This window comes from Vanessa atalanta, chromosome 20, assembly GCF_905147765.1.
Source record: "Vanessa atalanta chromosome 20, ilVanAtal1.2, whole genome shotgun sequence".
NCBI lineage: Eukaryota > Metazoa > Arthropoda > Insecta > Lepidoptera > Nymphalidae > Vanessa > Vanessa atalanta.
Genome location: NC_061890.1, coordinates 2,184,095 through 2,320,025, shown reverse-complemented (window position 1 = coordinate 2,320,025; position 135,931 = coordinate 2,184,095). Strand labels below are relative to the sequence as shown.

General features: G+C 32.3%; 11 protein-coding genes across 13 annotated transcripts; 5 read left to right on the top strand and 6 right to left on the bottom strand.

The window, feature by feature from the left end:
* Positions 1-26,823: 26,823 nt before the first annotated feature.
* Positions 26,824-33,224, bottom strand: LOC125072059 (protein phosphatase 1B). Its single transcript, XM_047682554.1, has 5 exons — positions 32,806-33,224; positions 32,187-32,321; positions 31,051-31,360; positions 30,501-30,674; positions 26,824-30,428 (listed from the first exon to the last, which is right to left on the bottom strand). Exons 1-5 carry the CDS (start codon positions 33,107-33,109, stop codon positions 28,841-28,843), a joined length of 2,511 nt encoding a protein of 836 aa, XP_047538510.1. The 5' UTR covers positions 33,110-33,224; the 3' UTR covers positions 26,824-28,840.
* A 731-nt stretch (positions 33,225-33,955) lies between these two features.
* On the bottom strand, positions 33,956-35,483 carry LOC125072086 (39S ribosomal protein L18, mitochondrial). The gene is made up of 2 exons (XM_047682597.1): positions 35,140-35,483; positions 33,956-34,361 (listed from the first exon to the last, which is right to left on the bottom strand). The coding sequence occupies exons 1-2, from the start codon at positions 35,301-35,303 to the stop codon at positions 34,010-34,012; spliced, it is 516 nt and encodes a 171-aa protein (XP_047538553.1). The 5' UTR covers positions 35,304-35,483; the 3' UTR covers positions 33,956-34,009.
* Positions 35,484-36,651: 1,168 nt separating this feature from the next.
* LOC125072073 (TBC1 domain family member whacked) lies at positions 36,652-55,204 on the top strand. The gene is made up of 7 exons (XM_047682578.1): positions 36,652-37,139; positions 47,940-48,061; positions 48,173-48,365; positions 53,001-53,184; positions 53,273-53,467; positions 53,695-53,927; positions 54,433-55,204. Exons 1-7 carry the CDS (start codon positions 37,006-37,008, stop codon positions 54,440-54,442), a joined length of 1,071 nt encoding a protein of 356 aa, XP_047538534.1. The 5' UTR covers positions 36,652-37,005; the 3' UTR covers positions 54,443-55,204.
* A 4,986-nt stretch (positions 55,205-60,190) lies between these two features.
* On the bottom strand, positions 60,191-67,234 carry LOC125072058 (phagocyte signaling-impaired protein). The gene is made up of 12 exons (XM_047682553.1): positions 67,087-67,234; positions 66,780-67,004; positions 66,045-66,238; positions 65,053-65,745; positions 64,551-64,761; positions 63,678-63,800; positions 63,393-63,562; positions 62,876-63,066; positions 62,501-62,631; positions 62,148-62,318; positions 61,483-61,703; positions 60,191-60,843 (listed from the first exon to the last, which is right to left on the bottom strand). Exons 1-12 carry the CDS (start codon positions 67,151-67,153, stop codon positions 60,484-60,486), a joined length of 2,757 nt encoding a protein of 918 aa, XP_047538509.1. The 5' UTR covers positions 67,154-67,234; the 3' UTR covers positions 60,191-60,483.
* Positions 67,235-68,305: 1,071 nt separating this feature from the next.
* LOC125072076 lies at positions 68,306-90,463 on the bottom strand. The gene is made up of 2 exons (XM_047682584.1): positions 90,310-90,463; positions 68,306-69,610 (listed from the first exon to the last, which is right to left on the bottom strand). Exons 1-2 carry the CDS (start codon positions 90,313-90,315, stop codon positions 68,639-68,641), a joined length of 978 nt encoding a protein of 325 aa, XP_047538540.1. The 5' UTR covers positions 90,316-90,463; the 3' UTR covers positions 68,306-68,638.
* Positions 90,464-94,668: 4,205 nt separating this feature from the next.
* Positions 94,669-106,062, bottom strand: LOC125072054 (eukaryotic translation initiation factor 3 subunit A). 2 transcript variants are annotated; one of them, XM_047682541.1, is made up of 23 exons: positions 105,873-106,062; positions 105,424-105,652; positions 104,684-104,858; positions 104,302-104,490; positions 104,117-104,221; positions 103,327-103,535; positions 102,155-102,321; positions 101,570-101,707; positions 101,193-101,397; positions 100,992-101,091; positions 100,628-100,857; positions 100,125-100,317; positions 99,888-99,992; positions 99,562-99,691; positions 99,133-99,335; positions 98,775-98,917; positions 97,536-97,699; positions 97,127-97,196; positions 96,370-96,451; positions 95,945-96,120; positions 95,664-95,756; positions 95,536-95,582; positions 94,669-95,288 (listed from the first exon to the last, which is right to left on the bottom strand). In XM_047682541.1, exons 1-23 carry the CDS (start codon positions 105,940-105,942, stop codon positions 95,248-95,250), a joined length of 3,264 nt encoding a protein of 1,087 aa, XP_047538497.1. In that variant the 5' UTR covers positions 105,943-106,062; the 3' UTR covers positions 94,669-95,247. The 2 variants fall into 2 exon arrangements, with proteins under 2 accessions (XP_047538497.1, XP_047538496.1); XM_047682540.1 differs by having other exon boundaries at positions 95,536-95,756.
* Positions 106,063-106,596: 534 nt separating this feature from the next.
* Positions 106,597-107,707, top strand: LOC125072083. Its single transcript, XM_047682593.1, has 2 exons — positions 106,597-107,204; positions 107,361-107,707. The coding sequence occupies exons 1-2, from the start codon at positions 106,854-106,856 to the stop codon at positions 107,676-107,678; spliced, it is 669 nt and encodes a 222-aa protein (XP_047538549.1). The 5' UTR covers positions 106,597-106,853; the 3' UTR covers positions 107,679-107,707.
* Positions 107,708-108,508: 801 nt separating this feature from the next.
* Positions 108,509-110,751, top strand: LOC125072080. Its single transcript, XM_047682589.1, has 3 exons — positions 108,509-108,912; positions 108,994-109,108; positions 109,483-110,751. The coding sequence occupies exons 1-3, from the start codon at positions 108,551-108,553 to the stop codon at positions 109,774-109,776; spliced, it is 771 nt and encodes a 256-aa protein (XP_047538545.1). The 5' UTR covers positions 108,509-108,550; the 3' UTR covers positions 109,777-110,751.
* Positions 110,752-112,546: 1,795 nt separating this feature from the next.
* LOC125072070 (bleomycin hydrolase) lies at positions 112,547-121,676 on the bottom strand. The gene is made up of 12 exons (XM_047682572.1): positions 121,483-121,676; positions 120,465-120,622; positions 120,263-120,393; positions 119,881-119,995; positions 117,913-118,050; positions 116,867-116,987; positions 116,425-116,552; positions 115,996-116,123; positions 115,705-115,803; positions 115,352-115,472; positions 114,663-114,773; positions 112,547-114,286 (listed from the first exon to the last, which is right to left on the bottom strand). Exons 1-12 carry the CDS (start codon positions 121,562-121,564, stop codon positions 114,164-114,166), a joined length of 1,455 nt encoding a protein of 484 aa, XP_047538528.1. The 5' UTR covers positions 121,565-121,676; the 3' UTR covers positions 112,547-114,163.
* Positions 121,677-122,181: 505 nt separating this feature from the next.
* Positions 122,182-124,164, top strand: LOC125072084. 2 transcript variants are annotated; one of them, XM_047682595.1, is made up of 4 exons: positions 122,182-122,422; positions 122,951-123,052; positions 123,560-123,839; positions 123,914-124,164. In XM_047682595.1, exons 1-4 carry the CDS (start codon positions 122,282-122,284, stop codon positions 123,916-123,918), a joined length of 528 nt encoding a protein of 175 aa, XP_047538551.1. In that variant the 5' UTR covers positions 122,182-122,281; the 3' UTR covers positions 123,919-124,164. The 2 variants fall into 2 exon arrangements, with proteins under 2 accessions (XP_047538551.1, XP_047538550.1); XM_047682594.1 differs by having other exon boundaries at positions 123,560-124,164.
* A 1,401-nt stretch (positions 124,165-125,565) lies between these two features.
* LOC125072097 (uncharacterized protein DDB_G0290685-like) lies at positions 125,566-126,519 on the top strand. Its single transcript, XM_047682609.1, has one exon. It carries the CDS (start codon positions 125,566-125,568, stop codon positions 126,517-126,519), a length of 954 nt encoding a protein of 317 aa, XP_047538565.1.
* Positions 126,520-135,931: the final 9,412 nt, after the last annotated feature.

The window sequence follows — 135,931 nt, the reverse complement described above, 5'->3', positions numbered from 1 at the left end:
GACATTAGTCTTTTAATTAAAAATTACTCACTATTAAGTTAGACTAACTAAACAAGACTAAGAATATATAAGTACATATATTATTGACCATATTTAATAAGAAAACCATACCTGATATAAATAAAAGAAGTTGCTAAAACACCAAAAGTGTGTTAGTTAAGCACCAAAAGGTCAATGAAGTAATTAAAATCGCCGTTTCGTTTCTCTGATAAGGTTGGTTTGGTGTAAAGTTTAAAAAATCTAATAACTTGTCTCGAGAACATTGTCTAAAAATGAATCAAAATTAATACTATAAATGCGAAAGTAACTCTGTCTGTCTGTCTGCCGGTTACCCTTTCACGGCGAAACCATTAAACTGAAGTTAATCAAAGTTACTTTTTATGACTAACACTTGACAATCAACTCCTAAAAGGTGAGCGTAGCCGCGGGCGACAACTAATAATATATGGTCTATTTCTTTTTCTGGATTAACGCAGAGCCTACCTTTGCGATTTACAGGGAACTGAAGAAAAATAGTGGGTCTATTCATTATTCTGACATAAAAGCACATTAGACTATATTTATAGATAATCAAAACTTCAAACGACGACAAATGAAAAGATCGCTACAATACTAATAAAAGATTTTTTCTACCTCATACAACATACATAAAAATGATTTTATGTTGAAAAAAATAAATGATTTCTATAATACAATTTATTGTAACAAATTTTAATAGTTTTAAGTGTTTCTGTTAATAAAAAAATATTGACAGTATTTTTATTTTATTTTGATATTATTATTATTGTTATCTTTTGGTAATTATTTATGTAAATTAATTAAATAGAGCAACTACTGTATTTAATTAATTAATTTTTTTCATATAAGATATAGCTAACAAATAAATAACATTTTAATCAATCAAATCGCTAAACGCTCTCTCCTATACATCACACACTCCACCCACACCCTTAATTCGAACAAATGTAAAGCCATTGAACCCTCCCCATGATATCATTCAATTTCCATATTAATGTATTCGCGGTATAAAAATTAACAATATGTTCAAGCCAATCTTTTAAAAGGATTTTTTTATAATTCGACGTATAATTATTATTTAATTAAGATAAATTATTACTGAACCAGATGGTCTAATAATTAGAACACGTGAATTTTAACTATAGCCTATTCCAATGGAAGTAGGAAAAAAGATAAACAACCCTTACATTTACGTAGGTATTTCATGCGATTTGCTAAACTCAGCTATATTGTGCACTACTAAGAGTTTATGAATAATATATCTTTATTTATAGTACAACACTATTACACTTACTTATTTCCACTTTAATTTTACTTCCAATATTCCGATAACAGTTTCGTCGACGTTCAAAACGCCATTTTTTCTCAAATCCATAGTGAAAATTAAGCTATGATATCACGTCAATTTGCTGTCAAATGTTTCCTGTTATGGTTGGAATAGTAGTATACTGTGATTTTATTTGTGTTTTTAAAATTCGTCTTGTGTTTGACGGTGAAAGAACCAGAAGAACAGTCATAGTGAGGAAACCTGTTTGTTAATACACCAACTCCCATTGAAGCATCGTCGTAAATAAGTTCCAAACCTTCTCTCAAACGGAGAAGGCCTTAGCCCAACAGTAGGTTAAACATACATAGTTTGTTAATTGATGAGTTTCAATCATGACCTTGTGGAATGGTAGCAAGATGCTAGTACGAGTATTATTAACCCGTTGAATCTATAGATGATTTTTTTTTATTTTATTAAAAAGGCAAAATTTTAATAGACTACAAAATCATTTTGTTTAATTCATAAGTACGAAGTAATCCGTATTCAAATCGAATGTCGCTGTCTAGAGTTTCTAGCTATTGGTTTATCTCGGCTGGAATCCGTAATGTAAACCGTATACGGCACCGTTTTGTAAGCTCCGTTAGTATATAAATAAAAAAAAATTTTTGAATCATCCCCTTTATATATTTATAAACGATTCAACCGATTGTGATGAAACTTTGGCGAGTTGTTTTGCCTAAGCCCACAGGACACGTGCGGAGCAAAAAATAATAATATATTTTTCTCAACGGAGAACTTTACAATAATTAAATTGTGTGTATGTGGTGTGTTTAACTCTAATTGTTCTGTCACAGTAAAAACAAGATGCACCGTTAAATATGTTTCGACGGTTTAAAGTATGACTAGATTTATTATAAGCGAACCGATCTTACAACGATCCGGTAACATAATGAATATAAAAATCATCGTTATACAAGACGCTGTTGATCAGTAAACATCTTTGAATCAACTTCCCTTGAAGAACATTTTGATAAGAGGTCGACGGTGTTATACGGATGATTACATGACTTTGTTGACTCCGTTCCACAGACTATATTATGCATGTCATGTTGCATAAATGAGTGCGCAAACACTTGAAATCTCGTTTCTCATTCACTTAATGTGATGTGGCGGAAATCCCACACAAGATGAGATATCAGGTGCAGGACTGACGCACTCTCAGGGGCACGGAAGTGTGACATTGCCAACAATGTTTGTTTTTCCGATGTTTTATTTTTTTTGAATACCGAACTTAACCATGATATCTTCAGAAAAACAATCATATATGATTTTATTTAATTTTGAAACACATAAGTTTGACAATCATAGAATTAATAAAAAAATCAGTAAATAAGTAGTTCTCATTAAAATATGAAACGCCCATCGATCCAGTTCCTTATAAGAATCTATTAATAGTTGAGTAGACACTAATAATAAACCTAAAATCATGTTATACACATGATGCATTTTTTAGTAATAAGAATAAGAACAATGTTATATTAATTAAGTTCCTTAATTAATTGCCTCCTTAACGGTTAGATACCAAATATATTTATTTAAATCTCAAGATTATTAATTGTCCGCAGGATGGTAGATATCAATGTCCTAATTCTTACATCTCGGCTTAATCTCGACCAATTGACCTTACCGCCTTGTGTCACCTCGTGTTCTACCGTATATTTTTTACGTAAAATATATTCTCCAATATACTTTTGTTTGACATATTTTATACGCTCTCGGCCATGTTGGATGCATTAGCTGTAATTCACAATTAAATAAATTTTGCCTGTTAAAAGGGAAAACGTTTATTAAATATCTCATTTTCTGAAGACACACATAGGTACCAATATTTTCACAAAGATATAATTATGTATAATTTATGCCAAGCACCGTCTAGTCATGTGCCAAATATTATATGATTTAATAAGTAAAACATATGAGATACAATAAGATTCAAATGTATTTACCATCAAATAACCGAAAGTATCAAGCGTCCTTGATCTGTTATCTAATCTGTAACATTGTAACGAGATAAGGCATGTTTTCATATGTTATCAAGTCGGCCTTAGACATAGTATTTTCTAATTCCTACAAACGACCACTAATTTGATATAGACACCTGTTATATAAGAGTATATTTAAACTATGTTTCTAATAAAGTCAATTGTCATTTGCATATTTTTCAATAGAGAATTATTGTCTATATTTATAATCATTCCAATTTTACTTGGGGTTGGCGCAGCATGTCCTCTTCTTCTGTACCTTTCCGTCGGACGTCATCTCACAAGTAACAATCTTTCTAACCATATCGCCTTTCACACAATCCATCCATCGTTTATTTAGTCGATCATTTTATAATCAGTTGTGCAATAATCTAAACCTGAAGAGTGTATATTTATTTGAATACGCTGATATCGGGATAAATCCGATTTGAAAGAAATAGCGGTCGATAGCCCATTTATTGAGAAATGTAATAAACTATATAATATCACATATTATATCACTATATAATATCACATATTAGTGAATACATGAATATAGTCAATGCCAGGGATGTAATAGATATGTCATTTCGGATCTAGGTATAGATATGGATGTATTAAAATTTGACCGGTTTCAGATACGGTTGCGGATATAAAATTATTTCGGATTATCCGGATAGTTTCGGTAACGGTATCCGGATAGTTTCGGTAGTTATGTTTCTCTTTCATGGCCAAATTTTATCAAATTCAAATTTGATGAAATTTCGTACAAACCAAGCTTGAGCGCCAAGGAAGATAAACTAGTTTTATGCCTAACATCTGATCAAACCCTATAACGCGATTTACAGCTAGTATCAAATAATTATATACTTCATTATTAATGTTGCGTTTAATATTTAATATCTAGCACATTGACTTTATCTATGAATGAATTCGTTTCATACTTAAGTAGTTATTTTCGCAAATGAATGAATGAAACCAGCTGGCCTCGTTTCCGTTTCCAAACATTACGTTCTGATAAAATTATATGTCAATAGTTATATGCATTTGTAATGAGCTGATTGTGTTCGTTGCACTATTGCATGTTAATTACGAACTGTACTTGCGTCTTCATTTGAAGACTGGATGAGGAGATAAATATGCCTTCAGTAACTCCTAAACATTATATGCCCAACCAAACGCTTATATTAATTTTCAAAAAAAGCGTGGAATTAATGCTTGTTGACTTCCAGGCAGGAGACATAACATACATATATCGGAGTGTGGTTACTTTGGTTGTTGATTTAGATTATTAATGAATCGAGTAGTTGGCAATAATGTTTGATAGCTGATTTACTTTTAAGAGCGGGTCACTCCGAATGGAGTTCTAAGTGTCATGGCAACGCGAGTCGTTGTTTTGACAGGCGATTCGAATGCGATGGTTGCTTGCAAACCCATTTGCTCTTAATCGAGATGAATTATTGTAATCCTTTGATATGATTGTTGTGTACGATTATTGAATCAATTAATACAGTGATTAGACGATATTAAATGCGTTTTATTTTGTGAATATCTCCATTGCATGCCCACATAGTCTTACAAATGTCGGATTAATCCCCGAACCCAACTGTACTCTGCTCCTCCGACAAATATATAATTGATTTAACTAACATGACTGTAGTTTTAGATGTTGAAAAACACTAACTACTAAGTTTCTTGCTGGTTCTTCTCGATAGAATCTACATTCCGAACCGGTGGTAGCTTTACTTTAAATAGTTTGTTAAATGACGATTCAAAAGTGCTTGTATAAGCCCACTTGAATAAAGTATATTTTGATTTGATTTGTTAATTTAACCCTATACTGGATCCGTAATATTAATTTGTAGTTTTTAATTCCACTGATATATAACCGAGAGCACATAATATTTTTGTCGTGTGGCAGTTAATCTTAAAACTGAATTTTCAGCCAGTATCATTTCATTCAACCAATTGAACGAAATTTCTAGCATACTTTTATTGCTAGCGACGACTAAATTAAAAATACTAGTAATTTTTTATTAAAAAATATATTATTATTCATTGTATTTATAGATATTCATTGTTTTCGTACAAGGCGTGCGATTAAAAAGTTTTTCGAAGTAAATCTGTGTGGAAATTTCCAGACATAATGAGATACCTGATATTTTTGAGAATTGTTTCGCGTTTCCAAGGTTACACGCTGGTGTAAAAAGAACAAATAGTCGCATTCTATTTAAAAAGTTGAAAACGTAATTACATCACGAAAAAACAGTTTCTATAAACGTTATCAGACGAACAAGTTACGATTTTATCTCCGAGGCATAAGACTACAATCGATGACCATTTAGGGTTGACGGGCTGGAAAAACGAGATATGGTGCCTTGATGGAGTGTTTTCAGTTTTAAATAAATTAATAACAACTATACTTGTAGAAAAATACACACACACACACAGAGAGACATGTATATATGTGTATATCTATTATTTTTTCCTACGTCTTGCATATCATCCAAGAATGATAGCAATAATATTGATGTCATTCAACAAAAAAAACCCGTAATGTCTTTTTTTTAAAGGAGAAACTCCATAAATTTAAATCCATATAATCGTCTTGAATAACGCGTTTTTACAAATGTGCCAAGTATTTTCAAAGAAACTATACCTAAGTAACTTTTTGCAGGATATTATATTTTTGTAATTGCTTAAACACGTTACTCAAGCTAAAGTTACTGTAATATTTTATTTTGAGGTAAAGTATCACTCGCCATGTATTCTGGCATTTTTTTTATACGAGCAATTATACGATGCGTTTACAATAAATAGAAGATTTTACCAGAGAATGAAAAGGTTTCATATATTTTTCCGTATAATGTATATGATGCCTTAAAATATCTATAACAGAAAATATTAAAATTATCACCCTTTACACTTATAGCGTTGCGGGAAAAAAAGTTTGTCTAGGTTTTTCATAAATGGCAAATATGTAATTTATGCATTTATTATAATATTTTTTTAATGATATATTTGTAATATTTTTTATAAAATAGAATTACTACCTCAGTCATAAAGCTTAATACTAAATAAACACTATTTTACATACCTATTTCAAGCATTGTTTGATAATAAGGTTCAAAATATTTTTTCATTTTTTATATAAAATAAAAGGAATGCTAATTTTCACGACATTATTAATTTCTATTTTCAACTTTTATTTAACTTCACCTGTTATATAAGTCGTGCAACTTAATTTTTATTTAATTTTCATGCAATCAAACGATTGAGCTGACATTTTTCACACCTTTGCCGATGTCAAAACATTCAAAGTCATTCGAAATTGTTCTTTGTTCAAAATTTAAAACTATATTTTCCCTCAAAACAACAATGCCAAAATAATCAAAAGAGATCGGCGATTGCATTTTTTTAAATATTCTTAATGGCTTTTGAGATGCTAACAAGAAAAAAGTTAATTAATACACTATAGTATTATTCGTAGTCTGGCAACCCTGAGATTATCTGGAACGCCTTGCAACAGCCGCCCACTTGCATAAGAGTAACTTGATCAACCTCTAATGTGGCGAAAACTGTATTAGTGATATTAAATCATTTATATTCTATGTAACTTTCTTTTATCCATAAATCATTTGCTTACAGTTGAGAAATAAAATACAGAAACAATTTGAATATATAACTTATATTTTTTGTTCTCATTATTAAAATAGCGCCGAGTTAAAAGATTTGAAAGACGCAAAGAGTTTTTTAATTATTTTTTTTTCATATGATGAATGATTTAGATCTACTCATAATTATGAATTTTCATTCAAGACGAAAATTAAAAAAAAAAAAACAAATTAAATAATATCTATACTAATACTATAAATGCGAAAGTAAGTCTGTCTATGTATCCGTATGGATGTCTGCCTGTCTGTCTGTGTGCCTGTGTGGATGTCTGTCTGACTGTCTATCTGCTACTCTTTCACAAACAAACAACTGAACTATGAAGCAAATTTGGACTCCGAGGAAGGACATAGGCTACTTTTATATGCCTAACACCTACAACGCGCGCAATATAGATATATTTAACGAATAAAAACATTTCGTATTTGACACAAGGAATGCAGATAAATTTTGATTCGTCAAATAGAAACATTTTTTAAATAAAAATGCATCGTAAATTAAATAAGCCTAGGTACTTTGCGACGTTCCTTTTAGTAATAAAGTATTTATGTTTGAACCTTTCGAACCCTTCGAAATCCTGTCGTATAATTGTACAGCCATAAAATAATTCTTGACTATTTAGTCAAATAACTGTTATTTAGTTTATGGTATTTATTAATACTTAGTATACATTAGACTTATAGGAACAGTATACATGAAGTTACAGTAATGTTATCGCCATCGTCGTCAGGGCGTAATGATTATTAGCGAGTCTGTGGCGTCCGACTGTGAAGGAAAAAAAATCGCAGGGTTTAAGAAACAAAATATCAGTAGGATTAATGAAATAGAGCATTATTTATTTAGAAAAGCGTATACGCTATATGAAGAATAAATAAAATAATAATTTTAATTCTATAATGTATCACGGTTTCACGAAACCTAGTCGAGTTGGCCCAGTGGTTAGAATGCGTGCATCTTAACCGATGATTTCGAGTTCAAACCCAGGCAGACACCACTGAATTTTCATGTGCTTAATTTGTGTTTATAATTTATTTCGTGCTCGGCGGTGAAGGAAAACATCGTGAGGAAACCTGCATGTGTCTAATTTCAACGAAATTCTGCCACATGTGTATTCCACCAACCCGCATTGGAGCAGCGTGGTGGAATATGCTCCAAACCTTCTCCTCAAAGGGAGAGGAAGCCTTAGCCCAGCAGTGGGGAAATTTACAGGCGGCTAATGTATGAATGTTACACGAAATGCACTTCGAGCACAACGCTCGACGCTTTGTTACAGCCCGATTTTACAAACAAACGAACGTAATACAAAATACAAAGAAATGTTACCTGTAGGTATTTAGGCATTACGTGAAACGCAGCGTCAGACATTTGCATCGTACATGTAAATGCAAAAAAAAAATGCTCTAGTCTAAGAAAACATTTCAAGGAATCGCGCAAGTTTGGGATAGGGAATTGGCACGCGTGTATCCGACAAATATATCCAAACTTCATCCTTAGGACACGAGCTCTTTGCCCAGGCGTGTGACGTTAAAGCAACGATACAACATATTCTTATTACTAACCATTAGACTTACTAACCATAAGAGAAAGGCCAAACAAACAACATTTGACAACAAATTGACGCGATATCATTGGTCGAGAACTTAGTTAATCTATGATGTTCACTGCGGATTTGTGAAAAAATGTCGTTATGAACGTCGATGAAAGTGCTATCGGAATTTCGGAAGTAAAATTTAATTGGATATGAGTCCAATCGATACGTTCAGTGTTTTATGCTTTTTAACACACCAAAAGACAAAATTACCTTCATTTATACCTTCACGGTTTCGTGTTTGAACAAACGTGACTCATTGAAAACGGTTTAATATATTTCTTTTTACCGTTCACGAGCAAAGCCGTGACGAATTAGTTTAATCATAATAAGGATCAAACATATTAAGTTGCTTTGAAATGGATAAAGAGTTTTTGTTTTTTTTTTCATATTCCGTATACACAACCCTATTATAAATAACGTTTGTCTTAAAAGATGGACGAGGATAAAACAAAACGAAATTACTAAACAAAAAGTCAAACAAGATATCAATGGATATGGATTTTCAGGAGTGAACGTTCTATTAATATTTTATCAATATATATTGTTAAGGACTTAGCTGGGAACTAAAACAGTGAGTTCGTACATTAAACCTAGTAGTCTAAAAATTATACATTCTGTTGGCGAATAAGTCAGCTATCACGACCTCTTTGAAGATAGAATACAGCTAACTAGGCTTGAAAGTGGGTTAAAGCATCTAAACTTTCAATATATCACTAACGTATTAAATTGAGTATTCGTATTGAAGAGCTATTTTCCTTAAAGTAGTTAGGTATTTAAAACGATAAATTAAAGAGGGTTTACGCTTAGAAATTGTCCAAATACATACCTAAACACGTAATATACTCAATTATTTATTGTCAAATATTGAGTGTTTGTTTAGAAAATCAATAACATCACAATTTTAAAATCACTAACCTTTTTAAATTAAAGCAGTAAATCGTTCAATTGTATTCCACTAATGAAATATCACATAAACCAATATTAGAACTGACCAGTTACACTAATGGCTCATTCAATCACACACACCGCGCACTGGAATTCAATGTACTAAACACGACTAAAATGAACACTGCGCCCGTTCTTATCGCAAAGACACTTGAGATTTGATGATAAAAATGTCTACGTAATGTGAACGCAATTTGTTTTTTTTTTAATCCCGTAATATAATATTTTTTAGTCTGTTGTATGCGTTTCGCGCGCTCTTGCTGTCACTGCTCACTGGCGGGAAACGAATCTTGCGTCAACGTTGCCGGTGAAGTGGGTGTGATAAGCATATAATTTCGCGAATAAATTTCGTACTAAGTATTTGGTAACCGTGTTTGAATTTACAAACTAATAACCTTTGAGCGAGACTTATTATATAATTGCTGGATTACAGTACAACAAATGATATCCCATCGTACTTCCTATTTAATATACCTAATAAACGTCTGAGTGGGTACTTGACATCATCAATCATGAATTAAGATGAAATACAATTTCTAACCTTGACTAACTTAGTATTTTATAGTAAACTAGTTATCAACCGCGGCTTCGCTTCGTTGTAGGGATTAGTCGTGCGTGAAGTTCAAGCTTTCTTTATAAGTACCAAATTTCATAATTCGGTTTAGTGGTTTCGCCGTGAAAGAACAACATACAGAAAGAGTTACTTTCGCAATTTTTAATACTAGATAATATATCTAATAATAATATCTGTACTAGATAATATGTACATATTATATTTGACTAGTTTCCGCTCATCTGTGTGGAAGGGAGGGTAGTTAGGTTCCCTATGTCCGATTCTGTAACCCTGGCGTGTTTACAAATTTTCATAATGATTTGATTTCGGTTGAGTAGTTGAGACTTAAAATCGAAACAAAAAACAAAACCGTAGGCTCAAATAAACTTTAACAATAACGTAAAGAAAGTTTTATATATTTTTTTAAGCTCCACCGATTTTATTTACCATCGTATGTTTATTGATCAAGGACGAACAAATAATTGGATTGTTGACTTTTACAGGAAGTAATGTTTCCGTTTTTCCTCACCTTGCGTTTGGAGGTTTAATTCACTAATCATCGCGGTTTTATAGTTTGGCATTAAAGACTAATTTCCTTCTGGTGACGTACATACATTGCGCGATGTAAAGCGGTTAATTTATATTCATAATGACCTCATGTCCTGCAAATGACATTTTATTTGTAATCTATATCCATATTATAAAGTAACCCCCACACAAATTCATTCGTATACTATATCATTTCATAAAAGGGTCGTTTTAGTACCTATTTATCTTAAAATAAAATGTTGTAAGGATGAAAAATATATACGAAATAATAGTTAATTTATTATTCCATCCTCGCTTTACACGGATATAATGAGGGTCTATATGTTTTTTTTGGCTAGGAAAGATATTTTCGGCTTTTCTCTACTATAATATGGATATACCATATATATAAACCTTCTTCTTGAAACACTCTATTTGTTAATTAATAACCGCATTAATGTCCGTTGCGTAGTTTAAAAGATCGAAGCGTACAGACGACGGTAAGCGACTTTGTTTTATACTATGTGCTTAAATGTTTGACTATATGTAATACAATCATTGTTTATTACACAGTAGATTATTGTAGAACGGTCAAAATGTCTTAATATTAAATATTGTATTTAGCTTCTGTATTTTAGTAATAAAATACTATATAATAAACTACATAATAAAACTTTATTAGGTGTTGGATACGTATCCAGGAATATGAAATAGAATTTGCTCCCAATGGTAAGCGTTAAAGTAATAAAAATATTAAGTCGCTATAGTGACTTATTGGTTATAACAAATATTTGAAAATATTGTCTTTATCCGTCTGTCGGTATTAATGTACAATTTTGCGCAATCTCCAAGCTGAAAGGATAACAATATGAGTTACAACATCCGCCCACAGACACCTTGGCACCTCTGTGCTACTCCATTCATTACTGCAAATTGCCTTGAGAAACTGGCAGTACGGGCTGGCGACCCTAACACGAATACAGATCCCGTATTCTTTTTAGTCTTTATTATCTATGCTACGTATAAAATATTCTTTAATAAAAAAAAATAACATAATAAATTAACTAAATTAAATTGAATTAATTCAAATATTTATGATAAGTATAAAAAAAATCTTTAATAAAAAAATATCGTCGTAATATTTTATTATTTCAAATCTCCTTTTTAAATTATCATTTGCTTTTTTTTTTTATTGTAGGTACTTATATTGTGATGTGTGTACCATCTCTTTGTTTTGTCGGGTTTTCGGCACCTAAAATATTGTATTATTTTTTCATAATTCAGTACGTACCAATATACTTTTAAAAGTAGCGTCTCTATTTACCTCATGTCTATATTTATTGTCTTTTTTTTTAGATAGAATAGGTAAAAGCACGAAGGCAACTAGTAATAATAATATTAATATGAAATATTAATTAATTCAATTTAAAAAAATTCCGAAAAAAAAAATGGTATTTCGAATTTCGAATGAAGTTCCAAAATGGAATAACTTTTATAATCGTTTTATTAAGCACAGATAAAAAAAATACTTGGAAAAATCATTGAACTAATTACTATATAATACTTTATCTCACGTGTTATTGAATTAATAATAAGCGTGGGAAGGTTTTATTCGTTGACAAGTTGATTACTTATAATGCATTTATTCATTTATATAAATACTCTTTTAATAGTTTGCATTAATAAAACAGAAACCAAACCTCTGAGAGATAGTCGGGTGGTATTTTTGTGTAGTTTACTTTATAATTTATATACTTTTAACATAGAAAATATTTTTTTCAAATATGGCAAATCACATGAACTATAGCATATTCCAAACACAAAGACAAATAAACGACTTTGACATTGAATGAATAAATATAATTGGGAGAGATTTTGAGTAATCACGACATTTATTATGTATTAGCGAAAATCTGGCACTTTGAATGTCGGCCAAGTTGCTACTCTGGCGGTAAATATAATCGTAATAAAATTTAATAATTTTTAAACCACTCTCCCAGGAACTTAAAAACCTAAACAAAAATTTTATTTGTAAGACAAAATGGAAAACACGATGATTTTCAATCGAATTAAAATAATAATACATGAGGACAGTAATATAAAATTTTATTGAATTACAAAATGCAACGTCATTCTTTTAAAAAGTCAATCTTTACATAATAATTGTTAGGACTTTCTTCTTTACCGTTAAATGTAGATAACATTACATAACGTTAAGTCTAGACTTTATGCTTGTCAGTAATGATCGTGGTGCGTTACGTGTCTATTTGAACAATTTTATCGGTTTTTAAGATAAAAATGGTACATACATATGTACGTTGTATTATTTTTTATTTTAGTTAATAACTGCCATGTTTATTTATAATTAAAGATTGAATATATACATATAATATAAAAAGATATAATTACTTTGTATGTAAGAGTTAATCACTAGGCCTAATGAACCAATTCTAAAAAAACACTGCTGGAATGCTACATTATTCCTGATTCATTATATATATATTGTAAGGAGTTTTCATGCATATGTAAGGAGTTTTAATGCATCGCCATTATCCACCCGACGAAAAATAACTCAGAAGTAACGTGACATTTGGTTTGTCATCGGTGATATGGTACGGACGATGGTGTTAGTCGTGATTAAGGTCTCGAATGCCATTTTGATTTTACTTGATGTTATTTTAATATTGAAGTTTGCAGTATTTGTTTGTGATATTCTTTGTGTGTTAGTTTGCTTCTGGTTGCTTGTAAAATATTAATAAATTGCATCCGTGCGAAGTCGGTCATTAGTAAAAAATATATATAAAATTGTTGTATGTAATCACTTTTTTTTGCACATAAAAAAAATCTTTATCAAACCTAATTAGATTTGATAAAGAAACTTAAACAATCATTGATTTAATTATAATAATTTATTTTATTAAGTTTTATTATAGAAATCAAAGAACTAAACAAATTTCATCTTAAAATTAGAATAGGACAAGCGACCATTATTTATATTAAAAAGTTTTTCATTTATTATTATTATCTAAGTTAAGATAATTCTGTACAAAAGTGAAATTGATACATTTGTGTTGTAAAAACACGTTCGTGAAAAAAGTTTCTATAAATCCGTTAAATATTAAATGACACGAATAATTGCTAATACAAAATTGCGAACTATATCACTGGAAACACGAGTGATTTTTTGCTAATCACTACTGTTTTTAATAAGTAATATGGTATCTAATTATAGCAACTTATTTCATTCAATTTGTCACCAAAAGCAGCGTGGGTGATGTGTGATATCGATTTAATATAAAAAAAAGTTCAAGGATAAACGACGCTAATTTTTTTGTGTAAGTTCAAAGATGATTGATAAATTTATAACATCGTAATTCCACCTGTAACTTTGCCCGCGTGTGGCGTTATGTCAAATGTTGAATATCCTATTTTCTTTTCTGCATCTCTGAAAATGTGTGTTTATGCAAAATTCCAGATGTGTTAAGATGTAACAAATATACTCCGCATTTTACAGGTTAGAATTATTACAATTAAAAAAATATCAAAATATACTCTATTCGAGTAGGCTTTTTATTGCACCGGTTCGGAACGCAGATTCTACCGAGAAGAACCGGCAAGAAACTCAGTAGTTACGCTTTCAACATTTAAAAATACAAAACCATGTTAGTTAAATACAATTGCATATACATATATATATAATACATCCTGTCTGGAAGTCAACAAGTATTAGCTCCACGCTTTTTTATCATCTATATAATCTTGTTTTGAATAATATGTCTTCTTTACCAATGTATTTTTTACAAATTATTGAATTTATGAAACGGCAAAGTTAAAAATATCTACGGAATTTTATTATAGAAACGGATACCTTGTCCTTAGAAGGATTTATTAAATAAATTTGCGGAGTCGGAAACTTGGCGTTATAAGCTTATCCTTACGTCTCGTGCACATAGGTGCAATTAATCATAATGTCACTAAATGCAGAATATTTTTAAAAGTTCTCACTTCACCTATTAGTATTTAATATATTTTTACTAAATAAATAATAATTGGTAATTTCATTTCATGCATTTTTATTTAATACATTTTTAATGACATCCATAATAAGAACGTTGCTAAGGAACAACATTATAAGAAAGGATATGACAGTATTTAACGGTCAAATCTTGCATCTGAAGTTTAAACCATCTTCCCATCTGATTGAGATGAAATTATACAGACACCTTTTTTATGTTTTACAGATACGTTATATATTTAATACTGCACAGTAATTAAATTAAGTGCAAGAATAATTACGGCTACCACGTAATTTACACTCTCAAGTCATTTAATTGCGTTTAATTAACATCCTCTGTTTATTTTATTTTATGTTATTGTAATATAAAGAATGACGAGATTCTATGACTATTCTTTTTACACAATCTCTCAAATTTAGATCTATTTGACTTATTATCGCTGCGTCGCTCGCATTTTTGGGATTAGCATCAAAAAAATGCTACGAGTTTAAGCCTGCTTCATATTAAATTTTATAACATTTAGTTCAGTGGTATGGCTGTGTTAGAGACATACAGAGTAACATTCAAATGCATAATATTAGTGTGACTTTCCGAACGTTATACGTCAAGCTGTCAGATGGGTTTTAAATTAATTCTATTTTGGCGGGAGGCACCGCGAAATAGAGTCAGGCGTATCAATGTTAAAAAAAAATTGTAATAATATTACCAAACCAGAAATTTAAGTATTTTGTTATTGATAATTATTATTTTATATTCTTATAATAAATTTATTAAAAGTAAATTTGTTTTGTTTATAGTATATTTGTATACCAGAACATACACAACTATATACGTATAATATAATATACAAGGAATCATTTTCTTTTTTTACACTACAGTTACAGTCGAAAGCTCAAACTACATCAGTACATCGTATCATTTGATACATAACGTTGATTCGTAAATCACCCGTAGATGTACGTAGGTTTTATTAGCATACACAATACAAGTTTTTTTTTTTTCAGTTTTTACTTCTGACTTAACTTCTCTTATATTCTCTCTAAATCTTAAATTCTGCTCCTCGCTACCATTACAACCGTAATCCATGGCATAAATTATAATTTTTTTATAAAGTTCTTTACAAAATTCCTAATTCGATTTTCGTTTGGCAACGGCTTAAATATGTCACACGGGAATCAGATAGCATTCGTATTCTAAAATACGTTACTGCCGGCAGTTTTGTTTGACTGATATCCTCTTTAATTTTACTTCCGATAACGAATTCGCCGACATTTAAATGTCATTTCTTTCGAACCTATAATAAATATCAAACATTTTTTAAATTTTATTTTTCTTGCTTTACTTTTTTGTGAGTGGAATAGACTAGGTGTATATAGTATTTTTTTTTTTTTATGGCATTGGTTGGCGGACGAGCATATGGGCCACCTGATGGTAAGTGGTCACCACCGCCCATAGACAAAGGCGCCGTAAGAAATATTAACCATTCCTTACATCACCTATACGCCACCAACCTTGGGACCTAAGATGTAATGTCCCTTGTGCCTGTGATTACACTGGCTCACTCACCCTTCCAACCGGAACACAACAATACAGAGTACTGTTATTTGGCGGTAGAATATCTGATGAGTGGGTGGTACCTACCCAGACGGGCTCGCACAAAGCCCTACCACCAAGTAAAATAATGTATATTGGATTTATATATATTGACTTTCCAACATGTGTATCCATCAACCCGCATTGGAGCATGGTGGAATATGCCACGTGTTCACCTCAGAGGGAGACGAGGCCCTTACACAGCAGTGACAACCTCCGTGGTCGAGTAGTGTGTACACCCGTTCTCATGGGTACGCCAGTCCGAAATCCCGGTTTCGATTCCCGGCCGAGTCGATGTAGAAAAAGTTAATTAGTTTTCTATGTTGTCTTGGATCTGGGTGTTTGTGGTACCGTCGTTACTTTTGATTTTCCATAACACAAGTGCTTTAGCTACTTACATCGGGTTCAGAGTAATGTATGTGATGTTGTCCAATATTTATATTTATTTAAATGTGATTTATCAAGTTTAATATTTCCAACTGTTACTTCAATGTATGAAGTAAAAAAAACGTACTTGTATAAATTAAACGTGCCTGATTCTCACCCTATGGAAAGTGACTACTATCTGTAACACCAAAAAGTTTGCAGCTCCGTTGTGGCCTTTAAGAATGTTTTATTACAAGATTTCCATTATTAGCTTTAACAAATTCAAAACGGAATTCATTTATAAGGTTAAATACTTACGATATTGTGTTGTTTCCATACGTTTAAGCTTTATCTAGACGTGGGCGACGGAAAACATCTTGTACGAATGCAAAATGTGTCCTGATTACAATATTATGCCATACGGTACCTGGTTAACCTTGAGCTATTGCGTCTAAATACATAATATGTGCTTTATTGGTAAAAAATAAAAATAAATGAGAAATTATATTAAAATCCACAGATATCTTGTTTTAGTCTTGCAGCTTTCATACTTTCGAAATGACAGTCGTTTTTTAAAGCCATTATTATTTTAGTAGCCTTGATATAGGACTGAGAAATTAAGACACTGATAATCAGTATTATTATTTCTCCTTAATATATATACTCTCTGTCAACCCAATCGTCTGGCATCAGTACCAATCTCTCAGAACTCACGTCTTGAGTCACGAACTTTTGATAATTGACTAACATTGATACGCTATTTTGATGCGTGTATCTTTTTAGTGTTATAATTGTTATATTCAACGTCGCATATCACCTTCACTTTTAAATATTTCACGTGTTATCGAATTTCAAGTTTGTTCTTACAGAATATAACTATAACCCGGCATGAGATTTTAAATTAACATGGTTATTTTTATTAGTAACAGTATTTAAAACGGAATATTTACCATGTTTTTTATATTTATTTGGTGGAGCTCGATATTTCGATACTATCTATTTATCTTCGTAGTACTGTTAGTATAACCCAGCAAGTGAAAAAACAATCTGAAAAGAAGGTTTTGTTTGCATGAGCGCAATAATGCAAGTGCACTCTATATCCCTAAACCAAAGTCTGGTCACATGGCGAGCAATACAACACGACCGGAGAGAGATCAAATCGCCTTTCCGCCAAATTCCTAACACCGATCTGCTACTTTTTTTAAATTTAATATGGTCAGGCTGACTAGCAAATAGCCCACCTGATGATAATGGTCACCACAGGCTTTAGACATTGGCACAGTTTGATATACTAACCAACCCTTACAACGTCAATGCGCCACCAACCTTCTGAACTGACATATTAGGTCCCTTGTGCCTGCATTTACACTGGCTCACTCACTCTTCAAACTGGAACACAACAATAGTAAGTATTGCTTGTTTGGCGGTAGAATATGATGAGCGTATGATACCTACCTAGACGGGTTTCGACAAAGTCCTACCACCAAGTAAAACTGAGAGTTTCTTGGCAGTAAATCCCAGTAACCTAATCTTCAACAATTATATTTAATCCATGACCTCGTGTTATGCAGCCTTATAAGCTAGCCACGAGACCAACGAGTTAGTTAATAGATCAATCAACCATAATTAAAAGTATATAAGGTATGTTAGCTGTGATTTATTAAAATATACAAAGTGGTTTTCGTCACAGGTGTGTGCAGAAAATTGTACACAGACAGGCAACATAATAATATAATGATTATATAAAACGCAACTAGGTAGGAATTCCATCATATCGAGATTATCATTATTATACATCACCATCAGTATTAAAGTAAAAGATTTAGACATATGTCACGATAGTCGACCTCAATTCAATCGAAAAATAAAGAATTTGATTTGTGCTCAATTCTAATCATACGGTTTACCTTATTAATAATTATTTCTTATGTAATAGTTTAAAAAATGTATTGTATTTCTTATTTTTAATTATTATGCTTATGTTTAATTCATATTTTCAATAATTAGGTACATTGTGTAATATGATAATGCATGGTGAGACTACCAGTAAGTAGTAGAACTTTTGCCTTGATAATTTTGTGATGTAATTTTTTATTTTGGATGTTATATTGTATCTACTGTTGGTTGTCCTAATGAAAATAAAATAAAATAATAATTTTAGCATGACATATGCTTTTTTATGGAGTAGGTAGCCCACTAGTAGGAGACTTAACTCACGGAAAGTGACTACCACCGCCCATGGACAATCAGCAGCACTGGGGGGCTTGCAAGTGAGTCGGCGGAATTTAAGGAATGAGTAGGCTCTTAGCTCGGAAATTTACAAGTCTTATCGATTCGAAAAAACAGCGCGCGAATGTTGGTTCCTCAAGTGGCTGTGCGAAGCAGAAATATTCCTAAAAAACGCATAGTGTGTGAGCTTTTTAATTGCAGTCCAATTTAACATTCATCAATTCTAGTGACATAAAATACGTTTAATGTACAGTAATTGTTGAATCGACTCGTCAATAAAATATCGATCAATCTTGTTGATAATTGCACGTACCGGATCCCTGACAAGGTGCTGTGCGCTCGCGCATGCGTCGGCGCATTCGGGTCACTCACGTGGGCTATACCGGTTAGCAATGTAATTCAATCATAATAATAAATAAACCATTCATAAATTATGTTATAATTAATCTCGTTAAAGATACAGAATTGAGTAGTTACTAACGAACAAATATTAGTTAAAATCAAAATCAAAGTATACTTTATTCAAGTATGCTTTTACAAGCACTTTTGAATCGTCATTTAACAAACTATATTGAGTAAAGCTACCACCGGTTCGGAATGTATATTCTACCGAGAAAAACCGGCAAGAAACTCAGTAGTTACTCTTTTTCAACATATAAAAATACAGTCATGTTAGTTATATAGTTAATAATTTATTTATCTGTATTACAAAATAACTTAACGCTGCGAAACCTGCTTATGTAGGAAAAATAAAAAAAATATAAAAAATGCGCTCAGCTGAGTGTCTCAATACCGCTTACCTATCTCAATTGAATTGAATTGAATATTTAAAAAAAAAAAAAACAAATGTTTACAATATCTTATAAAAAATATTCACAAAGGGCATAGTTCAAGAGCTATTAGACTAAATTATAAAACGAATAAATTATTCACACCCATCTCCCCCTACTAGGGAACGCAGTTTTGTTTTTATTTATAGCTGAAAGCCAGACGGGTTAATGGACCACGTGATTTTAAGTGATCACCATCCTTCCGCCAACCATGAGAACTATTGTATTAAGTCCCATGTAATCAATAAATTATCCATGTGGTGATAAATGGCGATCTTGAGCCATAGAGACTGTCATTGGAAGAAATTTTACGTTAGCCTGATATACTGAGCAGCCGATGCGCTGCTTACCAAACATGTCAAACATGGGATCTCAGATGCTGTTTTTGTATAATTATCACTATTGAGTTCTTAGTCTTGTTTAGTTACGTTTGACACTATACAAGTATACACTGATTATTTCTACAGAGTCCCCTGACAGACCCTACTCCAACATAGTCTTCTCTAGCATACTATAAAATATTATACCTGATAAGGTTAGGTTATCTTTTAGGACATCTTGTCTATGTCTAAAACACATTGTCTCAAATCAGAGACAATGGGTTTTAGACATAGACAATTTAACTACTTTTTCTATGATGTTATTCTTAATATTTTTGTAACTTTATTGTTTAAACTGAAAAACAATTTTACAATTAAATTATAAATTACAAGTGGCCCGTGGCTTCGCATGTTACGTGGGGTTTGATATTAAGTACCCAATGTTCTTTTCTGTGCATCTGATAACGTATATGCAAAATATCATAATGAAAAAACTCAGGACTTATAAATTTGTAATATTAGTTAGGATGTTGTGATCATAGCCAACTGGCTGTGATCATCATTACATCTAAACAACATCCTATCTAATATTATAAATTCTGACCGTTTGGCAGTTACCAGAAGCGGGTTCAACCTTAATTTGGAAGATAAGAATGGCATTTTCGATAACACGAATATTTTCTTCTTATCCTCGCTATTTTGCCGCTCTATGCACTAGCGGATGCCCTTTGAATAAATCCCACGCTGCCAGCGCTGAAGATATAGTGTAGTGTATGCAAGATATAGTCTAGTGATAAGTATAGTGTATGCACACGTGCACTCTTGCCTCCCTCACTCTCATTATCCGACGGGAGGGAAATCCGACTTGTCAGGAGAGCTTAGGCGCGGAAACAACTTTTTACGTGCTTTAAACACCATATTATACAAGAAAACCAAAATCGACTTGGGTTTTTGGATAAAAAAACTCGCTTTATGGTGACACTTCAGTCGTTAACTTATAAATAAACAACTACCCCACAACACCGTTCGTGTTGAACCCTATTTTGTAGGTGAATTATGTGTCTTCAATATTTTAGAGGTCCAAGGACACTAGGTCAATTTCATAACGGTCTGTTCAGTAGTGTAATCAGGATGACGTAACAAAGAGACGCTTTCATATTAATTATTATTAGCTGTGCCCGCGACTTCATTCGCCTTCGAATTTAAAAAGTTATTGTTGTAGCCTTAGTTACTCTTTATTACATCAGCTATCTGGCGGTGAAAGCCCTGTCAAAATCGACCCAGCGTTTCTAGAGATTAGCCAGAACAAGCAGACAGACAAAATTGAGAAAAAAAAAATTGGTATATATACCGTGTATCATATGCATTTAATAAATAGCGATTATTTTAATATTATACACAGACGCTCCAATTTTATTATATGTATAGAAGATAGATAAGCAGAGTTACTTTCATAATAATTAATTATTAGAATTTTATTAACAAACCTCACAAATATATTAAATATACATATTTTTAAATTAGATCCATATAGGATAAATCTTAAAATCAAAATTAAAATATTCTTTATTCGAGTAGGCTCATAAAAGGACCTTTGAATTGTCATGTTTGGAAAGTAGATTCTACCTAAACCGGCAAGAAACTCAGTAGGTACAGTCTTTTCCACCATCTTAATTGCAGAGTATGTCAGTAAAGTACAATTAAATTTTTATATATCCTGTCTAGAAATCAATAAATACTAAGTCCACATTTTTTTATCTATATCTTATACTGAGTAATACGCCTTATTTATCAATGTTGTTTTGACATGAGCTTCAAATTTTTTAATAGGCCAAGTTAATAATAACTGTGAAGTCTTACTATAGAAACAAATACAGGTCCTTATCTTAAATATAGTATTAATAACTTGGAAACTTATAGATCGTATACAAAACATGATGGCGCGTTTAAAGTTTATTCAGTCGAAATCTTAATATCAGATAAAAAGCTGATTCTAGTTTAAATATCTCATTTTGTTCTAAAAAATTAATTACAACATAGTTTCAAGAAAATACTATATTGTGTTAGAAATCATTATTTTTTCAGCACCAAATAAAAGTTAAATAAACTTACCCATTTTTAAAATATTCCATCCGCTTGTCTTGAATATCTCGAATAATGAAAGTCAGTCCATAAACAGTTCTAATCACTTAAAATATCACAGAAAACAGTTTAAACCTTTGGATGATTCACTTAAACTAAGTTTTTCTAAGAGAGAATAAAAAAGACGGAAAAAAAAAACTTATTTATCATTAAAGTAAAAACACTTAAGAGCTAATGGTACCATCCTGTCTCGTGCCTACGTATACTCAGATGGCTGTGGTTAGAAGTACTATAGATATTTAACTGCCAATGCGCTGCCATTTATTTCTTTATGCATAATAATATATAAGTGGGTGGTATATAGAAGGATATTTTCTACCATTAGTATATATCGTAATGTACGAAGTTAATTAGTAATTAAAAAGTGTTTTTTGTTTAAGTCCTACATGACCAAAATCGTCTATCAGATGATGATGTCATACTGATAACCAAAGGTTATTCATCAGTTGAAATCGATGAGAGTTTCTAGAAGACGAGCGCTAGATGAACATAATATATACAATATACATACTATATAATTTGACTATGTAAGCTAAAATTGCAGATCCAAATATCATAACATAGGAAAAAAATGGTGTTCCTATAATTATATATTGAACATCGTATTGACATAACAAACATATTATAACGTTCTCCTCTTTTTAAAGACGAACAAAAGTGAAGAAATAATAGACTAAATCTGAACGATAAGTAGGTAATGTAATATATTTGGAATAATAAAAGTAAACCTTTGCCCTCAAAAACTGATATAAAAATGTAACGTAAAATATTATCTTTGTCTGCATACATACATCTCTGCTATCCATCGACATATTACACACTTTCAATCCAAAATAAACAGACAAATTTGACAATATGAATACTTCGAAGTTATAAATTGCACCTGATTTTATCTTTGTTATAATACCTGCTTCGAACTTATATCAAAGACTACAATGACATTAGTTTCTGAGTATTTTTCCCCAATATGTTTACTATATTCTGTAGTTTAAGAGTAACTACTCTTAAACTACATTAATCTCTTAATCTAACGGCTACATTAATTTACCGAATTATTTGCCTTCTATCGAAGAAAACTTTGATGTTCCGCTAAAGAAATAATTATTTGGAAATTACTAAAATTTTTCTTAAAATCTGCTTAATATTATAAAATATTTTATTTTTATTACATAAAAGGAGGGACATTGTGTAAAATATCATGGACATTGCCCAACGCTGCCATGAAGTGCCAAAAGTAACGAGGCATCTGATATGGTTCAAGTAAAGTACCATTTTAAGTTAAATAATATATTTCGCAAAAACCGTGATCCGTGATCACAGAAACAATAAAAATGCAAAGACTAAAATCGTATCGGAAAAACAAAGGCTATTATATAATGAAACTTTCACGGAATTTCGCGGTTTACAATTGTTATAATTGACATTGTCAAGCGACTGTGAAGCAACACTTTCTTAATATACCCACCCGGTTGTTAACGTATATCTTTATTTAAATTTGGAAAACGCATAAATGTGGGGTATGCAATAAGATGTACTCATAACAAACACATAACGGCTGCATAGATATACTTTAACCTCAGCTTCATACTGATTATCTCATAATATTTGTTTAAAATATATTATTTCCTTAGTTTTAGTGAGCCTTTTTCAATAATTGATCGTCAAAAAATATATTTGACCCCAGCTTTAACACAATTTTCTGTACTTTGTATTTCACTTAGCTGTATCTGGGATTCATTTTCAAGTACACCACAGAAGTTGCATCTATTTGCCCCAGTAAAGGAAGAAGGCCACTAAGTGCTTATTGTAATTGATTAAATTCGTACAATCTCATTTTAAAAAACGTAATTTCTTAGACAATTTTCTTTGCTATTGGTATGTATTGGTTATGTAAATCAATTATTATAACATGTTATTTAAAGTCGATTAATATAAGATTACAAGAAATATCTCGAGAAACCTTTTAAGCCTTATATGCTGTATATGAGTGTCACTGTGTCATCATGTAGACTATTATCTACTACCTATAGATCTTCTCAAAGCTGTGAAGGTTAACGTATTACATAACAAGATAATTTCACGGATAATCCATATCAATGGAATTTGTACAGGCAATTCTACATTCGTTTTCGTTTTATTAATCGACATTTCTAATATAGGTTAAAATATAATCATATTTATTATATAATAAATAATAAACCTAACAATAAACAAAGCCAAGCTATATGTATATCTTTATATACTAAATAAGTACGTATATAATATTTCTTTGCTCAATGCTCAGTCTTCTAGGAAAACATCGACAAACACGATTTCTAAACTGATCTTTACTGAACTGATCTCAAATACAGAACAGTAACTACTAAACACAGCTTCGATTAAATAGTTATCTACTAATAACTCCAACATTTATAAAAATGCATTACAAAATTACTTTAAATATCATCTTACTTCAATAATTATACATAAGTTTTCGGCGTTAATGAATCAATCAACGATATAACAAATCTATCACGATAACCAACCTAATAATGATTATATCCCTTAAATTGATAACGTTTATTAGGTAAGTAAAAAAATATTATAGATCGCTAGAGGCTTAAAACAAATTATTGATAAAAGCCATAACATGTTAATACTACGTAAATTGTATTGTAATTAAACGTTTATTAGGGTACGGTGATAAGTTCTGAGTCATTGAGTATCGTTAAAGGGTACCCCTAATATCTTACGAAGTAATATTCCGCGCGCAGAACCCACTGCTCTTATTATGTAATATATAAACTATTGAAATGAACTAATGTCATGCTCGCTCTTTAAATAATTGCTTCTATTATAAGGTAAATCTTTTGTCCACAATAATACATCCCGTGTAAGGTTTCCTTTGCGTCATTCTAGTTTTATTTAAGTCGTGAATATGTTATATGGCTACTATATATATAGCACCATTAGTATATAAGTATATATATTTTAATTTATATATCTAATATGGCAAATAAAATTTAAACTTTAAAAGAAACTATTTCTGGTAATAGGTATACCAGAAACTTAACTTAATTTATGTTTTTTTTTTTATATAAAATAATAAAATTATTTTTCGGAGTAAAAATGTATACTACTTACATCCAAGATTATAAAGTTGAATTTATTATTTATTTTATTTTAGTACATTACAATTAAAAAATGCTGTTTACTAATTGAAGTGATAGCAGGCATAATAACGTAATAAAGTATAAAAATCAATTAAAAAAGAAAATATTAATCGAACTATGTATTCGGAAAAATACTTAATTATGCAAATGCAATACTTATTCTAATACCTTTGCATATTTTTTAGAATCTTAGTTAAGTATATAAATTATCTTTAAAGAACTAGTAAAAAATCGAAAACCTAATGCAATCAGAAAAATCAACAATATAATATGTATATAAAGAAAACCAATATTACATAGAAATACTTTCTAACGTGTTCGAATTTATGAAAAAGAATGTGTAGGGCTTTGTAAATCTAAATTTGTTTTTTTCTTTTAATTAGAATACGAAGCACGTGTTACATAACACTCACATAATATATATAGGTAGCTCTATTTTTTGTCTATTATAGTAGTAGCCCTAGTGACCACTTCCAAAATGTTATCAAATATTGTATTGTAATATATATATATATATATATAATGCTTACTTTACGCAGACGTAAAAATAACATATAAATAATAATAAATAACATGTTAAGATAACACTTTATTAGATTATTATATAATAAGAACTAACGAAGACTAATTATTTATTGAGTACCACAAATATTCGTCTTACGATATTGTTCAAATATGTAAGTACCTGTACCAAATTTTATTTAAGGTAATTCTTATTTTGTGCAAGATTTATATTCTAAATGCTTTAAATAAATAAATATATATTTGCCATAAGACGACATCAAAAAGTATAAAAGATATAAACAGCAAACGGGTAATAATTTGCCGAATATGTTGTATTCTGAAAAAACTGGTAAATCCAGTTGGAGTAGAGAATGCGTGCTCGTCATTTATTGTAATAATAAAAATTAAAATAGTCTCTTGATCCGGGTTCTAGTGGAAGACTGTCGTTCTAGTACTTCAATTTTTATAACACGTTTTTGCCTACTATTTCCAAAACCATTTTTGTTAACGATTGTCCTTTAATTATTTATAAAATGTGATATCGGTAGTTACAAAATTATTGAAAAGACGTAAACAAAACACCACAAATTATCATCTTGCACCGGTGCAATGCAGTAGCGCGAGTCGATCGATAACTAAACGCACGTATGAAAAAAAAAACTAGTTTCCCGCGTTTTTTGATGTCAAAATAACCACTATTAACCATTTTGCATGTGCATTTGTCACAAAACTGGAAATCACCTTTATTTTACTCCACTAACTATGATATTCACTTTACGCTACAAATACGCGTTAATTAAGTCACATAGTGTAAAACAGACGCGACAGTTGGTACGTTCGTGGCGTAACTGACTACCGGCCGGCCGGGTGGGAAACGACAGGACGCTAGAGCGCTCGCCTAAACTATAACCTAGCGAGTTGAAATAGCAGGGCGATAGGGAGCCGAATGCGAGAGACAGATGTAAATAAAAGCGGGGCGGGGTAGAACCCATTCATGTCCGTACTAGGGGAGCGTATCGTAACTCAGCTTCCGCGTTCGAATACCATAACGAATTGAAGAGCAAAAAATAGAACAATTATTTCATACAAACTTTATTTAAATCAAAAAATAAAGTCTACAATAATTCTTTACTTCAATAGGTATTAATATGTATAATAATAAATTTGTTTCAGCTTTACCCATCTCCATTGTTAGCCGTCTACTTACAATTTCTCATAACAAGGCCAACTTACCCTCAACAAGTACAAATGCTAGCGTTCTGTTGAAAACTATAAACTTAACATCCAATTAAGTGTAAATCTTTAGCTGAAGAAACAAACACATTCAATCATTAACTATATGTATGGGAATCTTAGATATATCAAATACACATTTCTTTCAATTAGACTTTAGTTACTGAACACAGTGTTATAATTTACACAAAGGGTATGATATGTTAAGTAAAATATATATATTAATTTTGCTACAATAAAAACTTTCCCAATATAACATATTTTATAAATTGTTAATAAAAGTAAAAAATCAATACCCACTATATAGAGGTTGCCTCGTGCAACACTCGTCTCGAACAATTGACTCCCATACTTCTTTGAGTGTTAAATATGTAATTTACTAAAAACCTTAATGCATATCTTAACAAATTATATTATATCATCTTTTACAGCTAATTACACTTCATAAAATTTATTCTCAATAAAAAATACATAATATCTCATTTTATCAAAGAACACTTTTACCTATGTTTTTTCTCGTTTTATCGGTAACAAATGAGGCACATTACATTACATATTATTTACTTCCCTATATAGGTACATTTCGTATGTACAGGCTTGGACTTCATGCTATCGTTTTAGCGAGATATATTCATTCTCACTAGTACATAATGATACAATGTTCAATAACATTTTTTCATTATATTAAAATTAATTACTCAACAAGATTGCAGTACACAAGACCGTTTTTGGTCTTCATTATAAAATCAATGGTTCCGTGATCACAATATATTATTTGATAAAATCTAGAATAAAGATGGTAATGTCACAGATAAAATAACAGAGAAAGATGTTCTAAAATTTATAAGAGTTATATAAAGCACCAAGACTTACTATTACTGTAGCAAAACACAAGACAAATGTCAATATTTTTGAAGAAAACTAAATCAAAAATGAAACTTAAATTCAATGTAATTTTCAATTCATGTAAAAGTCAGTACGGAACTAACAAACTTAATAAAGCTTCTATTAGGAAGTACATAAATAATTCCTTTCTTAAAAGAATAACTTCTGTTTCTTAATATTACAATTGCATAGAAAAAATATCTTTTTATGAATAATTTACAATTTGGATTTGGTGTCAACTGTACAAAAAATATTCTGCATATATCAATATATATTTTCTATATTACTAATTTTACTTACAATATTTTTGAGAAAGCACTCTTGGTATATCAATGATTTTTAAATAGTATTAATTATACTTTACTTAATAAATTTATTCAATAATAATAATTTCTGTGATAATTTACGCACTTGTCAATAACAATATTAAGCTGAATGTTTCTATGTAGCCTCTGATTTGACATGATCTTTATGAAAATCAAATTTTCATATTTGCTTACAATTAAATGCAACACAGGTGCTATAAATATAGACATAATAAATATTTATTTGGGCTTATTTCGTCCGTCTGGTCCACACTTTCATTTTACTAGTTAACTAAGCAATTTACTTTTTGTACTATTGATTACAGTCACACTTGACTTACATTCGTGTTTTATCTCACCCCCCTATAAACAATAAAAAAGTATATTAACCATGAACAGTAAAAGCGAAAGAATGACGAATTCATGTCTCTGTAGCACTATATCTGAAATGGGTCTAGCAATAAAATAAAAAAATAACAACAGAAATCTAACCGTATACGACACAGTCATCTTTGGATCTCTCTGAGTCTCGCAACCGGCGATCGAGACCGCCGGCCTCGACATTTTATATTATAAAAGTCAAAGTACTTTGGCAGTACTGAAGGCACCGTTGCAATCCCGCACACTCACAGGTAACCATAACCGAACACCGAACATACTAGATAGGACGCTACTTAACGAGTCTCCTTCTCAAACGATTTCGAAGCGCAAGCGCCGGCGCCCACGGACCCGAAGCGCGTTTGCCGATCGCCCGCGCACACCGTTCCGACGACAGGCGCGCTGCCTTACCGCCACTCGGCAGTTCCTCGGCGCGAGTGCGCTTGCAAGCAGCACGCGGGGGCGCCACCGCCTCGTTACGCGAACGGAGAGCTCGCTCGGGCCCCGCGGCCGCTCCGCACGCCTCGCCGGTTGTGGAGTGCACCTCGGGCTCCCCGGACGCGCTATCTGCGCGACGAGTGCGCGGCGGCGGGCGCGAAGGCGGCGAGGGCGAGGCGGGCGCGGCGCAAGCGCGCACGCGGCGGCGAGCGACGCCGAGGTTCTCCTTGGAGCGGCCTCGTGCCGCCGCCTCCCGCCGCGCCACCGGGGCCCGCCGCACCGGCCCCGGGGCGCGCAGCGAGTTTCCCGCGCCGCCTCTCGTCTCGCGCGGAACTCTCGCTGCGACTGCTGCGATCGCGTTCTGCGAGCGGGTAGCTCGACGAACCTCATCTCCACCACCGCCGCCTTCACCGGGCAAGGGATCGGGTGCGGGGCGACGTGGTGGTGGACGGGTTTCAGCTGGTTGCGTTCGCTCCGCACGAGCCACGGATGGCGTCGTTGGAGGTCCACGTCGGGTGAGAATAACGACGCGATCAAGAGGTGCTGGCTCGGGTGGAAGTCGTGAGCGCGTTGTTGTAAGACGAGTTCGAGGACGTTGCGGCGGTTCGATTTCGTGGTGGGAACGCAAAACTCTGTCGTTTGGCGCAGCTGGAGGAGCATCTCTCCTTGCTTCACCTCTGAATCGACGACCTCGGGATCTTGGTGGACCTTCGGTAGGCGAACTAGACGATACCTCATTAATCTGAATACTAACGTCATCGACATCGCCATTGGTGTCATCGCCTTCCTCTTCGTTTTCAGGGGGTGTTTCGTTTGTAACGGCTGGCGTAATACGAGAATTGCCGGTGTCTCCACCACCAAGTTCAGGCAATTCGGTTGCAGAGGGCGGTGATGGTTCCCGTGTTTCGGAATCGTCTCTAGGCAAATGACCATGAACAATTTCATCATAGACTTCGGAAAGTGTGTTGATAACACGGGTTCGACTAAGTAAACGAGCCATGAAGTAAGACTCTGTTGGATTTCCATAATTAGTGATGGCTTCTGTATCTTCCCTACCATCATCTTCACGTGAAGTCTCCTCCCTATGTCCTACAGAGAACCGACCATCGAGTGTCGCACATGGAGGCAAAGGAGTCCGCTCAGAATCATCTGCTGCAGGAACTGTTTTATCCACATCAGAGTACCTCGTCATTATAGTTAGTCCATTCTGAGGCACTTGTCGTGTGTCATTCTCAACTGCCACATCGGATTTAAGCTCTTCAGTTTTTGAAGGTAGAGGGGGAACGCCAACATTTGGCACAGGCACTGTTGATGGCAATGACGATTGTGGCTTTTGCGCTGAAGTCCTCGAAAGTAGCACTGTAGCTCTTGGTGGTCCAGGAGGATCTAACATTAATGTTACTACAGATGTATTATCAGCTCTCATTCGTGTATTGGACCACCTACAAAATATTACAAAAGTTAATCAAATTGTTATGCTATATCAAAATATAAACTATACTATTATACCATACCTTTCAAGAGCATGATCCACTAAGCTTTTAGATGGATTCAGCCAGTCCCTTGGTTGATTGCTGCCACCTCCTACCAGAGCAGCCTCATTATGTTTTTCTGTAGCCTGAACTAATCTTACAGCACCTTCTGGCGATATCATATTCCATAACCCATCAGTGCCAAAAATAAGGCACCTGAAAATATACTATATTTTAATAATTTTACACAGACATATAAAAATAAACTTATCCCACCTTCAATTAATTGGTTAATTATTTTACTGGGTAAATAAATAAGCCTAAATTATTATCACTCCTCAATTATCTAAACTTCATCTACTTCAACTATAAATATTGTTTGTGAGGTGATGAAAAATTTGAGTTAAACAAACCACTATAATGTTTATAAATGAGACTATATATTATCACAAACATCACATAACTTGTATCATTTTATATATAAAGTAATTATAACAACAAAAAATTCAAAAGTCATTAAGTTATAATATTTAGTTCACATTATCAGATATCTACTTTGTTATTAATAAATATAATTAAAACATTACTTCACCTAAACTTTGTGGGATCTATGGTTAGCACTCCAACATCTGGATCAGGACTCACAATAAATTCATCATTTTGTGTATTATAACTCCAAAGATCACCAAGAGAACGTGCAACAGCAAGAAACGGTATTTCATCCATTGGGGTATTCTTTTTGATTGGTCCCTTGTGTCCCAGACGAGGTCGATTCCACACCACTCGTGGGACACCTGCCTTTGAAATAACTTTTCCGCCGCATCTTTGAATGCGTTCTATTTCTGCTGTAGACTCTGGTTTGTGGTCTGATGTCAATGGCTTGGCAGCCCATTCTTCACAACCTAAAATCAATACAATAATTTTTATTATGTTATCATTTTTAATTTTACTTTAGTTGTTATATTTAGCATTATTTCAAAGTGTTGTTATAAATAAAGATAATTAGATGGACCTTTGTAATAAAAAATCAGACAATATTTATTCCACTAGCCTTATTTTCCATACTTTTAAATCCTAATGTCATATTTTGTGTGAATGATATTAAATAGTGAACCCACTCTGATTCACAATATTAACATTTTCATATATGATAAAGTAAACTGTAAACTATGGTCTTACAAAACATAAGAATTAGTTTGTGTATAATATAAATTAATATGGTCAATGAGGATAAAATTTTGTAAAAAAATAAAATAATTATATATAGTACACCACAGGAAAAAAAAACAAAAATACCCCTGATGTTTTATTAGCAAATGCCTTTGATTGAAAAATATTGACACATAATCAATCTATCATAATTAGTTCAGTTAAGTAGCGGGAATTATGTTCATATTATTTTCCTTAACAAATATATAGTGTCAACAATATATATGACAATTTTATTATCAAATACTAGTGGCTTCACATAATTACTACAGCAAATATTTATTTATGAGACTTGTAAAATCATTCCCAAATAAAGGGATATACATTGTGAACATTATCCAAAAACTACCCCCATTATAATAAGTAAATATATAATTAATTCTCATTATATATACACAGTTATCCTCATAGGTAAAATTATTATATTATTAGCATTCATATTGAAATAAAACTAATAAATTATTATAATATGCAATTGTTTGTCTGTATGTTGATCTTTGTAATTGTTATTACACATACCGTCTTTTTGGTAGCCGAGCACAATAGCAGAGTCACCGACATGACCAATGTATATTTTTCCACGACGTATAAATGCTACACTGGCAGTTGTTCCTGCTGTGCTTGGGAGCCCAGTTACTGTTTTGGGCCATTTCTCTGTAAATAGAAAAAAAAAAAATTTTACAGGAAGCTTTGTGTAACCTAAACCTAAAGTATGTGTCATGTAATTCTTTTAGAACTTGTAAAAGTTCTAAAGTATATGTTATAGTGCTTGACCTTTATATTGAACAGTTTTTGGTAAGAGGCAACTTGAATCTATATAAAAAATTTAAACTGGTAAAACAGCTTTCACTTTAGCAAACTTTAGCTTTGTGGGAGGTTTCCAAAACTTGTGTAATGTTAAATTATGTGAATGTAACCTCAGATGTTATCTAACGAAGTTACAAAAACAAAACATCGACCATTAGAAATTCTTTTGTTGACTCAATGTCAAAGCACTCTAGAAAAAATAATGAACGACAACAAGGTCAAACGAAACATTTCGTACAATCACTCGCTCCGACTTCTTACCACCTTAGGCCTCCTGTACAATAATGTTATAATAAAAAATAAAGTACTGATCCTGGAATTTGACATTTACCTACTTCTTTCCACATGTTCAAGTGGGTCAACATGTAACCATTTCGAATTGCTTTAAGCACATCCTCATCATTATCAGACCAAAATTGTCGTTGTTTCACTATCGAATCCATCAAATGCTCCTTGGCAAAAGCTGCTGCTTCACCACCACCATGACCGTCGTATATTCCGAAAAAAGCATACTCCAAATCCCTCTCATCTTCCGTTTGTTGATACGCAACGGAAAACAAATCTTCCATATACTTTCTACCACCTTGGCTACAGTGGCCAGTAACACGTAAATTAACACCAATTGATGCAGGCATTTTAACACCATAATATAAATTTAACTACTAAATAATACTACTTTAAAACTACACAAACTTTTCCACATTTTGCATTTGCAATTACGCGACCTGCGAATGAAGCTCGACTGACGGTGACGACAGGTCACGTGGACATATTGATTCTATACGCGTGCCTACTTTGTTATGGATAAAGCTACGTGAGAGAAAGAGAAAAGTATATCATCGTTAACCTCATACTAATTAGAAAAGAAAACGACGCCATCATGCTTTCCGCCATTTTTGCTTGACAATCAAAAAAGAAACTTTTTAATAAAACTAAATATTTGCCTAAGCATCTAATTTGTGAAAATTAACGAAAATATATAAAAAAAAATTCATTAATAGTAGCATTAATTTTAATTATTTATACAATAAAATACATCGCATTTATAATACTTGATTAATACGGTCACTCAAATGTAGCGTTCAAGATATATTTTTGCAAAATTTAATGATAATTAACGGGGATGTAAATTACTAAAATATAACTTATTAAATGATACCGACTTATTAATTGGCAATATTTTTAAATGGTGTAAATGGCACCATTTAAAGATCTCGATTTTTAACTAGTCTAACAATCATGGACTTTGGAGAACGAAACAAATAAGGGAAATACAATTTATATGTATATATAATAAATAAGTAAATTATAACTTTAATTAATAATTGTATTTGTTATATTAAGTGTAGAATTTTTTTTAATTAAAAAAAATTATTTAGTCAATAATAATATTTAAATTTTCCAATAACTTTTATATATAGAAAAATTTAAATCAATTATAATAAAATATGAGATATAAGGTATCGAAAAAAAAGACTGAGAACTATCATTATTTTATTATTAACAACTAAACTTTATTACTTAATAGAAACAGTTCATTCTTCTGTGACTTCCCATGGTTTTTCAGTTCTTATCCAATCCCAAGGCTCAGGTTTTTTGTATACAGGCTCCTCCACTAATTTAATACCTCCTTTGACAACTTCATTCAAAAATTTGTCAATTTTGCTGCCTTTTTTTGATTCTATATCACAAGCCATTTCCGTTATTCCACACTCAAGACATCTTTGAGCAAATACTCTACCAAGGTTTATATAAGCACATGTATCCGTCATGCTATATAATTGATTACGGAGAGCCAATTCTGATGTTTTGGCCTCAATGACTGAACCATTTACAAAATGTATGACTTCAGCCTTTACTGTTCTGTTTGTTGGTGTTATCATCAGTCTGAAATTAATGTTCATAAATATTAGTTGAATAAAAGTATGTTTCAATATTGTTTTACATTACTTTAAAAACCATTGAAGAATTTCTCAGTATATATAATTTAGAATTAAATGATAAGTGTACAATTTAGGTGATATACATGAGTAATCTTTCAACACAGAGTGTATGGCAAATCCACGACTATGCATAATATATAAAGTGTCTCGGGCCGATCAGGTTTGAATACTGGCTAGAAATAATTTTTCATAAATCTAAATACACCAATGATGTATGTAAGTAGGCAGATAGGAGGGCTATCTGCCTACTTACATACATAATATACCTATCTACACAACTACAGTTTTTGTTTTCATCACATACACCAAGGCCCGAGAATCTGCTTTATGATATTCTGCAGTCTCGAAATTGGCCATTAACAACCAATTATAAAATGATAAGCCTGTGTAAATTATGATGTTTAGAGACTTTCTGATTAGATGACAATAATTTTTATACTTAATATTGAAATTATTGTCCTAATTATTATATCTTTATTAAAATTTTAGAAGCAACATTAAATTTTCTGTTAAAACACTAATATTTTAAATGAATTAATTATTAATTTGAAATAGTTTCATTTTTCATGGTATTAAAATGGCCACAGTTTTGACTTGGTAAACTTTGTTTATAAAATGTGAGATATTTGACCAAATTTCGTTTTATTATCTAGCGTATTGAAGTTTTTTAACTAATTAATTAGGTATCTAAATTTTAGAATTATTACTTATAAAGTTCTCACTTGTGCCAGAATACTCTTCCAGGTCTTTCCAAATGATAGCCATCCGGTTTGCGAGCTATTCTCATTCGCTCCAAGTTCCTAGGATTTCTATTTACAAATGTAGCTGCTGTTGAGTTATATCTTGCCAGATTTGCAATAGGAAAAACATTTTTGGTTGAAAACATCTCTTTTCTATTTAAAGAATTAGGAAATTGAACAGAAAAATATTTGGATTAAAAAAAATTAAATATTAGAGATTGATACCAAATAAATTACAATGTATATATTGATTAGATCAGCATATTTTTTAGATTTTCAATTAATTTGTATTTTGTAGGTTATTATTATTTTTATATTAGGATTTAAAGTTGAGCACAGATTATAAAATAATAAGAACATTTTGACAACAAAAGAACAGATAGTAAAAAAAAAAACAAATTTTAAATTAATAAAACAGACGAAGGACAAAGGTAGCTGAAAATATTAACAATGTTTTATTCTAATCTCATACTCTATACTGAATGTAGTTTTATTTGTCTGGTATTCTTAAAAACAAATATATGTTTAAGGGAAACTATCTTCATGTTGATACTGCATAAATATTTGATGCTATACTCTTTTTAGCTGATTGTATAGCGATATTGATGATAATATATTTTTTGTTGAAAATGGTTTTTCATTATATTATTCCCATTTAATTAATCTACAAAGGTAATCTATATTATTAACAGTTTATTATATATGGCATTCTACTATGATTGAGAAAGTACTTCAAAATGTTGTATATCCTCATAAGAAGCCACAAAAAATATATTTCGGCCAAATAAACATGTTCTCTTGCCAGAAAATTAAATTAAGTTTTAAATCTTTTTTATAAACGCAAAGACGCTGTCAGTCATTTTGGTGACGTCACATTGATGAAAATTGAAAATATTATACAATAGTATGTACGACTGGCACTCATTCAATGTTAACAGCTATAAATATTTGGTGTTTTTTTTGGGAAAATAATGAATTACAATCGCTATCGTTGGTGTGTAATATACAAAAACTATCATTAAAACTCCAGAAAAGTTGTTTATCAAAGTGCCAGATGTTATTGAAATGACAGTTTTTGCCTTTCTGACGCCACACCGTGGCGGCTCGTGTTTTACAACTAAAAATTGCGACTTAAATATGATAAAATAATAATGCGCTTTTAAGACTCCAAATCAAAATATTGAAGTATACATATATTTAATATTTTATCAAATTTCTTAATTTATTTTTCACTAGCGAAAATAGTAAATACTCTATTGTGCGGCGAAAGTAATATTTATATAAAACAATAATAAAAAGTATTCGTAAATATAATAAAATTATAATTATTTTTTATGTGATGCTAATTACAGTAATGCCATGGAACAGTTGTTTTTTCTGTTTCCAGTTAAGAATAATCTAAGAATATGTTCTTATGAAATATCTTACGAATTAGAAATGGTTATCATAAGCTATCTGTATTCTAATACAAAGTGACGTATGCTGTGCATATTCGTTTCAATAATCGCTAAAAATCTGAGTTTAGCACTCTGTGCTCCGAACCACACGCAATGTTTTAGTTCTGCTACAATTGATAAATAGTATTCGTTCGTAGCACGTTTTGTTGCTGTGTTTATTACGTTAAAGTATGTACACTGACATTTTTCGACTTTTGGCTTAATCAACCGAAAGTGGATTTAGTCCGCGAACTTTTTTGTGACTTTTGATGTGTTTCGACGGGCGTCAACATCCGGAAGAGTTGCTTGTTTTGTAATTATTTCGTACGCCCACTCATTCCATCTGGTGTGTTGTTTGTTGCAATGGTGTATTGCATAGTGTAAGTGATAACTCAGCTCGGCTGTAATCAAAATGTCACTCCAAAAAAGTGTTAAAAGCGCAGGAGGGGAGAGAACTGACCAGGATAATACATCTATATGTTCATCAGTAACTACGCAGCCTGATAGACATGGATTTTTTGGTGGAGCTCAATATAGTCCAGAACCGTAAGTTTAATTAAATTTTATCAATGTAGTCGAAACTAAATATAATAAATATTTACTGTGTTACATATTTACTATTTAGATCGTTTTTTATGTAAAAAAAATCTGGATACGTATTAATACTACGAAAAAGTGTTTTAAATTGGAAATTTGTTGTAAAAATAATTATATAGCTTCGATCATCAGTCTTGCTATACCACCTATGGTTGATAGACATTTCAGGATTTTAAAGTGCTTTGCTTATTAGGCTGTTACCAAAACCTGATATGTTGCAACATATTATATGGTTTTAACAACAAAATGAAGTGTTGCTTGAATTTTAATTAGAAAATACATATCTCGTTAAAATCAATATTCTTCAATTATTTACCAACCACACATGACTGATTAATTTTAAATAAAAAAAATGTATTTACAATTTAAATTTTAATGGTAAGTGATAAAAAATCTAACATTAATTTAATAATAGAACTTTCACACCAGTCAGATACTGTTATATTCTCATACACATTCAAAAAAATGTTAGTGTGTAGAATAAACAAGTAATGGTGAGAAATATGGCCGCTTTGAGCTCAATTAGAATGCAAGAAGTTAACAATTATAGTCTTTCGTACACTAATTATGTGTGTGTAATTTGAAGGTTGTCTTACTCAGTCTCAGACAGACTTTAATTTGCTTTATGTGAGCTTATATACTCAATTTTGAATGTATTTAATTAAACAACCTGTATAGAATATTAATGCAATTTTATGTATATTAAAAACTCATGTAGCTTATTAACCAACTGCATGTTAAGTTACAGTCAATATGAGTAAAAAGTGTTATAATTTTATATTTTTCTTTTGCTATATAGGAAGTTTAATAACACTGTTTATTTATTACTGTATATATATTTTTTATATACATAAATAAATAGTATAAGATTTTAAATTAACATGGTTATTTTTATTACTATAAGTATTTGAAACAGTATATTTACAATGTTTTTTATTTTTATTCGGGTGAACTCGATATTTCGACATTATCTAAGAATGTCTTGTTCACGAGAACAAATGGTAAATACCCCTTTTCAAAAACTTATAGTAATAAAAATAACCATGTTAAATAAAATAAATATGTTTTTATTAGTTATTAGACTATTATAAGATACCTAATAATTTTTATTAACACATCCTAATGCCATTAAGCCAGTCAGATTTCTTGAATATATATACAATCATTGCTTAATAAACAAAAACATGAGTGTTTCAAGAATAATGAAAGAATCATGAAAGTTATGTTATCTTATGAATGAATGTTCGATACACTCCTACAAATGATTTCCCTCTTCATATTGTTATCAATGATTCAATCTAATTCATATTGATTTAGTCTTTGATGACTACAATTTGTAAACAAAGTTATTGCAACATTATAATATCAAATGATAAGCAATACACTGGAGTCCAGTTACTATATTAAAAAAAATGGTTTTAGTAGAGATAGATGTGTCTTAATGACATTTACAGTTTTTTTTAGTCATGTGTCATGTTGATATATTGACCATTAAATTTAAACATGCAATTTTACGACCATACCATTTAATCTCCATTGTCTGTGACATTGGTAAAATAATCTGTGTTCTCTGCGCAAAAAAGGGCCACAAATAATTAAAAAGAAAACCATGCTATTAAATGCCAAAGTATTTAGCAACATCAGCATCTATAAACACATTCAAGATCAGATTTGAGACGTATTTCAAAGTCTAAAATATGTAAGTAACCAGCGACCTGTCCCAACCTTGTATGGCTATTCGGTAATAAAGAAATTATATAAATATAATTTATATTCAGCAGACAGAATTAATTTAGCTTTCTTTCAGTATTTTTTCTTTAAATTGTATGATTACTTTCGTTAATTACTCCCTATATACAAACAAACAAGATTTAACATTTTTATAATCTTAGTATAGATAATTATATATATATATATATATATATATTGTTATAGGTCAACTAGAATTGTGATAAAATTGACAAATAACAGCAAGTACATAATATTAGCACTGATACTAAAATCATACACAAATCCGTTCATGTGTGAGTTCCTGTAGGGGAATTAACTATGTTAATAAAATATGTAATATGTACCGAGTATCCACCCATCATCCTGCTTATATAATCAACTTTCTGATATGCAATTGTATTTGTGTTGTGTTATGTATGTGTAGTGAAATTGACATTATTGTTTTATTCACACACACACCCATTACCTCTATAGGCAATGTAAGAAATTGATTCAAAGGTGTTGTAATACATGCTGTCAGGTTCTGTATATTTATTTTATTGATAACATATTTATTAGAAGAAGCATCTATGACCCAGTGGATGGAATGTGTAGATATTAACCTAGCTGCGGGTTTGAATCAAGATAAGCATTACTGTGTTTTCGCTTGCTTAAATTTTTGTTTATTCAGCTTATGCAGTAGAAAGAAACATCGAAAGCAAAATAAGATGTATTTTTTATGCCTTATTGGTAGTCAAATTGGCACCTGTTGCTGAGTGGTCGCCACACCCATCGACATTGGTACAGTAAGAAATATTAATCATTCCTCATATCATCAATGCGACACCAACCTTGGGAACGAAAAGTGTTATGTAGTTTATTATCTTGTAGTTACACTGGCTCACTCATACTGACACATAACAATATTAAGTATTGCTGCTTGGCAGAATAATATAAGTGGTATGTACACAGGTGGATTTATAAATATGTACATACAATTGAATTGGATGATTATTTGTATAACAACCACCTGTTTATTATGTTCGATTAGAAAGCTGAAATAATATATGTATATTGTTTATGAACCAATCATATACATTTTTATTTTAGATACATTTGTTATTTTATCGAATATTACGTTTATTTAGGTTATAATATATCACAGCACTTATTGACATATGATTTATTATTTATCCGTCCGGAGTTTGAACGCGTTTGAAAGTGAGCGATGGGAAGTGCAGGTGTTTTGGATAAAATGTAACCTATGCTATTCCAGAGTACAGTCTGTACTGAGCCAAATGTCATTCAGATCCGTTCAGCCGATCTGGCGTGATTGAATATCAAATATCTGTCAGCTGTAATAAAAATTGCAAAATGAGATCACTTCGTCCCTATGCCAAAGGCGACAAATCTCGCTCCGTCATTAGTTCTCATCATGAAATACTGATAGCCATTCTTAAGCAACTTATAGTACCATGATGTGTTTTTTCTTCCCCTTGCCTTCGAGGTCAATATGCCGTTGAATGCAAGGTGTATTTTTTTTTTATCAAAACGTAATAATTCGCGTAACGTAACTATTTAAATACAGACTAATAAAAGAAATGTATAAATTGACTCAAGTAACAGAACGTTACTTGGTAAGGCTTCATTTTACGTTAGTCTAAAGTTATAAATTATTATTACGCGGAACCCTAAAACGCAGGTATTTCACAACTTCCCATTCATAACATTCAAACTTTCAACATTTTTACCGGAATATAAAATTAATTAATGATTTCATTAACCTTGTTACATTGTCTTAGTTAATAGACACTTGAATTTTACACGGACCTAACACATGTATTTAACTTAGAGAGAAACATGGATTATTTATATTTTAAAAATTGATTATTTAAAAAAATCAGTCATTAGAATTTAATGGCTCAGTGACAATGTGGATCAAGTATATTGCGAGTTAAATTTGGCGCCAAATTAACGGAAGACCGGGTTTCGTATCCCCGTCGTGGAGCCACTGTTAATATGAGCGAATCAAACCGCGGTCGGCACTGGTTTATTGTTTATACATAGAAAAGAGTAACTACGGAGTTTTTTTGCCGGTTCTTCTCAGTAGAATCTACTTTCCGAACCGGCGGTGGCTTTACATTTAATTCAACACGTAACATGGCGACTCAAAATGCTGTTATGAGCGTACTTGAATAAAGAATATTTTGATTAATAACAATACAGTAAATATAATGTCACCCCATACACGTACATATGTAATTGACTATGTATTTCCTTTGAGAAAAATCTAATCTAGAATCCTGAATCCTATAACATGACGCTTCAATTGTGATTGTTACTACTCGAAAGAATATCTTGATTTTGCCCTTATTTACTTTTTGACACATTTAAAAAGTATTAATTATAATCAGCAAGTAATAATATATAACAAATAGCTTTGAAATTAAGTATATTCATACTATGTATAAGTTTGATACACAAACATACTAATCGTTGATAGCATATCAAATTATGTCATGTCAAAATGCAATAGTAACGAATAAATGTTATAAATGTTGCAAGATTGCAAAATTTAATATTCTCGTATTGTTCAAGTTAAATTTATAGTTCCATTTTTAAAATTAATGATTCCTTGTCGTTTTACATTCGATAAATATAAAACTGGCCTGAATTAACAACGCACAGCCAAAAATATTAAAAAAATCTAGAAAGTTTATTTTATAAAGTAACCATCTACTAATTTTTGTAAATTTTAACTTCATCGGTTGATTGGAATTATAAAATTATATGAATTTTACCCGTATGTCATCGGGACGGGCAGCGAGTACCAGATAAATTAATTAGATTGGATTGTTCACACGAAAAATGCTGATTCCATTGACTGAACTTTCCATGTTATCGTGATTGTTTGCTTTCAGATTGGTAATTTATGTACTATATAAATACAATATAAGATAAGATTAATTATCTCAACAGTTTTGTTGAACGCTGCAAAAAATATAAAAAAACATCAAGAGTTTGTTAAAGTGAAATTGTAGATGTATATCTATATGGAACTAAGTACAGTTACTGCCTCAATATTTTAGAGGTTAGATTGTACAGCTTCTGCATCACGATGCGGAGCGTTTATTAACTGATATGGTTATCTGTCATGTAATATTTAGACAATCCTTAGTTACCCTGGAGTCAAAAGCTGCTGATCGGGTGAAAAGTGGATACGGTATTTCTGCCAAGAAATCTTCAGATACTCTTGATTTAGAAATAGCGGTGTTACTACAGAGCCTCCTGTGCCTCGATAAGAATATAAAGCGCCCGAATTTTTTTTTTATTTGAGTCCCATTTGACTATGGAAGTAAGGAAATAGGGTGTACCTTTGTTTGTAGACATATATCTTGCACACTCGCCTATTTTCGTTAGTGATTTTTTTTTTTAAATTTGATAAAAGTTAAGATTTAAGTTAATACATAGAAACATACTTAAATATTTTGATTTGGAGCCATAAAAGCGCATTACTATTTTATTATATTGAAATTCGTAATTTTTAGTCTGTATTTCATGTGACCTAAAACAAGAGACGCCATGGTTTGGCGTCTGATAGGCAAAAACTGTAATTTCAGTATCTTTTTGTTTTGATTTGGGAGTTTGATAAACAACTTTTCTGGAGTTTTAATGCTAGTGTTTCGACATTACATATCAACGATAACGATTGTAATTAATTTTTTCCCATAAACACCAAATGTTTATAGCTATTAACGTTGAATGAGTGCCAGTCTTACATACACAACTGTTGTTTTTATCAATGTGACGTCAACAAAATGACTGACAGCGTTTTTGCGGGCATAAATAAGGCTTAAAATTAAATTTAATTTTATTACAAGAAAACATGTTTATTTTGCCAAAATATATTTTTTGTGGCTTTTTATTAGGAAAATCAACATTTTGAAGTACTTTTTCAAATATAGTAGAATACCCTATTATTACGATTGTGATGATTGATTGATGTCAAAATTCGGTCAGAACATATTTTTTACATTTCGAATTGTCGGTGCGGTTCAATGCAGACATGATTAAATAATCAAATAAACGTTTTGTTTTTAAGTTTCTACTACGATTTTTTTTTATTTTTTATTATTCTTTATTGTACAAATAAAACATGTACAGAGGGCGGACTTAACGCTATAACAGCATTTTCTGCCAGCCAACCCAGAATAGTGTAGGAGAGTAGTCAGTAGGGTGTGCACAGAAGTTAAAGAATAATTTTAAAAAAATATATACATAGCAATACATGCCTATAAATATATATTATAATAATACAGTACATTTCGATATTATACATAATATATAATACATAAATATTTAACATATATACATGTATATATATATATATATATGAATCCAATTATGATAATAGTATTTATGAAAAGACATCACATAGTGTTGACAGACGACAAATAAAATTCTTTTACTTGGCGCTTGAAGGAGTCGCGCGATGGAGCTCTACGAATAGAATCAGGCAAAGTGTTCCAAAGCCGGGCTGCAACTAGAGAGAAAGAGTTGGAAACAAAGCCAGATTTATGGGAAGGTATGAAAAGGGTAAGGGAATGAGAGGATCGTAGGGGCTTATTATGAGTAGAGGAAAGAAGAGAAAATTTAGAGGATAAGTAAGTGGGAGCATTAGGGTCGGTAAGAATAGAGTAGAGAAGACATAGAAGCCGAGTATATCTACGTTCCCGTATAGGAAGCCAGTGTAACTGTTTCATAAAACGAGAAACGTGGTCGATTGACTGTCTCGTACAATTGATTGATTGACGATTGACTGTCTCGTACAATTGATTATGTACAGAACCATTTGGCGACATTATTCAATAACGCCTTATTTCATTTTTCGAATTCGATACGACATATTTTTTAATTAAAATAATTTTATACGACCAATAACAAAACAGCTAAGAATCGGAAATACCCGAATGCCCGTCATTACTTTTAGAATGTTTTTTTTTATTATTTCTGACTGGTCGAAATTCCTCGAATAACGTACGTTGTATAAATATTCGATTTATGAATCATGAGCGCGTCAACTATCGATTAGAACTCGAGACCGTGATAACAGCGATACATCAAATATATAACATTTAAGGAGAATCGCATGCTGTCGAATACCGTCTGTTATTTATTTTTGAACGAAATTATACCTATTTTATATATTATATATATACTATTCGTTTTAGTAGATGTAGTATCAGTTAAAAAATATTGAAGCTCAAAATCTCTATACTAACATATATATAAGTTAAAATTTGTTTAATATCAGGATCTAGCAATACGATTTGAAAAATTACTTTCCGTTAGGTTTATTTATTTAAGTACTAGCTGAATACCCGATGGGATATTCTATCTTAAATATTATTCAGAAACCCAAAAAAATTTCTGAAGCAATAGAGTTTATGATAAACTAATTTTGCCTCGGTCACGACATACCTTACTTGGTGGTAGGTACATGCTCAAATATTCTACCACTAAAAAGCAATACTTAGAATTGTTGTGTTGCAGTTTCAAAAGTTAGTGAGCCAGTGTAACTACAGACACAAGGGATATAACGTCTTAGTTCCCAAGGTTAGTTTCGCATTGGTAATATAAGGAATGATTAATATATCTTAAAGCACCCATGTCTATGGGCAGTGTGGACTCCTTACCTCCTTTCATCCAGTTATACCAACCGGCTAAGGCTGCGCGTCAGCCAGCAATTTTAAAATTAACAAAAGCAGATTTTTTAATAATGCTTATATTTTAATTGGCTAATATATTATTATGTCTTATTAAACTTTCTCGCATAAATCTGACCGAAACGTGCATAATTCAACTTTAAATTTCGACGTTTTCAAATAAATTCACCTTTTATAAAATTATGTTTAGAAATGTTTAACATTTAAACATTCAAAACAAACCATTTATAAAGCACATTTTAAAGTTAAACGAGAGATCCGCCCAGGCTCGTGCAGGTGCAGTGTAATAATAAACAAAGTTATATCAGGAAAAATGTTTCTACCAGAGAAAAAAAAATGAAATGGATCACTCGTTTCGGAGATTACCCCATACTACACTTTTTAATATATACTAATAAAGGTATAGAAGTAAAACACGTATTGCCATATGCCGAATCATTTAAAATATATTAAAAGTATTTGTGCTTAAACGACATAAGCTTAAAGTCCCATAACTTATACCAAGAATATTATTTAAAACAACCAATACACTAAATTATAGGTCTTTGATATTGGTCCTTTTAGCACGGAGCTGAATAGCAAGATTTTATTTTCCGGAATCCGACAATAAAACGTTCTTAGTAGTTATTAATTATTTTCTTGGACCAATGTCGTTACCGTTTCATAAGTATCGAATGCCACATTTACTTTATAAAGGCATTTAGTGTCAACTATCTAAGTACAAGCCATAAATGTTAATTTTATGTTCGCTCTCTCGGACCTGATGTGACTTGATGTGACACTAATGTTTGTAACACAACAAACTTGACATACATTTTATTTTATATCTTAAAGTCTTGGCTTCAAACTGGTGTCGATCCAGTATAAAGTAATTGGTTTTATTTTAATAACAGTATTAATCTTTCTATTCCAAACACAGTACGACAAAAGCTAAATAAACAACATTCGACATTGAATTTACACGATATGATTGGTCGAGAACTTTAATCTATCATTATGGATTAAAAAAAAATGGCGTTTTGAACCTCGATGAACCTGTTACGAAACTATTTGGAACTAAAATTAAAGAGGGTATAAGGAGTTAAGTGGGAATAGTCCGGCATTATAGTTAAAGACGTACTAATTAATCGGAAACTTTTAGTACTGTGCAACATGTTGAATTTTTAGCAAATCGCATGAAATAAGTTAATGTTATTTTATTTTCGGGAAACTAACAGCATACACAAACATTTGATACCAAAATATGTCACAAATATTTGGAAACTTTGTTGGCAAAGTTTCCATTGTTACGTAAAAACATGGAGCGAATCTAATAAGAACAAGTAATTAACAGATAATCAAATTATAAAATTAGATTTTTTAAAAAGTATTTTAAAGTGAAACAAAAGAAAAACAAAATAATATTAATGACGAATAAAGTTTATTAAGGCCCCTATAAGAACTTAAACAGATTTACGTTGAAGATATCATTAAATTACTGCAATGTTTATTGTAATTGTCACATAAAGGTTTAATATTTTTAATCTAAGGTTTGTTCATCTTTATTTCTCCTTCGAAGGGTATAGACTATACAAACCTGTGTACAAGTTCTACGTGAATATACTATGTGTTATGAACGTTTTTGGTAACGATAAATGGGGTGCAGTGCATTAGGTGACTCAGTATCCTTATTATATATAAATCAAACCATATTGTTATCAATTCTTTACTGTAAAAGATAATCGAAAGTACGATAAGTCCCAAATGTAGGGCAAATGTGTTTATTAGTTTTGAATAAGAATGTCAGTATGAAATCGTAATACTATTTATTATATTTGCCGCCGTTGTTTATGACGTATTTTTATTATCTATCTCTGATCTGTCTGATTTTCGCACCCTATTGTTAAATTAAACTTACTATGATGATGATTTATATACATACATTATAATATAGAGTGCATTGCATTTTTTAATGTATATTTTATTACTCTACTTGGTGGTAGGACTTTGTGCTAGCCCATCTGGGTAGGTACCATCCACTCATCAGATATTCTACCGCCAAACAGCAATACTCAGTATTGTTGTGTTTCGGTTTAAAGGGCGAGTGAGCCAGTGTAATCACAGTATAACATTTAGTTCCTAAGATTAGTGGCGCATTGTTGATGTAAATAATGGTTAATATTTCTTACAGCGCCATTGTGCCATACAGGTGGTGACCACTTACCATCAGGTGGCCCATTTGCTCGTTTGCCTACAAATATTATAAAAAGGGTGATTTGAATAAACACATACGATATTACTCTAAATAAAAATGTAGGTAATGTCCATACAAATAAAATTGTGATTGTGGTACCGTTGCTTACGAAAAGTCTTTTGTGATCATTTTAATGAATTATATCTAAATACAATGTGATCATAGATAGTCAGTAAATAAACTACTTGTCAAGATATGGTGTGTAACAGAATTATACTATCGGGTTAGTTATTATATAATAGAACTAAATTCACTATGGGAAAAATTGTTGACAAAAGACAAAAAAAGTTTATTAAACAATATTTTCTATTGCTGCTTGAGTGATGCAAGATTTTATGAAATCAATGCTATTATGACGTAAGATAAATGGTTCAAATATACACCTAAAGAAACGGAGACATCATTTACGTAACCCTTGCAGCGGATAGCTTAGAAAAGAAAGACAATGATGATAGTGTAAATTCATACAATTCATACGTACAATATTCTCAAAATAGATAATACCGAGCTTATTTATAAAATAGATGCTACGTTTAGTTTCGTATTATGGTGACATTCAAATTTCATAACAGGTAATATAAAATATTTCATCGGTATAATTTGCCTTGGCTCGAACCCAGAGGATTATTAATATTGGCGCCCGACATGGGACTGTTAATTTGAAGGTTATTTGTTTTGGCGCTAATTCTTAGCTTTGGTGTTCCACTTTCACAATAATAGACGAACTAAAAACTTTTCATTTAGACGAATAGGATTTATTTTAAAGATTTTGATCTATAACGAAAAGTATGCTTATTTTTCAATCGTCGTTTCGAATAATCTATGACTATAATTGTTTTTATCTCTTGCGTATATATGGTATCTCGCGTAGTATCACCTACGTATAAAATGTGCCGCGCGAGTCTTATTAAATTACAATTACAAAAAATAATAAGATGAATTACAAAAAATAATAAGATGAATTGTAACTAACGAATGCCGAGGGTTTGCCATTAGGAATGAGTTGTTAATCACATTGATCGAAATTTACTCAATTTTAAAAATAATGTTTATAAAAACAATTGCTCTTTTTTTTTTCAGAAAAAGGACTGTATCCCCGAGCACTATACTTAAGCGAGAACAAAAATGGCTGCGCATGTTGAATAACTGGGAAGCGTTTATGAGCAAAAATTATAAAAAAGTACGTGAGAGATGCCGAAAAGGTTAGTTTAATGATCATTTAGAAAATAAAAAAACATCTACGTATATATATCGGTAAAAGGTCAATAAGTGACTTTTGAGCTCAAAAAATATTACATATAATTTAATTTTAGGCATCCCTGCCTCAGTAAGACCGAAAGCCTGGCTTTATCTTTGCGGGGGACAGCTGTTACTAGAGAAACATCCTGAAGAATACGAGGAACTTTTACAAGCACCAGGTGACCCGAAATGCATGGAAGATATCAGAAAGGATCTCCATAGACAGTTTCCATACCACGAAATGTTTATAAGGGAAGAAGGACTTGGGTAAGTTTTCTAATATTATATGTCACTAGCAGCTACTCCGTGATTTTATCTGCATTAATCATCAGGAATGTTTTCACCCCCGTACCCCCTGAAATATGTTGCTTGATAATATTAACCATTTATCATTCACTCCCAAGATCCTTGTGTGTGTTTTTATAATTTAGGTAGGCGAACGGGCAAATGGGCCAGCCGATGGTAAGAGGTCACCACCGCAATAAATTTTAATCTTTACGCATCTTCAATGCGCCACTAATCTTGGCAACTAAGTTATTATGACCCTTGTGCTTGTAGTGACACTGTCTCACTCATCTTTAAAAACGGAACGTACAATACAAATTATTATTGCTTGGTGGTAAAATATATGATGAATGGATGGTACCAATCCAGACGGGCTTGCAAACAGCTTTACCACTATCTATAGCCTATTCCATTCTATATAGAATAAAGATAAAAAAACCTTCAATTTACGTATTTCATGCGATTTGCTCAGCTATCTTGTGCGCTACCAAGATTTTTTTTACTTTCAAAATTCCGACAACACTTTCGTCGACATTCAAAACGCCATTTTTTCGCTAGTCCATAGAGTATATCATAGATTAATCAAGCTCTCAACTAATGCTATCGACTTTTCGTCTCTTATGGTTGGAATAAAGTATAGGTTTGTTGTAGTAGGGTCTTTAAAGGTCAATGGTTAGTTGTTAGTTGAAGTTGGCGAAATGTGACTCATAACTTTCAATATTTTCGAACCGTATGGCCTGACGTCCGACGCGTAATGAATGATTCATCCAAATTGCAATTCTTTTCGTTTTTAATAAAGGAATCAGTTCGTCCAATTAAACTTTATACGTTCCCATTTTACAATAGCATTTCCAGTAGGCTCGTCGTCATTTCAATAGGTTTAATGGAATGTTGAATCTACCGAGAGGTACTGACTGGAAATTCATAATTAGTATTTTAAACAGATTACATACATATAATTAATGAGTTTGCTTTACATTAAGTATAGCAGTTTTTTTAAGCGTGTGTTATGCTTTTTATGTTGATGATTTCATTAGATTTGTAAAATGTAAAAACGTCTGAATATTTTTTTTTAATCCTTTGTACGTCTATCTGTGATCGTGTAACTTTACGGCCATACGATGGTGATAGTAGCGGGGTTTCCCCGGACCGTTCCTAGTCTAGTCTAAAAGTTGACATAGATATGCTATGAGAAGTAACACTGTTAAGTTATTAAGGAAATATAATCTATTTTTTATGGATTAGTATTATTTTCGAATCTTAAACGATTAATATCCATTCTAATATTATAAACGTGAAAGTAACTCTGTCTGTTACTTATTCTCGTTTAAACGGCTGAACTGATGTTGATATAATTTGTTATGGTATAGTTTGGTTGGGTTAATCGTGCTGCCGACATACAAGTTGTCAAATCTTTAGTGGATTATTCTAAATTATGAAAAAATATTTGTTGATATCTTACCACACGAAACTTAATTTTAGATACCGGATACTGAACAATTCTATAAAAATTCACGACGATCTTTGTTTCGAACCTATAATCAAAGTTTTGTACGTTCGTTTAAAAATGCAGAGCATTTTATTTACCAACATTCGTTGCAAGGTTTCGTGCTAGAAAGAGATTAATTTCAGAGTTTAGGAACCGCTGACGTAAACTTTAAACAAGTACGAAGCGTGAAATTAACGCTGTGTCAGGAATTTTAATCGAACGCGGTCAAGCGCTTATTCTTGCGGTCTTCTTTTATTCGATTACAGGCAGCCATTTGTTCACTTTAAATAAAGATTTTAGAATTTGCGTCTAAAATTTAAAAGTATACAGCTGGTACGGTTTTAAATTGTTCAAATAAAATCAAATTATTCTTTATTCAAGTAGGCATAACGAATTAAATTTAAAGCTACAATCGGTCCGGAAAGTGGATTCTACCGAGAAGAACCGGCAAGAAACTCAGTAGTTATTCTCTTCCACCATTTTAATTACAGAGTATGTCAGTAAACAACATTTTTTTTTTTTAATATCTTGCCTCGAAGTCAATAAATACTAAGTCCGAGCTTTTTTTATCTGTATATAAAAATGTATTGAGTAATATTCTTTTTTTATCAATGTTTTTTTTTATATGAGCTTGAAATTTTTTAATAGACCAAATTAAAAATAGCTGTGCATTCTTATTGTAGAAACAATAGCGTGCGTTAGGAAGGATGTATGTATTAACTTTGGGAAGTCGGAAACTAGGTGTTATTAGTTTTCGTTTCCTCCTCGTGTCCATACAATGATTGTCACCGTTGAAAACATATTCTTCTTAATAAAACTCTTAATACGATCGACTGGTATGGGCGTAGCCTAAACCGATCCGTATACCAAGTGGCGTAAAGTTTTAATTGAAATTAAGACTTCAAGTCAAGTATAACAGGGATTATTTGAAAATCCATTTAGAAAACTAAAAACAGCGTCAAGCTTTTTATTTTAGTTGAAGTTCGACAATTTAGAAACTAGAAATGTTTTGTTTACAAATAAAAGAAAGAATTGTTTATCAACGTTTTCGAAAATCCATCTCTTAGTCCTTAACTCGCATAAATTCTGAAATGTTACTGATGTTAAATCACATCGGGAACACGTCTAGTCAACTCAAATATAGCCGAGATGGCCCAGTGGTTAGAACGCGTGCATCTTAACCGATGATTTCGGGTTCAAACCCAGGCAAGTACCACTGAATTTTCATGTATTTAATTTGTGTTTATAATTCATATCGTGCTCGCCGGTGAAGGAAAACATCGTGAGGAAACCTGCATGTGTCTAATTTTAACGAAATTCTGCCACATGCGTATTCCATTAACCCGCATTGGAGCAGCGTGTTGGAATATGCTCCAAACCTTCTCCTCAAAGGGAGAGTAGGCCTTAGCCCAGCAATTGAGATTTACAGGCTGTCAATGTAAAAAAATCAAATATAAGAAATCACACATAATGGCCATCAGAATCTCTCTGTTCTCGTACACATACAATACAAATCAAAACATACAGACAGACAATTAAACACCCGAGAATCAATCATAACAACGTCGCATCAGCAGATTAAATCTGAATAATTCGTTTGTTTGTTTGAATTGACAGCGTCATGCAATAGAGGAATTGTTAATTAAATAATATATATATAACGCGTTCAGTAAAGCTATTCCATAAGAATAAACTTGAAACTCACCGCAGAACACGATCTTGAAATGTCATAAAGTGATACGGGACATTGAATATAATAACTATGTCATATAAAGGAATACACCGACCAAAATGGCATATCGCCGTAAATCGGCTAACAACATTTTCACGAGTGAGATTAATTTTTAAACGAATTCATTAATCGACGTAAATCGTAAGACTTCGATATAAATATAACTATTACATGTTTCCGCCCGCTGCTTCGCTCGCGTTTTAAGGGTTCGTTGTCTGGTGTACAAGCTATTTTATTGTAAAGTTTCATTAAAATCCATTCTATAGTTCACCCAACATTTATTATAACGACAAAAATCAATAGGTACCGGTGTGTTCTGGTTTGAATGGTAAGTCAGGTTAAATACAGCTACACATAACATCTTAGTTTTTAAGCTTGGTGGTGCCTTGGCGATGTAAGAAATGTTTAATATTTCGTATTGGGTCCGTTTCTATGGGCAGTGGTGACCACTTACTATCTGGTGGCAAATATACCCACCAGTCTGCATATTTTTCAAAAACGTATATTAATTGAGGACTGGAGAAGAACTGGAGAGAGAGAGACTGGAGGAAGGAGAAGTTGAGAGTGATAACTTGTAATACATATAATTCACGGTACCAGACACATTAATTTAGTGAAAATGGAAATATCGTCTGAGTATCTTCAGAAAAACACTAATTAACTACCTTAATTGTTTTTTTAATGATTCCTTTACATAATTTACACGGCTAACAAAACACACAAGCATATTATTTATTATATAAAATAACATTATACCAAATATAAAAAATATTTGGTATAATGTTATTTTATTTGGTTATATTCTTGGTGGTAGGACTATGTGCAAGCCCGTCTGGGTAGGTACCACCCACTCATCAGATATTCCACCGCCAAATAACAGTACACTGTATTGTTGTGTTCCGGTTAGAAGGGTGAGTGAGCCAGTGTAATCACAGGCACAAGGGACATAACATCTTAGTTCCCGAGGTTGGTGGCGCATAGGTGATGTAAGGAATGGTTAATATTTTTTAGAGCGCCTTTGTCTATGGGCGGTGACCACTTACCATCAGGTGGCCCATATGCTCGTCCGCCAACCAATGCCATAAAAAAAAAGAGTTTGTAAAACGAATAGTATATGTGGTTTAACGCTGTAGTTTTGTTTCGCAATCAAAATATTATTTATTCGAATAGAGTAAACATGATAAGGATGTTGTTCTATATTATTGTTCATAAATAATTCGTTCTTTGCGATGACGTTGTACAAACGATCCGGTAGAAAATCGAATCGAAAGTCTTTTAAACGATCCGACAAATCGCTGAATCGTAATCTGAACACTCGATCATCACATCCCCATCCAGCACACGCTGAATGAAGAAATAAACAATAGGAATATATTCAACGTCTTATTATTTTCAGGCAACAAGAATTATTCTGCGTTTTAAAAGCATACTCAGTGCTGAATCCGAAAGTGGGGTATTTCCAAGCGCAGGCGCCGGTCGCTGCGTTCCTGCTGATGCATATGCCAGCGGTGCAGGCGTTCTGGTGCCTAGTCAGCATCAGCGACAAATACCTCAGCGGATACTATAATCCCGGATTGGAGGTTATTTCATAATATTTATTTTAGTCTATTAAAGAAGTTTGGTTTCGAGAAGTCTTGTTACGATATGTTTTTTGAATGGTATCGTCAGGTGCTGCAGCGCGACGGCGACATCCTGCACGCGCTGCTGCGCCGCACCGCGCCCGCCGTGCACCGCCACCTCGGCAAGCACCGCGTGGAGCCCGTGCTGTACGCCACCGAGTGGTTCCTGTGCGCGCTCACCCGCACGCTGCCCTGGGACAGCCTGCTGCGCGTCTGGGACTGCTTCCTCTGCGAGGGCGTCAAGGTAATGTCGTACAAGTGTACGGACCACTATTCATTGGTGTTGTCCTCGAACGGTAATCCGTCTCGACCTGAAAGGGAACAGGAGCAGGACGAATAACTTTAAGTCCTTTCACAGAAGCATAATCACTACCCTATGCCCATGTTCTGAACTGCTAATATGAATTTCTTAACATAACTCGTACGTATTTTATAAATGGGTCATTGATAAGTAAATTTATAACATTTCAGGTCTTATTCAAAGCGGCACTGGTAATCCTAGCGGGGGCGCTCGGTCCGGCCAAGGTTCGCAAGCGGGCGGCCGGGCTCTGCGAGACGCTGGAAGTGCTTCGTCACCCGCCCGAGGGGATTCTCGGGGAGGACTACCTCATGTACCACATGCAGCGCCTCAACCTCACCGAGGAAGACTTCGAGTTTGAACACCAGCGGCAGACCGCCAAACGACGCGCCATGGCCAATAGAAGGTATTAGAAACCTTTATCCACATAGAATTTGTATTTATAAAGATGTTTTTTTTTATTGGCAACAACTTGACAGATGTTGGTGATATTTACGTTAAGGTTTTTGGAATATACCCACTTAAAATAGCGGAAGGCATATCCGATATTTAAATAGAAACATTAAAGAGTCTTTGCATGCCGTTAGCTAATATATAACACATAATATTGCTGTTTTGTCGGTGGAACTGATGATTGGTACCATAATTGGTGTGTGTGTACACAATCACGTCCCTCTAATATCAGAAATTGATTACAGCACAGCAATAAATTTATTTTGCATTTTTCAATGTGTGTGTATGTGTACAGAAAAATTACATAAAAAAATTAATATGTTGTATATCATATATTTTTCAATAACATTCTTATCTTGTTGTCAAGTTAAATTAGAATTAGAATTGGATTAAATAAGATATATTAAAAGAGATTTGATTCTATCATAAAATCCTAATTAAATATTTAATATTTCCAGTGGCAGCTGATTCAGCGAGTGTTCCTTTAAGCGTTATTCAAAGAATAACGCGCGGGACATCTTCCACACTCTGTAAATGAGTGTCATAAAAACTGCCAAGTTAAAATAAACCTTAAACCGTGTGTGATATTGACGATAATGCATTGCGTGTATAACGAACTACGAAAACGACTTGTTTTATAGTGAAGTGAAGTGTTAATCATGAAAACTGCCAATGAAACAATGTACAAGATGTTGGTGAGTGATGTGATTTGTACGATTGCAATGTTATGATTTATTAGAAATGAAATATTTAAATTGATTGCAATCGAGTTATGAAAATGTTTGTATTGTGAATATAACTCTTATGTCAACGTGAGAGAGTTTAGATTACCGTAAATTTTACAAATATAAACTATAACTGATTTACAGCTAGTGGAAATATATAGCGTGGGAGAGAAACTACCATTGGGTAATCGTTTTTTTAATCAGGTATAAGTCAGTTGCATAGGGAACTATCAAATTAAATTTATCTTAAAGTTAAATATATATATCTTATAATACAATATCAATGTCATTATATAATGTTATTTATGAACGGGTAAAGTAAATGAGTTGCGATGAATATTTTGTTTGTTGAATGAATACTGAACATCAAATTATATAGCCAAACAGTCTTGATATCATTGGCACAAATAGTAAATTTTGGAATTTAATTCTCAGCATGTTGATTTTTGATCAGCCGAGATGGCCCAGTGGTTAGAACGCGTGCATCTTGACCGATGATTTCGGGTTCAAACCCAGGCAGGCACCACTGAAATTTCATGTGCTTAATTTGTGTTTATAATTCATCTCGTGCTCGGCGGTGAAGGAAAACATCGTGAGGAAACCTGCATGTGTCTAATTTCAACGAAATTCTGCCACATGTGTATTCCGCCAACCCACATTGGAGCAGCGTGGTGGAATATGCTCCAAACCTTCTCCTCAAAGGGAGAAGGCCTTTATCCCAGCAGTGGGACATTTACGGGCTGCTAATGCTAATGCTAATGTTGATTTTTTAGCACATTAATAATATAATTTTTTTTTATGTCTTGTTTGACTGTTAAAAAAATTGTTTATAGAAATTTATTTTGTAAAGTATTCGGCCGGACACAAAACAAATGGCTGATACAAAATAGAATATATTTGCAACTCTAGATAAAATACTATCTAAATAACATTATCATTTTGATATTTGGGTCTGCATCTAGTCTATAAACAGGTGCTCTGAAGTTTAAATAAATATGTGATTTTCATATGCACATTCAATCTCGCTGGCTATGATAAAAAACTAATATCATACTATTATTAAACAAATATTTTGTACCAAAAATTGTATGCTTCCAATCAAACCTTAAAATATCCAATAACTATGAAATTGAGATGGGACCACCTTGGAATATTGCTATATTGAACCCAAAAAAAGTCATCGAAATCAGTTCATAAACTAAAAGCTATATGTAAATACATACATATAAATATATATTCAGGCCTGACTTAATCCAGGAGGCATTGGATGCAAAGAGGGTTGGGGTCCACCTCAGGGATAGTCCTGTCTTGGAGAAATGGTGAGGCGTCCCTTAAAAATATTTTTTGAGGAGGGAAGATCGCCAGAGCACTGATTGTACATGTATATTGTTATAAAGGCTGGCCTGTATATATGTATATAGAAAAAATAAAAAAAAATCTCCTTTTTTCAAGTTGCTTAACAAACGTAATGATATAATCATAAACATTAAACACTGCATAAAACTGATAGTGAACTTGATAGACGGTTTAAAAATAAAACTGTTCTTATGTGCATAATATTCTATGCAATATTTATTTTTTACTCGATGGAAATTCCTTTTTTTATCATATTTACATTGAGATGTAATATATTTTTTGTTGTATTAATAGCAATACTGTTAGAATATTAATTATCTTTATATTATTTATATAGGTTTATATTGTAAATGATACTAGTTCAAAAGCGAATAAGAGCATATTGAACCACAATCTGTGAAAGGACTTAAAAAAATCATAATTATATCGACTCCAAAGTTACACATTCTTTGTGATGTCTCTGTAATATTGTATTTATATAGTACTCAGGATTTAACTGCTAATATTCATACAGTAAGCTCCTGAACAAACAAAAGGGTTTGATCGCGTTTAAAACTTGAGTGCGTATAATTATGATCAATAATATAATTGCTATGCCTGTTATGTAAAACATGCATATTGGTTTTTAACTCTACTTAATTTCTCGAATGTAATTCCTAATCATTTTATTTATTTCATTATGTTGTTTATTCATTTAAAGTTATTTTTTACTTTACATTACACATTTTTTAACTTTTTTTTTTTAATTGTTCTGTGCAATAAATATCATAATAAAAATAGAAGATACAGGTAACACTTTTATTAATAGATTGAAATAAAGTGATTGGGAAGTATTTTACAGTATTTTTTATAGTTTTTTTTTTTTAGCTTGTGCGTGAAGCAAAGTTTTTAGACTTAAGTTTTTTTTGTTTTATAACCTTTTTGAAATCTAGCCTCGTAATTTATGGATATATGTAAAAAAAAAGTTAAATTTCAATAATGCATTGTGATAAGCGATAGTAACTTTAGTGATAACATATCTCGGGAAAATGTAATATATAAATGAATACAAAAAAATATGTATAGATCCTTTTGTATGTGGAAAGTACAATTTTAGAATAGGAACGTTAATATGTGTAATATTTTCAGTATTTTTGACTCCTTTGGAGTTTTGAGAGGAGTTTATTTAAGTAGGATTTTTGACACCAAAACTATAAAATTTTCGCTATCAATTGAATTATTTTTTAATAAAATAATCTTAGATTGAAAATCTTCATTCGTATGTGCGTTATTATCAACGTGAGTAAATAATTAAAAACAATAGTAATATGAATTTTAAATTTGAAAGTAAAGCATATATTAGTTGTAGATGAATAATTTATTTTCTTACACTGGAAGAAATATCTTGTGTAAGCACTACATATATATCTTTTATCGTGTTTTGAAATAATCAACTGTTTATAAATGTCAAATTAAATACAGATTAAATTAAATTAGTTCTGCTGTCACACTCGGAGATCTTTAACAGTTAGAATTATTCAATTTAGTATAGATTTTATTAGTAGAATCTATTCTAAGTAATGCCATAAGTAATTGTTAAATTTCTCTTATTATGGCAGGATTTAATACTATTAATAGAACATTCCTATATTCATTGAAAATATGAACGCAGACATTTTTATATACACTTTATCGCTGAGACCAAAGCGAATTTGAGAACATGTACTCTCTGTTACTTACTTGCCTAGAAATAATGAATCATAAAATCTTATACCTGCCACCACCTGACAACAAATACATTTATAAGTAAACGAGAGCACTGCATTATATAATTTGATATGATCATGTCTAAGTTATTGTTTTGACACTCATCTGTCGTTTTGAAGATTCAAGTAAGTTAAAGTCCATACAGCGGTGGGCAGCTATACACGAACGTCGCATACTGATTACTGTGTACGTAGCTATGAAGTATGATTTTTTTTGTTACAATCGGAAGGCGAGGTACTGGCCTTAATACAAAAAGACAAAAACTATTTGGAATAAAAAAAAAAACAAATTTGCGTTAAATAAGGAAGTCATAAATTACTTATTCTATTTAATTTAACACCGTTATGTAAGTCTACGTGTAGAGCGAGTCTGTTCTCTGTCATTGCTTTAGTGACTAAAATAACCACAGAGTATTATTATCAGTAGTTTTATATATTTTATTTATCTGAACACTGCAATAATAATAAGTATATATGTTTATCGACTTGGATTTTAAGTTATATAAACATATTCTATTTCTCTTTAACGTGTATGGTTCGATGTCTGCGTAAAGTGTTATGTTTTACTAGACGCCTAGCTTGAATATAATCATGCAACGGGTTGATTATTATTATTAAATAGATTTCAAAACGAAGTAATGACGTCGATTTTCATTCATAGTGAACATTTAAAAAGTAAAAAATATCAGTAGCTTATCAGTTATTATTTGTATATATTTGAAATGAGATATACGTGTCCTGAATATTTGCTAACGCCTGAAGATTATTTTATATTTATAATTACGGCCGCATAAATGCATAATACGCTCACAAAAACTTATAAAATGCAATTTAAATTGTTTAAAATAATATATATTGTCTTATATAACAAACACAATACGTTTTTAATATTTTAACTCAATTTCCCAATATTTATATTATATAGATCTGAGGCTAATAATTTCAGGTGGGTTTGCGAATAATAGTCGACCCTTTTTTATTAAATGAATATGTTTATGCACATTTCGAATTTAGGCTATGACATAGTTTTAAGTTCACGCATTAGCGTTCTATCTTGGTGCATAATGTTTTTTCCTCATTATTATTATATTATTTAATGTTTTGTTTATTTTACGAAACATTAAAGTGTTTTGTAACTATAAATGAAAAACTTTTTTTTTTTTAATATTTTGACATTTCATTGTATCGATGACTTTTATTGGCGCGAAAACATTGCGGATCATAAAATTGACAACGAATAAAATACGATACTGTTTTTAAATCGAAACTTAATAATTTCATTGTTACAAAACACATTGAGGTTTCATTTAGAATATAATATTAAGAGATTTTATTGTATTTTGAGTGTTGTGTGTTTTGTTCTGAAGGGATTTTTATTTAATGTTGTGTACTTGCTGTAGTGTTTATTACGTATTGGTGATAAGTGGCTTTATGATGTTTAAATGAAACATGTTGCGCCATCTATCCCCAAAAAGATTGTTATTTTCCAGAATGAATCTATAGAACCAACTATGTGACACTGACGATTAATTTGTTTTCAAAGATTTCATAGTCGAAGATTGTTCCGTAATCTTATTTTTCCCGCCTGTTTATAATATGCCGTATAACACTTTGCAACAGAATATTTGGTTTTAATCATGCCATGAAGCTTTTTGTTCAAGGATAAAATTTAAAAAAATCCTTTTTTTTGCTGATCTAGCTTGTAGGATCCGTGTATCATTGTAATAATTTTGTTCTGTCTTAGTGTTTTACGGTAGTATGTATGAATGACCAAAAACAAGTGCACTATAATTCCAGAATCTACCCACATTCCGTATTTTCAGACTGTTTTTTTATGTAATTTAAATCTGGTTGACGAAGTTATTCTAGACCGTATTTTTGTACTATGCTGGTTTAATTATAACGCAATATTCGTGATGTAAATAAATAAATGATTCAAGTTCAAAGTGATTATCATTTCTTACCTATGTGTATTATTAGATTAGATACAATATAATATAGACTCTTTCAATTATAGGAGTATAGACCAATAAACAACTTTGACATAAATCAACGTCGCCAAAGAAGTTATCGTAAATTAGGAAATAAAATTAAATAACTTGTAATATCCACTTTTTTTAATTAAATATTAAAAAAAGTGGATATTACAAGTTACGTGGAATACTATTGTATTATCAATAATGTTATATTAATCAAGAACTGATTGTAGTGAATAATATAGCAGAGGAAAATTCATGATTTATTCAGGAACACATTCGGAGACGCTTTAGCAAATCGCACGGAATATGTGAATTCATGGGTGATTTGCTTAACTCTTTTTGCGATTGAATTATAGTTGTGAGTAAAGACTGAGGTATTCACGACGAAACAAATAATAGTACATTGAAATGTAAACTTTTCGCATTTATTTTCTTTGTATAAGTACCTATATTTATCAAACTATTTATAAATGTACATAAATAAGTTTATTCAAACCAAATGCAAAATTATGGCTTATTAATATTTCGATGATGATATAAATATCAACATAGCCTAGTAGTTTATAAAGCGTATGAAATTGTATGCCTTTCTAGCGCCTACAGGGGCGGGGCTAGGCGCGGAGTCACTCGAGGCTTATTTACAAGATATGTATGTAGAAAAAACATATAACTCATTATGCATATACACGCTATGGAAGGCCACTTTATTGTAAAGATTTTAAATACTTCGATTTCTTTTTTAAAATATTCTTAACATCCGTAAGAACTTCATCGAGTCCATTTTTTAGTTTTTGTTCCACTGGGCACTGATATTTATCGTTAATGTCTAGCTTCGCCATTTCATCTTCTAGTTTCGATACGCTGTAGTCGTACGTCGGCCACTTCTCAAAAACATCTTCTAGGTAGGCTATAACGTCCTGCACGTCGTCGTTCAGCTGGCTCAGCAGTTCCGACGTGAGGATCTGGTCGGGAGACTGATTCGCCTTCTTTTTCGTTTTCTTCGTATTCGCCGGAGCGGTCAGCTCGTTACACACACCCAGCAGGAAGGTCACGACACCTATAAACTGAATACACAACCATTTATTTTATCAAAATATACGATACAGCCGATAAACAGATTTTTCCAATTTAATAAATTATATTTTTTCCACCCAATGTACTGTATGAAAAACACATTGCTAGGGCAGGAGCAAAAAAGTGATTTCGAATTTAGTTGAAATGAAAATATGTCGATCATGGTAAAAATACCACTTATTATTAAAATAAGTCATTGTCCAACTGAGATGGTCAAGGGTTTAAAACGAATACATTTTTGTTCGTTATATACACGCTATCAATCAATTGTTCTCAGGTCACCCGAATGCAGGAACATAATTTAAAAAGTAATATAAACAATATTAGTTCATCCAAGAAGGATTAGCTTAAAGATGGTATGTCCACACCCTGGACTTCAAAGAACGAAATAAAGACTAAACAAAAAGGAGACAATGAAGTAATTAAGAAACAAAGCACTTACAGGCTTTGTACTGAGCCCAACCACTAACCTACGGCTGCATATAAAACAGCATACATTTGGAAAACCACCACCCAGACAGACCGTAGAGAAGCCTTAGTGTAAACTTAAGTTTGTTAAATATTTAGTATATTTTTTTGTTTTTAAGTATTTATTTTCAAATATTTTGACTGGCGGTGCGTCAGCTCACCTCCAGATAGTTGGAGTAGGCCTCGAGCGTGTCGCGCAGCGGCCAGGGCGCGGCGGGGGGCGCGGGCGGCGCGGGCAGCGCGCGCGAGGACGCGGCGAGCAGCGCGCGCAGCTCGGCGCCGTGCTCGCGCCCGCGCGCCGCCCGCGCGCCGCACAGCGCGCCCGTCATGCGCAGCGCGCACGTGTACAGCTCCCGGTACGGCACCGATGAGCCCACGAAAGCTGAGGGAAGCGATACTTTAGTGGTATTCCAGGTGATGCGCTATGATTACGATAAACTAGTGGCACTGCTATGTGACATACTACAAACTGTTCTTGATTAATATATCTATATTTTTAATACAACACTATTAATTCTAGGTATGTCGTACGACGTCGACATTCGAACCGTTGTTTCTCATACTCCATAATAAATACCATATATTATTTTATATTTCGATCAAAGGTAAGTATATATATAAACAAAGGTTATCAATTTTAATTAATAAATAATTAAAAATTAAAGGTCACCGTTGTTTATTTATTTTTACTCCTCATGTCATGGAAACAGGCAATACATAAATAAACATTTCACGGGTTCTCATCGAGCGATTCCAATTAATTAATTTATTAAAAACTGCTATTAAGTCGAGTACACTATTTTAAAACGCTACTAGGGATAGTCACCAATGATCCTGGAGGGCAGCGGTGTGGACACACTGAGGCGCTGCTTGCCGCCATACTTCTCGCGACACTTGTCCATGGCGCCTCCGAACGCGTCGATGCAGGCCTGCAGCTCCTCCAGCTGTGGACCCTTCTCCTCTGCACTACGGTTGTCTGAGCATTCTATGCATAGTGCTAAAATCGTGGAAAGATATAATTTTTTTAATTAAATATACATCGTCGATTCTTCGTCAAATATTTTCAAACATATTATAATCACCACAGTTAGGCATAACAGACAATTAATACATACAGACAGATCGATAATACATAATATGCTGTAACACTACTTGTCTATAATTTGTTTACTAACTCACCTATAGCGGAAACCAGGGCGTCCTTGAGGCGCAAATACGCCACGTCTTGCTCGAAAGTACGCGATTTAAGTTCCGGGTCGATGCACTGCGGCGGTTCCCAGCTCACGATGGCGTTGAGATCGCGATTGTCACTGAAAATACATATGCAATAACGTCAATCAACGTAACTCTACTAGAGGCATAGCATTGTTGTCAACTCCACAGATTGTATTGCCCTAGGAGCAACTTTAAATTCCCTAGATAAGGCTAAATTTCGATTCAAAACTACTAAAGTTATTATCGTACACACTGTTTGAGGAGGAATATGTTTAGTTTTTTATTTTATTTCTTTGTTAATTCTTCCCCTGAAAATTAGTGATCGCGGGCGGCACTCACGCGGGCGCGGCGGGCAGGCGCGGCGGCGCGTGCAGCGGCGCGCGCGGGCCGGCCAGCAGCGCCAGCAGCGCGCGCTCGCGGGCCGCCAGCGCGCACCACGCGCACGTCTCCAGCCGCGCGCCCCACGCGCTCAGCTCCACCAGCTTCTCGAACGTGCCGTACTTGTACGCGTACGTCAGGTGCTCCATGCTCTGCGCGACGGTGTACGAGTTAAATAACAAAAATTACTATAACTATTATTATAGTAATTATTATAACATTAGTGTAGGAATGTACCTACACTAATATATCTATTATCCAATTATTTATTTTGTAGTATGGCTTTGTGCAAGCGAAAACTTAATGTTGTTTTGTTCCGGTTTGAAGAGTGAATGAGCCGATGTACCTTCAGGCACAGGACACAACATCTTAGCTCCCGAGGTTGGTGGCATCGTTAGAAGTAGTTTGACCATATATATGGAATACCAAAAAAAATACACTCGGGATGTCGCTGGGTTCCGTATCGCGGTGTACTCACGTCCTTGGCGTGGTGCCTGTGGAAGGCGTGCGTGTCGGCCAGCAGCGGCAGCGCGCGCGCGGGCGCCAGCGCGGGCGCCAGGCGGGCGGCGTGCAGCCAGCCCAGCGACACGAGCTGCACGTGCTTGGCCTCCAGCCGCCGGTACACGGACTCCGCCGCCACCGCGTTGCCTGAAACGCACGCGTCGCAGATCATTCTTTATCATTATTTCAATTTTATTGATTAGAAATAAACTCATTAATCATTCATTAGTTATTTTACATAATTCTTTGTATAAATACTCACCCAATAGATGGTAAAGAGCGATGAGGAGCACCTTAGCGTGGAAATTAGCAGGTGATTTATGCAAAACTAGTTCTAGTAAACATAATGCTTCTACTATAGGCGAGGCATTCTGCTGTTGAACCGCTGTTGACAATAAAATACAACATTAATACATTATGTTTCTCTCTTTCCGAATTTATTCAGGTGACCACTCTTAGACCATACCAACTATGGAAGAGGTGGAGGTTTTGTACACAAATAACATTTCTGAACCAACATTCAGTGTCGTTATACATTGACAGTTTTTTTTATTTCTTATATTCATATATATGTATGGAATTGGGATTTGACATTAAGACTTCCACATTTGCAGGCGCAAATGGGTTATTTAATAAGTTGGAGCCAAAACTGTATTGTTATATAACGATTATAATCATTACATTGTATAAGTACAGCACAATTAGTGCATATAATTTAAATGAATATTTTCGAAGATATTACAGATTTAAAATGCAGGGACTTGTGACGGTTTGTATTGTCTAACAACGGAGAAACTGTGAATGTTGTAAGACATTCTGTAGTATATTTGGTATCAGCGTTGCAACCGTTTGTATATTTTGCTGTTACGAGATGATCTAGCATATGAATCTATGTTTTAATCCTATTTGTCATCGAATGTTTTATAGTCTGACGTTTTTATATTATGAGTAAATGTCATGAAAATGGAGAATTTTATTTTGTGCCATACTTTGTATCAATACTTAACAATACTTGTACCATCACTATTTTGTATCAATACTTTTATAATGAGTAAGTTTACCCAATTATATTATTTTCTAAAGAACAGTATGTTCAATATATACCTCAACCAAATATAAGAATAAATATGTTTACCAGCATAGAAATAGTGATGTGCAGCTAGAATCCCATAACCATCGGCTGCACAGAACTCCGTAGTTGTGGCCGCCACGAGTCTTTGCCTTACGCAGCGTAGATACTGTCGACGAAGCGTCGCTGCCACATCCAAGTACTCGTCCGCAGTGCACATGGGCGACGTGAGCCGCCACGCGCACAGACAGGATATGTGGCGCTGTATATCGTCTTGCTGGAGAGAAATAATGACAATTCTCAAAAAGTTACATGTATTACATCTTTAATTCAATCACTATCAAGTCTTTTGTCTTGTTTAAATATTTATATGAATTTTCCATAGAAAATTTTCATATTTTTATTGATTTGACATATTCCTAGCAATCACAACTGTGGAAATACATCGTATTTTGCGAAAGGATAGTAAGCAAAGATTTTATGATTTTGATAAATATTAAGGTCTACTAGTATTTGTGACACCTATTATATTTATTTATTTATGAATAAATTTATTAATCATACTTACCGATTCAGGTTCACTATTCTCATCAAAGCCCAAGCATGTTAAGAAGTCCCTGCAACGATCCTCCCTCTCTTTCTGAGGTATCATTGCTAAATACGGTTTCAAGTCAGGCACTGCGCAAGGTTTACTTGCGAACACTCTTAAATACTGAATACATAAAGCTACGCCACTACCAAGTAAAGCTGTGGGATCACCATCAACAGACAACCTCTTCCATAATTCTAATCTAGCTAAATACGGGCCCCTCAAAGTCCGACCGGAAGACATACTTTCAACAAGTTGACAGATAAATTCGTGACATTTTTCCGCTGTATCGTCAGCACCACTTTCCGAATCAGCTTCTGTATTGTTCATTAATTGGAAGACAGAATCAAAATATGGCAGGTAATAATCCCAACGATCTTGGTTGTCCCATAACAAATCTTTACAAAGTAAATTCAGTCGCCTCCAATGGCCAAGCTTCTTCATGTATGGTATACTAGCTTGGGCTGTGGACCGTGGAACCAGTTGAGAGTAAAGAGGTCCTTCAATAAAATTAAGTATGTCGTTCCATTTCTCTTGCAGCTCCAATATCATGATGTACAACCTAGCTTCCTGTTCGGCCTCCATTTTATTTTCTGTTATAAAATTGTCCACCATTCTCTGAGCTAACGACAAAAGAATGCCTTTCTTTGTAACATCATCGGTACTTTTAGCCTGAAAATATTCTTTTAAAATTTTCACTTATCTCTTTACTATTTTCAATATTCATAATCAAGATTATACAATGTTATTTATTATCATTATAGTGTTTGTTAGTTATTACCTTCTTATCAAAGAACAATGGATTGTTTCAGATAATAGAATCAAGATATTAGATTTAGGATCTAGGAATTTACATTTTGTATTACATTCAGATTTAAATATCTTTATTCCTTAACCTTAAACTTTATTTTCCGATAAGAATTAAATGAAATCCATATTATTAATTATGTTAAAAGTAAGTTATAACATACTTGTAAGACAATGCTCATCACAGCCCAAAAGTAGTATGGATTTTTTGGTGCAAACTTGTACAACGCCATTGCCGACCTCTGCTGTGATCGATAATCTCCAACCCTCACATACGACATGAAGAGATGTGAATATAGCTCCTCATTTGTTGGTTCCGATTTCACGGCCGCCTCATACAATGCGCATACCTTGTGAACTGACATATTATATATTATAATAGATTTAAATTAATTCAGAAATATAATAAAAATGAAGTCTATATGGATAAGGTGCCAAAATGGCGCAGTGGCTAGAATGTGACTTATCTAAAGATTGCAAGTTCAAACTGAGTTAGCACCAGGACTCTTGTGCTTTATTTATTTTTGTTCATAATTATAAACAGGTTTCCTTCTTCAGGGTTGATTTCATTAAAATTCTGTTAAGTATATTTCCACCAAACTGCATTTGAGCACCATGGTGTGATAACTAAAGAGATGGTTTTTGCTATAGCAGTGGAACATTAACTGGCTTAACTGTTAGTTACTTAACAATATTAATATAACAATGTATAATAATGGAAAAACTCGTAATATAATGATATCATGACTCGTAATATAATGATCAATGACTCGTAATATAATTTTTCACTAGTTGCGGGAGGGTTTTCTTAAATCTGGTCTTTTTCGTCTTTTAAGCGTATCATTTATTTGTTAAGACAATACTAGTCAATTTTTAGTTTGCACTTATTATTTACTTACATTGCTGAGATTCCCTATAGGATATTGTCATTGCCTGTAGCGTAGAATCATCACTAGGTTTCTCTTCAGCAAGAGCATCCAGCAAAGCGTGGGCCTCCGGTCCCTTTCCTAACCTATATAAAGCAAGCGCTTTGAGAGCCTTAGCGGCTTGTAAGGAAGGACTTTTCTTTAGCACTTTCTCCGCCTCTTGCAAGGCCTTTTTATTGTTTCCATTATCTAACCAGTCTGAAAACCAATTCGGTTATATCATTTGTATTTTTTCTTGTTAGAAAACAAAATATTCACGCAGGTTACAAGTAACTTTTACCATAAATTGGACGTAATCTACGTTCCACAATACCACCATCATGCATGTGCTGGGGCCGTACTGCCATTTTTCATTTATAAAAGACTTTTTCACGAAATAAAAGCTCGTTCGAGTCTTTTAATAGTTTTAGCAGCACGTTTGTTTTGAGATTGTCTATGATCGCTGATTGACGGTGACATTTATGACAATATGTTGCCATAAATTAGAGTCCTTTTTTATTCTATTCACTCTTTTGATAATTATTCTTTATAATTAAAAGGTCAGCAAAATATAGTAGTGTAACACTTGTATATTTGAAATAAATGTTATATTTAAGTAAAAGTAAAAGGTTTTCGTGTCTTCGAATAAAATATTTTACCGATCGCCATTATTCGCCAGGTTATTTTTCAACTCAAAATAAATAAAGTCATTTTTGAAGTCGTTTAAAAATATGAACTATCGCTAGGTAGCAAACGATTAACAAAACTTTGTACAAATTCATTGCAAAACCTTTCCAATGATACTTAAACAAAAAGGATTTTATCATATAAATACACTGGAAACAATTTTTTTTATTCTCTTAATAATATAATTATTAAATGCTAATATATTATTTACCAATTTTTTTTTTAAACCATGCGATAAAAGTAGTAATTTATCGCATGGTTGTTACGATCTGTGAAAGCTTTCGTAATATTATTGTTTTATATATTATAGTATTTATAGTTATTGGAAATATGAGATGGGGCAAAATATTTTTTTATTTATATATTTTGTTACAAAAATATGGAAATATGTTTTTAAGGTCAATGGCTTGATTACGCCGTTGGCGATAAGTTAGTTTTTACTATAGCCTATTCCAATCAAAGCAGAAAATAAGGGTAAGCGAACCTTACAACCTAAAAATCGTCAGATTTACGTACTTCATGCGATTTACTATACCTCAGCCCACTACTTACATCCACTTTAATTTTACTTCCAAATTTCCGTTAACAGATTCGTCGACATTCGAAACTCTATTTTTTCGCAAATCTATAATGACTCGTAGATCATTGAAGCTTCGACCAATGATATCACGTAATTTCGATTTCAACCTCTTGTAAATTTATTTAACCAGAAGGACAAAATGTAAGATTATTATTTTGTGTCCTGTGTTCTCAATACAAATAAAATACTAGGTTTGAACGGGCTATTTATTATTCATTTTCTTTTTGTTCTGGGATTTAAAATAAAAGAATCATAATTTTTATTATATTTAATTTAACATAAATACATCCAGTTCCGTTCTGTCTTTTTCTTACATCGTTTTTGATACATTTTCGAACCACTTTTTACTGTGAGCTCCTGGTTTTATTAATTTCAATCTATCCATTTTACTGATAAATAGATTGTAATAACTTGTTATAACTTAAATTTCGTAATATCAATAAATATTTTTTTTTGTGGTTCAAAAATATCTGATCCAATACACAGCACAATCAATCACGCTTTGAGATTTATTTATTCTACATCTATCGTAAACCTATTTATGACTAAAATCGGCAGTGGCAGTTTCAAATCAGCCTCAGTTAAATTATTTCGATCTTAGATCAACTGTTTCGAAGCCAGAGTCTGATATAATTTTTGGTGCGGATATTTCTGGAGGAGTTTCTCTGGAGAGAGACGCTCTTTTGTGTCTAGGCGGAGGAACTGGCGCAGGCTTGGGCACCTTCGATTTTAAGAGGTTCTTTATATTTATTCCACCTCTGTAGTAGTACAGGTATATGCCCGCCATCGCGGCAATGGCGACGAACAGTGTGAGCAAGGCAATAAGGATGCCGTACCATGCACTTCCAGTCGATTCTTCTGGAATTAGCACTGGAGGCCTCTGGCTGGGTGGAACGTATGTTGGTCTTGGTCTTCTAGTTGTAGTTGTGAAGCGGTCTGCTATAGCTATATCCGCACAAGCCCTAAATTCCTCTTGAGGTCCGCAACCAACAGCACCTGTCCCATTGTCACACGTACCCCAATTGTTACCAGCGATGTATCTCCATTGCATAACACAATGAGTGCATTCCAAGTTATCAGGCAGTTGATATTTCATTTCATAAATTCTGTTGCCTTCGCGAGGATAGTATTTTGTTTCAGCCTTTCCTTCTAAATGAAGAATAGATTTATCCATGCAGTCCTGATCTGTTGCTTTCGGATCGTCACACACTCTAAATTCAAAGTATCCATTATGATTGGCCGTTAATTCTACTTTTACAACTATCGTGTCTTTTGGTGCATAACGACGGACGATAACACCCTTTCCAAATCTGCCTCCTAATTCGTGGGGGCGAGGCTTAGGCGCGTCCCAGGCGTCCCCGCAGACACCACATTTGCCTCCATTTTTATTCCATTGTCTGGCAAACCCTCCACAATACAACTCGTGGTCATTATAGTTGTGTGGTGTGTCGAATCCATAACGCCAGGCCGATGCCCGCGATGGAGGTTCAATTAGCCTTCCATGTCCATTGACGCCTTTTTCCAATAAAACCAGGATCGCTACGCCGTACCATATTATCTGAAAGAAGGGAAAAATACTACATTAATATAGTTATAAAAAATCCTTGCAATGAGAAATTATATTTGTTAAATAAGATTTTTTACTAAAAACATTTACAGCGAGAGACTTTCGTAAGCGTAACTATTTACAAGCGAATTTATATAACCTTGGGAATGTGTAACGTGTTCTTATTTTGTTAGTGTTTAGCGAATACTTTAGGTAATCACACATTTTTTCAAGAATTAACAGCACAAAATATTTATTTGGCAATACGTTTGGCACCCTGGTTCATAAAGACGAAAAGTTTGTTTTCTTTCGTATCTTAAACTGATATCTGTGAAGTAAGTAGCACAAGTCATCTAGTTCGTTCCACTTCATAAACTTTTAAGCATAATAATATTACGGTATTTATTTATTACGCAAAATTACGCCACAGATCTTAATTTAAAAGTAAACACTTTCACCGTCTTTGTACTGGTGTTATATCAAAGACTTACATGAAGCAATCACAAAGCATTTAAAAGTTTAAAAAGAAAAAAACAATTAAAGAACTTAAACTGTTTTCGCTGAAAATTTATACCTGACAATTTATTAAAATATTTTTGTAAAGCTAATAAAATTAAAGTGAAAATAACCTCGACTTTAGTAAAAAAAGAATTGTTTTATTACATTGTAAATTAAGTATTTTATATTTTTATTACATTATTAAGTAAAATTCGTCTAGAATACTTGAAACTTTTTTATGTTATTTTATCTGTTCCAAAGAAACGTCAGACTCGCAATACAATTTTACTAAAAGTAGACAATAAATCCATAAGCAAAATATAATACACTTGTCTGTTTTATAATTTTAAGAACCTAACAAATATTGGGCACAATAAATAAAACATAATATTTACACGCGACCTACTGTAACTTCCTTTTCTCAAGCGGCGCTAGCGGGTCATTAGTTCGTTTTCTATTTTCAAATGCCTTACATACATACGTAAGCAGAATTTTAGCGCGTATTATCTTTCAAATTTGGAAGCTTTCGTTTGAAATGTTCGTGCAATTATGATGTTAATAAGACATTGACATGTGTGGAGTCGTGGAATAAGTAATATGCGTGTGTTAGTTCAATGACACTTTTCCGTGTTCTCGTTGACGGTTAACATTTACAGACGAGCACGTTTTACTTGTTACTACTATTGAAGATTTTTCTAATATATTTTGTATTCGCACTCGAAGTATTGAGTTTTCGTTTTTTTCATAAACAACTGTTAAGGTTTTTTTTTTGGTCTCTTGTACTTATTTTAAGCCAGTATGCGGATGTGAGTTAAAAATGTAGTTCACGGTTCATAGAAAGTAGAGTGTGGCTATGGTTTGTTATTTTTATCATATATTTAAACGTTTCCGTGAACGCTTGATTAAATGTGACTAAAACAACCTTTACCGAAAAGAGCCGGTTCAGATACCAGTAAGAAAAGATGAGTTTTTATGTGCTTTGTTTGTTTTTAAAATTGAATTTAATTAAACTATAATTTCATGTTGATCAAAGATATCATTACATTTTATTTACCATAACTCACTTGATTAGTGTGGTGGAATAATAATCATTATATTAACACTTATGTCCAGCTGATGCAAGACCTATCTTGGACCAGCAATGGGACATCACTTAACTGTTACTTAACTTACATTATTATAGGATATAGGGACACAGTGATAAAAGATGAATGAAAGAAAGCGTTGAGCTATTACTTGTCTTTCAGGTGGCTTATATTCTACACATATATAATTGTATTCAACTAACATAACTTTGTATTTTAAATGTTCGAAAAGAGTAAATACTGAGTTTCTCGCCGGCTCCTCTCGGTAGAATCTACATCCCGAATCGGTGGTAGCTTCAGTTAATATAGTTTTGTAAAACGACGATTCAAAAGTACTTGTAAAAGCCTATTCGAATAAATGATATTTTGATTTTTGATTTGTTTTAAAGCACGTGGATTTGTCGTCCTATTGGATGATTAGAGTTAGAGAATATTAAGTGCATGTATTCCGTAGTTGGCTAGTCTTCCTTGGTTGGAAGCCGTGCTAGCAATCGCTCAGGTAGACATCGAAATTACCTTAGACTTATTTAATTTGAGAAAAAAATAATATATTATACTTATATCTATAATGTTACACGATATATATTAAGGTCAGTTATCTGCAACTGTTTTTTCGTTTCGTCGTTTTCAACCAAACAACACATTATTATGAAAACGACACGCAATATTCAACGTTTTTATGTTTATTGTTTTTAATTTATATTTCGACCCGGTAGTAACTTTAAATTTATAATGTTTGATTCAGAAGTGCTCTTTGAATATAGAACACTTTAATTTGACTAATTGACAGATTGAATGTTAATAATTATCTTTATTTATTGTCTATGAAAATTAGCTTATTTATATTCAGTACGCCTTGGTGGTAGTGGTACAAGCGCGCTGGATAGGTACCACAGTCATCATATATACCGTCAGATATGCCAAAGATCAATACTGAGTATTGTTGTGTTCCGGCTTGGAGGGTGAGTGAGCTAATGTACAGGCACAATGGACATTACAGCTTAGTTCCCAACGTTGGTGATATGAGTAATGATTTATATTTCCAACTCAATTTCTATGACCGGTGGTGGACAATCTTACCATCAGGTGACCCATTTGATCACAACAGGGCAATATTTTCAAATATTTTTACGGTTACCTTAGGGGGGCGTAATTGATCTCATTGGATAAACGCGTTACGTGTTTCCTATCACATCAATAGGGGGTATGTGGAACTCGCTGGTGCCAGGACGCCTAGTGCGCTCTAGTGCAATGGAATATCCGCTTAATAACTAGCGGTATCCTCTCTGTCTTTTCGGGGCGTCACGGGATTGATTTCTCATGCTACCGTGAAATCTTACCCAACCAGTAAAATAGAACAAAAGAACATTAGTTTTATAGTGTTAATATTGTATCTCCTGATATTTTTTTTTAATTGCCATGCAGCGTCATAATCTGAATTTATACGGCCGGTATTTATATGAAGTGTCGAAGAAAAAAAGTTATCGATTTTCGTAATAGTACTCAAACTGCATAATTACCGTTTAATATTTTTAGTTAAAATAAAAGAATGATTTAATTGAGTAATTAATTCATTTAAAATATATTAACTAAATACAACATTCAAGCTGTATAATGAAAAAAACAGGATAGAAATCTTTTGTTTTTTTTTTTAATTAACTTTGCAGATTGCATAAGTAAAGTTCGATGGATTGCACGTGAATAGATTTGCATATTTTAAATTTACCACAGATAACTAAATTTAATCTCAGCGTGAGAATTTACACCATCAGACAATATTGTGTGGCGTATGACGGTACGTTTTAAGCCGCAATCATTTCTAAATTTAATAAACGTGTAATTATAATTTTCTTATCAAATTGTTACGTGGGTTTATAAGTAGTAATAAGTTGTAACAAGTTTAAAAGATAAAAGTTTAAAGTGTAGTTGTAGTAATAAGTTGTATGTTGCCGACTCGATCGTTTGCGTTGGTTTTATTCTGAGATTTTGTAAAAATCATTGTTTTCGAAAAACTAGCAGTCCCTAAATGTTTCATTCATTTCATTCCCTCTAATTGATTTCATAATTTGTTCAAGCACGCTGCTATAACATGTGTTCAAATATTGGTTGCAAATGTGGCACCCGCCACCGAGCACGAGATGAATATAATTTAGTGGCGCTTTCCTGGACCACAAGTGAACGTTGTCGACTTTATAATTAAAAAAAAAAACATCTAACTGCCAAATTCATCAAGACCATACAGACGTGTATTATGCTATGTTTTGTTACGTAGAATACAAAGGTAATTAATGTTTGATATAATGTTGTACTTAAGTCATTTGCAATATTTTTTTCACAGCAGAATATAAAATTTCTGTAATCAATACAAGGGAAGTAGGAAATCTCTGTTCAAGGTGCGTCGGAACCACACGCTCTACATATTAAATAGTGAAGTGTTACGTCGAATCGGTTTCAATACACATAAATTCAATTTAATTTTATAACTGAATTACAGTTTAAATTATTATAAAATTAATACTGATCATCAGATTAGTATTAACCTCTGCCCATAGACAAAAGCGTTGTAATAAACAATTCCTGTCACACAATAAACGACATTTGTTTAGCGATAGACCATATAATGTAACAATACACTTTGTATCGTATCGTTTTAATTTTTAAAATCCATGCAGATTGCAGAGTCGGAGTTAGTGAGGCGCCGAGGTTTGGAGTCTCCCTGTCTGTCTTGCATACCATCAATACACATAGGCCCTCGATCACACTGCACTTACGCACGCTACGTATGAATAAAAAGATCGTCTACGTTTTCTAAGTCCGTCTGAACTTACCAGTTCGGCCACGGTCGAATATAAAAGGACGTCGAATGCATGTCCAGCCTGGGACGCCTAGATTCATAAGGGCCTGAATCCATGACTATTGTTATAAGTTGCAAAAAAATGGCGCATTTTCAATCATACAACAGACAGACTGACACATTGAAGTAAATAAAAGAAAATAAAGAGCGGGTTTATTTCTTTATATGTAGCATTTATGAGTTAGTTGAAAGTAGTCGTAATTTCGTTTGCAGTTACCACGATGTTGCTACACTTTGGAACAATTGTCAGTTTTGCAACTGAGGGTCAGTGCAATACGTGTGAAGCTTGTTTATGACTTGATATTGGAGAAAAAATATTTGGCAATAGTTTCAGGGTGACCTGATTATAAATGGATATTATAAATCTTGTATTATTCGTACATTATAAATCTTATATTGTAGCAACATAAAAAATATATTATTTATTTTTTATTGATAGTTAGAAAAAGACACAAAATTTATATTATTAAAACCTTATTATGACGTATCCATAAGAATATAAAACCAAAATAAATGTTAAATCGTTGTACCACTACGTAGGTTACTTAATAAGTAAAACATAGTAATTAGTTGGTAACATTAATCTGTTATTTGTAATTAAAACCTTTTTAGTGCTTACTATGTAAAATTAAAAAGGAAAAGGTAATTTTATTTTAAGTCTGTGACGAACACATTGTCAGTTTGTAACGATTAGTATGCGCGTGTTAAGGTACCGCTTCGTGGTGGGAATCATAAAGAAAGTGAAACTTCACCACGGACGATATACTTGCGTTACTGTCAGTAATATAGCAAACTATTAGTTTTATTGATTACGTATATATTCTATAGTAAGGATATTCTTATACAAATACTTTTAATTATTTAAATTGGGTTGAATCAGTAATAGACTAATATTTTTTCAATAATTTAATCTGCTTAATTATTTTAATTGAATACAAATAATAGGTACGAATAATTGAGCCTAATTCTTGACATACATTTTGGGAACTGCGATGTATAATTAAAGTCGACAAATTAACTAACCTATCTGCAATGAGATAATGAAAACGAGTTTGACCTGAACTACATGTTTGTATGAATGAAACCAAAAGTGTAATTTTTCTTCGAAATCTAAAGTAAAAAAATGGATTTAGGGAGTCTTATACCCACTCTAACGCATTACTACTACTTTCCCGAACCGATGCGATGGTAGTTTTTAATTTTACAATAAATAAGTAGGTGTGTTTCTATATTGAATAAAGGAAATTGAGTTTGCGTTTATGCATACCGAAACCGATGCCTAATATTCTATAAAAAAAAGCGTTGTTTGCTATAAGAAATTTACTCAAATTAATCATCTTCAAACTAGACTACTTATATTAATTTACTTCACTCGAGTACAATAAGTTCGTATATACAACTATTAGACTGAACAACAAACATAAAAAATAATCTTGTTTTTCCGTCTATGAATGCTGAAATTCTCGACTTTTCTTTCTAATAATATTGTATAACATTTAACCCTTCTTGAATCACTGTTTATTGATGAAAACCGGATTAAAATCCGTTGGATACTTTAAAAGATCTAAGTGTACAGACGGCGGTAATCGACTTTGTTCTATACTATAAGAGATTAAAAGTGATACTAATTAATTATTTATGGTCAACGATAAACAAAACTGTTCTTAAAAAACAAACTAAATATTCCACGACTTATTGTTGCGGACAATCTCCATTTTATAATTTCGTTAAAGTATTCCATATATAGCCTATTCCAATCGAATATAGAATGAATATAAAAAAAAAACTTAGATTTGCATATAATATTTGCTTAAAACACAGCTATACTGTGCACAATATAACAAGAACAGTTCTGGATTATCTTTATTTATAATACAACAATATTCCACTAAACTATTTATACACACTTTAATGTTACTTCCAAACTTCCGATAGCGACTTCATCAACAGTCAAAACGTCATTTTTACGTAAACCCATGATGAATATCATAGATTATTCAAGATCTTGGCTAATTAAATACCCGATTTAATTAGGTCGGTTTCATTTCGGTTCTTCTCAGAAGTGTTTAATTTGACAATCAATAAGTAAGTGTAATGCTTCTATATTGAATAAAGGAATTTGATTTGATTCGTATAATATGTTAAAGTTTTCTGTAATTGGTTAGAATATGACATCGTCATATAACTATTTATGAATATTTCGAAAAAAATTATGTCGACTAGTAGGAGCTTCAGCGCCACGTAAACCAAGTAAGTTAATATGCTTAAGATATAACCCAAGCGATTCCGGTAGCTAAAATGAGACTAACGATTTGTATCAACGTAGCTTCTAGAAAATTCTCGAACGCCTACAACGTTTTTTTTTAATGGGCATAATATAAAACGCAAAACTACTGATTCTGGAATTTTGAATGTCATTAACATTAGAAAACATGTTAATTGGAACATCATAACTGGTTAGGTTGGTAAATTAATGAATTACTTTATTTGTCCGAATATTAAACGTAACATTTAGAAGTAAGATAGATCAATACTTCATCGAAACTAGCCAAACAGGATGTGTGATGTCTTGATGTCTTCGCTCTATATTTCGTTTTAACATTTAAAAAAATTATACGGAATGGATATTTAAAAATAAAAATATTACACATAACAAAATTATGTATATATTACTAGACTAATAATAATATAATTTTTGACACATTACAGTCTGTTGTTTGTTTGATCTTATGAGTTCCTGGTAAGAACTGCGCTGAATTGACACTAGGGGACTTGTGCCGTGAGTCAAAATTTCATTAGTTATTTTATTTATTTAAAAAATGTTAACGAAAAACTCATGCAATAATTCGATAATGGGGCGGCATTTCTTCCAGTGCCCAGGGGCGGTGATAAGGTTGAATCTGGCACAGGGTAGGTGACTGTTTATTAAACTTTACTTGTCGTTATTTTCTATTAATAAATATTCACATTCCATAAAGGGACTTTACTCAAAAGTTGAGAAACACGAAGAAACGACCACAGAATCTTAAATCCAAACGTGACAAATTCGTGACATATATAACGTGATAAGTATATATTCGTACATATATATATAATACGAAAAAGGTATATTAAATGACGATGTTAATATAAAAAAAACGAAAGCCACGTGGAAAATCAAACGAGTATTCATCAGAATCGCAATGGATTGTTTCTTCAGCATGTAATCTCTTGATGATACAAACAAAAAAAAAAAACAAACAGCTTTTGTTTGTTCGTTTGTTTAATCCTCTCGAGATAAATCTCTATGACATAACAAATGGAGCGTTGAATGCATACCATTACATATGTTGCGTATCTATACAAAATAATGTTATCTCAAGTTGTATTGTTATTCAAGTGACGAAACTATAAATATTTAAATAAAACCCTGGTACCTTTCACTTAGTGTCCGCTGCCCAAATGCTGCCTGAATTTTGCAATATCGATAAAACGACTACAACATTTTCAAATAGATACTTTAAATACTGGTAATTACATAATTTCCATAATTGTATCATTTTTTTAATAATATCTTACACAAATTTATTTTTTAGTTATATGTTATATTTAAAAATAGTTTAAAATCGATTTTAATATAAATGGGTACACGATTTATTGTTATCGAGTTTATTCAGATCGATTGTGTCATGAGTACCTAAGTGATTTCAATAATTATGATAACTACCGTCTCCCGGCAAGTGTTATAGTATGACAATTTGTCATGATGGATGTACTCGACCGATAAATGTAGTTTCGTGTCTTCTCCATCGCACGTGACATTGGCGAAATAATCTGTGCCCTCACGACACAAATAAAAACCAAAAAAAAAGATAAATGTAGTTGATAAAAAATTTTTTTACAATTATTATTAAACCCTATCTGTCCATGGAGTCTTACGCACCCCATCCGAAAAATAACACTTTTAAAACTCAATAATACAAATTACTATTATAAACCTATTTTATGGTATTTGGTAGAAAACTTAATTATAATAAAATTATATACAATGATTAATGTTTTTTCAATGATATATAAACTAATAATTAATTATTAAAATCCGTTACCTACTTAAATTTTTTATAAAGTTGATTAAGCTTTTCGTACTTAATCTAAATAAAATTCACGTGGTAACATTTCACAGATAACAATAAAAAATACTTTAGTTACGAGATTGTCGTGATCAACTTTTTTTTAAACATCTAAACCAGTCTCGAAACGAAAGTTTTGGGTGAAAGTGGTTAAACGGTTAATTGGTCAGTTATCTAAAATTTCTACATTTTTGTTATGTTTTGTTAAACATAATAAATAAGGTTTTGTAGAAAGCATTCGATCGAAATTAAAAAAAAAAAGGCAAAACAACGCAATTTCTGATTTGACGAAAATCTTAAAAAAAAACATTATACAGACGTCAATAATTCAAAATTATACTTTTGAACCAATGAAATAACGTTATACTGATCCACAATTTCTATTTCCCTTCTTGCGTTAAAAAAGTTTTAAATATTTAAAAAAAAAATAGAGACAACGAGGTATATAGAATTTCACCATGAGAATTACAGTCAAAGAACTGCGGTGAAGGAATAATGGCAATTACAGAGAAAACATCAGCCATTGAATGTAGATCTATGTAATTTATACACATTGTAAGTTTCACTTTAAACATTGGAATTAAATTATAAAGTATACTCGTTCAAGTGTTTCTAGTCGTGAATTTTTATCGACAGTGTTTTGTTTGGGGAAAATCTTATTTTATTTATCTTATAATTATGTTCATAATATGAATATAATATTTTAACGGTGATTGTGAGTGCATGAGTATAGAAACTTTAAATGTCAATTATATGAACTGACATTTACATTTTTTTTTTGAATGAAGCAAAGGTTGTATTACACCTAATGACTAGCTATGCATAAATGGAACATCAACAGTTGAAAAAAAAGAAGCTAAATAACAAGATAAAAATAAAAATAACAATGAACATGAAATAAACAAAAACTTGCTAGATATATAAAATAGCTACAGAATTTAATTTAATTTTAAAATTAAAATCATTTAGCCATAATATTTTTTTAAACTAAAATAGGTTAAGGTTAAACAAATCTACGTCGCAAATTTTACTGTCATACTTACTATCAACGACCGTGTAATAAAATTTTTCGCACCAAATTAGGTCTGTATACAGGGCTATGAAATAAAGAGCTCTCATTAATGATGAATATTGTTATTTTTATGTTATAACAATAAATATTTACTATCATATATTACATTTATTAATAAATATATTTAATAATGAATAGAAACCGGTATGTTCGTAACGGTTTACCATCGTAGCTTCGGACTGCGACATGTTGCTGAAAATAAAAGATTCGATTTGACCGAATCAAGAGTGACTGTATAACAGCAATCACTTATTGTGCCCAGTATGTTATTTTTATATGTAACGTAGACTAATCTATCTATATATTTTTAAGTAAAATGTTAGTTATGTAAAAACTGAAATTAAAAATACTAATCTTTATTAATTTTCACTATTTGGCAATGCAATGCATATTTTTTTAACGTTACGTATTATTTAATTCTTAAATTTGTTACTTATCATAATACACTGGTTCTTTGTTTAGTTAAAATCGTTACGACCTTAGTTATAAACGTTAGCGAGTGAATAGATACACGCCGATTTCTCTCTATCTATCATTGGTAATGTGTTATTTGAAAGAAGAAGACAGAGCATTATGTAACTACACAATCAATATACATTCTTCTAAAACTGAAAGTGCATTTTTTCATTACCAACATTACAAAACTGAATGTTATTTTTTAACCTTTTTTAATATGGTGTATATAGGTAACATAAAAAGAGTATGATATACTTTAGCAATAACGGTACGTAAATGACCCACATTTGAGCAAAGTCCTAAAATTTTTAGAATATATGAACATATTTTTTTAGCATGAGCAGCCTGTAAATTTTCCCATAGCTGGGCTAAAGGCCTCCTCTCCCTTTGAGGAGAAGAATTGGAGCATATTCCACCACGCTGCTCCAATGCGGGTTGGCGGAATACACATGTGGCAGAATTTCGTTGAAATTAGACACATGCAGGTTTCCTCACGATGTTTTCCTTCACCGCCGAGCACGAGATGAATTATAAACACAAATTAAGCACATGAAAATTCAGTGGTGCCTGCCTGGGTTTGAACCAGAAGTCATCGGTTAAGATGCACGCGTTCTAACCACTGGGCCATCTCGGCTTATTCTCGGAATATATGAACATATTCCATTAATATGGATTACTATTATTTTTAGAAGTTAAAGTAGGAATAATAAGTACTAGGTAGGTACTTCTTTTTTTTAAATAATAATACCATTTTACTATTATTATTTTTAGAAAGCTGAAACAATTTTTTAATACTTAAAATCGCGCGTGAGAAAGACGTCGCAAGTTCCGTTTTCATCGTAATCTAAAAATAATTGTGTTCAGAACATCTCTTTACCTGGGAACTTTGTTCCTTTATGTAATCGGAATTTTCATTAATAATCGCTTGAGAACAAACTTACAAAACTCATAGAACTTATAAAACTACAACTTTAAATTAAAATGGTTTACATAGTGTAAATAAAAAAAAAAAACCTGTAACGTAATAGATGTGCGGAGAGTATTTTATTAATTCTAAATTAATAGGCACAAATAATGTATTTGAGTTGACAAGGAAATCAATATGGCGTCACAATTCGTTTTAGTTTCGTGTTAGTTTTTGTGTTATTTAAATCTAAAATATACTTTTTTCAGCAACAGTTGCATGATCGTTTATATATTACGTAGTTTAAATAAAAAAATTACTTTAAATGTAACAATTCTCGGCTAAAGTCTCCTCCTTTTATTTCTAGGAGAGTTTAAAGCTTATATAATGTTTATCCATTGCGAGTGAGTACGCTTGTGGTTGATTTCGATATGTATGACACATGGATATTTTCAATTCTAACATTTTTCGTGTCAAAATCACTATAGTAATAATTCTGATATAAATAAATTTACTTGCAAATAGTTAATGTCTGTAATGTAAAAATATTCTCTATTAGCTTTCGTTAGAAAACTTATGTGAGAGTATTATCTGATGAACGTCACGTCACGTGACGAAAATTCAAATGGAAACTTAATAGTAACTGCTAGGAATATGTCGAACTAGTTAAAAAGTAGTAATTGTCTATGGTATCATCTTAATGTGTTTGACCGACATAATTTGATAGTATGCCAGAAGGTATAGATAATAGGGTCTTTATCGAATACGATTCCCTTAGTTTAAATGTATTTACATAGTATATTCAAATATAAAAGAGACTAGACTTATTGTGATAATCATAGAGTAATCTTACGGTTTAACTAACGTTGTTTTGAATTGGTAGGGCTTTGTGCAAATGTGTCTGGTTAGGTATCACCCAATTACCATATATTTACTTCCAAACATCAATATTAAGTATTGTTGTGTTTCGGTTTGAAGGATCAGTAAGTCAGTGTAACTAAAGGCACAAGGGACGAAACGTCGGTGTCGCATTGGCGATGTTAGGAATTCGTATTAATTCTTACAGCGTTAATATCTATGGTCGGTGTTGTCCACTTACCACTAGTTGGCCAATTAATCAAAAAAAATAAGATTTACACATAGAAAATTATACTACCAATAACCAATTAGAAATATTCCAATTAATTACTTACGTGACTGTTAAATTAATACAAGAAAATAAACATCATTATATTGTCAGACGTAACAATCTAATTCTAATAATGTTTACATCAACAAATAAATATCATTGAATCATTGCCATTGACACGCTCTTGACTTACTTGACGATTAAAAAAAAAAAAAGAAAGATAGCTACTGTAACGCGAAATACATGGTCGAAAGAATAACCTAAATAATAATAAATTCGTACAGAGTATTAACGATCTTAGTTTTATAGCAATAAAGACTGAAGTGACAGCAAGCATTTGGAATGCAATGTTGTTCATTTCCTGATATACTCTCACTTGTTATAATACTTGCGGTATTTGTAATTGATTTACTAATATGCACCCTATTTCTATTCATATAACAATAATTAACGCATATCAGATCAATAGGCATTGGAAAGGCTTACGTTGTAACATCGTATCTTTAGGTTGAGGTTTATTTTGTTACGGTAATACTTATGTTGTGACACTGGTGTCGATTCCGTTATTATATAAAATATTTTAAGTTTAATAAATAATATAATTTTGAAGCTCCAAAGCCATAAATAAGAATTGTCAGTAGCTGCCGAAAACTACAGCTATCCTTTTTTAACACACAGACACACAAGGTTACCGGGTTAGCGTCTGTTTTGTCTGGACTTTCTAGGAATTGCTTCACTTGGAGAGTTAGTAGCATTTATACGTTTTAGAAAATCCCCCCTGTAACTTCTATCATTCCTGTCAGTGTCACTTCCGAGTTCGTTTTCAAATATCACATCTGGCAACACTATCATGAAAAGATAATACATATTGTTAGTTTTGTCAAATTAGAAATTGTGTCTAGAATCCGTATAGTTTGCATCACCTAATTGTTATACTCGCAAAATTACACACATAATTAATTATTGCTCATATGCTTCGACGGGATGTTCGCTTTAGACTCGATAAATTATTAGGCATTTTATCTATGCTGCTTAAGATATCATTACAATAACTGTTACTGGAAAGAAAGATTTCTAGTTAACTTTTATTTCAAAAAGTATTATTTTTAATTCCACATATTGACTGCTTACATTATGTGAAAAGAAGAACCTTAGAAAAGACATCCATCGCTATAATCGTATCCATTAATAACATCAATATTTGACGCTTCAATCACCTGTAAGATGGCGGCAAACCAACCCACATGCTAAAATATTCCAAAAGAAAAATCTGCCACATACTTTTTATTGCAATGTTTTAATATAACACTGTGACGATCCCAGTTAATGGGATGATATAATAATAACGAATGATGTTTTGTAAAATTTGAAGTTACGACATACCCAATACACATATCATAAAGTTCCGATACACAGGAGAACCTTTGATTATTTATGTTTGTGAAGATAGATTGGCAGAGCTGAAAGGGAGTCGAATTAAATAGTTTCAAACAGTTGGCCGTTTGGCAGTACACGCACACTAGTAAATTAGTATGATTTGTAACGACACACAACAAGACAATTAAGTTGCTCGTTTATTAAAGTTCTTTTGTAGTGCGACAACATGCACAAAAATCAGAGGAGAACTTCAAGCTCTCATTTCTCTATAAAATATTCAATTGGCCTTACAATCTATTAATTTACTTATATAAACATAATTTATTCATTTTGATAAGGCCAGATTAGCCTACCTAAAGATAAATAGGACTTTAAACTAGGATTTGCCGTTCACCAAACGCCCTCACACAGATAATAAAACTGGATCTAGTAATGTCAAAACACATACCGGTTTTAAAATATTTGTCTACGAATCATATTGCACGTTTTAAACAATATTTTGCTTTAATACGTTTTAATGCTTTTTATCTAATTAACACCAAATTAAGTAAATTTTGTTGAGTTTCTATGCTTTAGAATTAAGTCAAGGTTCATATTCCAATAGCAGAAAGTACATTATGTACCATAAATACTAAAGAATGAAGTATGTTAATAAAAGTGTAAAAGAACAAAGTAATTATTTAGTAAAAAAACATAACTTCCAAGGATTCCATTATAGAAAAGCATTTTGTAAATAGAAATATATTAAGATTAGCTTTGTATATTGAGGCGTCAAATAGTCATGACATACGACACGTTCGTGTTAGAAAAGGAGCGATAAATAAGAGTCGCATTTTATATTAAAAGCTCAATTTGAAATGGGCACAGAGAGAAAACATTAACACGATGTGTCTGAAATTAATGTTGAAAATATGTGTAGTTCTTTTCGTCATTTCGCCAAGAGTTCACCACACTTGTCGACTATCCAAAGACGTATCTTTGCATTGATAAGTCGATTGAAGACACTGAAGACAGTTGATATACTTATTCTAATGTTGCGATTTTATAGATGCCGTCCACTATCGTCCTGGCTTAGTCAATCTCGACGGAATTATACCGTGTTGTGTACGGTTGCTTTAAGATGCTAGACTGGCAAGATTTCGATATTAATATAGAGAGTTCATCTCATATTTGCGATTTATACGGTTTAGTTAGGAATATGTTTATGTGTCACGGCAGCATGCGAAAGCGATCCCTTGACGGCCACCGAAGAGACAGAGATACCGCCGGTTTTTAGTGGGTATTCCGGTTGACTGAGGCACTCGGGCGCCCTGGGTGATTCCCACATTCATATAGTTCCACTTCCACGTGGAGGAAAGGCGTAAAGCGTTTTTCCAGCGCGATAAAAAAAGGAATATGTTTAGGTATCCAAAAAAAAAACCCAGGCCGGAGAGTGGAGAACATTTGAGAAATTTCGTTGGGTATTTCTCTTCTTTCATTCTTCAAGGCTTTCAGGTTCCTTTTAGGAACATAAAGAGCCGAAGCGTAGACAGTCTCGGACCGATCCAAGTGACAATTCGGTGAGCTATATTAAATAAAATTACTACACTTACATTAATTGTAAAAAAATTAATACTAATTGTAAAACAATACCAAGCAAAAACACAATGTTATTTTTAATCACTTCTCTTGTAAATGAAATTCACATCACGAAATAATTTAAACGGAAATAACCTCACACTGCCTTCAAATGTCCTTCAACGTGATATACATAGGTGCATAAATCCGGAAGAATTAAAGATTAAATTAAACGATAGAAAATGTTTACGAATTTGATATCTATATTAAATTATACAAATATATATTGGTTTTGAAAAATATTGTAAAAAAATTTCGGTAAACCTAGTTTTTGCTCAATTTTTTTTAAATGTATAATAATTGTCAATCAAATTAAATAAATGGCTTTTGTTGGTTCTAGATTACGTTGCAAGCGTCTTAGAGGCAACCACTAAATCATTTTCTTTTGCTGCTCTAAACAACCAAGGCCAAAGCTACTATTTATTATCTACGATTATTCAGAGTGAAAATAATTATTAAAAATATAAAATGAAACTGAAGTAAATTATTTCATATTAGGAAATAACTTATATTTTGAGATTGCTTACGTTAATCGGCTGTACGACTAAGTATCACTGCCCGTGTGCTTATCGCGTAGTGAATAAAAAAAAATTAAAACGAATCTGATATCGCCTTCGTGAAAACAGTGTTATTCTCGGTAAGCATTCAATGCGTAATGATTGGTTAAACAAGACATGCGATGTTATGCTGTTCAAGAATCAATGATCCTATAGTTTCATACAGTTTCAAATGTAGTTCACAATCTTTTTTCATTGTGAACATTTGAAACAGCGAAATATGTTTGTAACATATTATTACGAACTCACATTATAATTACAATGAGGATTTTAATAAATATAGTCAAATTAATATTTAAAATGATTATATAATAATATTTGACAGTTTGACAAACTTACTTTTATACGTCTATTGCAACAAGTTTTTTGTTTTGCTTTTACGTTTTAACTAATCAACCGATTATCATAATTTTTTATGTATACGTTGTTTGGGAAATAGAAGACTACGAAGCATACCTGACGCCCTGCCATCCCACACCTGACGCAATGGAATCTAGTATAGTAATTCTTTTTTTTTTTAATAACCAGATGTCATTCCCGTTGTCCCGTATCGTGTAGAGAATCATTGTTTATATATCTCTTTATCTCTCTTTTAATATTTAAAATACACAACATAATTTAATTTTGTCTATCTCTTAAACAGTTTCAAAATATATGCTTGTTAGGAATATTATATATTAGTAAAACACAATTGAGAGAGTACATAGCCTATTCCACACAAGGTAGGAATAAAGATAAAAAAACTTTAGATTTACGTATTTTATGCGATTTGCCAATATTTCAGCTGTAGGTACCTATTGTGCACTACTAAGAGTTTATAATATATCTTTATTTACAATACAACACTATTGTCCTTAACCACTTATATCCACTTTAATTTTACTTCCAAAATTCCGATAATAGATTCGTCGACGTTCAAAACAAAATTTTTTGCATATCCATAGAGAATATCATAGATTAATCGAGTCGACCAATGATATCGCGTCAATTGTCAAACGTTGTTCGGCTTTTATCCTCTTATGGTTAGAATAGCGTATATATAACATTAGACACTGTGCCAGAAGACTTTGTCAGGTTTGCCGGGGGACACAATACTTGCCTCGTTTAATATTTTCTATTTTATATATTATGATAATTGAATGCGGTGAAAGTAAATACCCATGTCATGTGTGTCATGGATCATTGACATAATTTCGATTTTGTTTCATGATTCATATATAGAACTTGAAATGCACAACGCGTTATCGAAACCACGACTAAATATCAAGTTTTCGAACACAATAAATCGGTCATGAGTTAAATATTATTTAAAGCAAATTGTGGTTAACGGAAATGAAAATGGCGTTAAAATTGATTTATTTAATGGTTGTTATGCGTTATCTGATAATAATTAAGGTAAACCTTATGTAACGTTAAAATTGAATACGCTTCGGTTCATTTTTAATTCGCTAACTATTACGTGATCTGATTTTTTTTTTCCCATATAATTAGCAAACTATATTTCTATTTAATTGCTGGTAACATTAAACAACAAATCAAATACAGTCCATGTGAGCTTGGTTTGTAAAGTACGATTTAAAAAAACCTAAACTTAATAATAATACATTAAAAATTATTAATTTTGAACATATACACTCATTTTGTAGACTGAAATGGTTTTCTAATAATAGATTAAATTGTCAACCCTAGCTTGCTCGCTTTAAAAACTCTTGCTTAACTGATTCATTGCCAGTTGCCACCAAATAAAATAGGGATGCTGCCGACAAGTCGTCATGCCGCCTTTCATTTATAAGCGGAAGTCTAACGAAGTCACACGCAAGTCTTAAGTACACGAGTACTTAAGTCTATTCTCCCTATCCCCCGGTACCATTCCCATCATGCGAATGTTATAATTTTGGCTGCGTTTGAAAGCGCATGGACCGAGGATTTAAAAGAAAAAAAAATCATATAGTAGTTTTATTTCAATAGGATAAGTAGTTTTTGCGTGAAACCCGAAATAGCAAAGAAACAAATATTCAAATAAATTGATTGTACGTTGACGTCTTATTTAAGTATTTAGTATTAAAAAATTTAAATCTCTATTTCGTTTATTCTAAGAAGGCTTTAAATATTTAGAATTTTTGAATCAAAGTTCAACACACTCAAATCAAACAAGAAACTTGACTCAGTCTATGATTCATAAAATTATCTTGTGAGTTTATATATTATGATCTAACACTTGTGCGTGCCTTCGACTGCTCCGGAACCAATAGTAAGTCTAGCCACGGAACTTCCTTATTGGAAAAAATACGCATTAAAAACATTACATTTTAAATAATATGATGTTGTATCGTACATATTATATTTGTCATATTGATTGTCTTACAAAAATACTTATTAAATTGAGAACATTTTAACGGAATAATTGTTGGCTGAAAAAAAGAATACAGCCACATACATGAAATAAATAAAGTACTTAAATTAAAATTTGAAAAAATTAAAATTGTTTTTGGTCGAAATTGCATGACTATTTTATTTTGCTAGAAATTGGTTTTAAATTTATGACAGTTAAAAATTACGAAATTTAAAATACAAACTCTCTTTAGTGAAAGGAAACAGGTTATTTCATTTAAAAGAAAAGGAAAGTTTAAGTCAACGGCGACGGGTCAAATCTTGCATTGATAACGTTTAAATTAAATAATTACTCCTTTTTACGATTCCGCCAATTGTATGTAAATGTATGTGAATTTTTTTTCCACGCAATACAAGCAAGATCGTGATTGTAGTCGCTTCAATGAAAAGCTTCGATTCAGTTTTGTTTTTTAATAATTTATGACTTCATCTCCGCTGACTAATCTTTGAAATTAACAATATTTAGATTTTTTGGAATATTAATTTTACGTCATAGATAAAAGTTAAGTCAAGTTAGTTAAGTTTATTTAAAAATAATCACTACCAAATATCTATATAGATAATGTTATTAACAATAGTTTTATTTTAAATCTCAATGTATTTGTTTTAAATGATCTATGTCATAAATGATACTCGTAGTTACGGCTATCACTGTTTTCGTAAACGAGCAAAAACTACCTTTTGTTAAGACAGTTCACACATTAAAGTTTAAGATTATAATCGTTCCGTAGTATTCATAACATTTTATACTCGGTTACAACATAGGGATATTGTTTTGTTTTAGTATAATATACTCAGAACCGTCATCTGTCAGTATATATGGCAATTACATTGTTGAGTTGTCGATCTAAATCGTATCTTCCCCATAAATATTGTGCGCGATAGGCATTCATAAAAAATATTGCTTAAACTTAACAAGATTTTGTTTTTTATTTATTATTGATATTAAATTAAATTTAACAAATCAAATATTAATTTGTTTTGGATCTTAAGACTTTGCCGGACTGCATTACACAACATCTAAGAATTTGTTATGACGTCTAGGTATATTGTCTCAGAAAGTGTTACGTAAAACAAATAATGGTTAATAAATTTTATTTAGGTCTGTGGACCAAAATTCATATTCATCAGAGATTCATAAATCTCGAACTTCGTGATGACTTGAAACAATAAACGTAAGTAATTCGTGAAAAAAAGTTTCGGTTTCAGATGCGATTATTTAGAAATTGTAAAGAAAAAAATTACAAGATAATATAATTTGACTTTGTTTGTAAGCTATATTTAAGTATGAATTCGAAATAATTTCAGAAGAAAAACTAATTGCTTTAAAATACAATTAACTACTCTCTTTTAGTATAACACCATGCAAAAACAAAATTATAATAAATATTTTTTTTTTCATGACAGTTATATAGTAACAGCCTGTAAATTTCCCACTCCTGGGCTAAGGCCTCCTCTCGCATTGAGGAGAAGGAGCATATTCCACCACGCTGGTCCAATGCGGGTTGGTGGATTCACATATGGCAGAATTTCGTTGAGACACATGCGGGTTTGCTCATGTTTTCCTTCACCGCCGAGTTCGAGATGTATAATAAACACAAATTAAGCACATGAAAATTCAGTTGAACCCCCAATCATCGTTTAAGATGTAATTACGCGTTTTAACCATTGAGCCATCTCGGCTCTTACGGTTACGAATCTCCATGACATCTCTGGTGGTGATGATATAAGTTAGGTTACCTTAGAAGGAAGTTATCTTTTCAATAAATAAATCAATCCCATCAAACTCTGATTAGTTCCTTTTAAACTTCCGTTACACGTAATTTGGTATTATATATAATATATTTGATTAATTACATAACTAAATATTTTTTTTTACATAAAAATAACTATTTCAAGAAGTGATAAATCAATCATATGAATGTAATCATTTCCTCAAATTTAATTAACTTTACGTAAGATGTGCTGAGCATTTTAATTATTGTTAATTTCTTATATCATGAACGTAAATAATATTTAATAATATTTAACAACAATTTAATTTTTCGCTACTGAATCTTTCAAATTATTATTTGAATAAAATACGTTATGGCAACATTAAGGAAGTTGTTTAGTTGAAAATTCTTATAAAAAATATTACTCACGATTTCGTTTCTGCTGTATTTGAGTATGACTTTCAGCTCTGAATTGCGTGAGATATTAAATTCTTACTTGGTGTTGTTTAATACCTATTTAAGTTACTGGTGTAACATATATACATTTCTTTTATTTTAGAAAAAAGAAGTATAATTGTATGGTAAGTTTTTTTCTTATCACTGATGCGGGTTTAAATTATACATAAGTAGGTTTTATACGTATTAATTTAAAAATAAAATTTGAAAAACATAAACACGTTAAATTGATTCGCTTTACTAATGTTTGATTTCATGCCTGAATTTAGTAAAATAAATTTACAACATCTACATGCGTTTATTTTAAAAACTACGTACACAACTTTTGATAATATGAAGCATTAAATTTTCTTACCAGTTCTTACCACAAGCTTTTATTTCTACCAGAACAACGATACAAAGTTAGTAAACTGCAATACAAGTAAAGACGACTTTTTCTTTCAACTGTAAAGGTCCCTGAAGTAAAACGGTAAACTAATTATTCAACTTACGTTCATATTTTAAAGCTTTATGGCGCTCGTTGATAAATACCAATAAACGTCACAAATACACAAGTTTCTCCTTAAGAATTTCGAACACAAATATAAAACACGGAACCGGTTTCTTATGATTTAGTACACGTTCTTCTGCCGCGGTGCCAAGCGGTCGACTAATGGATTCGTTAAAAAATGTAAACTTTCTCTGCTAGGCGCTAGCCTGCGGCCGCAATCAACACTTTGCGACAATAGGGCCTTTGCAAATTGTATCGGGTTAATGACTTCTGATAACATGGACAATACAATAATAATTGATTTTACAGAACAGTGTACGAATCGTGAGTTGTTCATACGATTTTAAATTAATATGAAGTAAATAACTGCCCGATATGCGTTGATGATGCATAAGAAAATCCTTACATCGCCAATGCGCCACCAACTTTGGCAAATAAAATGTTGTCTCCTGTGCCTGTACTTATGGGCTCACTGAGCCTTCAAACCAGATAACAACAATATCGGATGTCTAACCAGACCGGCTTATACCAAGCTCTACTACCAAGTGGTTACGCATTGATTCTTAAGTTCTGTAGGAATGCAATGTTGGATTATGTTTATTAATGCTTAAACTGTAAATCACTCATCTACATTTGGCGATAAAATTAAGACCTGTTTTAAATTCAATTTTTAATATCAAATAGGATACATAAGTTCAGTTAGAAATGGAGTTTGTTGAAAACAATGCCTTTATTTTGTTACGTTTTTTTTTTTTTTTTCTTATACAAGTACTGCTATCTAACCGACCAGTAACTTTTTTCCGCTCTATATTTTTTTTCTTTATTAAATCATAGCAATGTAATAAATGGCAATCAAGAATCCTTTTTAATTTTCTGCACATCTACGGCTGGAGCTCTTCCACATGAGACCATAATCAATATTTTATATGCAGCTTACATCCCATAATCACTGGAACAAAAAACGGCTTACGCTATTAATATATAAGATTTAAAAAAGACCAATAAAGCTAAAACGCGAACGTCTTTTTTCGGCTTAAAATTTTTGACTAATACTACGTAAAGACCTCAAATGTTTTGAAAGGGATGTACGAAATAGTAAAAACTGAAAGCCCTCAGCCCTACACTTTTAAGCTTGATTTTACGAATTGGTTGTTGAATTTGCTATTTCATTTTATAAGAAAGTTACAAAGACAGTACTGTGGTAAGTACGTAGGCATAATAGATATCTATTTATTTGCTCTACTGACCACGTTGGTATTTACCAATGTATCCATGGTAACTGAGTTCCGATACCTATTCATTGCTTATTTAATTAACGACCATTACATTGTATGCAAGCAATAGTAAGGATGCAACAAGAAAATATAGTATGGCCAAGAGCTACGTAATCGAGAAAATTACGTATTCATATTTAAATTTTAATAATACTAGCTGAAACCGCGGATTCACCAGCGTTAAATTCAGTTTTGACACGAATTCATTCAAGTTTGACACGAAAATCCATTGACGTCGTGCTATTTTAACGTTTTGGTCATTAGGTTTGGGTTATAAAAGTATTTTTTAACTTTTTTAGTAGCGTATAATATATTTTCATCTTTAAAATTAAAGAGCTTGCCATCAAATTAAGCCCCTAGATAAGCCTATGTCTGTCCTCTTGGTACTATCTTGCTTCGTACCAAAATTTCATAAAAAACGGTTCAGTGATTTCAAAGAGCCCTGAAATCGTAACAGACAACTTTTATAATATTAGTATATATAGATTAAATTTTAATTCAATTGATGTCTCCTACAACTTAAATAACGTCTTTATGTTTAGTTATAATATAACAAAAATAGATTTAATATCATTAACACAACATCATAAACTATGAAAACCAGTATTTAATAAACTATTCAAGGCCCCCACAAAAACAAAGGGTTCCAACTCGTTGTCCTTGAATTTACCAGTGACCCGCAAATGAGCGCCTTTGTCAACTTTGTAACCTAGTATGATAGTAATGAATTAAACTCGTAGACTATTGTATCGTTTGTATATTTTACTTTTTAAATTATGACAAAGAGCAATGCGTACATATTTTATTCCAAATATTTAAATAAAAACTTTTTAAGCAAACTTTTTATTTGAGACAGGTAGCTAAGTTCTAAAGCTAATAAAAAAAAATTGGGTTTTTCAACTTGCAATGTAAATTGCTATAAGTAAATATATATTTACTGAAATGGGGAAATTACACACCTACATCATTTCAAATGAGTAAACGTAATTACTATATTTTTCTTCCAAAAGGATTTAATACTCAATTTCGAATTAACAATTTTTATTTTTTATTTTTGTGCTTTTAAGTTGAAATATGTTTATGTAGCCACGGCCCATTTCCTATATTTGAGCTTCAATGATGAACTATTTATTTAAAGATTTTACGTTGGCCAATTGAACATATTATGCTTGTCCAGTAGAAAAAAAATTATACCAAACAAACAGAACGATGACATTTACTTCTACGTCTTAGGCAAAGTACATGTCTCGCGTTGTACCAAAGTTTATTTCGGACATTACAGGTATTGTATTTAATCGGAAACGGAAAAGTGAAATCCGGCATTATCGAAATATGCTCTATTGATAGTACGTCTTTATCATAATTAAATTTGTGATCACCCAAGCCAAAGCCAGGTCGTTTTGACAAGCAAAAGCGTCATTTTCTCAAAAGAGAAAACGTAATTACTATACTCAAAAGGTTGAATGGCGCTTTTATATCATTATTACGTATCAAAAGAAACATAATAATGATATAACTTTCACAACTGTAACAATTTCTACGGTTTATTTCAGTTAGGCCCCAATTCAGACTACCGGGAAACTTCAATCGTTCCTGAACACCATGTAAGTCTTACCAAAACAAATCCAACGAGCCGACAAACACGAGTGAGTTGAGTATATAAGGGGTTCCTATGACCGACTACCGACCATATTACCATAGTAGTTAATTTGTAAATGTAATTGAAATCCTTTCCATGAAATCTAGGTTTTTATCTAGGATATATTCTATAATGTCCCCTTTATCAAACGGAAATGTACAATATTAAACAGGACCCAATGTTGAACCTCTTGGTACTTTATAAGTTAAAGTTTTTAAAGTTTAAGTTTGGTAATGAATAGTAATAATAAATAATTTTGCACGACTCAAAAATATCGCTTACATACTATTTATATTTGTATAACATGCACAGGTTTCGGTGAATTTATCATTTATTTAGCGGGATATGTGGTCCACTCGAAGAGTCGGTGGGGATCAAAATCGGCGTCACTTCTACACACATATCCGTGTTGCAGACTTGCGAACAAGTTTAAAAAATAAATTATCAAGTAAGTTTCTATACTAAACTCAAACTTAAATTCCTTTATTCAATATAGAAGCATTGCACTTACTTATTGATAGTCAAATTAAACACTACCACCGGTTCGGAAAAGGAAACACCCTGACCTGAGAAGAACCGGCGAAAGAAACTCAGCGGTTCTTTTTTTTTGTCAAACTTATTAGTACTAAGTGTGCTAAAGTTACATAAAATTCTGTAAGTTACAAAATATATAATTATGTAAAAATAAAGTTTAATTTATTTCATGCTTTTAAACTTATTGTCACCAAATCGAGGGTGCGGATTTCAGCGTAATCAATTCCACTATACCTAAAGCTACATAAGCTCTTGATTTTAAGCTCAATTGAAAAATACGACCCACACAAATTAGATGTAGTTAAATTAAAGCTTGTTAAAAACAAAACAAGAATATATAATGTCTTCAGATAACTGAACATGCACTAAGAGTAACTACATAATAATATCTGATTAATTTAGAGGCCGACTGAACCTCCGACTTTGGCCAATATGGGCTGAAGTTTTGGCCTTAGCGAACTTCACTTAATGTTATTATAAATTCAACGATTGTAATTTGTCGCTGGTAAATATTTCTAATTTGTTGAATTTTCCAAAAATATGTGTTTTAATTGAAATTATTGTGATTGTTAAACTACTTTTAAGAAAATAAATATTGTAATTGAGATTGTTTAAAAGTGTCATTAATTTAGTCAACTTCAAGTTATAAACCTTCGACTTCACCCAAAAATCGACCTTCGGTCAGTGAACACGATATCATCGTTTCTGAAATGTTGATCAAAGCTAAATTAATTATGGCTTGCAATGCCGCAAGAGTTGACAATTAGTGAGCGCTCAGTACTAAGTCACTGACTGACTGACTAACTGGTTTAGAAATTTGAGGTACGAAGGAAATTTTATAAAATGAACTTAAAAAGCATTATTGCAAAGACTTTTTCGGTGGAACCATGTCACAAATTAAATAAAACTGAAATAGTGATTTAAAATTTAATTGTCCTCAACCAAAGAGAAATAAAAGAGAATACATTTAAAATGAACCATTTATATTGTAAATACTTTTGTATCGTAAGATTACATGTAGACCTTCGAAGTGTTGAATAATGCACATGACTAAATAATAATGGCGTACAAATGAGAAAAATAGGGTCCAGCGGGAAGCGACGTTAATAATAATAAATCCTTTATACGACAATTGTGTTCCGTTTTAATTACAATTTTCAACGTAAGAACAATGATGAATATATCAATTTAGTTTTCAGAACAGCTAGATAAAAATAAGAGCCATATTTTTAATAAGTTTTTATTGTCTCGTAATATATGTGACAAAACTGATAATAATTGCTTTTTAAGGCTGAATAATTATCCTGAATGTTAGTATTAAGAAAATGCAGTATAGCTTTACAAATGTTATAAAGAAAACATAGCTTAAAAAGCCTATAGCTACATAGGAAAGTAGTTTAAAACATTTAAATTTCTAACTAATTTTAAAGTATGAGGAATAGTTAAATGTTGAAAATCCGCTGAACCCTTTACAAGTATGCTAGTAGATCTCTCAGCGTTTCGTAGCCTGCTGCCACTCATCTGGGTCACGAGCTGAAACACGAATATTAATATTTAACTTTTTTTCTTTCTTTCCAATAATTATTATTTATACAATGTGGAATTTAGAGGCTATATACTATATTATTCAAAGGATTCCTTCCTTTAACATGTGTTTAATGCGTTTAAATATGTGTATATCGTTACAATGGTGTGTGATAGCTGTGAAGATAATGGAATATGATTAAAAAAATGCACGGTCTGTCTGTTGAAACAGTCTTTCAAATAAATCATCACTCACGCTTGTCTTCCCGACGAGGCGGCGGGCGACGTTCGCGATCATCACGCCTTGGGCCATCGCGGTCATCACGATCATCACGCCGTGGACCATCGCGATCATCACGCCGTGGACCATCGCGATCATCACGCCTCGGGCCATCACGGTCATCACGATCATCACGCCGTGGACCATCGCGATCATCACGCCTCGGGCCATCACGGTCGTCGCGACGAGGGCCATCACTATCGGAAATTAAAATTAATGAGCGCACAAAAGCATCGTTTGTGAGCTAGTTTCGTCGAATGGACTTTAATGTAGTAGTACTATTATGGCTCCCGCTCACTAGCATCTCGAGTTAACTCTAGTTTTTTCAATACTGCTATGTAAAGTCTACTTATAATAATTTTATTGTTCATTCATCGATTCTTACCGATCATCCCTTCTTGGCGGGAAACGATCTCGGTCCCGGAATCCGTCCCGGTCGGTGCGCTCACGGTCCCGAGGTGGATCGCGGAATCGATCGTCGCGGCGGTCATCCCGACGTACTTCGCCCCGCCTATCGTCACGAGGTGGTCCATCCTTGGAACGCCATGCAGACGAACGCTCCTGAACACGTTTTTAAATATGGTATTAATTCATAATAAACATAGCAAGTTAAATTATTAAGATATATTCGAAATTAAATTTACAATACAATCAAATTGAAACGGAGGGGTAGCAATATTTTTTTTTTGTAGATCAATGAGTTGTGAACCTTATCAGAACCATATTTAAATGATATTGAACAAGCTGTCAGCTCATTCTCTGGATCAACGTATAAATATTATTTATCAAAGAATTTGTATGTACACGTACAGTGGGCGCCGGTGGTGGTTCCGCCGGGCCTCGCCTCCAACTGCCGGTGTCTGGCCCGCTGGTGCGACCCACGTAGCGCGGCCTGTGGGACACAAGTACATTAGTTACACATACCATTATAGCAAGACATTAACACGCACCGAGGTGAGATCTTTGAGTCACGCACCAGAAGAAACATGATTGAATAAATCTCAAAACTCTATGAATAGCCAAGTTATGAAATTAGTAGTATAAAATTACTATCGGCTATATTATACTTGGCATAAAAAACTGTCTGGGACTCATTGAAGAAGCAACTGTATCCAGAGTATGATAGAAGAAAAAGTGGATGGTTTATGTAAAAACACAGAAGACTAACTCATTTAGTAATTTAGTACTAAATATGTTGAGTATTTATATACTTCTCTTAACATTCGAACTCTGTTGTTGTTGTTTAAACTGCTGAATTGATTTAGATGAAATTAGGTAAGGAGATAGTTTGAGTCCTGGGAAAGCACGTAGGCTACTTTTTTTCATTCGCGCAAAGAGAGGGCGAATGGGTGTTGACGGTTTGTTTACTATAGGTAGTTTTATTAATTTCGCGGGGATAAATCCCTGGGTTCGCTAGCGTAAAACTAAGTCTTATTATTATTTTCTTGAGCTACCGGAATACGCATAACCCCACACTACGTTCTATGCTTTTAAACATTATATTTATGCTAAAATATCTATGATGTATAACCTCAAACAGCAACTGTTGAACATATGAACATGTTACCTGTCATCCCGCAGCGGAGCGCGCCCCGGCGACCGCGGCCGCTCGTCGCGCACCGGCTCGCGGATGCGGCCTGGGGAACGAGATTTTAAACATGTAATACATACAACAAACTCATGGCGGAAAATTTCACTAAGAATATTATACTAATCATCAGATTGTCATTGTAATTTCGAGTAACAGGAACGGTATTATGTATAAATGAATCTGAAGTTTATAAGGCAAGAGGAAGATCGAAAAAAGATGAACAAGAAGTGAGTAAGAGAACTAAAACAGACAGATGAATGAATGAGAAAATAACTAAGCTGACTGCAAACAAATAGCACAAGCGAACGATTTTGATGACAATTATTGCACAAATATTCATTCTATAATGTATACATAATATGTTTATAATTATAATATTGCTTACTTGCTCTCCAAGGCTCCTTCTTTTCGGGCTCCTTCCTGTCGACATCCTTCCCCTGTCTCCAGCTGCCGGTGGAGGCGGGTTTCTGTGTGTCCAACTTACGAGCGATCTCCGCGTCGGCTGCGCGTGCTTTCGCTTCAACGCGGGCGAGCATCTCTTGGTGTTCCCTGGACAATAATCGATTTGTTAATATTATTATTATAACATGTTCTATAATATTTATATCCAAAAGCCTCTAATTAAACTTAACGTCATATATTTCAATTAAACTTGTAACATTTGACCAATTTTAATGTAACTTTGCACACACCAAAAGTATAATGTGAAATTGGAATCTAGTACACTTAATTAACGTAAAATTATAGTCAAATGAAAGTTAATCTTTAAAAAGTTTATGCCATATTATATATCGTGAGCCTCTTCTTTATATATTTAAGTGTTTCAATAATGTGGACTAGAATCTAAGAAGTTCTAGGCAACCTTACTTGATCAATTTTCCGCTCGGTACCTCAAGTGACGGCTAAAAGAGATCCCTTATTACAAAGTTTGATTTATACAGTTGAATACTTTAGTTTATTTTAGTGTAAAATAATAAGATTAGCAATAACATCCACGACAAAATTTTAAGTGATAATAAAATAATATTATTTTAAATAATAAGTTAAAAATATAGTAAAAGTATAATATCAATGTCTGATTTTTAAGACTCGACATTACTATTATTTCGATTTTCCTCTTCAAATAAGTGTAAAATTGTGCCATTATTAAAACCCTATCAATTAAGTAAGTTGACAAGCAGCAATAATACTACAGCATACAGTTTATTACAAAGAAAAAAATTATCAAATCAAGAAGCTGCTGTTGTGTTCTGATGTGCTGTTAATTTGTGTCGGCAATGTAAGGAATGGCTAACTCCTCTTACATATATGTTGTAAGAAGAATTAGCCATTCCTTACGCCGCTAACACAAGTATCTGCTATGTTGCCTCCTCTCTCGTTTCACTTATCACTGAAATAAAAGGCATTACCAATAACCTAATTTATCCTACTCATAGTACTACAATTATATGAACAGGCACTGCGTAATACAATTATGATATCATACAACATATAGTTGAATATAATATAAAAAAAAATCGACACATGAAATTAATTTCTTACATAATCACGAGGGGTTCACTATTTCAGTTAACACAACACGGGCAGAATTTATCACCGAGTAATATCCTTTGGCGGCACTCACCTCTCCTTTCTCTCCTTAAGCGCAGCGAGCTCCTCCTGGTGTTTGCGCTCCCGCTCCTCTTTTTCTTTCTTCTCCTGCTCCTCCGCGATGCGCCGAGCCTCCTCGGCCGCACGTTCCTCCATGCGACGCTTTTCTGCTAGCCACTGGAATAAAGAAAAATACAAACTAGAATAAAAAATATCATCATATCCTAGAAGAACTGGTACCCCTGTTTATTAATTTCACTAGTTCATTGAGTCAAAACAAATAGATTACCTAATGCAAATATAATAATAATAATAGTCTTGCTTCTCTTTTGAAGAACATTCATCAATCAACGAACTTTATAAATATGATTCAGAGAGCAATTCGCACTCACCTCCTGGCGCCTGGTCTCGACGCGCTGCTGCTGGCGCTGCGTGAGGCGCGCCTCCCGCTCGGCGGCGAGCTTGGCCTGGAAGGCGGCGAGGCGCTGCGTGTGCATGGCGCCGCGCTCGGAGCGCAGGCGGGCCATGAACTGGTCGCGGTGCACCGCCATGCGCGCCAGCCGCCCGGCCGTCGCCACGTCGCGCGCGCGCGTCTCTGCGGCGGACGAGTATTATTGTACACTGGCTTAGTTCAGGTGCTCGACCACTTTTCAATAGTCAACTGAAATTCTTTTACGTGTGAATTGCGAGCGTATTTGCGCTCCACTACCGCGAGTAAAAATATCGTTTTCGGTTGACCTACAATGTATTCGATGCAGTAGTTTAAATGTTTAAAAAAATTTAGATTTAATATGGAGATTCGATTAACGATGATGTCTAACCGATGAGCTGTTCGATGCGTTCTTTCTCCTGCTGCTCCCAGAATGCCTTGTCTTGAACTTGTTTCTCTTCCAAGCTCTTCTGGAGAAGTGGAATCTCTTCAATCCGCTTAGCGCGCTCGAAATAGTCCACCTGATAAAAAAGTTATAATAGTGAAAAATTTAGAAAGTTAATGTTAAGTAATTTCGGAGTTTCGGTATTTATTACATTTAACTGGTTTGCCATGTTAAATAAATGATGACTTACATTTAAAATAAAGATTTCAACATAGCACGACAACTTTTGCATAATTACTAGTTTACTTAAATGTATTATTAAAGTCATTTACCTTTTTCTCCTGAGACTTGAGACGAGCTTGTAATTCGCGTCGTTCCTTCATCAATTCTTCAGCTTCGCGTTGGGCAATTGCTTCTGCGTCCATTTTTTTCAAATCCTTTTGTATAAAACAAATTTTATACTATTGTCAAATTACAAAAAAAAAATCGAATGTAATTCTGGATATAAGAAGATGTTGTCGAAGTTTAAATGCCGATACATGTATATCAAAATTTTAGTCCCCACTCACCTCTTCGTCCAACTTTTGCAGCACCTTCTTTCCGTGCATGGTCTGTGAGATGTGCGCGAGTCGCTCACGCAAGTTCCGCTCGCGCATGGCGGCCATCTCGGACGCGTGACGCTTCTTCTCGCGCTCCTCGCGCTCCTGCTCCAGTCGGCGCGCCTCGGCCGCGGCTGCCGCCCGGAGTTGCTCCTCTTGACGACTAACGTACAAGATTATTATTGTAAAATAACTGATCATGTTTAAATTTATCTCCAATGAGGTGTTAAGAGTGAGAAGCCCAACTTTAAAGCCAAGATTTTTATAATAAACCCGGAAAATGTATTATTTTTGAGTTTATAAAGTTTGACGAATGTGTAAAATGTGTTACACACAGTGACAAAAAACACAAGCTGGACATGCCACATGACTGCACATTTGGCAATCCCCAATCAAGGGAAAACTAACCATATCTCAATTTCCAAATATTTTATGTTTGATGACATTTTGTAAAACGATAATAGATCGCGTACCGGAGCTCCTCCTCCTCGCGCACGGTGTTGAGACGCTCGATGTACTCCTTGCGCTCCTCGATGATCTTGTGTCGCTGCAGCACGCGGTGGTGCTCGGCGTGCTTGTTCTCGTGGTAGTGCTGCACCATGGTGAGGCGCGCGCGCTCCCGCTCGGCGCGGCGCCGCGCCGGCAGCAGCTCCTGCGCCGCACGCGACAGCACCTCCGCCGCGCGCACCAGCTGCTCGCGCACCTGCACCGAGGATGTTTGCTTTATTAATTTTTCCAATGCCATGCACGTCCGCCCGAGTTTTTCAGTTCAACTCGTTCATTCAATACGTGAGACGTAGCAATAGGTACGTAATTGTATATTGATAACGTCGTTACCTGTTCGGCGGGAGTCGCCTGGAGTATGGCGCCACCGCAAGCTTCGTCGGCCGCGGAGCACCACTCGCCACCACCGGCCTCAACACCGAAGTGAACACTCCTATGCGACAATAATTCACCATTAAAATAAACTCTATTTAATTGCAACAATTTTATTAGATAAATGAAAAACAAAACGATTTTTGATATATCTACACATACTTGTTGGCGTGGTCAACTCGTATCTGCATGTCGTTGTGCCTCACGCAGTCGACCAGGAGACGTTCGATGTGGAACAAGTCATCAGTGCCGGCCAGCTCCAGCAGACGAGAGAACTGAATGCAAGCATAACATTGCGCAACTTGACGGATCAGACGAACGAGAGCTACGTCCGTTAGCGCCGTCGTGTATTGAGCGAGGGAAGAATCTGTGAACAATTCATGTAATATATTATAAATGTCTATAAATTCTTATGAAAGCTTAGGTGCTGTAATTAAATGTAAAAGAGTATTATAAGTTTGGACAAATTAGTTTAAAAACAATTAATTAAATTAAAAATTAATGTAAAATACGATATATATGATAGTAATAATACATACTAGGATCTTCCTGTAGAGATTTGATGACAGTGTGCACATTGTGGCAGATTGTTAACGGATCAAATTCAACCTCGAGCCAGTTGTAAAGCTGTTGTAGCTGAGGCGACGCCAGCGCCACCACATTCAGACGTACAACATCTAAAAAGGAAAATAAATATATTTATAACGAGCACTGTTGACTTATTACAAATACTGAATACTAAGTTTGTGTTAACAATTTCAAGTTAAAAATATCAGATAATGATGTAGTACATGTATTTAAATCTCAGTCCAATAGCTGGTCCAATAAGATTTACATATATCGTGACTGAATACACTCCTTGATAGGGTAGATCTAGATCTCAGATGCTAAGTCCTGTGCCTGTACTAGCTCACTTTAAGCCGAAACACAACAATAAGTATTGCTATTTGATGGTAGAATATCTGTTAAGTGCATCTCACCCAGATGGGATATCACATTATTATATACATAGCATATTGGGGTATCTAATAATATAGTGGTAAAAAACTTCATCATCTTCTTTAAAGAAGTATTTAAACAATGCTATCTAAGTTTTTAATATGGACAATTATAACTATAATTACCTTTCAACAAGTTAGCTCTAGTAGGTGGTTGAGCAAGGCCAAGAAGAACAGCCAATCTCTGAGCTTTCTCGACAGGGCTCTTATCAGTCTCGACAAAGCGGTCAAACTCTGGATGCAGTGATGGTAGAGGCACAGAGAGTACAGCCACTAAGACTCGGCATGCCATTCTGGTTAAAACAAATAATTTTAAGTTAGTTTTATATTTTCTATGTAAATATTGAGAATATAAATAGATCATGACTTCAATATCATTGGATGCAAACACATATTCGTCAGCCTATTTCAATTTCAGTGCATAATATATTAGAGCTATTTGCCTTTTGTATGTAATATGTAAGGTTTGTTTATTATTAGTCCCAGCCCTCAAACATACAAAAAATATATATATATATGGGTAAAATAAACTTTGAATTTATTATAAATAAATTCCAGTCTTATTTATAAAAACAAAACTATAGCAATATACTTATTTTCCATCAAAGTAGCTTATTTACCATTTAAATAACATAGTACATATCATATTCTATTTACTTTAGATTCATTTAATTTTGAATATTGTGGGCACTTAAATTAACACAGACAGCACTGTAGTATGCTGAATGTCGCGTCAAGCTCCCTGTATTATATACCTCTGAGGCCTACCAAGTTCAAATTATATAACAATTTGAAATGGGATTTATTTCAGAGGATGATTTTAGTAGTTGATTCATACAATTTGATTTTTTTACTTATTGAATATGTTCTAAGTGAAGAACAATCATTACAGTTTTACATACATGTGGGAATGTTAGGCGTGTGATTGGGAGGTACAATATGAGAGCAAGAGTATAATAGTGTAATGATGACAGAGACAGCATGACAGAGAATTATGTAGGTGTGAGCGAGAGGGAGAAAGAGGAGACACAATGGCGGCAAGATGTATTGAAGTGTAACATACTTTTTTGTAAATTCGAAGCAAACAATATAAATTGTGGTTATTTTGTGGTTTCTTTCAACCCTACATCCCACATACATTTACTTGATTACCAAACATTGAATGAAAACACTTTTAATACATATCAGTTAAAACAGCATCAATATTAACACAAATTCAAAAACATCTAATTAAATAGGTTCAATAATAAATACTACTTGAAAAAATAAGTATATGTTTGAAGAAATTTATAACTTACTTTTGCAATTCCTCTTGGGTGATATTCTTCTTCATCTCCCTAGACAGCTGGAAGAGTTTTAACAAAGCAGCAGCATGGAAGAGGCAGTGACCAGCCTTCCAAAAGACAAGTGCCAACTTGCCATAATAATTAGCCATTGTTTTAGCTACGGGAGTCTTCTTGGACATGTTCATTAGGTTGTGTATGTCCTCTATGGCTTTGTAGGCTTCCTGTGAAATGGTAAACAGGATTAATTAATTAACCTTTAATAACTATTCCAATTCAAATAGTCATATATTTATGATAAGAGATAAAATTGACAATTTAACCGTAAAGTCTACAATTTAATTAAGAAATTATCCTTTTGTGACAAAAATAAGATATTTTTATTCTTATATTTAAAAAAAGTAAATAATGTTCTTTAGAATAAAAAATACAGTTTCATATATGGTCTAATATTATAATCATAAATATATTTTGTCTGGATTATAATGAAAACAGGCAACATTTTATTTGACTGTCACATTATACCAACAACATGATTTCCCTCCAAGGCCTACCACTTCATGTCTATTGTAAAGTCAGAAATGGGATTTAATTTGGAGGCACAGCTATATATATTTTTTTCTAGATAGATCAGAAAACTATGATATCAATTATAAAACAACAATAATATTGTAAACATCATAGTTGTTTAATCAGTGAATCAAATAATAGAATTGTATTGAAATTTTGTTGAAAAAAATTCAAATATATTATGGACATTTAATAATAGTACAAATTACTTCCATTTTAAGAGTAACATTCGTACCTGCCATAATTCCATTTGGATTGCGCTATCCAGTTGAAACAGTCTGGTTTCCAAGTTCAGCTGCTGGGTTTCTGGTTTTGTCATACTGACACTACCTGGCTGAGCCTGATGAAAAAAGAAGTCTTCAAATTTATTTTATTTTCAATATTTATATTGAATTCAAACAATTATTTTTTCTAACTTACATTAGATTTCCAAATATCTTCCAGATGTTTCCGCAGCTTATCACAAAGCTTCCTAAACTCTGTCTTACGTGAGTATTTTAGGCAGAATTGGAATGCCATGCGTGCAATGTCATGGTACAAAGTCTCTACATGGGTGTTCGTACGAAGCAGCTCCAGGCACTGGCAGTAGGACTCCCACAGGAATTTAACCTTGAGGTAGAAAATCACACAAATTGTTATTAATTCTGTATCTAGAATATCCTTTGGTATTTAAAAAACAAGGCTGTCCGTTAAAAACAATATATATTAACAAAATTTGTTTTAAAAGTATTTTTGAAATTATATCCCACAAAAAGTAGAAAAATCATTCATTGAGCAATTTTATGTTTAAATTAATACAAACCCATGGTGTAAGTATGGTCCTATCTGATCGATCTTGTGCATCTTCTCCTGACACTGCACTGAGCAAAATGCTTTCTGGTGTAGCGAGATTGTCAAGGTCATCTGTCTCAATAACGGCTTGAGTAGATTGTTCTCGTGCCGCCTCTGTACGCTCTTCTGCCATGCGTAGATATCCTCTGAGGAAATATTTATTTATTACATAATATACATACATTATTATATAAGAAATGTACTTTACACCATACTGGCATATTAAGTTCAAAGAGAGAAAAATGACTTAATCCTAAGGTTTCTATCAGTCTTAGTAAGAACACAGACAAATGTTTCGGAATGCACACTATTTAATTCAATTTTTATAACAAATATTGAACTAGATAACTTTTCAGTATATAAATATGACATAAATGTTAAATTAAATATTTAAATGATATATTTTTTTTCTCATCAGGGTGATTTAATTGGATAATAGATAAAATATTTGCTGTTACTCTTACATTTCTTTTTTTCCATTGTTTGTAATTATTATTGTCTATTTGCACTATACAATATTGTAGTTTATTTTCTTTATTTCTTTCTTCTTTATTAGATAAATAAAGAAAGAAATAAAGAAAATAAACAAATATTTTTACGAAATGTAAATAAAATATTGTAAAAGGTATTTATTTATTTAAAGTAGGCGAACAGTAGCGATTATAAGATCTTAATTAATGTTTTTTTTGACTGTATATTGATGTTATTTACCTTATTACTTGTTCCAAAGATCCAACATTCACAGATTGAAACATGTTCCTATATTGAAACAATCCTTCCTTCGCAATATGGGACTTGCGCAAATCCACGCACAATTCAAGGTATTTGAACATAATCGGCTCCAAGACGGACTCCGACCAGTTGTATGCCCATTTCTTGTTCCGGAACACCTCTTGCAAGGTGTCCAGTGCCCTTGCAGGCTTGTCCAAATCCATGAACTCTGAGGAACACCCATATTATAAATTTTATAGATAGGTTATATTTAACGATGTGTTTCTTAATATTAGATCATAAAAAGTAATAAAAAACGACAATAATGTAACGTTAAGTTACTAAGAATACTTTATTGTCTTTAGTAGAAACAAGGACATAGGATAGTGATTACGAAAGGTCTAAATTTGTGCAACGTGGTATGATGATAAGGACGGATATTAACATACCATTTGCCCGCTTAAGGGCATTTTCCGGACGCTGGCCGTACCGGGCCATATTATACGATGACCTATTCATTCATGAAAACTTTATTTTCCTGTCTGTCTCAAATCTTAGAAGAATAAAATTAATTATTCTTCTTTCACCACTATACTGTCAATCGACAGTAAATCAAAATGGCCTCTTCTACCGGCGCCACCTTGCTTTTGCAGCAGATTATATATAATATATAGATATAAATTATAAATACAACATTACAAAAGTAATGTTACCTACAAAAAAAATCTAATGGTTTAAAAGTTCTGGTGGTTATTTAAAAAACTTTATGTGTTCGTAATACTTATTTTAAACCAAGACGAAATATACTTTACCACTAAGTCATTACATAATACATATGTATCGCCAAATACAACACAGTGCTTATTACTTAGTATTGTTGTATTCCAGTTTGAAGGGTAACTAACACTGGTGAGCCAGTGTAATGGTATTGAATAATGTAAAACTTCTCATTACATGCTTTTATAACTATTACGAGTACGATTTTATAAAATCAAAATCCTAGTCGAAATTGAAAAATGCCTTTGACACTTATTGGTTTATGATAAAGTTTAAAATGCAAATACACTCTTGTGTGGCCATGTGTAGTGGTACCCATGACACACTGACACTGCGGAGCTGACACTAACTGGCAGTGATAACGATAAGTGACAACGACAACAGTGAGCACTAGCAGACTGCTGTACACAGTACACACTACTTAGCGCTAGCTTTTATTTTAAATGAGGTTGAAGAGGAATTAAAATATTGATTTGTTGAATACACTTCGGTGTTATTTTAGTTTTTAAATTGATTTTTTAAATTGGTAAGAGTAGTTGCCATCGGTGTTTTCAATCTAAACCAGTTATATTTTAGGGAATCAAAACCAAAATAAAATTTATTTCCGTTTCCATTCGCTTTGATTTGCTTATTATGGTTATTTCATAGATACAATGGAAGGCAAAAAAATTTGGTCGAAAAATGAAGTATTTAAATTTATCGCCCGATATAAACATTATAGAGAATTATGGGATACTAAATCTATAGAGTATAGAAATACTCTTAAAAGAAGAAATGCACATAGTAAATTAGCTGCTGAATTTAAAACCACAATTGCTGAAATAGGTAGGAAGATCCGCACTTTACGAAGTCAATTTTTTTATGAATACAAGAAAATGTATAATGATGAAGATGAGTATGGATCTTCTTCACAGAGTGCATACGTAACCAAGTGGAAGTACTATGAACCTTTACAATTTATTCTTGTTTCAAGGGAAGATATGGTGGATGGTTCTGATCTCCTGGTAAGTCATAGAAACTGTTGTGTAAAGTTTTGTTGTATATAAAAAAAAAATCTATATCTTTGATTTATATTTTAATAAATTGTGCAGTTATGAAATACTAGTTTTTTGGTTTTCAAAAGAACAAGATTTTTAATTTAAAAAAAATTTACCTTATAGGATTATAATAAAGATATATTTGAAGATTCAAACTCAAAAGTCAATAAGGATTCAATCAGTGACTCGGAAGATGAACCACAAATCTTAATTGTAAGTCAGAAACGAAAAAGGTCTAATTCATCAACAGATAGCAGCAACAACCAATCGGACCCAAGTTTTCAAGTTGACAATGATGAATTTCAGATATTTGGTAATTATGTGGCAAATAAATTAAGAGCAATGCATTATGAGAAAAATAAAAAAGAATTGAAAAGATTGATTCAACAGCATGTTATAAGATTGACTGAAGAAGATGACCGAGAATACTATTCAAATTGAAAAAATCTTTATAAAACTTTTTAAAAAAATGTAACTTATTAACATTATGTAACTTATTAACTTATTATCATTTTATGATCTATACTTTCTTTATTAAAATACTTAATAGTATAAAATTACTACTTATTTAAATTTTCTTTATTTCATAAACTTGAAATAACTTAGCTTAAAATACCAGTAATTTGAATTGATTTGATTGATTTTGTGAGCTTTTAACTTATTGTACTAAATACCAACTATACCAAATATTTTATATTTTACTAGTTTATGCCCATAGCTTTGCTCAAGTTTTTGGGATACTTGATACAGGTGTTAGGCATATAAAGCGTACATCCTTCTCTGGAGTTTAAGCTTGCGTCATAACAAATTTCATTCAATTTGGGTCAGTGGTTTGGCCGTGAAAAAGCAATAGACAGACAGAGTTACTTCCCCATTTATAATATTAGTGTAGATGTATATAACTGAACTTCTAACAGCTGGAACGATTTCGATGGAATTTCTCGATTGGACACAGTAGGTAAATTAAAAATTAAATTAACTTCTAAGGGAACCTCCAACCACTGAAATTTCGATTCTCACATCATACAAGTTTCAAAATAAGAAATAGAATATTTAATTTCTTGCGTTCATTTTTATTCGATTATTTATTTATCTTATAAATAACAATTAAAGTACAAAAGCAAATTGGAAAACACTCAAATGATTATTTAAATTTTTTTTTTTAATTTAAATATTTTTAGGCTGTATGATATAAAACTTCTTAAGAACAGAATAAAAATAATAGTAAATTTGACATTGACTTTATTTGGCGGATTCTAAAATGTCAATCTGTGAAGTCACACTATCTATACTAGCTTGTAAATGTTTGAAAAATGCAACTGGTTACTAAAGTGCACCTTTATCGTAGTCCTTACACAATATGCTATATTTCCGAAGACCGCTTAACTTTGCCCGATGAATATAGTTACAAATCTATCGGTGTTAAAAATGATACCAATGACTCGAACATTGGTGATCAAAACGTAAACATACTAGACTTAAATAAGAAAAATTTAAAATTTAGTACGTCTGCGTTATTTTTACAACCTTTCCTTAAAGAGTGTTTAAATTCGGATGTGTATAGAATAAACGTTTTAAGGAATTTGAATGAATTAAGTGGTAATCCAAATAGTGGGACGTTGTTTTTAAAATTAATTTTAGAACCACCGGATAGAGAAGTAATCGATTACGCATGGTAAATTTTTTAACTTATTTTAACAATGTTTTCGTGATTGATTATCAACGATCGATTGGTGTATGAGTGATATAATTTTAGGAACGAAAGAATGTTGCAGCTGATATGGACAAGGGTTGAGGTGGAAAATGCATTTTCATGGTTATCAACACTTGGTGGTGCTTATTCAGCATTAGGGGACTATTTTGAACATTGTGTAAGTACAAATATTTTTAAGTATATTTATTTTTAACAATTATATGAACTAAGAAAAATAATATGTTTTTCTGTTTAAATCCAAGACTGTAGATATTTGATTGAGGAACATCATTTTAATTATTAGAATAATAAAAAAGGAAGTTGAATAGAATGTAATGTAAAATTAAATTGTGATAAATCAAGTATTTTTCTTTCCCCAATTAGTAGTGTAAAAAATTTAAAGAAAAGAAGGTATTTACCCACGTGTTATTCGTAATGATTTTTCTGTGTACTATATTGTAGGTTTAATATTTTAATAAATATAAGAAATATGTTAATTTTAGTATATAGTATAAGGAAAACACATTATTAAGAAGTATATTTTGTTGACAGGCTGAAGAGGCTGGTAAAATTTCAATGCGCCAGTATGCATTGTCTAAAATGCTGGGTGATGACAGTCTAGCTGCTCGGAGCAGGTTATATTCTGCAATAGCTTTTGCTCAAAAGGGTAAACTAAAAGTAGCTAGGTATTTAGTAAGAAATATAGCAGCATTTGCCAGAGAAACTCATGATAAACGTCTCAATAGAATGTGTCAAGGTGTATGGGTTAAGCTAAGGTACTTACGAGAAAAACAGTGTATAGAAAAAAGCAATAGTGTTAAAACTGAAAACATTAATTCCGAGTGAGGTTTTTAAATGTTCTTATGAAAGTTGTTTGAAATAAAAAATGTTATAATTCTTGTTAAATGTTTGTAAAATTGTTTTAAGTAAAAATAAATATCTCTCACAAATGTTTATAATTGTACATACAAAGTAATTAGTGCAGCAAAACCCTTATACCATTTAAAGTATGATATATATCCATTTACAACATATGTGACCAAATACTAAAACGCTTCATATATTAAATAAGAAGATATTATTTAGATTGATATAACTATTGCCAATAACGATAAGAAAATATTTACAAATGGCGGCCACTGCAAATAGTGTGAGTGAGAGGGCACTAGCCCTCTCACTCACACTATTTGCATCTCATTTTGTGACATAATCAGGTTGGAATTGAATATTTATTCAAAATTATACCAATTTTTGTACATTGTATTGTATTATAATATACATATTTTAATTGGAAATTAATAGAATTTCAAATGTTTGTTTCTTTCATTGTTGATGACCGCATTTATAAATATTTTCCTTATTGGTAGGTATATAAGGATATCTGCTTAAAAAGCTTGAACCAGAAGTGCTATTATGAAAAATTTTGATCATGGACTATAAAAAACTGATTTGAATTGTCATGCAACACTTAATACAATAATACTTGTGATAACTATATCATGTATCAATATTAGTCGGTTTTAGAATTTATTCTGCCCTCGCTGATATTATTTTTTGTTTTGTATTTCATCACTTTTGTTTGTAATTTTGTCAATATTCCGCTGGCGTTGTAAATTTTTTCGATGATATGAAACTAAGATAAGCTTTATAAATATTTTTGATTATACACATTTGTACTATAAAATGTACATTGCTTAAGAGATATATATCAAAAAGTCAATTGATAGTGTTTTAATCGCATTAAAAATAAGTTCATATTTCTTAATTTTTTGTTTGAGTGTGTTGGAAGGACTTTTGAATAAATGATAACTTGACATTCAGTATATTTTCTATTAGTTTGTTCCTTTATGCTGTATAATTATAGACTTTTATTGTTTTGGCTACACGTGATGACTTACCCGCTCTTTTCTGTTTGTGTTAAAATAAAAACAAAAGAATAAACAGCTACTATCTTCACACGAGTACAATAAGGGTATTTATTAGGGATGCTTCTCCTGCTAAATAGTTATAAGTGAATAGCAGGTGTTTAGTTGAACAACAATTCTCACTTTCTGTCCTCATTGATTTGATATTGTAACGGAGCATTGTTTAATTTATAGTTCCCTAAACAACAGTTGTAGGTAAAATCGTAAATGGTTGATGGAAAATAAATGTATACAAACAGTATGTCTGTCAACATAAGCAATTGGTTCACTGTTCAACGTGAGCACAGATTTATTTAAAAATATTGGATAATTATAAATCATTTCGCCCAACTAGCGGATATATACATGAGAAAAGGAAATATGTATGTGTATATATATATATACATCTTTCGCGTGGGTCCCGCTAAGTGGAAGTGAGCTCGTCTGATTCTCAGGCCTGGGATTTTCTTTTCGTTTTGGTTATGGTTTTTACTTTGACTGTCTTTACATAATAAACAAACAAAGTCGCTTTTCGCTGTTGGTACGCTTAGATCTTTTAAAATACACAACTTATTTCAATGCGGTTATTATCAATAAACAAAGTGCTTCAAGAAAAACTTATATAACATGCATATTATAGCGTAGAAAAGCTTATAATTTAACTTTCCTAGCCTAAAAAAAATATTTTCTGGCCGTTCTTTAATCTTATATAAATACCCTTAAGAGCCGAGATGGCCCAGTGGTTAGAACGCGTGCCGTTCTTAACCGATGATTTCGGGTTCAAACCCAGGCAGGCACCACTGAAATTTCATGTGCATAATTTGTGTTTATAATTCATCTCGTGCTCGGCAGTGAAGGAAAACATCGTGAGGAAACCTGCATGTGTCTAATTTCAACGAAATTCTGCCACATGTGTATTCCGCCAACCCGCATTGGAGCAGCGTGGTGGAATATGCTCCAAACATTATCCTCAAAGGGAGAGGAGGCCTTTATCCCAGCAGTGGGAAAATTTACAGGCTGCTAATGCTAAAAAATAAAAAAAAAATACCCTTATTGTACTCGTGTGAAGCAGAGACGAGTAGCTAGTAAATATTATGAAGCTGGATGTTGTGGCTGACCCGACAATAATGTTACGTCAAATATTATACCAATGTTAGCATTCATACTAAATTGAGCGCCAAGCCGTTCGCACGCATGTTTTTCAAAAACATAATATTTTTAAGGTAAAGGAATCCAGTAAAAGTTCTCAAACTATTCTGTTTAATTAATTGCGACGAATGAACAATACGCGTTTTTTTTATGGCATAGGCTGGTGGATGCGCATATGTGCCACCTGATAGTAATTGGTCACCACCGCCCATAGGCAATGGCGCTGTAAGGAATATTAACCATTCCTTATATTGCCAATGCGCCACCAACCTTGGGAACTAAGATGTTATGTCCCTTGTGCCTGTAGTTACACTGGCTCACTCACCCTTCTAATGGGAACACAACAATAACTGAGTACTGTTGTTTGGCGGTAGAATATCTGATGAGTGGGGTGGTACTTACCCAGACGGGCTTGCACAAAGCCTTGCCACCTAGTAAACGTACTACGCAAAAACGTGACAAAGTACAGTTTATTATTTTAAAAAAATAATAGAATAAAGGCAAGCGAATGATTAACTTCAACGCGTATTATGTTTGTGAGCGTTTTTAAATAAATAAATTAATCGTTTAATATATTTTATTGTCTTAACAAGGTAACATGGCGGTAACTGGTTATTGAATATGAACACATTCCGTTACAATGTAGGTACAAAAAACTATTAAAATTTTAATGTTAGTAATCTTAAGCTAAACCGAATTAATTGTAATATATCAATTATGAAAAAAAAAACAATCGTATCTTTCTCAAATTATTAAACAAAATAAAATTATAGATAAAAAAAAAACGAATGCCAAAATAAGATCTTTTTCCATCACAAATACAATATTAATTGTTATAAGTGTAAAATAAATCCAATGTAATATACGTTTCTGATTTCTCAGATCATACATCGTTGTCAGGATTTCGACAGTCTTAAGCCAGTGCTACACTATAACAAATATTAAGGCACACTCTTACATACAATTTTCTGCTGACATGATTACTTCGATATGTCTATTCGATAAAGTTGTGACTACTGTTTGTGTTCGATTGTGTGGCGCCGTCTTAATAGCAGCACTGGCATAGCATTTTTTGAAATGGTAACTTCAACGAAATGTATTAGTTGGTTTTTGTAAGGTTGTACAGCTAGGATGACGATTTTAATGAACAGTCGATTGATTACAACCTAGCTTATTACAAAGGAACCGTTATCTTGTTTTAATGAATTTTACACACATTTAATCTTAAACGTTAAAGTTTTTTGGTTCTCACTAAATGTATAAGTTTATAATGACATTTACGTCTAGTAGCACCATGCTGTCTAAATGCAACAAAACGATTACTCTTAAGAAATTTAAAAATCGTAATTTAATTTTCTTTTTTTCTAATTCCATGATTGTTGTTGTTGAGTTACTTGGCTAATTTTGAATTTGAGAAAAAAACATCGGATAAGTTGACAGATACACACAGATAAACTATCTACGTACTTGTTATGTTTGGTCTTTAGTATTTGGAGTTGACTAATTAAAAAAATATGTATATTGAAAATAAATTCACGATTTAACATTTTATAGCTAGTTTCCCTAGACTTAGTGTGTGATTAATAACATACATAACATTATTATGAATTGGATATTTTAGCACCATTAACTAATAACAATAACTATATTACATACTCCAGCCTTACTGAGGGAGATGTTAACAGCTAAAGATCTGGAGTAAGCAGGACCCGTTAATTTAAGTTAAAAAAGTAAAACCGAGCGTGTCGTTGATGATGTTATGTCAGCCATTTAGTGGTAATAGTGGCATTAATCAAAAATCTATGTTTTTTTTTATCTTGTGCACTTCTATATTTTAATTTATTATTTGATAGATTTTCGAGATTCAACAAAAATTATAAAGGGTGTACGGCGAGTGTGTGGCCCCTTTAGAGTCTTCATAATCGCTTGATGGCATGGTTTGTTGTATTTAGCCTAATTCAAATCTCTGTTAACTACCCTTATATTTTATTATTAACAAGAACTATCTCCATTTCTCAAGCTAAATCAATGTTCTAGCTATGAAATCGTTTTATGTATCAATCCATGGTTATATCTCAAATACAAAATTATTCAATAAATAACTCAATGATTGTTACCCTAATCTATGCAACAAATTAAATTTTAATTATTATAAAATATAACGTAATCCATTGTTACTGTTATTCGTTTGAGCAAAGTGGACAAGCGAGTGTCCCCATCGGATCCCAGGCGGGCAGAACCGTTGGTTTCTGTTTGAACACGTCTAGTACATCCTCTGGTACATATTTTTTATCGACGACGACCTGAAATAAATACCAAGTTAAATAAAACTAAATCACTGACTAACTTTTTAAAACCCATACGTGAGAAAGAGATAACAATATTGTTGTGCTGTCAAATTAATTGTTTTTAGAGATAGTATACAAAATAAACAGTATCATTAAATGTATAATCTATATGAATATTATAAAGCTGAAGAGTTTGGTTAAACACGCTAAAATAAGTATTTATTAAACTTATTTAAAAAAAAAAAAAAACTGATTAAAAATTTTTTTATGATAACCTATTTATAAGGAAAGGAAACTAACAGCACAATAGAGGGCCAAGGGTTGAGCAGTAACATTTAACGTGGGTTCATTAGTAAAGTGGTAAATAACATAATTTTAACATCGATCTTACCTCAAATACAAATTCTTTGAACCAAGGCACTGTGAGCAGTAAATATCCCTTGTCATATTCTTTGTCACCGTACGAGTTCTCCACGCGGAACTTGATAGGGTTACCTTGTTCCTGTCAACAAAATAAATAACCCATATTGTAGACTATATATATTCCAAACAATACATTACATGAATAGCCTGTAAATAAGGCCTCTCCCTTTGAGGAGAAGGTTTTTGCAGCATATTCTACCACGCTGCTCCAATGCGGGTTACACATGTGGCAGAATTTCGTTGATATTAGACACATGCATCTTTCATCACGATGTTTTCCTTCACCGCCGAGCACGAGATGAATTATAAACACAAATTAAGCACATGAAAATTCAGTGGTGCTTGCCTGGGTTTGAATCCGAAATCATCGGTTAAGATTCTAACGGCCATCCAAACGAAAGGAAACAAAAGCCAAATAAACAAATTTTCACATAAAATCGACGCGATATCGAGTGCTTGGTTAATCTATGATATTCTTTATGGATTTGTTAAAAAATTCGTTTTTTTTACTTTTTTATAAAAAGATTGTCATAAATTCTAATCAAGAGTGAGACAAAAAAACTACTTGAAGAAGTATTGGGTAGTCGGTAGCTGTAACACATAGTCCGTCTTAAATTGAATGTGTCATTTTTTAAACTAGATAAAACGACTACTTACATCTGTGCCAACAGCAGTGAAGGCCATAGCGTGTGTCATGCAAGAATCTCCGTACAGAAGTCTTTCAGCCTTATCGAGTCCGATCTGGACCTCTGTGTTGAACACTAGCCGGTAATCTTGCCTGTTAATGGAAAGATGTTTTTTTATTTAAAGGGATTAAATTAACCTAATGGTGTCTATGATACCTATATAGGTGAGTGTAGCTACAGACACAAGGGGCATAACTTCTCAGTTCCCAGGGTTGGTTGGTCATTGGTGACAAAAATTTTTTAAGTAATAAATGTGTATGGACGTTGGTTACCACATACCATCAGGTGCCCCCCCCCGCCTACTTATATATACGTTTAACTCACGCGTCTAAATCTTCAAGGCCATTCTTCCTTTCAAATCGTTTGGACACCTCGCAGCCGAACCACACCGCTTCTCCGCCCTGAATACAGTCTTTTACCGCTCTGAAACGATAATAATTCCGTTATAAGTAACATAATTATACAGAATTCACATTGTATATAACGTTATTACTAACAAATAACATTAAACACAACAGTAGGGATGAAAATATTAAAATGCTAAAATTAACTCCTTAGTAATATAAAACGTTGGGTTGAAAATTTAGGAATAAATAATAGTAATATATTATTTACTTGATAAGAGTTTCGATAGGTTGGTTGTTGTATGCAGTCTGCCTGCCTCCGACCACATTGCCTAGACACTGAAGGGTGTAAAGCTGACCGAACGGATTCGATTCACGAGGATCGCTCACTAAGCACACCTGGAAATTAGAATTTTCAATCAAATATACAAAAATTTAAATATTTTTAAGAATTTTAATAAAAAGGGGCGAAACACATATAATAAAATAATAAAAAAAATATTATAATAAGTTAAATAAGCTAAATTTATAAGTTTGAAACTGTTATAGACATATACAAATGTCATAAATTGTTGGTGAACCAAAAATAAAAAACATTACTGTTTGAGACTGGTGCCATGGATGACACATGAATAGAAGAACTGAAGACGTACTGCAAAGCAAGTGCTAGGCCTCAATTGTATGTAAAAATGTTCGGCACCTTATCGTCGACATTGAACACCGGCCGCACGTGCTTGTTGTAGAACTCCTGCGGACTGAGGGGCCCGAATGTGTTGTAGGCTTTCTCCTTATTGTAGAATTCGTATGTGAATTTGTCTGGTGGTGTACCTGTTTTGATATATGGACAGAGTGATTAAAAAAATTGATAAGGAAGGAATGCTGGGCTAAGGCCTCCTCTCCACTTCCGAAGAAAGTTTGGCGTATATTAATAGTGCATATTAGACACGTAGTGTTTATTTCATCGTGCAGATTTCCCCCCAAAGGATATTCCCCCATTCTGCCAACACGAGATGAAATACAATCCAATCAGATGCATATAAAAATAATGAATGGCGAATATTTATATAGACATACCAATATTAACAAAAATTAAACAATGTCAGTTGTGCGTAAATTTTTTAAAGTGATATTTAAATACACACCAAGACACGTAGCGACAATGTTGTAGATAACAGCTATCTGCTTGTCTATGGCTGTTTGTATCTCCTCGTCCGACGCCTTCGCTGCCACTAAACCTCTCAGCTCTTTGGCATATTCTCGCAACTGTAATTATTGATGTAAATTGAAGATACGGTCCGTAATTGTAGCTGCTAAGATCTACGATTGGTCTATTTTTGTTACTACTGAGTGCGGGCGTGCGTACTGTGAGTTCTCGTGGTATTTTTTTTTTTCGATCTCTGAGGATACTGGCTTGAGAGTTATAGAGTGAAGTTGTACAGCCTATAACCTTCCTCAATAGTGTTGTGTTCATATTCATATAATTTAATAGTTACAGAAGCTACATATTTTTCGACATAAAACATAATATGTCAACGTTTCGCCTATTTCAACCACAGAATGAATAAAGACTTATGAAAAACTTTAACAATGAATTGAGAGGATAGCAAGGCCTTCGAGAAATTAATTAATTGTTTATTATTGAAGATTACATATAGTTGTCATAAATAAATAATCAATAAAATTTAAAACACACAAAAACTAATTAAGACTGCGCATATTATTACAAATACACAAACAGAAGCAGATAGAAAACTAAAAATATAAACTACTTAAGCAACTCTAAGAATTTATGTTAAACATAAAAACAAAACCTGTTGAAAGAAAAGTCATTTTGGAAGAAAACGCACTGTATATTCTTTTATTAACGAATTCGTTATGAATTCGTGATAGAAATGTCTCTTTGAATGTTGGCGAAGTTTTTATCGGAACTTTTGAAATAAAGTTAAAGTGGACATAAATAGCTAACCGGAATAATGTTGTATTATTCATAAAGATATATTAATAAAGAACTGTTTGTAGTGCACGATATATCAGAGTTATTAGAAAATCATATGAAATGTATAAATCTAAAGGAATATTTTGACACTTTCTTTGAATGGAATTGGGTAGACGTCGTAATAGGTAGGTATGTTCGTACAATGTCCAGTATTTGAGTATATATTAGTTTAAGTATATTTATTGTAATTACCTTAGTCTTAATTAATGCGTTCATGTGTAGACTCCGACGTGAGCTGAACGTCTCCGGGAAGCACTTCTTCGGCATCAAACCGTGCTTGTTAATCAGGTTCACTATCAAATCCCATTGGCCTCCATCGTTTATTGGATCCTGGAAGAACAGTAGGTATTAATACATCACAAGGCCTTTTTATAAAAGTGAGTTCGTTTGTCAGTTACGTTTTATAATTACTCGAACGATAATTATAATATTATGCCCACAAGGGTACCGAAACGAACATGGTGACTTAACATCCGATTCTCTCCCCCCTCACGATTACCGGAAACTAGTATTTTAGTACAAATTATTTTAGTCTTTGAATACTAAATGACTGTAATACGTGCAAGATATTTTTGCAGATATGTTAAGATTGACGTGTTATATAGAGGTCATACTTGACCAATGACAGGTTCAAATGTGGCTTTTCATGTGGCTCATTTGTGGTTATAATTCATCTCCTGCTCATTGGTAAATATGGTGAAGAAATTTGCACTCATATATTTACCAATCCGCACTGGAGCAGCGTGGTGAAGTAAACTACAAACCATCTCCCAAGAGATCAAGAGGTCGTTGCCAGCTATTATTATAGCTATTATTATTAAGTTGTATTGGACCTGGTCTGTCAGCTAATAAGTTACCACTTCATAAGTACTGTTATGACTTAAGTATAAGGATATCTTCAGGAGTATTAAAATATTATATATAAATATACAATAAAGCATATCTCTAATATTCGAGATGGCCCCATGGCTAGAATAAAATCTTAATAATATAAAACCATGACATCACGCTTGACCTAGCTCGAAGCGGGTGAAAGTAGCTACTTTTATACACTAAAACCTTTTCAGGAAATAACAGGAAAAAAGCCAAATAAACAACCTTTGACAACAAATTGACGCGATATCATTGGTCGAGAGCTTGATTAATCTATGATATTCACTATGGATTTGCGAAAAAATGGCGCTTTGAACGTCGGCAAAACTGTTATCGGAATTTTGGAAGTAAAATTAAAGTGTATATAAGTGGTTAAGGATAATAGTGTTGTATTATAAATAGACTATTAGTAGTCTATTTATTATAAGCTCTTAGTAGTGCACAACATAGCGGAGTTATTAGCAAATCGCATGAAGTACGTAAATCTAACCTTTGTTTATCTTATTTCCTACTTCCATTGGAATAGGCTATACGTTAATTTAGAAGTTTATTCAGCTGGGCATTGCAAATTAAGTTTGAATATTAATAATACACGGATATAGGTATACCTTAATTTAAAATATTCACAAATCATTTCAATAGATATTAAAGTGGATAGGTATGAAATATTTAATTGCTAATGTATACCAGTATCATATTGGTGTTATCAGATATGATAATAGGCGTGTTTAACAACTTGTGGTTTAGACAAAGTGACTTTGAGTCTTATCAATGCTAGTATATGATAAGGAATAAAACATTGCAATTTTTTTTTAAAGCAATAACTGGGGCCAATATGTACAAACTTTTACTTTTATCATTGTATAAGACATAATGTAGTAGATCCTTATTTATATTTTGATGATGTTAAGTTGTATTTATTATATAATAATATGTACTAACTAAACTTAAAATAACAAATATAGACAATATCTAATTTGTATTTTTTTGTTGTCTGTACTCATAGTCATCTCACACACACTAAAACATCTTGTAAACACAAGCGTCACTCATATTAATGCACAATACTAATTTAACTTGAAGGGCTCGTTTTCATGCTTAAACAGACTTATACCTATTTATAAGAGGAATTATATATTTATTTTTTTTTGCTTATGGGTAACTTATGTAATGTAGCAGTAATAAAAAAATACAACACTTTTTTTACCAATCACCCTTCCAACGGGTCCAGATTGAGGAAATCATATTAATTCTATTATATGTATAATTTATAAAAATAATACATACCTTAAGCAAGAAGCTGACTAAACGACCATCCAACTTCTCTCCTTGTTTGGCAGTTTCCACTATATTGTTTAACCAGAAGTGAGAACGTTCAATTTTGTCCCAGAAGAAGAGGTAGCTGTGAATTTCGTTAAATTGAATGAATGAATCTCTATGTAATAATGCTCATACTTCTTATCATTGTTTGATTAAAACCTAAGGATGTTTATCGACTCAACTTCGACTTTGAATCCAGGACCTCGAGTTCTGAGACACTTGTGAGCTAATGTATACAATTTTGGGAAGGCATTTTTGTTGTGCTTTAATTACGATAATATTACATAACATTTTTGACTTAAATTCACAGTTAAATTTTTTCGTTAGAGGTGTTAAAATTGTAATATACCTTTGTGAAAACTCAAACTCTTCAATGCCATATTTTTTCATGAATGGTAACCTCATCACATTGAGAGCTGCGAACAACCAACATCTGCCTGTATTCTCTTGATTGGTTACAGGTTTCCCTTCTGACTCAACCTGTTAATAAAATATATTTGTATAAATTTATTAAAGACATATTTATTTTAAAGCAATAATTTCTGCCTTACCTTGATATTATAAACATGGAGGGATCTGTCGGTCCTTCGTTTGCTAATAGCAACTTCGAAAGGATCAAAACGGGTGCAAGCATTTTGAGCTAATTCATTTATAGGATTTGCATAGTAGTTACTCCTTAATTTCTCCAAGGATTCAAGGGTCAATGGTTCTGTGAATAGTAATACCATAACATCAAGTAAGTATACAATAATAAACTCAGCACTGTACAAAAATGATTGAATACAGAATTGAAATAAATTTCTTTTTGATGGTAGTTTTAACTATTTGTATTTATTGTTTTTTTTATTTATAAAAATTTGTTTATCTGATTGTGTAACGGAAAATAATGTTCCCATTTAATGTTACATATTATACATACATACATAATATTAAGCAAATTGTTTAAGTTAACAATAAGTGCACACTATGCCAAATCTTGTTTTACTTTTTTTGCTTTGGATAAGTAAAGTATACTTATCCAAAGCAATAAATCCAAAAAATAATTATTTTGCAAATACCTACATATAACATTATAAGTATTTTTTAATATTCATAATTATTTTAGTTTAAATAATTAAAAAACTATTTTTAGAACTAGCTAGCAACAGCCACAAACAGTGAAAAATAAAAAAGCCATGGAGTAACAGTTAAACCCTGCACTGTTCTTATCGTGATGAATAATTTAAATAACGAAAACACAGTTCATTCACCTCATACATCCCAATTTGTATGATGTATTATTTAAAAAAAAAAAGGTATAAAATAGTTAAAGATTGTAATTTAAAATGCCTTTGTTACAGTAAGTACATAATTAAAAATAAACTTGACAATATGGCATATCCTTTTGTACATACTTAGTACATAATTAGTACATACCATGGTATGTTTAACATATATCTACTGATTTCAAATTAGATAAATAAGATTTATTGCTATTAGAAATATCTAGAGTTAAATAGACTACAAAATTCGTAAAAACACAAAATAATGATATCTATTAATAAGATATAATTTAAATTGTTTACTTACTTGAAGACATGGTTACTGCTGAAGTTCTTAGTATAAAAAGAGGGGTTTTTAATAAGGTTGATCGTATACAATTGATAATCATTTAAGGAAAATAAACAATTAATAATTCACCGGCAAATGCGGCGATTATATATACTGCAGTAGACTATAGATGCTAACGTGGTAAAGCTTATTTGCGAACTGTTTGAACGAGGGAGATGGCTATAGAATGATAAGTAAAATTGCAAGGAATCTGACGTTTTTCATAAATTATCTGACAGAAGACAGCTGACAAGCATCAGCCATTCGATTTCGAATGACCTTTGGCGGTCATTGAACTTGTCCAGATGTTTTGTAAAATATTTATTTTTAATACTTTTTCACAACTAATACATAATATTATTAATTACTTTATTTAAAATTAAATTTTAAAAGAAATTTTAACAAAAATATTTATACTCTGGGCAACATTTTAATTTGTAAAGCGGTAAATTCAAATGATGAGTTGCTATACTATTGATTTTTACGATTTCATTTATTTTTCAGGCATCATAGTTGTTGTTTATTATATTTCAATACTCAATTACATTTTGTGAATTGTATAAATAAATAAAACATATTCTGGGTCACTCAATAACAGAGTTAAAACAAATAATTATGAAAATCAATACTTTTACTAGCATAGTAGGTAACACTGACATTTTAAAGGGGCGACTAAGACTACTTACATAAAGACAAAACAGACTTGGTATCACCCCAAAATTATTACTACAAATGTAAACTACTTGGTTGATATTTTCAATTTTTAAATCCTTTAAAAATGGCTTTGAAAGCTTACGAAGATGCGTGTATGAGAGCGGAATTATTCGGTCAACCAAAACCAGAACGAGAAGATTTTTTATCAAAACATAAACATTTGGATGTAGTTGAGTTTGAGGAAGTTGATATAAAGACTACAGAGGTATTTCTTTCTTATTTCTATTTTTTCTTTATAATCTGCTATTAATTCATCCCGGAGTTCATTAATCAACATCAAAAATACTATTAACGTAGAAATAATGGTAAATGTATTTTTAATATTCAATATATTTTAATTTAATTTTAACTTGTGATAATTAATTTAGCATATTTTCAAGGGACTGTATTTAAATATCGAAATGACTGCGGATAAAAGAAAAATGCTGCAGTTGTAATACTAGGTCAAGGGCAATATGAAAGAACGGGGTGCTATTTAGTATTACCCCATTCTTTGTCTACGATGTAAATAAAATTATGCCACTTGGTGCACTTATTGTACATAGTATTGTTTAAGTAGAATAATTAATATTCTATTTTTAAATTGCTTATTCTTGTGGCTTCATGGGCGTAGACTAAGGTTTTCTCTGCTCTTAGTAGAGTTACAATGCATTATATAAATAAACCAGTAATCATTGAAATATAAAAAATACTCCTATTTTTAAAATGAATATGCAAATATATTCTTTTTCAGAATACGGCGATGTTAAACGATGATTTGAATTATGCAAGTGGGGGTCTCGCGGAACTAAACACGATACTAACGTCTACTCAAACCAAGCTCAATCGTCTAAAGGTAAGGAAAATTTAAATGATTCTTTGTCCTGTTTGCACAGTTAAAAGCAATTTCGTCATATAAAGTCAAACGTTAAATAGTTTTGATATTTATCGTTCCCAAATAAATATCGCAAGTTTAACGTTTGACGTTTTTGCGAATCACGATTGGTTAAAAACAATGGCATAAAATTTTAAGGCTTAGTTAGTAAAAATATGTTGTTTATTTTTCTTATCTATAAGTAATATTACTACTTTAGTTTTGTGTCTATTTATGTATTACGCAAGAGCAGCTGGATTTCATAATCCGGCTTTTTTAATAATCTTTATAGAAATTCAGTGGTAATTTAAAGCTGTATGTCATGACATCAAGACCATACAAAATCAACTAAATGCAAAGACAATACTATCGTACATTGCAGATATTATATTGTACAGTGGAAGTCGCGGGTACTCACTATTGCGAAGACATTTTAAGAAAAAGAAAAGAAAATGTGTTTATATTAAATGGTTTTAAATTATTTTTCAGGGTGTTTGTGGTACTGTTACCAACTTTTTTCGTATTAAATTAGCTGCAAAAGACAATTTATCTTATTCAAGTGAGCCGAGTTATATTGGGCAGACAAATTACGACAAAGATTATATACCACCAAAAGGTTCGGATGTTGGCTTTATAAATAAAGGCCTTGGTCCTGACGACAATGAAATGACGCCGCATTCGAAAAAAATGGAACAAAATAGAGGTGACATTAATTCTGCTCTGGCGGATTTGGAAGCTATGCAAACAGTTGAAAATAGTTCTTTATTAGGTAAAGCGGCAGAGACTGACTATCGTAAACAAATTTCGACACAAAGTAGTAAGTTGGATAATTTGATTTTACAGGCTGAGAGGGCAGAATCCTCATTGAAAAGTCAAAATCGACAAATGAGGACTTTTTTGCGATAAAGAGAACAAGGTCAGTTGTCTATGCCGCCAATGTATGCCAAATTATATTAATTAATTGTGCATTGTCAATTTGATACGCTTGAAAATACCATTAATAATTAATTTATTTTGTTGGCAAAGTTTATAGGTAGTGAGAATTAATGAAGTAATTAAATTACTGACATTATTTTGCTAAATACATATTATTATTTTTTAAATAATTTTAAGACAGATATTTCATTTAGGCTAATTTTAATATTACAGTCGAATTGTAATAAATCGAAAATATATATACCTAGAGACAAAAAATAAAACGAATAAAACGAGTTGTTAAATTACATACCACAGCTAATTTAAATTAATAGTATGAAGCTAAACTAAAAACATTCTACGCGTACTCTGCGTATAATCTTTATAAATTATAATATATTTATAAAATACAACATCTAGGGTGTACAAATGAACCTATGTGTTTTTAATAATATTAAATCGCCCGGAGCCGATCATATCTTTTGCTCAAGGTGTGCTGTCATCTATAAACAAACGTCCTTTTTTTTAAATTATTCAACCGTCACTTTGTTCTTTTTAGATTTGTTAAGCTGTATCGCTTTACAAATAGATACTTGCTCTATAAGTTAAGTAATCAAACTAATGATATATTGGTTAATATTATTACTTTTACTTTGGAATTGAGGAGCAGCAGTCAAAATATAATTTTGGTTTATCTGATCATCGTCGCTTGGACGATTAAAGAGAGAAAACTACTTGTAATTTGTACTCAATAATAGATGTCCTATCTTCGCTCCAAAAGAAGTATCATTTAAAAAAAAAAAAAATTTATAATGAAAATTTTCTAAATGCAATAATTGTAAAATACATTTTTATATATATTTCGATTTATTAAATTCGACTGTCTCTGTTAGCAAAGCTAGTGATTGGAAAATGGATTGAGTGATGTGACGTTGGTGCTTATTTTATGATATAAGGTGAAAATCGAATAGATAATATAATAATCTAAAATTTTATAGCTGTTAGAAATCTGTGTAACCATAAATAATTCCATTTAGATATATCGCATTTAAAGATAGAAGTGTATAATAGATTTTATAAATAATTGCATTCGTTTTTTTCCATGTTGAAGATCTATTCGTAGCATTGTAATATGTATCTTTAAAAGAATATTTAAATGTTTAATCGAATAAATATTAAATAAATAAAATGTTCTTTTCATTTATTGTAATTCCAATAAAAGCTTTGCAACTAATTTAATTTTTTAAACTTATAAAAAGTCTTTAAAGTTTAATTTAATTCGGCTTTTTGGTACGATTAACATTTGAAGCGCTTTTATTAACAAAAAAGAAATCTACGCGTTGACGTCACTGAAGATAAATCAACTGATGCGTTCCAATAATAACAAGGAAATTTATTTTAATCTTCTTAAATAATTCGCAAATTCAATCAAAGATCATCAAAGATTATTATTATTATTCGACATTGGTCGTGATAAGCAAGGGCAAACAAAAACGGGATCACTTGAAGCATGAAACAGTTGGTTATATAAGTGATTATTGTACCATGACACATCACTCTTGTTTAGTCGATCCGTCGAAATGCTACTTCTGTACCTTATTATTGAACTAGCAGTCGCTACTTTAGCCGATCCGTTTCACAAGTATCCCTACGTGTTCCTACTCGATGTTGGGAATGAAGAAATTGAAAAAACGCATACAGAACAAATAAGATTAACGATTCCGGGCGGTTCGTTAGCTTTAAAATACCCCGCGACAGGTGATGGGGATACGATCGGACATGTCAGGGTAAGCGGTATCGATTTCGGAACAGATCTCAAAGCGAATATTGTCCAAGGCGGTCCTGGGTACAAATACGTTGTTCTAGTATTTATGGGTAACCCGGGAGTGTCATACGATGCGGTTGTGACCATACAAACTGTACCAAATATTGATGATTCTAATCAAATAATATCCAACATGGATTCAAGTGAAACAAATCAAGAATTAGACGATGATAATCAAAATAATAGCGCTGAAGATACATCAGATACTGAAACAAAACTCGTGTACAGTGAAAATAAAAACGCGCAAAAAATGCAATCGAGTTCAAATATATACGAATATGTCAGCAACGAAGTAGTTGACACACAAAATAGTGAAGATGATGATGACAATCAAAATACATCAGGCGATGAATCAAAAGATATAGAAGATGAAATGCAAGACACTAAAAGTGACGACAATAGTGACGATAGAAATGAAAACGTTGATTCAAATGAAGATTATGATGCAGATGAAAGCAAAAATGGTAATGATCACGTGTATAGTCTGAATGATAATCGTTATGGTAAATATGAAGCTTTTAGGCCTCTTATAATTGGTGGTGTAAGATTCTATCCTCAAGCAGCTGTATACATGCAGGGTGGATACAGCAAACCGACTTATGATCAAGAGAGTCATAATAACGAGGATGGGGATGATGATAACGAAATTGATGATAAAGATACTAATAATAATGATGATGCAGACTACGGATCACCTGTTGATTATTAAATATATATGTAAATATAAACTAATTTAACTTTGTTTATAGGAAATAGGAATTTATTGCCATTTGGTAATCGTTAGTAGCTAATTCTTGTTGTAATTTTTATGTTAAATAAATTGTACTTCAAAAATATTGTAATAAAAAAAAAGGATATTTTTTTGGTAATTTTGTCTCTGTTTTTTAGTAATCTTTTGAATATGTCAGAAGCTCACGTGTTTTGGCGTTAGATAAACAAAACATATTACGGTAAAAGTAAGTAGTTACTTTAATCGATAAGTTTTTTAAACTTATTGTCAAGTAGGATGCATACTCAAAACTTTTGGCTATATAAATAAAATAGTAATACTGTCTTTACAAGCATGCAAAATATCTAACTACTTTAAATTATCTTGTAAGATTTCTTTTAGTCAAGCTATAGAATTGTATCGGTGATAATTATGCGCAACGCTGACTTCGCTTTGATTACCTAGTATATTTTACGGCTACAGATCCCGAGGTTCTGGGTTCAAATCACAGGTCAGGCCATTAAAAGTTATTGGGTTTTTCTATGGAAAAAAATTCAGTATCAGCTCTGTGTCTGGAAGTTCGAAGTATGTTCATACTTGTGCTACGTTAAGGACGTAAAGCCATTGGTCCTGTGCCTGAACAATTTTCAGTCGTGTCAGGTTTGTCGTTCCATAGGATTATGGGAGTGAGGGAATAGGGAGAGTACCTGTGATTGCGCACACACTTTTGCACTATTTGACCTGCGTAACTGGCTGGTCTCCCTTGAGTCACCGTGGCCTAAATCGACCAGAACGACATAATGATGTATGTGATGTTGTCCAATATTTATTTATTTATTTAATTAGCATCATATTATAGTATCGAGTATTATAGAATGACGAATATTCTAACAGTATTTAAAGTGAGATGTTTACCATGTTTTTTATTTTTATTTGGTGGAGCTCGATATTTCGACATTATCTACCAATGTCTTGTTCACGAGTCTTCGAGTCTATCAAATAAAAAAAAACATGGTAAATATCCCGTTTTAAATACTGTTAGTAATAAAAATAACCATGTTAATTTAAAATCTGATAAATATTCTATTGTTTGTTTCTTTTGGATTATCATTCTGGATTTAAACTTTTACATTATGTTACGTTATAAAGGCTATATGGTAAGTTTATATGTTGTTAATTATATTAAGATATATTTTAATATATCGACGTAGTCCAAGATATCATTGGTGGTACAGTCACTTCTGAGTGTTATGAGTATATCAAATCAGTAAAAGTTAAAAAGATTGTCCATGTCTTAAGGCTATACAAGAGTATGTCGAATAACCCTGTCATAATAATTACATATCGAATAAATAGTTAGATAAGACAAAATAACTAAATAATGATAATAATAATTAAGCTAAGCTAAGCACTAAGCTTACCACGGAAAACTCTTACAAATAGACGAAAATCTTGTATGTGACATTTGTATATTTCTAAAAAGTATTCTGTAGGATGACACAGGTACACAAAAACGTGCATTTTACGCCTGTCACGTCAAAAAGCCAAGTCAATAGTTAAAAGCGAGTGAACCAGCAAAGCGCAGTTTCCTATATGATAATTTTATGAATTAAAACATTCCTAAAGTTTTATCTACATTGTATTATTCGTTTTTCAGTTAGGCCTAACAAAAAAAAAATCATCATACGTATTTATTTATATATATAAATATATATATATATATATATATATATATATATATATATATATATTATATATAGTATTATTAATCTTTATCTATATTTTAAATTTATTTCACAACGCGAATGAACAATTTGATGGTGAGTGATCAATTTGCAGAAACTGGCTGTCCGCCTGTAATAACAATTGCCCACTGGCCGTTTGTTTTACAGCAACGTACATCGGACATAAAAAAACAGGTCACCTATACGGAAATAGCGTGATTTTTATTTTTGATGAGCTTCATAAATATTGACAAACAGTATGATTGGTATAAGTATATTCAGCCGTATGTAGGCGTACACGTGTGGAGCGGCACAATTCTAAATGACTAGCTTCCACGTGAATAATTTCTACCGTCTCAAGGTCGATTCTTCAAGATATAAGCTATCTTCATTGAAACATAGCTCAAGCTAGATTACCTCCACAGGGATGCAATTTTTGAAATTGAGGTTTGTAGTTACGATTAATTTTCCACGTTTCAGTTTTACACGTGTCTAGTCAACGTTCATGAATGTAAAACGAAATGTAACCGAAATAATATAGACTATTAAAAAAAAATGGTTTAATTTAAATTTGGAATTCAACGATAATCGCCATCTTGAATTGCGCATATTTTACTTTCGCCTTTACGTCAGTCAAATTGTAATCTCATGTAAGATGGATTAAAGAAATTACTCGAAAGAGTCTTTATAGTGTATTCTAGTAAAAGAGATTGCGAGGTTTAAGATGAATAAGGAATATTGCTTTTTTTCATCCTATATTAAATAGATTTTTAAGAATGCTTATGCATTGCACTATTTATACTTATTAATTAACAACTTTTCACAGTTAATTGATTACATTTGACAAATAAAAATTAACTGCGTTTTATGGATATTTTATGTGAAAATTATATTGAATTGATGATTAAATATTTAAATAATTAAATATTGTAAAACTAAATAGAACAAAAAAAAATTAAATAACAATAATTGTAACGTACTGTTACAGATTGTTTTGGTACAGACATTGGAGATGTAATGGATGGTTAAAATGTTTAATGGTGTCAATATTTATGGATGGTGGTGACCACTTATCATCAGGTGGACCATTTGTCAGTCCGCTTACACATTTAAAAAGAAAAGATTATAACCGTTTTGTGTTATAGGAAATTGTCTCTTCGTCTAAAAATCTGGCTGCATCTAATCTCTAAAGTTTGAAATATTTATGTTTTTTTTTTCAAGGGCTACAATCTACTCCGTTCTTTCTGAGATTTTTAATAGGAACGAATGTAACATCTGTCGATTTTCCCGTAGGGAGCCGTGTACCTGTAGAAGTTTTCCCCTGCGTAATAAAGAAGCATGTTTTTGTCGTAGATACGTAACGGTCAATAGAATTTCAAATTTCGAACTTCGAGGCGAACATGTCATGCGCGTCGATCCATAATTCTAATTTTAAAGGCCCGTGAAATATTTTCAACTCCAGTTGCATTCGAAATGTCCTGCTCCGAATACATTTTCATAAAACTTTCTGTTGTTTCGTGCGAAGTTCATGTTTTATTTTTTTTATTCGTAGCAAAGCAGAATCTACTTGTTATACCAGTATACAAATATTAATCGGCAAAAAAAGAAGGAGGTTTCTAATTATGTTTCTTTTATTTTTTACCCTATAATTTCGTCGTTAAATAACTGATTTGAAAAAATATTTTTTATTAGAGTTATGTTGTTAAATACTGTCAGTTTAGTTTTACTTAAATTTAAGAAAAAAATTACAGTCGGTATTTTTCGTTAAAATTTTATGTTATTTATCATATGTCGATTATTATTGATAATTGAAAATGAAAAATTCTAATTTTCTCAATTTCTAAATTTTAAATACATAACTCAACAAAATCCTATTATAATATGTTTTTAATATGTTGTAATATGGGAGCAGATATATTAACTTACATCAATACCGTATCAATGTTGTAATAGGCGTTTAATAAAATTAAAATTAAAATATTTAAAAAATCTACTACACACACAATATCTTGTAGTGGATTTTTTTTTAACAATTTTTATTGTTTACAATTGTAGACATTCAGAGCGTAGATAGTAGATACAATCGCGGTAAGCGAAAAAATAATAAATATTTTAATAGCGGTTAACCCAGGCAAGCACCACTTCACGGTAGCATGCGCAAGCGATCCCGTGGCGCCCGCCGAAAGACGGAGAGGGTACCGCTGGTTTTTTAGTGGGTAAACCCGGCGTACCTGGGCGCACTCGGCGTCCAGGGCTCCGGGGAGTCCCACACACCCCCCACCTTCCATACACGTGGGGGAAGCGCGTAACGCGTTTTTCCAGCGAGAAAAAAAAAAAAAAAAAAAAAAAAAGGCAAGCACCACTGAATTTAATGTGCTTAATTTTTATTTATAATTCATCTCGTGCTCGGTCGTGAAAGAAAATATCGTGAGGAAACCTTCATGTGTCTAATTTCAACAAAATTTTGCCACATGTGTATTCCACCAACCCACATTGGAGCAGCGTGGTGGAATATGCCCTAAACCTTCTCCTCAAAGGGAGAGGAGGCCTTAGCCCAGCAGTGGGAAATTTACAGGCTGCTAATGTAATGTAAAAGTAATCAATATAACATTTTAGTATATAAAAAGTCATTAACATACTTTTATAAAATATTTATAGCGATGTTGTTTATCATCTTTTACATAAAACAATAGTTGGACGAGGCTGGCCACTGCATATTTAGCACAAAAACGGTCACCGAAGGATATTCGAAATTCAAATATATCAAAAATAGAACGTTCGTTCCGAGAGGAGAACCGCTATTGAATAATTAGGGCTATGTATAACCGTTAAGTGGAATTTAAAAGACCCGATGTGCTATATATTTGGACACCTTGGCGTTATAATTTTTTTAAGACTTATATTTTTTAATTTCTACACAATCTATACATACTTTGATGGATGCGACGTAAATATAATTGAGATTTTTTTTTAACTTTCCAAGGAAGTCTGAAGATGTGTCTTCGGCAGATGATAGCTGATTTATGTATGTGTGTTCATTTGCATACTTTTTTGAATTTATCATTTTTATGTATTAGCTGATGATAAGCTATTTATGGCTTCAAAAGCGACAAGTGCAAAAAAAAGGGCGTGGACGTGATACGTCTGATCGATGAATTAATCAATAAGTAAAGAGTAATAATTTTAGGTAAGTACGGACATATTAGTGTAACCAGGGATTATTATATGATAAGGGCTTCGGAAGACAGAAAATTCTGCATATTTAAAGTTGGGGTAGCGTGCTTTGCACGTACAAAGTGCTGCAGTGTGCGTAATAAAAAAAATGTATATACACGATATATTTTATTTATGTAAGCTATGCACATTACAAAATTTTCGAGAAGCTTTGTCATGTCTCAATAGTACTTAACTACTAGACTCTAGAGGATAAGGGAACTTAATTGAAGTAGTTGATTGTATTCATTGCATCCTCTTATTACAGAAAATGTCAATGACGTCACACAGGTACACCACGTGTCAGTATGTGAATATAGATGTTGATGTATCTTAAGACGAATACGTTATAAATAGGAATAACGTAATTCCGAATAAAAATTACTCAAAAACTTTTCGCCACAAACAAACATCCCAGGACCTCCTGGGATACTTACCTAAGTATGAGTACTTATTAGTATTTAAGTTTTCAGTCTGGTTTAATTAATAACTAAAGAGGTACCCGACATGATGCTACTCAATACATAGCGTACAGTCAAATAATGTAGGCTAAAGACATTAAGATAATACATAAACAAATTCAACCGCACAACCACTCTGTGGAACCCGCACAACCACTCTGTGGAACCAGCTTTCGCCGGCGGTTTTTCCGAACCGATACGACTTGGCAACCTTCAAGAAAAGAGCGTACTTATTTCTTAAAGGCCGGCAACGCACCTGCAAGAAGCCGGTGTTTCAGATGTCCATGGCCGGTGGTAGTCACTTTCCATCAGGTGAGCCTCCTGCTCGTTTGCCACCTTTTGGCATAAAAAAATAACTTTTTAAGTAGTTTGACATATTCTTTATAGTATGCTCTAAAACCGAGAAAGAAAATCAAATCAATCTAATTCCTTTATTCAATATAGAAGCATTACACTTACTTATTGATTGTCAAATTAAATACTACCACCGGTTCGGAAAAGAAAATACACTGACCAGAGAAAGAGACTCAGCTGATTTTATCTTGTCAATTTATGATTATTAATAAATATTCAATATCGAAGAGAAATAGCCAGGAGGCGAGCGTTTCATACCCAAGGTGCTATCAACCATGAACTCGCTAATTGTATAATAACCTTTTGCAAATAATCGTTCTTTATTTTTATAAAAATATCAATGATTTTCTCACAAAATCATTGATATTTTTCCGTACGTACATAACATTTCAGAATACATATCGCTAAGAACGCCAGTTCACCAGAACAGCAATCTCCAGCGCTGGGAACAGTCAACATCTAATTGTGAAAAGTCTAAAAGTATAAATTACACCATATTTGTAAACATTTACGATTTCTCTTATACCCTTTTGCTTTTATAGCTCCTGACTCACTCACGAGCTGAATATACAACTGGAAACAAAACAATTGCTTTAATAATTATTGCAGGGTATTTTCCTCATCTACTTACAAAAATAACATCAACGAATACATCTTTTTAGTAAGTGTCCTCTAAATAAAAAATATTAACTTGATCGTGGGGTTTTCTGCAAGCCTGTCTGGGTAGCTACCGTCCACTCATTAGATCTTCTACCGTCAAACAAATAAACAATACTTAGTACATTTGTCTTTCGGTTTGAAATGTGAGGGCGCCAGTGATACTCACGTATAAAGGTTTATCGTCTCAGTTCCCATATGTTTAGAGCGTTCTATGGTCGGTGGTCATGTTTTTGTCTCATTTATAAAATAATAACCATAGGAAGGCAAAATCATTCTTTAATCTTATTTAAATTGTGTAGTTACATATTACAACGATTACATTATTCTACTGAAAAGTAAAATAATATAAAGTAACATTAAATTTAAATCCGAAAATAGCTCCATCTATTTGTCTGTTTGTTACGCCTTTACGACCAAACCACTGAATCGAACTTGATGAGATTTTGTATGAAGCTAGCTTCAGCACCAAGGAAAAACAAAGGCTTTTTTATACCTCACACCTGAAGACCGACCCCTAAAACGCGAGTAAAGCTACGAGCGATAACTATGTGAAATATAAATTAAAATTTTTAACAACATGTTTGTATATGATTATATAAAATCGTTGATACCAAAACGGTTACACAAAACGAGACTTTCCTGTTGTTTTGGTACACCTTCTGAGAAAATTATTTAGGTTTTTGTCGAATTTCAAGTAGGAAGATAAGTGTTATTTTTTAAATTTTTACGTTTCTTTTCATTTTTTATATTTTTTATACTCTTTTTCTAGTCTTTTTAGAATATCGTGCACAAGTGTGTTCGCAAATACAAGCACAAATATATAATCAGAAGGAGAGAGTGAGAAGTATTCCAAAACTACAAGAGATATATATATATGGGGATAGCATTGGGAGGGGAGTATAAGCAACCCAAATTCCAGGCTTCTTTCTATAAAAGTTTATTTGACTTAAATTGATTGCAAAAAAATCTGTGCATTGGGGGGTTAAAGAGACATTGGGATTAGAACCAAAGAACAGCAATCTGCGAAAGATTACTTGAGTACTAAGGCATCATAAAAGTAGAAGGTTAATTTACACTTTTTTAATTAAAAATCTCTCTCGCCTACACGCAGTGAAGCGCAGTATTAAAGCGCATTTTGTCGACTATTTTACCTGTGGAATAAGACCAAGTCGGACGATAGGGTATTTTACTGTGTTTGAAAAAGTACTTCAATATGTTGATTTTTCTAATAAAAAGCCACAAAATATATATTTAACGGCAAAATAAACACGCTTTCTTGACATAAAATAAAATAAAATTTAAAATTGTAATAGAGATTGTTAGAAAGAAAGTCGTGTATGTACGACCGGTAATCATTTAACGTTAACAGCTACAAATATTTGATGTTTTTTGTTAAAATAATGAATTACAATCGGTATCGTTGGAGTTTGACGACCTCCGCGGTCGAGTAGTGTGTACACCGGTTTTCATGGGTACGCTACTCCGAGGTCCTGGGCTCGATTCCCGGCCGAGTCGATGTAGAAAAAGTTCATTAGTTTTCTATGTTGTCTTGGGTCTGGGTGTTTGTGGTACCGTCGTTACTTCTGATTTTCCATAACACAAGTGCTTGAGCTACTTTAATTGGGATCAGAGTAGTGTATGTGATGTTGTCCAATATGAATAGTCTAATTTACAATTAAATTATTAATCTAATTTACCATTAAAACTCCAGAAAAGTTGTTTATCAAAGTGTCAGATGATATTGAAATGACAGTTTTTGCCTATCTGACGCCACACCATGGCGGCTCGTGCTTTAGGTCATGTGATATACAGACTAAAAATTACGATTTTAATTTTAATATAATAAATTAATATTCGCTTCTATGTCTCAATATCATAATATTTAAGTATGTTTCTACATATATTTTAATTTTTATCAAATTTCATAATTTATTTTTAACTACCGAAAATACCATATTGTCTACGCTCCACGGTGTACATTTACCATGTGAGTCAACCAAGTGAAGTATTTTGGCGTAACCTTGACAATCGGATTTTAATTAACAAATGTTTGGGTTAATACATTTCGCGCGTTGTTACTGAGTTAACAATGGTTTGTTTTGTAAATATGTACTTCTGGATAATCTTGGTTAAGTATGTAGAGGGAAACAAGGGAAAGGTGACTTCGACTATTTAAAATTGTAGCTCTAATTATATACATGAAATTAAAATGCTTACGAACGAAATACATTTAAGAATAAAAGAACTTAAAAATTGATTGCATCATCTTACTTAAATGCGGACTGGTAGACAAGTGGCACGATATCCTCACATACGAGTACATGCAGGTTTCCTCCATCCAGGTTAATAATATTATCATAAAAATGAACCGTGAAGAATTGTAAATAATATTTGATAAGAAAGCTTATTATTAAATCTATTTCATCGTATATTTGGTGGGTTTTCATTTCTTAGCCTTAACTTTTCGTGTTTTACTACGCGATATGCTTTTAAGTCCTACTTGTAAAAAACTGAACAGAAGTTCTAAGTCACCGCAATTTTAATTGTATTAATAATATAATTAATTTATTGATATATAATACGTGTATTCTATAATTACATTTATTTATTAGTTTTAGTTGTAGATCAATGTTATTTTAATTATTATGACTGCACCACCCACCTCATACTCTATGAGCTATCACCTACGCCGTTGGTTGCCTGCAGAGATCGATATGTGATATAAGGTCGCTAAAATTCTACGCTTCTTTTATTTAGGCTGTATCTTTTATTTATTTATTTATTTTCTCTTTGATGTGTACAATAAAGTATAAAGTAAAGTAAAGTAACATGAGCGTATATTTCAGCATATGATTTGCGATATTGAATATAATAATTAAAAAACTTATAGGATACACGTATCAAAATGTCGTATCACCTTAAGTCGGCAGGCGACAATTCAAGAGCTCACTCTTGAATTGTCGCCTGCCGACATGATTATATACTGCCATACGAAGTGAT

Coding starts and splice junctions, on each gene's coding strand:
- LOC125072059 (XM_047682554.1), bottom strand. CDS start 33,109: ATGCCTGCATCAATTGGTGTTAATTTACGTGTTACTGGCCACTGTAGC. Junction 32,322..32,805: donor GAACATGTGGAAAGAAGTAG/GTAAATGTCAAA, acceptor TTCTATTTACAG/AGAAATGGCCCAAAACAGTA. Junction 30,429..30,500: donor GTGGATCATGCTCTTGAAAG/GTATGGTATAAT, acceptor AATATTTTGTAG/GTGGTCCAATACACGAATGA.
- LOC125072086 (XM_047682597.1), bottom strand. CDS start 35,303: ATGTTTTCAACCAAAAATGTTTTTCCTATTGCAAATCTGGCAAGATAT. Junction 34,362..35,139: donor GGAAGAGTATTCTGGCACAA/GTGAGAACTTTA, acceptor CATTAATTTCAG/ACTGATGATAACACCAACAA.
- LOC125072073 (XM_047682578.1), top strand. CDS start 37,006: ATGTCACTCCAAAAAAGTGTTAAAAGCGCAGGAGGGGAGAGAACTGAC. Junction 48,062..48,172: donor ACGTGAGAGATGCCGAAAAG/GTTAGTTTAATG, acceptor ATTTAATTTTAG/GCATCCCTGCCTCAGTAAGA. Junction 48,366..53,000: donor ATAAGGGAAGAAGGACTTGG/GTAAGTTTTCTA, acceptor TATTATTTTCAG/GCAACAAGAATTATTCTGCG.
- LOC125072058 (XM_047682553.1), bottom strand. CDS start 67,153: ATGGCAGTACGGCCCCAGCACATGCATGATGGTGGTATTGTGGAACGT. Junction 66,239..66,779: donor CTATAGGGAATCTCAGCAAT/GTAAGTAAATAA, acceptor ATAATATGTCAG/TTCACAAGGTATGCGCATTG. Junction 65,746..66,044: donor TGATGAGCATTGTCTTACAA/GTATGTTATAAC, acceptor GAATATTTTCAG/GCTAAAAGTACCGATGATGT.
- LOC125072054 (XM_047682540.1), bottom strand. CDS start 105,942: ATGAATAGGTCATCGTATAATATGGCCCGGTACGGCCAGCGTCCGGAA. Junction 99,692..99,887: donor TCAAGTCTCAGGAGAAAAAG/GTAAATGACTTT, acceptor CTTTTTTATCAG/GTGGACTATTTCGAGCGCGC. Junction 95,289..95,535: donor GCCTCGTCGGGAAGACAAGC/GTGAGTGATGAT, acceptor TTCGTGTTTCAG/CTCGTGACCCAGATGAGTGG.
- LOC125072083 (XM_047682593.1), top strand. CDS start 106,854: ATGGAAGGCAAAAAAATTTGGTCGAAAAATGAAGTATTTAAATTTATC. Junction 107,205..107,360: donor TGGATGGTTCTGATCTCCTG/GTAAGTCATAGA, acceptor TTTACCTTATAG/GATTATAATAAAGATATATT.
- LOC125072080 (XM_047682589.1), top strand. CDS start 108,551: ATGCAACTGGTTACTAAAGTGCACCTTTATCGTAGTCCTTACACAATA. Junction 108,913..108,993: donor GAAGTAATCGATTACGCATG/GTAAATTTTTTA, acceptor ATATAATTTTAG/GAACGAAAGAATGTTGCAGC. Junction 109,109..109,482: donor GGGACTATTTTGAACATTGT/GTAAGTACAAAT, acceptor TTTTGTTGACAG/GCTGAAGAGGCTGGTAAAAT.
- LOC125072070 (XM_047682572.1), bottom strand. CDS start 121,564: ATGATTATCAATTGTATACGATCAACCTTATTAAAAACCCCTCTTTTT. Junction 115,804..115,995: donor CCTATCGAAACTCTTATCAA/GTAAATAATATA, acceptor TTATCGTTTCAG/AGCGGTAAAAGACTGTATTC. Junction 115,473..115,704: donor GGCCTTGAAGATTTAGACGC/GTGAGTTAAACG, acceptor TTCCATTAACAG/GCAAGATTACCGGCTAGTGT.
- LOC125072084 (XM_047682594.1), top strand. CDS start 122,282: ATGGCTTTGAAAGCTTACGAAGATGCGTGTATGAGAGCGGAATTATTC. Junction 122,423..122,950: donor TTGATATAAAGACTACAGAG/GTATTTCTTTCT, acceptor ATTCTTTTTCAG/AATACGGCGATGTTAAACGA. Junction 123,053..123,559: donor CCAAGCTCAATCGTCTAAAG/GTAAGGAAAATT, acceptor ATTATTTTTCAG/GGTGTTTGTGGTACTGTTAC.
- LOC125072097 (XM_047682609.1), top strand. CDS start 125,566: ATGCTACTTCTGTACCTTATTATTGAACTAGCAGTCGCTACTTTAGCC.